At 42.4% G+C, this 144,179-nt stretch overlaps 1 protein-coding gene, 1 long non-coding RNA gene and 1 pseudogene across 13 annotated transcripts in view; all 3 read left to right on the top strand.

Annotated features, from left to right (window-relative positions):
* The first annotated feature begins 6,363 nt into the window (after positions 1-6,363).
* LOC128566354 (keratin, type I cytoskeletal 18-like) lies at positions 6,364-7,616 on the top strand (annotated as a pseudogene).
* Positions 7,617-46,348: 38,732 nt separating this feature from the next.
* On the top strand, positions 46,349-117,726 carry RUBCNL (rubicon like autophagy enhancer). Of its 12 annotated transcripts, none has more exons than XM_053563953.1 (14): positions 46,349-46,515; positions 77,897-78,433; positions 82,244-82,326; positions 83,184-83,394; positions 88,277-88,378; positions 88,831-88,891; positions 95,014-95,146; positions 97,797-97,942; positions 100,192-100,256; positions 104,626-104,864; positions 105,287-105,348; positions 114,801-114,954; positions 115,622-115,712; positions 117,191-117,354. In XM_053563953.1, exons 2-14 carry the CDS (start codon positions 77,923-77,925, stop codon positions 117,301-117,303), a joined length of 1,971 nt encoding a protein of 656 aa, XP_053419928.1. In that variant the 5' UTR covers positions 46,349-46,515; positions 77,897-77,922; the 3' UTR covers positions 117,304-117,354. The 12 variants fall into 12 exon arrangements, with proteins under 12 accessions (XP_053419928.1, XP_053419930.1, XP_053419921.1 ...); XM_053563955.1 differs by having other exon boundaries at positions 77,797-78,259; XM_053563946.1 differs by having other exon boundaries at positions 77,797-78,433.
* Positions 117,727-141,138: 23,412 nt separating this feature from the next.
* The window catches only part of LOC128566865 (uncharacterized), a 5,769-nt gene continuing 2,728 nt past the window's right edge, over positions 141,139-144,179 (top strand). Inside the window, exons 1-3 of the long non-coding RNA XR_008374656.1 lie at positions 141,139-141,259; positions 142,759-142,957; positions 143,772-144,179. The exon at positions 143,772-144,179 is cut by the window's right edge and continues 2,728 nt beyond it. This is a non-coding gene — a long non-coding RNA (uncharacterized LOC128566865). The remainder of the gene's footprint in view (positions 141,260-142,758; positions 142,958-143,771) is intronic.

Below are 144,179 nucleotides of genomic sequence, written 5' to 3'. Positions count from 1 at the left end.
AATGGCTTTAATTCCCCACTGAAGAGGCATAGATTGGCTGACTGGATTAAAAAGCCATCCATTTACTGTCCACAGGAAACACACCTAGCTTCAAAAGACAAATGAAAACTCTGAGTTAAGGTTTGGAAGACAATTTTTCAGGTAAATGGAATTCAGAAGAAAAGAGGAGTTGCAATCTTATTTTCAGATACATGTGGATTTAAAGCAACTAAAGTCAAAAAAGACAAAGATGGTCACTTTATATTGGTCAATGGAGAAATACAACAAGAAGATGTTTCAATTCAAAATATTTATGTACCCAATTTAAATGCTCCTAGATTTTTGAAATATACCTTATTCAGTCTGAGCAACATGATATCCTATGATACCATAATAACAGGGGACTTTAACACTCCTCTTACAGAGCTGGACAGATCTTCTAAACAGAAATTAAACCAAAATGAAATGGACTTAAATGAAACCCTAGAACAACTGTGCTTGATAGTCGTATATATAAACACTCCATCCCAAAGATAAAGAATATACATTCTTCTCATCGTCCCATGGAACATTCTCCAAAATTGATCAACCCTAGGACACAAAACAAACCTCAATAGAATCAAAAGTATTGAAATTTTACCTTGTATCTTCTCAGACCACAAGGCACTAAAGGTGGAACTCAGCTCCAACAAAAACATTCAACCCCACACAAGGCATGGAAATTAAACAACCTTCTGTTAAGTGACAGATGGGTGCAGGAAGAAATAAAACAGGAAATCACTAACTTCCTTGAGCATAACAACAATGATGACACAAGCTACAAAACCTGTGGGATACTGCAAAAGCAGTTCTGAGAGGAAAACTTATTGATTTAGATGCCTACATTCGAAAAACAGAAAGAAAGTGCAACAACAAACTCACAAGCCATCTTATGGAATTGGAAAAAGAAGAACAATCTAAGCCTAAACCCAGCAGAATAAAAGAAAAGAAATCTCCATAATTAAATCAGAGATAAACAAAACTGAAAACAAAAGAATCTTTCAGAAAATTAATGAAACAAGGAGTTGATTTTTTGAAAAAAAAAAAAATAAATAAAATAGATAAACCTTTGGCCAGACTAACTAGAAATAGAAAAGTAAAATCTTTAGTAACCTCAATCAGAAATGAGAAAGGAGAAATTACAACTGATGCCACAGATATACAAGAGATCATCTCCAAATACTACCAGAAACTCTATGCCCAGAAAATTGACACTGTGAAGGAAATGGTTCAATATTTGGAATCACACCCTCTCCCTAGACTTAGCCAGGAACAAATAGAGCTCCTGAACAGACCAATTTCAAGCACTGAGATTAAAGAAACAATAAAAAATCTTCTAACAAAAAATACCTTGGTCCGGATGGCTTTGCACCAGAATGCTATTAAAACTTCAAGGAAGAGTTTATTCCCATACTGCAGAAATTATTCCAAAAAACTGAGGAGGAAGGCATCTTCCCCAACACGTTCTATGCAGTAAACATCACTCTGATAACAAAACCAGGAAAAGACCCAACTAAAAAGGAGAATTTCAGACCAACTTCATTAATGAATTTATATGCAAAAATTCTCAACAAAATCCTAGCCAATAGATTACAGTTTATGGTCAAAAAAGTCATACATCATGATCAAGTCGGTTTCATCCCAGGGACACAAGGCTGGTTTAACATACGCAAGTCCATAAACATTATCAACCATATTAACAGAGGCAAAAATAAAGACCATATGATCCTCTCAATAGATTCAGCATCCTTTTCTAATTAGAACACTGAAGAGTATAGGCATAGGTGGCACATTTCTGAAACTCATTGAAGCTATCTATTACAAACCCACAGCTAATATTTTATTGAATGGAGTAAAACTGAAAGCTTTTCCTCTTAGAATTGGAACCAGACAAGGTTGTCCTCTGTCACCATTACTTCTCAGCATAGTGTTGGAAGTTCTAGCCAATACAATCAGGCAAGACAAGGAAATAAAGGGAATCCAAATGGGAGCAGAGGAGGTCAAACTCTCCCTCTTTGCTGATGACATGATATTATACTTAGAGAACCCCAAAGACTCAACCACAAGACTCCTGGACGTCATCAAAAAATACAGTAATGTCTCAGGATATAAAATCAATGTCCACAAATCAGTTGCCTTTCTATAGGCCAATAAAAGTCAAGATGAGAGGTTAATTAAGGACACAACTGCCTTCACCATAGCTTCAATTAAAAAATACCTAGGAATATACCTAACAAAGGAGGTGAAAGACCTCTATAAAGAAAATTATGAAATCCTAAGAAAGGAAATAGCAGAGGATATTAACAAATGGAAGAACATACCATGCTCATGGTTAGAAAGAATCATCATTGTCAAAATGTCTATACTTTCCAAATCAATCTACCTATTCAATGCCATCCCTATTAAAATACCAACATTGTACTTTCAAGGTTTGGAAAAAATGATTCTGCATTTTGTATGGGACCAGAAAAACACCCGTATAGCTAAGGTAATTCTTAGTAATAAAAATAATGCTGGGGGGCTTCCCCATACCAGATTTTAGGCTGTACTACAAAGCCATAGTGGTCAAACAGCATGGTACTGGTCAAAAATAGAGACATAGACATTTGGAATCGAATAGAAAACCAGGAAATGAAACTATCATCTTACGTCACCTAATCTTCGATAAACCAAACAAGAACAGACCTTGGGGGAAACACTCCCTATTCGATAAATGTTGCTGGGAGAACTGGATATCCACATGTAAAAGACTGAAATTGGACCCACACCTTTCTCCACTCTCAAAAATTGATTCTAGATGGATAAAGGACTTAAATTTAAGGCATGAAACAATAAAAATCCTCAAAGAAAGAATAGGAAAATCACTGGAGGACATTGGCCTGGGGAAAGACTTCATGAAGAAGACTGCCATGGCAACTGCAACAACAAAAATAAACAAATGGGACTTCATTAAACTGAAAAGCTTCTGTACAGCTAAGGAGATAACAAAGGAAATCGACAACCTACCTAATGGGAAAGGATATTTGCATATTTTGAATCAGACAAAAGCTTGATAACTAGAATCTATAGAGAACTCAAATTAATCTACATGAAAAAGGCCAACAATCCCATATATCAATGGGCAAGAGACATGAATAGAACCTTCGCTAAAGAAGAGAGACAAATGGCTAACAAACATATAAAAAAATGCTCATCATCCCTATTTATTAGAGAAATCCAAATCAAAACAACCCTGAGATACCATCCAACCCCAGTGAGAATGGCCCACATCACAAAATCTCAAAACTGCAGATGCTGGCGTGGATGCGGAGAGAAAGGAACACTTTTACACTGCTGGTGGGACTGCAAACTAATACAACCTTTTTGGAAGGAAGTATGGAGAAACCTCAAGGAACTCAAGCTAGACCTCCCTTTTGATTCTACAGTCCCATTACTGGGCATCAACCCAGAAGGAGAAAAATTGTTTATCATAAGGACACTTGTATTAGACTATTTATTGCAGCTCAATTTACAATCACCAAAATGTGGAAACAGCCTAAATGCCCACCAACCCAGGAATGGATTAACAAGTTGTGGTATATGTATACCATGGAATACTACTCAGCCATTAAAAAAATGGAGACTTTGCATCCTTTGTGTTACCCTGGATGGAATCAGAACACATTATTCTTAGTAAAGCTTCACAAGAATGAAGTAGCATGAATCCTATGTGTTCAAATTTTAATGTGAGGACAATTAATGACACGGTGGGGGAAGGAGAGAGAGAAAGAAGGAGGGAGAGGTGGGGAAAGGAAGAGCAGAGAGAGGGAAGGAGGGAGGGGGTGGGGCCTTGGTGTGTGCCACACCTTTTGGGGGCAAGACATGATTATAAGAGGGACTTTACCTAACAAATGCAATCAGTGTAACCTGGTTTCTTGTACCCTCAATGAATCCCCAACAGTTAAAAAAAAAATTCAGAAATGAATATTATCAAATACCATTTTTTTATATTTATCAAAATATTGTATAGCCTTTTTTCCTTTGATGTATTTATTAATTCAAGAATTATATAACAGCTACATTTATGTTAAATCACCTTCCATTTCAAGAAATAAAATATTATGTGTGGTGATTACTACAAAAAAAAAAAAGAAATGCCTACGGACACTTATACCAATAATATAGAGGAAGGAACCTTCAATGCTGGCAGAACTCAGATGCCTCAAGGTGTGAAATGCTGAGTTCTAGGGAACAGTTTTTTCCAAACTCTTTTATACATTTTTTTTTTGAGCTTTAAAAATGTTCTGTTTTATTGAGTTTAAAGAATATGTTTAATGATATTATAATTTACTCAAATGAGAGAAAGACTCTTTTATACATTTTTTTTTTCTTCAGTTCAATATCAGCTACATAGTTATGGCTACAGATGTTAGAAACCAGGGTATTGTTATTAGTTACAGAGAGTTTTTTTCTTTTTCTTTTCAAGGTTATTTCAGCTCAGTGTAAAGTCTGTTTTTTAGAGGAAGAGTTCTTCTGCAGCTGCCTGCTGCTTTCTCAGGATCACTAAGTAGTATAAGATTTATTTCTCCTTCCTCAATCCTCCCTTTGAGACCCCCTCAATTAGGAATAGGGGTCTCATCTCATTCATTACCGGTAACCACAGCTACTTGATGATATTGTTGAGCCATGACCACTGCCTGCATTCTCTTTTATCACAGTTGCAGAGACTACGCCTTTGAGAAATTGAACAAAGATGGGTAATAAGCAAGGCAAAAGCAAAGCATCCTCCAATTATAAAAAGAAAACCTATAATCATAGTTTTAAATCCTCCTAGTTTAGAAAGTCATGTACTGAATAAAGAATCTGGGTTAAATTCATTGCACACTTGTATAGGTACATGAGCTACTTTAGTTATCCTTTTAGTTGTATCTTCAATTACTTGTCTTTCCTCATCAATCTGTAAGCAACAGTCAGTTAAACTGAATTTCCACATAATCCTCCTTTAGCTGCTAGAGGATGGTTTAGGGCCAATCAGTTTTGATAAATAGCATTTCTCATTTGGGTTTCTTTATGGGCTAGTAGGGTTAAGGCTTTGCTGGTCTCATCTGTTATTTCAAATACTGCTTATAATCAGATAATCTGATTTAACATATATATTGGGGTTCTGTATCCCCCTGAACCATCTTCAGCCTAGGTAGCTGGACCATAATATTGAATTATTTGCTGGAGAGGCCATTCATTGTCACTCTAATCTCCTATTTTTACATCACACTTTTGTCTTTTTAGTTTAGAAGCATAAACTGGAAAACATAACAGTTCTCCAGTCTCTAGGGGCAGTAGGAAGAAGGAAGGTTTGATCACACCTATTACACAACTCCTGTACCATCAACAGGAAGCTTAACATAGGCCCAGTGTCCACAGGTCCAGTAGAGACCTGGTGGAGCTGCCCAGTTAATGCCGATCTCTGGAGAGTCCCAAGCAGTTTTGAGCTTTGGGAATCTACTCAGGGGGTTTAGCTCAGTTATGTCCTTGCTCCACCAGGTCATACCATTGGTATTTTCTTTATACATGTTTAGGCCTAGACATGACAGCTTCCCTACCAGGATGGTGAAGTTATTTCCTTCTCTGGCTAAACAGTATTGACCCATGATGGACATTTTTAGTGTCTAGATGCTTACTCCCACTGCACGGTTATAGTGAGTGACATTAGGAGTAGGATCTGAGGGAATGACTTCTCTGGCTTCCCAGGGCCATTTGCTGCTCCTCGTTGTCCCACCACAGACAAAGCAAGATGTTATAGTTAAAGATTAAGCAATGTTTCCTGCCAGGAGGAGGAATACATTTTTAGTTTTAGGAGGAAGGTCTGGAGCAAGTCGTTGCAATTCATCATAGAAAGCCTGGTACATAGACATTGAGGGTTTTTTTTGTTTTTGTTATTTTATTTTTAATTGTTATACCTATGATAGGTCTCTTCCATGTACATTTATTCCTAACATAGGGCTTTCACCTTCTGCCCATCTAGGGCAGATACTAAATATTAAATATTCCCCAGTTAAAAGTAGGGGAAGGAAGCCTACCATTTAATGAGTAATTATTTCCAGGGGTAGAAGGTGAAGGAGCTTTTCCTTTTATTAAATGCACATTGGAATTAGTCCACATGGCCCACATTATACAAGGCCCATACATACATTCTGCACAGGTGTCTCATCTGTGGCCTATGTACTTAACTCTTTTAGTATATTGTTTTTTCTAAGATGGATTCATATATGCTTCCTCAAACATTATGTTATTAAAAACTTGGCATGGAAGTAGCAGACTACGTCCTCCCCAGCTCACCTGAGTTTTGTCCTCTCCTTTTCAGACATCATGTCCTTCACTACTCCTTCCACCACTTCCTCCAGCAATTACCGGTCCCTGGGCTCAGTCCAGGCGCCCAGCTACAGTGTCTGGCCCGCCAGCAGCACAGCCAGCGTCTATGCAGGCACCAGGGGCTCGGGCTCCCGGATCTATGTGTCCTGCTCCACCAGCTTCTGGGGTGGCTGGGGGTCCGGGGGCCTGGCCACGGGGATGGCCCGGGGTCTAGCAGGAATAGGGGGCATCCTGACCAAGAAGGAGACCATGCAAGAACTGAACGACCGCCTGGGCTCCTACCTGGACAGAGTGAGGAACCTGGAGACCGGAGGCTGGAGAGCAAAATCGGGGAATGCCTGGAGAAGAAGGGGCCCCAGGTCAGAGACTGGGCGCATTACTTCAAGACCATTGAGGACCTGAGGGTTCAGATCTTTGCAATTCTGTGCACAATGCCCACATCGTTCTGCAGATTGACAATGCCCGTCTTGCTGCTGATGACTTTAGTCAAGTATGAGACACAACTGGCCATTCACCAGTCTGTAGAGTGCAACATCCATGGGCTCCACAAGGTCATTGATGACACCAATGTCACTCAACTGTGGCTGTAATCGAGATCGAGGCTCTCAAGGAGGAGCTGCTCTTCATGAAGAAGAACCAGCAGGAGGAAGTAGAAGTCCTACAAACCCAGATCGCCGGCTCTGGTTTGATAGTGGAGGGAGATGCTCCCAAATCCCAGGACCTGAGCAAGATCATGGCAGATATGCAGGCCCAGTATGACGAGCTGACTCGGAAGAATCAAGAAGAGCTGGCCAACACCTGGTCCCAGCAGATTGAGGAGAGCACCTCAGCGGTCACATCACAGTCTGCTGAAGTCGGAGCTGCTAAGACAATGCTCACAGAGCTGATGCGTACAGTCCAGTCCTTGGAGATCAAACTGGACTCCATGAGAAATCAGAAGTCCAGGTTGAAGGACATCCTGAGGGAGGTGGAGGCCTGCTATGCCTTGCAGATGGAGCAACTCAATGGGGTCCTGCTACATTTGGAGTCAGAGCTGGCACAGGCCCAGGAGTATGAGGCACTGGTGAACATCAAGGTCAAGCTAGAGGCTGAGATCACCACCTACCGCTGCCTGCTGGAAGACTGGGAGGACTTCAACCTTGATGATGCCCTGTACAGCAGCAACTCATGCAAACCATCCAAAAGACCACCACCCGCAGGACGGCAAAGTGGTGTCTGAGACCAACGACACCAAAGTTCTGAGACACTGAGGCAGTAGAGCAGCGTGCCCTATGCCAATAAAGAGTTCAGAGGTCACTGGAAAAAAAAAAACTTGGCATGCATCGAGGGTTAATAATACTTTTTCAGGTATTCCTTCTGTTATATCTTGTGTTATTGTCTTTCTAGGGATATCAATATGCCACATAGCAAATGCAGTCTGCTCTTGGGGTTCAGAAGAATTGTAGCAAATAGCAGGCCCACTGGAGGGCACAAAGATTAAAGAAAAAAGGTGAAAAAGTTCAAAGCAAAGAATCAGTAATCAGTCCCATGATGCTGCTGCTCATCTTCAAGCTTCTGCAGTGCATAGACCAATCAGCTCCTGGAATGTGGCTGGGCAGGGCTGTAGTCTGTTTTCTCAGGATAAGGCAGTTGGGATGCTCTGGGTGTCACTGGACCATCCACTCCACATCGCTGGCTGGTTTCACACGTGAGTGATGTATCCAGGCGGAATGCCACCCACTTTCACTGCTTTTGATGTGGACAGGATCGCTAAATTGGGACCTTTTCACCATAGTTTTAGCAGGCTCAGGCTCCACTCTTTAATCCGCACCTGGTTACCTGGAGAATAGGGATGGCCTGGGGGAGACAAACTAACAGGACATCTATCATTCACCCATTTTGAAATCCTTTTATTTTTCCCAGTGACATTAGTTGGTTAGTAAGTTATTAAGTTCTGTTTCTCTCAGTTCTCTTGGGGTCCCTGGTAAATTTCTTAAAATGGGAGGGGGCCTGTGATATAGTATTTTATAGGGTGAGTACCCTATTCTTTTAATAGGAGTACATGTGATTTTAAACAATGCTAATGGTTGAAGGGGAGTCTCAGGGAAACTTGCCCTTTTCCCCTAGGTTGGTTTGCTGAAAAGATCAACTCACAGTTAGTTATAGTAGATTAATAAGAGAAAGGTTTGTTTCCAAATACCATGTGCATGGGGGGAATCACAAGAATGATTTCCCAAAGTTTCAATGATAGTCAGTGGCTTTTAAAGATACCTTTTAGAAGGGAGGGGGAGAGAAACTAGAAAGAATAAGTGTAGCAAGTGGTTGCTGGGGGGTAGAGGGAGAAGGGTAGATGGAGGGAAACTGATCCATTAGTAAATTAACCTGAGAGACAGGTATTGTGCTTCAAATGACCGTAGGGCCATGTTTATTAGCATGCGATAAGGAGTCTAACACCCTTTAAGATTTTAGGTAGATAGAGGAAAGTCTTTGTTCAGAGTTTCCTGATTATGAATAGCCTTTAATTCAGAATAATCTTTATACCAAGGAATTCCATTTTGGGGTGAAATTTTCTAAGCTGCTTCATAGTAAAGCCTGGGTCCACTGACATTTAGATTCTTGGCATATTTTCCCTGTACGAGTCTTTATTGTTCCATGCATTCTTTCAACTTTTCCAGAACTCTGTGGCCCGTAAGCAGCACGCAATTTCTAGTGCATTTCCAACATGCTAGGAGTTATTTGTTAAGAATATGTCCTGTTACTGTAACAGCCAGACAAAGCAATGCCAGTTCAGAAAGAAAAGCAGCTACTGTTTCAAAAAGTAGAGAGGAGTATTTTTTTTTTTCTTTAGTTCCCAATGAGTAACTGACCTTGGGTCTTCTGCTGAGAGCTGGTACCTTATCTCAGGGCTATTTGTAACCTAACAACCACAGTTTGTAGCAGGCAAAAAGATAGAAAAACAGTTTAACAAACTGTATTAACTCTACAATGGTAAATTGTTGCTTTGAATTCTGACCTTTGATGGATTTTTTTCTCATTACTTTAAATATGTATATAGGAATAGAAATTTAAAAGACTTCAAACATAAGTCTTATAAACTGAGAACAGACAACTTTGTTGTTTTAACTAGAGGTTTTCTTTTCATTACAATTAACTTAATCACATACAAAATCCTTTCTAAATACCTCTACACAAACCTTCATGACTTACACGCACAATGTTTCAACATTTTAAAATTCTTCCTTTTCTTCCTTTTCTTTTGAGACAGCCTCATTATGTCACCCTTGGTAGAGTGCTACGGTGTCACAGCTCACAGCAACCTCAAACTCTTGGGTGTAACCGATTCTCTTGCCTTAGCCTCCCAAGGGGACTACAGGTGCCCACCACAATGCCCAGCTATTTCTTTTTCTTTCTTTCTTTTTTTCATTGTTAAATCATAGCTGTGTACATTAATGTGATCATGGGGGCACCATACACTGGTTTTATAGAACATTAGACACATTTTCATCACACTGGTTAACATAGCCTTCCTGGCATTCCTTAGTTATTGCGTTAAGACATTTATATTCTACATTTACTAAGTTTCACCATGTACCCTTGTAAGATGCACCACAGGTGTAGTCCTACTGAAAGAAAATATTACCATGAGAATGTGACCACTTCTCACTCCCTACCATAGGAATGTGACCTTTTGTAACTGTTCCAGGAGATAGCCCCAGGAGCTTCAGCAAATGTTTACTATTAAGTAAATATTTGACTATTAGTCTTGTCTTAAGACAGTTGAATAGTGAACTAGAGTTCTCCTTATCTAATTAGAATTCCAGGTGTGTGTATTCTCTCTTACTGTGTTAGAGTCCCTGGCATGTCTGCTATTCCCGCCTACTTTGTACTTGTTGCCTTTATAAGCTTGTGAAAAACTGCTGTGGGGGACTTGATTTCTCGGCTCCTAAAAGAGTTGTGAATCAAGTCCCTGTATATAGGAATAAAAATCCTCTTGCGTTTTTGCATCAAGAGACGACTCTTGCGGTTGATTGGGGTGGTCAGAGCTCCGGGCTGAGTGGGGAGTTCTGCCCCAAGTCTTTCATTTGGGGGCTCGTCCGGGATATAACGACCACCCCTCACCTGCAGAGTCGACCTTGGAGGTAAGAAAGGGGTACCCCGAAAACTGTCTAGTCTGTGTCTTCAGTCCTTTTGTTTGACTTTGTGTGCGCGCTTTCGATTTCGCAGCCGTTCGGCACCTCGTGAGAGTGGCCGGACAGTGGTCGGTAGACGTGCCCGGAGGACCACAGGCTGAAACCCTGGGGGACGCCCCAGGAAATGAGGAGAACCAGGGACGCCTGGTTGTCTCCTGCTGTAAGGGCGCTGGTCGAGTCTGGTTGTTCGATCAAAAATTATGGGAAACGCACCCGTCTGATTCTGTTATAGGCTTGTGAAGGACCAAGTGTAGTAGGTGGGTCCTTGTACCTGTAATATTTCTGTTATTTCTGTTATTTGTGTTTCTGACATATCCACTGACGATGGGACAGACTGTGACAACCCCTCTGAGTTTAACTCTAGATCATTGGACTGAAGTGAAGAGAAGAGGTCGTGATCTGTCAGTAGAGGTTAAAAAAGGCCCATGGCAGACTTTCTGCTCCTCGGAGTGGCCTACTTTTAACGTCGGCTGGCCCTCAGGAGGAACCTTTGACTTATCTCTTATTTTTGCTATTAAAGAGATTGTTTTTCAGAGAGGACCGGGAGCTCATCCGGATCAACAACCTTACATCATAGTCTGGCAGGACCTGGTGCAGAATCCGCCCCGCTGGGTTCGGCTGTGGACTGCCACATCCAGGCCCCCGTCTAATCCTCAGGTGCTCGCTGTCCAATCTTCCGGTCCCAGAAAAGGGGGCGACAGTTCGGACCCCCCTAAGAAGATCTACCCGGAAATCCAGACTGATCATCTTCTCCTCGACCCTCCACCCCCTCCTCCCCCATACCCTCCCGCCTTGGCTCCTGTCGGGGGGCAGGGAGGACCAGCATCGCCGGATCCGGCGATTGCCCCCTCTGCACCCCCGGGGGAACCTTCACTGGGGCCCGCACAAGGTACCAGGAGTCACCGCCGGGGAGGAGTGTCTCCCGACACTACTGTTGCCCTACCCCTGAGGGCATACGGCCCCCCACCGGTGGCAACAGATGAGGGACCACCTCCTCTCCAGCCCCTCCAGTACTGGCCATTTTCTTCCGCAGACCTGTATAACTGGAAAACTAATCACCCCCCTTTTTCAGAAGACCCCCAACGCCTGACTGGGCTGGTAGAGTCCCTGATGTTCTCTCATCAGCCCACATGGGATGACTGCCAGCAGCTCATACAGACTCTCTTCACTACTGAAGAGAGGGAGAGGATTTTATTAGAAGCTAGGAAGAATGTACTCGGGGCGGATGGGCGTCCTACCCAGCTCCCCAACATCATCGAGGCTGCCTTTCCCCTCTCCAGACCAGACTGGGATTTCAACACGGCAGAAGGTAGGGAGCGACTGTCAGTCTATCACCAGGCTCTAGTGGCTGGCCTCCGTGGGGCGGCAAGACGCCCCACTAATTTGGCTAAGGTAAGAGAAGTAATACAGGGGGCCACGGAACCCCCCTCCGTGTTTCTTGAGCGTCTAATGGAAGCTTTTAGGTGCTACACCCCATTTGGCCCTGCCTCTGAAGGACAGAGGGCTTCCGTGGCTATGACTTTCATAGGGCAGTCAGCTGTAGACATTAAAAGAAAGCTGCAGAGAATTGAAGGATTGCAGGACTATACCTTGCAGGATTTAGTTAAGGAAGCTGAGAAAGTATACCATAAAAGAGAAACTGAGGAAGAAAAAGAGCAGAGAAAGGAGAAAGAGAGAGAAGAAAGGGAAAATAAGAGAGAACAAAGACAGGAGAAAAACTTAACACGGATCTTGGCCGCAGTAGTAGGGGAGAAGAGCCAGGAACAGACCCAAGGTAGAACTAAGAAGTCAGGTAGTCTGAGCAACCGCATCCCGTTAGATAAGGATCAATGCGCCTACTGTAAGGAAAAGGGGCACTGGGCCAGGGAATGTCCTAAAAAAAAGAAGAAAGAACTCTCCAAGAAAGTACTGGCCTTAGAGGAAGAAGAAGATTAGCAGGGACGGGGCTCAGAACCCCTCCCCGAGCCTAGGGTAATACTTAAGGTGGAGGGGAAGCCAGTTGAGTTCCTTGTAGACACCGGAGCTCAACACTCAGTCCTACTTGAACCATCAGGACCCGTCTCCAAGAAAAAATCCTGGGTTGTAGGGGCCACAGGGCATCAGCAGTACTCATGGACTACCCGAAGATCAGTAGATCTGGGAGTGGGACGGGTAACCCACTCATTTTTAATTATCTCTGAGTGCCCTGCGCCCCTCCTCGGGAGAGATTTACTCACCAAAATGGAAGCCCAAATCACTTTTACTCCTGATGGCCCAGAGGTAACCCAAAATAAGAGGGTAACAGCCCTGACCATGCGTTTAGAGGATGAACGTAGACTCTTTGAAAAGCAGCGGGAGAAAGGGACTAGTCTCGTAAATGACTGGCTAGAAAAATATCCCGGGGCATGGGCCGAAACTGCTGGAATGGGACTGGCCGCAGAAAGGCCGCCTATAGTCATAGAACTCAAAGCTACTTCCACTCCTGTGGCAGTGCGCCAATATCCTATGACTAAGGAAGCTCGGGAAGGAATTAAGCCTCACATTCAGCGTCTCCTACAGCTGGGCATACTAGTAAAATGCCAGTCACCATGGAACACGCCCTTATTACCCGTCAAGAAACCCGGCACAGGAGACTATCGCCCTGTGCAGGACTTAAGAGAAGTAAACAAGTGGGCACAAGACATCCACCCCACCGTGCCTAACCCTTATAATCTGTTAAGCTCTCTCCCTCCGGACCATATCTGGTACACTGTCCTGGATTTAAAGGACGCCTTCTTCTGCCTCCGACTACACTCCTCTAGCCAGAACATCTTCGCATTTGAATGGAGAGACCCGGACTCTGGAACAACGGGGCAATTGACATGGACCCGACTTCCACAGGGGTTTAAGAACTCCCCAACCATCTTTGATGAAGCCCTCCACCAAGACCTAGCTCACTTTCGCGCCAGCCACCCTCAGGTAACGCTCCTACAATATGTAGATGACTTACTACTAGCTGGAACAACAAAAGAAGAGTGCTATCGGGGCACAGAACTATTGCTAGAAGAACTAGCCCGCTTAGGATATCGAGCCTCTGCCAAAAAAGCCCAGATCTGCCAGAAAGAGGTAACGTACCTGGGTTACACCTTAAAAGCAGGGCAGAGATGGTTAACGGAAGCCAGGAAGCATACTGTGACTCAGATTCCAGTTCCCCGCTCGCCCCGCCAGGTGCGAGAATTCTTAGGAACTGCGGGGTTCTGCCGCTTATGGATACCAGGGTTTGCTACTCTGGCAGCTCCCCTCTACCCTTTGACCAAGGAAGGCACTCCCTTCGAGTGGGGTGCCAGCCAACAGCGGGCCTTTGACAACATTAAACAGGCCTTATTATCAGCCCCGGCCCTGGCTCTACCAGATGTAACAAAGCCCTTTGTCCTATAGTAGATGAGAAGAGAGGAGTGGCCCGAGGGGTGCTGACGCAGCCTTTAGGGCCATGGAAAAGACCGGTAGCATACCTCTCCAAGAAATTGGACCCCGTCGCTGGTGGTTGGCCAGCCTGTCTGAGGTCTGTGGCGGCAGTAGCGGTACTGGTAAAAGATGCAGACAAATTGACTATGGGGCAGAAGTTGACAGTCATTGCCCCCCATGCTTTAGAAAGCATCATCAGACAGCCCCCTGACCGGTGGCTGTCTAATGCCCGCATGACACATTACCAGAGTCTCCTATTAAATGGAGACAGAGTCCAGTTTGGCTCGCCTGTCATCCTCAACCCAGCTACCCTATTACCTGATACTTCTGTCCAGAAAGATGTATTACACACATGCCAAGAAGTACTGGCTGAGGAAACTGGAACTCGGAAGGATCTCTGTGATTAGCCCCTGCCGGATGCCCAGCTGACCTGGTTCACTGATGGGAGAGCTCCATAATAGAAGGTAAAAGGGTGGCCGGGGCGGCGGTAGTGGACGATAAGCAGACCATCTGGGCAAGTAGTCTGCCTGAAGGGACGTCGGCCCAGAAGGCCGAGCTGGTCGCCTTGACCCAGGCCTTACGTTTGGCAGAAGGGAAAAAAGTTAACATATACACCGATAGCAGGTATGCTTTTGCTACGGCCCATGTTCATGGGGCCATTTACAGGCAGCGAGGACTGCTGACTTCAGCAGGAAAAGAAATTAAACACAAGGAAGAAATCCTAAGTCTACTGGAGGCTGTTCACCTCCCTAAGAAAGTGGCCATTATCCACTGCCCTGGGCATCAGAAAGGGGGGTCCAGAGTTGCCGAGGGAAACCAAAGAGCCGACCGAGAAGCTAAGCTAGCAGCTCAAAGGCTCAACATCCTGCCGCTATATGAAAACACTTTAAGGCCTAGCCTTAAAGAAATAGCACCCCCCCTTGTCAAACACTTTAAATATTCGGAGCGGGATCTCGAGAGAATGAACAGATTAGGCCTCCACTTAGAATCCCCAGAGGGGATCCGAGAAACTCCGGAAAGAAAAATCATCCTCCCTGAAGAGCAGGCGATCACCTTTCTCAGACAACTTCATAAATTAACTCATTTGGGCCCCAAGCATCTAAGAACTATTGTTCAGTCCTCCCCATACTATATTATGGAATTAAGTAAACTCGTTGACGCAGCTGCAAAAGAGTGCAGACCTTGCCAATTAGTAAACACCCAGCCTAGCACATTACCTCAGGGTAGACGACTCCGAGGAGATCGTCCTGGGAGCTACTGGGAAACAGATTTTACAGAAATTAAGCCGGCCAAATACGGATACAAGTACTTGCTGGTGTTCATAGATACTTTCTCAGGATGGGTCGAAGCTTTTCCTACAAAAAGGGAGACTGCTCAAGTCGTAGCCAAAATAATATTAGAAGAAATTTTTCCAAGATTTGGGCTACCCAAGGTAATCGGATCCGACAACGGTCCCGCTTTTGTTGCCCAGGTTAATCAAGGTTTAGCCAAAATCCTGGGGCTTGAGTGGAAATTACATTGTGCTTATCGGCCCCAAAGCTCAGGGCAGGTAGAGAGGATGAATAGAACCCTAAAAGAGGCCATGACTAAATTATCCTTAGAGACTGGCATTACTGACTGGACAGTCCTCCTTCCCTTTGCCCTGTTCCGTGTGCGCAACACCCCTAGCACTCTCAAGCTGACCCCCTTTGAAATCCTATATGGAGCTCACCCCCCGCTTGTTGCCATGCAGCACCTCCCTTCCCCAGAATCTTACTCCTCTCAATCTCTATACACCAGATTAAAAGCCCTTGAAACCGTGCAAAAGGAGGTGTGGAGCCGGCTGATCGAGGCCTACAAGCCCGGGGATCTGCAAATACCTCACCAGTTCTAGGTTGGAGATTCGGTGTACATCCGGCGCCACCGGACAGCCAACCTTGAACCACGGTGGAAAGGACCATACCTGGTGCTGCTCACAACCCCTACGGCAATAAAAGTCGATGGCATCGCAGCCTGGATCCACGCATCTCATGTCAAACCAGCACCGCCGCCAGACTCCGGGTGGAAAGTGGAAAAGACAGACAACCCCCTCAAGCTCCGCATTCGCCGCAGTAGCCCTGCTCCTGCTGATACAACTCCCGGTGATAAGTAGTTCCGGTCCCAACCCCCATGCCCCCCAGAGGTTAACCTGGCAGGTTCTCTCTCAGACTGGTGATGTAGTATGGAGTACTACAAAAGAAGACCCTCCTTGGACCTGGTGGCCGTCCCTCACCCCAGATATTTGCGCCTTAATAGCAGGGCTAGATAATTGGGATATCTCCGATGAGACCTTTAAAGAGGTTCCATCAAGCCTTGATCACCATTTAACAAAGCGCTCACTTACCCAAGGCTCCACATCCCAAGGCCAGTACGTTGCAGACGCCCCTGGCTGTGGCAACTTGCCCGCCCAGCGCCGGATGCGACAAACGGAGTTCTATATCTGTCCCCGGGACGGGAGAACGAGAAGCCAAGCCAACAGATGTGGGGGGGTAGAAAATTTCTATTGTAAACAATGGGGATGTGAGACGACTGGGCAGGCCTTTTGGCACCCCTTCTCCTCTTGGGACTTAATAACCGTAAAGAGGAGCAGTACCGGAGCAGGGTCAAACCCCCTAAATATTTCCTTCACGGAAAGGGGGAAACAAGCCTGAGATTGGATAAAAGGAAGAACATGGGGATTCCGTTTCTACATGTCAGGATGGGATAAAGGATTTACCTTCTTCATCAAATTAAAAATAGAGACCCCCGTCGCTGTCCAGATAGGACCCAACATCGTACTCTCAGGACAGCAGCCGCCAGCTAGGCCGCCTATTTCTCCCCGTATGCCCCAGACTCCGGGGAGCACCCAATTTACTGAGGCCAGCACAGCCCCATCGCCTGCGAAACTGTCTCCCCAGGTAACATCCCCGGAGACTCCAAGCACTGGGCAGAGACTTCTTAACTTAATATAGGGGGCTTTCAATGTCCTCAATACTTCCAACCCTAATCTTACCGAATCTTGCTGGTTGTGTCTAGCCTCAGGCCCGCCCTATTATGAAGGAATCGCCTTCTCAAGTATCTTCCAAAATACCACCTCCCATAATTCCTGTGACTGGGGATCCAAGATCACCCTTACAGCAGTCTCTGGGCGAGGCATTTGCCTAGGCACGATCCCCGAAAATCGCCAGCATCTGTGTAATCAGACCATTAAAAGCCCATCAACCACTATCAATTATTATCTAGTGCCCCCTAAAGGAGGATGGTGGGCTTGCAGCACTGGGCTAACCCCGTGCATTTCCTCATCAGTGTTCAACTCCACTGCAGACTACTGTATCCTCGTACAATTAATACCTAGAGTTATCTATCATGAGGCGAGTTCCTTCGAGGCAGAATTCGATCTCAGACCCCGTAGACAGAAGAGGGAACCAGTCTCTATTACTCTAGCTGTCCTGATGGGTATAGGGGTGGCGGCCGGAGTAGGAACAGGAACGGCTGCGCTTGTCCAGACCCCACAGTATCTCGAAGAACTGAGAGCAGCTGTAGATGAGGACCTAAAAGCCATAGAACAATCCATCACAAAATTAGAAGAGTCACTAACATCCTTATCAGAAGTAGTATTGCAGAATAGAGGGGGACTCGATCTCCTGTTCCTAAAAGATGGAGGGTTATGCGCTGCACTAAGAGAAGAATGCTGTTTCTATGTAGATCACTCTGGTATGGTAAAAGACTCCATGTTTAAACTCAGGGAGAGACTAGAAAAAAGACAACGAGATCGGGAGGCCCATCAAGGATGGTTTGAAAGTTGGTACAGCCGATCACCTTGGTTCACCACTCTCGTTTCCAGTTTAATAGGCCCTCTTATTATACTGCTTCTAATTCTTACCTTTGGGCCCTACATTCTCAACCGTATAGTCACCTTCGTCCGGGAGAGAGTGAGTGCTGTACAAGTATTAATGCTCAGACAGCATTACCAGTCTCTCCGCCGAGACGATAGCCATGAGAATGAATACATAGAGCCAGAAGTTCCATGATTAGAACTTCCCAAAAAAAAAAAACAAATGGGGGAATGAAAGAAAATATTACCATGAGAATGTGACCACTTCTCGCTCCCTACCATAGGAATGTGACCTTTTGTAACTGTTCCAGGAGATAGCCCCAGGAGCTTCAGCAAATGTTTACTATTAAGTAAATATTTGACTATTAGTCTTGTCTTAAGACAGTTGAATAGTGAACTAGAGTTCTCCTTATCTAATTAGAATTCCAGGTGTGTGTATTCTCTCTTACTGTGTTAGAGTCCCTGGCATGTCTGCTATTCCCGCCTACTTTGTACTTGTTGCCTTTATAAGCTTGTGAAAAACTGCTGTGGGGGACTTGATTTCTCGGCTCCTAAAAGAGTTGTGAATCAAGTCCCTGTATATAGGAATAAAAATCCTCTTGCGTTTTTGCATCAAGAGACGACTCTTGCGGTTGATTGGGGTGGTCAGAGCTCCGGGCTGAGTGGGGGGTTCTGCCCCAAGTCTTTCACTACCAATCACTGTCCCTCCGCCCATCCTCCCCCCTCCCTCCCCTCTCTCCCTTCCTCCTATTCTTAGGTTATAACTGGGTTATAGCTTTCATGTGAAAGCCATAAATTAGTTTCATAGTAGGGCTGAGTACATTGGATACTTTTTCTTCCATTCTTGAGATACTTTACTAAGAAGAATATGTTCCAGCTCCATCCATGTAAACACAAAAAAGGTAAAGTCTCCATCTTTCTTTAAGGCTGCATAATAGTCCATGGTGTACATATACCACAATTTATTAATCCATTTGTGGATCGATGGGCACTTGGCCTTTTTCCATGACTTGCCTAGCTATTTTTTTGTTGCCATTGTCATTGTTGTTTAGCAGGCCCAGGCCAACTTGAACCCACCAGCCCCATGTATGTGGATGGAGCCCTACTCACTAAGCCAGGTGTGCCAAGGTGAAAATTCCTCATTTTCATCTTAAATTTTCTTTCTTAAAACCGCCAGTTACTTTAAGACAAAAAGTTTTCAATAAAGATTCTTTCCTATAGGCTCAGCACCTGTAGCTCAAGCTGCTAATGTGCCAGCCACATACACCACAGCTGGCAGGTTCCAATCCAGCCTGTGCCTGCCAAAACAACAATGACAACTACAACCAAAATATAGCTGAGCATTGTGGTGGGTGCCTGTAGTCCCAGCTACTTGGGAGGCTGAGGCAAGAGAATCGCTTAAGCCCAGGATTGGAGGTTGCTGTGAGCTATGAAGCCATAGCATTCTACCCATGGGGGACACTTTGAGGTTCTATTTAAAAACAAAACAAACAAATGAAAACAAGCAAACAACAAACAAAGATTCTTTCCTATACAAAAATATTCTCTTTTCTTTTATTCTTCTTTATCAAAAGCATATCATCACACCCATGTCTTTCTATACATTTCTCTCTCCCCTACTTACTGGTTCCTTTAATTTTTAACTCTAAACTTAGAAAAAAAGAAGATTGTAATCAGTGTAACCTGGCTTATTGTACCCTCAATGAATCCCCAACAATAAAAAAAAAAAAAAGAAGATTGCATACAAAGGCTAAGTCAAGCTTCTCTAAAAGTGTACGATGTTACAGGAGTTAGATGTTTAACTTAACCTTAAGATTCTGTCCAAACAGTGGGGTAGAGCAATTATACTTGATCTCCCAATGGCAGAAAAGTTGTGGAATATACAGGGAGTTTTATTTTATCTTCTACTTCAGAGATGGAGCCACAAAAGCAGGTCCATTGTCAGAGCCTATATAAAGAGGCAGCTCAAATTTAGGGATGATTTCTCTAAGCAGAAAACATGTGACTTCTTTGGCTTTTTCTGTTAGATAATTGCCCCCAGAGAAAGCCCCTCCCCCAGAAAAGCCCCTTCCTGCTTTCTACAGACCAAGATTAGCTGTCTCACTCTTAAAGTTACAGCTACCTGCTAAAAACTTCAAACTTATGGTCTGCCCCTAACGGCTCTTCTGGCCAGAGCAGTAACTCCTTATTGGCTATTCTACCATCCTGTCACCGTTCTAAGACTTCCCCTAACTGAACCTATATAGCTCTCTCTCGCTCGCGTGCTCTCTCTCTCTCCCCTCCTCTCTCATGCTCTCTTCTCTCTCTTTCTCTGTCTCCCCCCTCCCTCTCTTTCCTCTCTCTATTTTCTCCCCCCCCTTTTCTCTCCTCCTTAGTGCTGCTCTGCAGCATCCCTCCCTCACCAATAAAAACCTCCCCTACAAGCCTTGGTGGTCTGTGAGATCTCTGCCAGTCAAGTGCCTCCCCTTTCATTTTCACTTCGAGTACGAAAAGCTTAGACTCACCCTGAGTTATATCAGCAGGTATTTCTTCTGCTTGGAAGCATTTCAGTGAAGCCCACTTGAATGTTTTCAAAGGATGCAGTTCTTACACTTTGAATACCTGGTAGCAGATGAGAGCCTTGTTTGGCATTAAATTGGCTACAGGTGTGAGCTGGGCACCGTGGCTCACACTTGTAATCCTAGCACTCTGGGAGGCCAGGGTGCTTGAGCTCAGGAGTTCGAGACCAGCCTGAGCAAAAGCAAGAGCTCGTCTCTACTAAAAATAGAAAAACTGAGGTAAGAGGATCGCTTGAGCCTGAGTTGGAGGTTGCTGTGAGCTATGATGCCACAGCACTCTACCCTGGATGACAGCTTGAGACTCTGTCTCAATAAATAAATAAATAAATATTGGCTACAGATGACACATCTTTGACTTATTATTTTTGCCAGGCTTGCTAGATGTTTTTATATAGAAATACTTCCCTAGTAGTTGGAGAAGAGTGTCCTAGATGAGTGAACTTGTGCACAGCCTGCACTACTGCACAACAGTAGTTCCCAATAATTCTGGCACAACGGTTCTTCCATTTGGTAAATGCATCCAACCATCATCTATGGCACGTGCTTGCTCTGGTGCTAACCACTCCAATTCTTTTTTACTGTGTACTAACATTACATTTAGGACCCTTGGTAGTAGGGCTGCAATTACACATTGGCTTGCTGCTACCCAGTGTGCTTCAGCATCAGTCTTAGGATTCCTTAAAATAACACATCCTTGCCTCTTTTGGTGTTCTTTGTAATGTAATACTGTCATCTTGCTGGGTTTCCACACAGCCTTCAGTAAGTTTTGTATTTCTTGGTAATACTTTACTTGTTTTCCAGCTGAGTTTAATATTCCTTTTTCTTTATACAGTGCACCACGTGCAGGGTTAAAATGGCATACTTTGAATAAGTATAAATGTTGACTGTCTTATCTTTACTTAATTTCAGAGCCTTGGTGAGTGCTATAATTTCTGACTTTTGGAAGATGTCCCAGTTGGGAGTTCTTTTTTTTAATGGCTTGGAATGCTTTTTCCAGAGGGCCTTTCACACTGGGGAGTCCTTATCACCCCACTTTGCAATTTCATACAAGGGCTTAGCAAGCACAGCAAAATACATGATTCATAGGCAACAGAAGCCGGCTGCCCATAAAAATTCTCACAACTGCCGCCTGGCCTTGGGAACAGGCAGGTTACAAATACCCTGCCTTCTTTCAGGAATTTTATATCTACAGTTCTCTAAATGTTTTAACAACATTTCAGTTCCTTGAGCACATCCTTTCCTAGTCTTGTGGCCTAATAGTAGTAAATCATTTCCTGTCGTGCAGAAAAAGTTTATAGGTCCCTGGCCAGTGCTTCCCCAAAGGTTATAGGGGAATTTATGAATGCTTGTGGCAACTGAGTCCGGCTATGTTGTCGAACAACTCTGTTTTGGGAGTCTTCCCACTGGGAGGCAAACAGCTTCTGACTCACTCAGAGAGTAAAGAAGGCATCTTTCAAATCTGAACAAGTGAACCAACAACCTCTGCTGCTATCAAGCTAAGAAGAGTGTATGGGTTTGGCACTATCGGGTGCAAAGCTACGTAGCTTAATTATCTAGTCTTAAGTCCTGCACAGGGTGATACTCTGGCTTTGGTACTGGCAAAAGAGGGGTGTTCCTTGTGACTGGCAGGGGCAGATAATTCCATAAGCCCTTAGTCAGTTTGAAGGGGCCTGAATTCCCTCCAGTGCTGCCCTTGGCATTGGATACTGCCAAGTATCCAATTTGTCTGACAGGTTGTGCCCCTGTCTTTAGTTCCACATGCACAGATTCCTCGTTTATGGCCAATCCAGGAGGGCTGTTTTCTGCCCATACCTTAGGTCACTTAGCAATTGACTCTGACTCTAAGTTTTCTTGTTCTGGCCTCAAGAATAATCTCTATTCTTATTCCTGGGGCATAGTCATAGTTAGCCAAAGACATGGTGGATGAACCTTGAGATCCACAGTTCTCTTGTCAATAAATTTTACTGTGGCCTTTTTGGTATTTCAGGTGGGTCCTCTGGATCAGGATCTGCTAGTAAGTAACTTGGCCTTTTAGTTTGTCCCCAGGTCTTTTAATCTTTTGTTCTTCTGCTTTAGCTACCATTGCAATTGCTGCCTGTCCTCTCAGCCACAGGGTGCCTCTAACACTAGCATCAGCCAAGTGTCTAAGCATGGGAACTGATCGGGTGTCCAGGCTTACCAGTCGCTACTCTCTATAGCTACTTTACTAGACTTACATCTAAACTCCTTTCTGATGGCCAGCCTGCTCCAAAGGATGGCCATTCTAGCTCACAAAGTTTTCTCAACCTTTTAGGGGTCATAGTAACTCCATAGTTCCCTATAAAGCCTTTCTTTTTAAAAAAAATTCTGAATCATTAACCCTAGGGGAGTTTTCTTAGACTGTGCAAGACCCATCCCTGCAGTGCAGACAAACAAGGGTGGGAGGTTTGAGGATCTTTCAGGCACCTGCCTGGCCACTCCTGCTCCTCTCCTGAGGCTTTAAGGAGCATCTTAGCTAAGGTGCACTGGTATAAGCCCCGGGCCTGGTTGCCAGTATGCAGCAAATTACCATTAATGCCTTATGACGTCCCCATGGAACCACAGGTTAGGGCAATAGAGCTCCTCCTACCCTTCCTCAACCTTCTTATCAAACAGTCCCACTTTGTTTCCATTAGACTTTAATTAAAACCTGGTCCATCTACATCCCCACCCCACCAAGCTGTAGTGAGGCCAGGTGCTTTGCATAAGGATGCTGTGATGTTGGCATTTACTAGTGTTTCATGACATATGTATATATATATATATTTTTTTTTTTCTTTTTCTTTTTCTTTTTTTTTTTTCCAGACAGGGTCTCATTCTGTTACCCAGTTAGACTGCTCTGGCATCATAGCTCACAGCAACCTCAAACTCTCATGGGCTCAAATGATCATCTTGCCTCAGTTTCCTGAGTAGTTGGGAGTTGTTTTCTTGCTCTGTCCACACATGGAGAAAGGAGCTGAAGGGCCACATTCTTTTAAGGTTCCCATGAGCCTTTCTGTAAGAGTGCTAATCCAATTTATGAAGACAGCCCTCAGGCAGGTGGATTGCTTGAGCACACAAGTTCAAGACCAGCTTGAGCAAAGTGAAGTCCCATCTCTTAAAAAAACTAGCTGAGCATTGTGCCAGGGCCTGTAGTTTCAGCTACTCAGGAGGCTGAGGCAAGAGGATCACTTGAGCCCAAGAGTTTGAGGTTGCTGTGAGCTATGACGCCACAGCACTCTACCAGGGGCAGGAAAGTCAGTCTTGGCTTGGCGCCTGTGGCTCAAGCGGCTAGGGCGCCAGCCACATACACCTGAGCTGGCAGGTTCGAATCCAGCCTGGGCCTGCCGGACAACAATGAGGGCTGCAACCAAAAAATAGCCAAGCACTGTGGCGGGTGCCTGTGGTCCCAGCTACTTGGGAGGCGGAGGCAGGAGAGTTGCTTGAGCCCAGGAGTTGGAGGTTGCTGTGAGATGTGATGCCACAGCACTCTACCCAGGGTGACAGCTTGAGGCTCTGTCTCAAAAAAAAAAAAAAAAAAAAAAGAAAAGGAAAAAAGAAGAACGCCCTCATGATCTAATAACCTTCTAAAGGCTCCACCTCTTAATATTATTACATTAAGTATTAAGTTTCAACATGAATTTTGAAGGGACATGCACATTCAAGGCATAGTACAACTGCTCCATTAAAAATATGGATCCTGGGACTAGCAGTGAGATGAAGGTCCCTCATAAATCCCTCCCCAGGGTGGTGCCTGTGGCTCGAAGGAGTAGGGTGCCAGCCCCATATGCCAGAGGTGGCAGGTTCAAACCCAGCCCTGGCCAAAAACTGCAAATAAAAATAAAAATAAAAATAAAAAATAAATCCCTCCCCAGAGGATCAGACAGAGATGATAGCTGGGACTGGGTGAGGAAAAGAATAGGCTAGCCGGGAGTCTTGGTTGGTGCCTATAGTCCCAGCTACTCAGTAGGATAAGATAAGAGGATCACTTGAATCCAAGAGTTAGAGGTTTCTGTGAGCTATGATGCCAGGGCACTCTACCAAGGGCGATAAAGTGAGACTCTGTCTCAAAAAAAAAAAAACAAGACCAGAACAGGCTAGTGAGTAGCTCAAGGCAAGCACATGTAATGGCAGAAAAAACATTTTCAATGGAAGAAAATCAATTATTACTTTGCCACTGAAGATAAAAGGAAGAGCTATGTATATTTGGATTTGTATAAAGAGTTCACATTTACATTGATTTGAATATCCCTTTTATTCAACTGTTAAATATAGATCTCATCTCAGAATTCATTTGTCTATAACTCAGGGTGAATGAGGCAAATAGCAACACATAGATCTTAGTTTACTGAGTGAATAAGTAACTTTGTTACCCTCTGCAGGGTAATTTGGGAACATACGAGTGAAAAACTAAATGTAAGAATCAAGAATCAAGAATCAAACTTCCTAAATTTTTATCACGATAGCTGAAGCTTAGAGGCTTTCATAGAAATGAGGACTTAAAGTTATTTTCTGTCATTTCTAATGAATCTGCCAATTCTAGTATCTAAATTATTGAGGTGTCCCTTAGTGTCTAACTATACAAACAGAGCCTCACCCATCCTTTTGTAGAAAAAGAGTGAAATGTACCCCTGGAAGATAGATGATATGTGTGGTGGAATGAAAATTTTATTGTCTGAAGCAGTGAGTTTTGATTCAATAAATTGTAGATAGGTCACATGATGGATGATCACATAGTCATTCAAAATTGTTTTGTGGAAAATATTTAATGATTGTAAAAATGCAGATGGTAGCCAAGGACACAACAAACAGACAACCTTCAGAATAGGAGAAGATATTTGGCCAGGCGTAGTGGCTCACGCCTGTATCCTAACACTCTGGGAGGCCGAGGCGCGTGGATTGCTTGAGCTCACAAGTTCGAGATCAGCCTGAGCAAAAGCGAGACCCCGTCTCTACTAAAAATAGAAAAAACTGAGGCAAAAGGATCACTTGAGCCTGAGTTGGAGGTTGTTGTGAGCTATGATGCCCCGGCACTCTACCCAGGGTGACAGCTTGAGACTCTATCTCCAAAAAAAAAAAATAATAGTAATAATTATATATATACATATATATATACAAACACACACATATATATTTGCATGTTACTTATCTGACAAAGGGCTGATAACCAGGATCTACAGAGAACTCAAATTAATTAACAAAAAAGAACAAGCAATCCCATTTGTCATTGGGTAAGAGATATGAACAGAAGTTTGTCCCAGGAAGACAAACAAATGGCCAACAAACACATGAAATGCTCATTGTCCCTAATCATCAGAGAAATGCAAATCAATATCACCTTGAGATAGCACCCAAACCCAGAATGGCCTAAAACACAACATCCCAACATTGCACATGGTGGAAAAAAGGGAACATTTATACACAGTTGGAGGGATTACAAACTAATACAGACATTTTGGAAAGAAGTATATACACATACATGCAAAAAAGTTGAAAGAAAATACACCAAAATATTAATAGTGATTGTAAGTTTTAGGATTCTATATGATTCAGAAACTTAGAATATTTTTCTATCAACTATCCTACAATGAACATATTTTATTTAAAATCAGAATTAGGAACATTTTGAACATTTTCCAGAATCACTATCACTCTCAAAGTTTCTAATCTATTTTCTGGAACATTAGGCAGAGTGGCCAAAGGAGATGTTGATAAGGACAGGAAGACAAATCTGATCACTTTGCAAACTATTTACTTTGGTTCCTTGGCTACGTGGTACTCCAAATCCGCAGAGCTGTCTCCAAGACAAAAGCCACTGACAATGCCAGAGAAGCAGCTCGAAGCCTTTTTCCTTTGGTGGGTTGATTGTATCAGCCTCATCTATGACATCAGTCCTGGAAACGTGCAATTGTTTTTTTGTTGTTGTTTAGACAGAGCGTTGCTTTGTAGCCATGGCACCACTGTCGCTCATAGCAACCTCAAACCCCTAGGCTCAAGCAATCCTCCTATCTCAGCCTCCCAAGTAGCCACAGGCAATTGCTATGACACCCAACTACTTTTTCTGTTTTCAGTAGAGACAGAGTCTCACTCTTGCTTAGGCTGGTCTTGAACTCCTGAGCTCAAGCAATCCACCTGCCTCAGCCTCCCAGAGTGCTAGGATTACAGGTATTAACCACTGTGCCCACCCTAGTAAGACTTTCTTACCACTTAGATATCTTTACAAGGGCCGGGCATGGTGGCTCACGCCCATAATCCTAGCACTCTGGGAGGCCAAGGTGGGCGAATTGCCTGAGCTCAGGAGTTTGAGCCCAGCTTGAGCAAGAGTGAGACCACATCTCTAAAAAAAAAAAAGCCAGTGTTGTGACAGGCACCTGTAGCCCTATCTACTTGGGAGGCTGAGGCAAGAGGATTGCTTAAGCCCAAGAGTCTGAGGTTGCTATGAGCTGTGACAACATGGCACTGTACCCTGGGGTGACAGAGCAAGACTGTCAAAAAAAAAAAAAATGGATAACTTTAAAAGAAAAAGTAGCACCATACTAAATATTTGTGTTATCTATTTTAACTTTCACTTTAATTTTCATAATCATCCCACTGAAGTAGATGGCTCTTATGTTCACTTTACCAATGACCAAACTGTGGTTTAGAGACCTGAAACACGTAGTAGCTTGCCCAAAGTCAAAGACCTCATCGCAGTATCTGTTGTGTGGTGTTCTTACAGTGTGCAATTCCTGGACTCAAAGTATGCGGAATGGGGAGAATGTATTGAGCAATTACTATATTTAACTGCTTTAACAAATGCTTCTTTGTCTAAAAAAAAATAATAAGACGTTTAATTGGATGCATTACCACATTGCTAAGCTACTCATAAATCTAAGAATGAAAGTCAGTAAAAAAGGATGATGTGAATTTGATTCACTAAAAGTGAAATAAGCTGAGATTTGACAGATCAGGACAGAGACCAGCTGGGCTTTGTGAGAATTCAGATGGCAAACAGCAGGCTTTTCATAGCAATCACTGGGGAAAAGCAAACAACTCTAACACTGTTTGTAAGAATTTTTGTGGTTCAAACTGGTTATGTAGTTTATAATTTCTATTTGGATTAGGAAAAATAGTCAATGACATAGATAAATAGCAACTGCCTCTTTTTTTCCTCTAAGCAGAATTTTCATTTGGGGAAAGGATACTTTAAAGGAACAGTCACAATTAATCTGTACAGGTGTAATGGCGTGAGTCTGTGTAACTGTACCTGAGCCTTTTACAAAACGTCAAACACTACAAAGGTTCATGAAGCAATGTTTTTTTAAACGGTAACATTAAGATTTTAAAATAATCAGAAACTGTGCCACATAGAGTTTAAATATTATCTAATTCAATCCTCATAAAAATGTATACCATATGTATAATCATCCTCTTTTTAAAGTCAGAGTAAAATTAGGTTATAGTAAAATTATCAGCATTATTAATATTATTCAGCATTATTAATTATAAATATATTAATAGCATATTTTGAATGTTTATATAGAACTGGCTATATACTACATAGTCATACTATCTATTTCAGTCTTCATAATGACCCTATAGAAGTAGACCCTTGAATCATGCACACTTTACAAGTAAGCAAACTGAAGTTTGGAGACCTTACATATCTTGTCCAATGTCAAACAAGCATACATCCTTTATATTTTCTCTTGCTTCATGTCCCCCCAGAATTGATCCCCCAACATTGCTTAGCATATCTCTGAGAAACACACACTAATACCAGATAGAGAACTTTTGGTAAATTACTTTTTCATTTATGATAATAAGTGAGAAGATTGCATATCTGCAAAGGTGCATCTCCTTAGTTTCAAATCCCTTTTCCTTAGTTTCCATAATAAGGTGATGATGTACACTAGTGTCTGGAGTGCTGGGAGCTTAAAGGCTGGAAGTTAACAAGAATGTGATTGCACATGAAGCCCTAGAGTGCAGGGCTATAGTAGACTGTATCTCTGCTACACAAGAGCTGTGATCATTCCACCCACAGTCAGCATCTTCTCCACACCAGGTCCCGTCCTAAGAGCTAGACCTCTAGTATTTCATTTAATCCTCCCAACCACCCTCTGTGCTGTAAGTATTATGTGTTATGTCCTATGTGTTATGAATACTATGTCCATTTTACAGATAAGATAGACTCAGAAGTTTCAAGTTCAAGGCATGTAGCTGGTAAATAAGTGGCTAAGAGAGAGTGTCTATTTGATATGCATGTGTTAGGACCACCTGGAATGTTGTTTTGGGTGATGGGTTTGCTGATTATTGTTAAAGATGAAAATTAACATGGTTTTTACTTTGAACTTTCATGTATAAAACTGTGATTTTGAAAATGGAAGAACAGAATAGTCTTGAAGAGGCTACTTTAAATGTTCTCCAGAATCTCTGGGCTGGGTGGCCCGACCTTCATTTGGTATGCCCATTGAAACTACAACCAATCCACATAGGCAAGATAGACTTGCATTTTTCCAGATAAATGTGATTTCATTAAATTGTTTTCCTTCCAAAAAGTTAATTAATACATGTTTTAAAATAAATTTAGCGGGTGGTACCTGTGGCTCAAAGGAGTAGGGCGCTGGCCCTATTTGCTGGAGGTGGTGGGTTCAAACCCAGCTCCGGCCAAAAACTGCAAAAATAAATAAATAATACTGTTGCCTTTCTGCTCTTAAAATAAATAAATAAATTTAGCACATTTTAAAATAATTTATGAATTATATTAAAAATTCAAAAATGTTGGCTTGGTACCTGTAGCTCAAGCGGCTAAGGTGCTACCACATACACCAGAGCTGCCGGGTTCGAATCCAACCCAGGCCTGCCAAACAATTACAACTACAACCAAAAATATAATAATAATAATAATAATAATAATGATAGCTGGGCATTGTGGCAGGCGCCTGTAATCCCAGCTACTGGGGAGGCTGAGGCAAGAGACCTACTTAAACCCAGGAGTTGGAGGTTGCTGTGAGCTGTGATGCCATAGCACTCTACTCAGGGCGATAGCTTGAGGCTCTGTACCAATAAATAAATAAATAAACAATAAAAATGTTTAAATGTCATTTGTCACACTATCTTATGATTTGGGGTTCTAAAAATGTTACCACTATACGTAAAGGGAAAGTGAGCCTCTCTTGGATTCCAGAATAAACTTTTTTCCCTTCTCTTTCTATTGCCTTCCTTCCTTCTTTCCCTTCCTTTTTCCTGCCTCCCTCTTTACCCTCCCTCCATCCCTCCCTGCCTCCCTTCCTTCCTTCTTTCTTTCCTTCCTTTCTTCCTTCAGAAGAGTTACCCAATAGCCTATTATAGCCGCCCTGGAGACTGAGACTCGGGAAATGCCTGTGAGGATTCTGCTCCTTGACTGTGAAGCAAAGGATGAATGACAGGAGCTTTCTCTCATCAGAACAGTAACAATGGGTGTAAATGGGTATAAATATGCATCTGGGTTGGCAGAGGTGAAGAAAAGAGTTTAACTTGTACAACATTATGCACTCCAGAGCTGGAGAGAAGCACACAGTACCCTCACCTTTTTTTTTTTTTTTAATTGAGACAAAGTCTTACTTTGTCACCCTGGATAGAGTACTTTGGTGTCATAGCTCACAGCAACTCCAACCTTTCGGCCCAAGTGAGTCTCCTGTCTCAGCCTCCCTAGTAGCTGGGACTACAGGCGCCTGCCACAACGCCCGGCTATTTTTTGTTGTTGTTTAGCAGACCTGGGCTGGGTTCTAACCCACCAGCCCTGGAGCATGTGGCCAGAGCCCTAACCACTGAGCTCCAGGGGCCCAGCCAGTACCCTCACCTCCCTCATCACTATCCTGATGAATTAAGCGAATAGGGGAGGGGAGGAATGCTGAAGAGAAGGCAGTATTATGCCAGGTCCTTTTTATCAAGGAGTTAGTTTATCTCCTTTTATCAATTGAGAATGTGATTGCACATGAAGCCCTAGAGTGCAGTGTCTCAATTAAAAAAAAAAAAAAGAACATAAAATGTATAAGTAAAGATATTCAGGGTTCTTTTCTTTTCTTTCTTTCTTTTTTTTTTTTGTTTAAGACAGAGCCTCAAGCTTTCACCCAGGGTGAGTGCTATGGTGTCGTAGTTCATAGCAACCTCTGATTCTTGGGCTCAAGGGATCATCTTGCCCCAGTGTTTCTATTTTTTTTAGTAGATACAGGGTCTTGCTTTTGCTCAGGCTGGTCTCAAAGTCTTGAGCTCAAGCAATCAATCCGCTTCAGCCTCCTACAGTGCTAGGATTGTAGGCATAAACTACCATGCCTGGCCTCAGGGTTTTTTTTTTAAGAGATGAGATTTCGACCCGCCACCCCCACCCCGACTGAGGCGATCCTGCCACCTCAGTCTCCCTGGTAACTGGGACCAGAGGAATGTGCCACCACTCTGGGCTGAGGACACTCAGTATTCATCGTAGAATAACCACCATCGTGACAGTAGGAATGAAGGAAGACTCCTAAAGATTTGTGTGCTCCTGCCCTCACGCCTCACAATCATTTTCTCACCACCAAAATCAGCCTTGGGGACTCGCAGAACTAATCGTATTCTGCCCTTCATCCACTGGTGAACTGAATGCCAGTTGTTAAACATTTACCAGCACACCGCTGTCGTCTAAGTTAAGCTTCACATCCTTCTTCCCGCTCTCCACCAACCATCGCTTCTTCCTCTAATAACTCCTATTTTTTCTCTTTCTCCTGCTCTCTCCCTTCTTCTCCCCTCCTCTTGCTTCTTCTGCTGTCATCCTCTGCTTCTCATCATCATCATCAGCATCGTCATCGCCACCATCGTCATCACAAAAGCTATGGTGAGTCTACCATCTACTGTGTGCCAGGCACTATCCTAGGTGCTCTACATGTGTTACTTTATTTAATTCTCACATCCCTATAAAGTGTGTATATAGCTAGTGTATAGGAGATGTGTAGAGACCAAGGGAAAATATCCTCCTTGTCTTCTGAAGTTTTGCTAAAAAAAAAAAAAATACTCACAGGGCTGGGCGCCTATACCTCTATGGTTAGAGTGTCTGTCAGCCCCATGCACCAGGGTGGTGGGTTTGAACCACAGATGAACAAACAACAACAACAGTAACAAAAGGCTGGTTACGGTGGCTCACGGCTATAATTCTAGCACTCTGGGAGGCCCAGGCAGATGGATTGCTTGAGCTCACAAGTTTTGAGACCAGCCTGAGCAAAAAATTGAGACCCCCATCTCTACTAAAATGGAAAAATTGAGGCAAGAGGATTGCTTAAGCCCAAGAGTTGGAGGTTGCTATGAGCTATAATGCCACAGCACTCTATCCAGGGTGACAGCTGGAGTCTCTGTCTCAAAACAAAACAAAATTCGCAAAAGGCAGATTAATTGGAGAAAAGGCACACAGATTCATTAATGTGCACACCAGGAAAATCACAGAGTAATTAATTACCTAATAGGGTACAGAAGTTTATAAACCATCTCCAGGTTACAGGAAGAATGGGGCTCAGGGCATGGCCCCAACCTAGTTATGGTGGTCAATCAGGTTGTGGTAGCAAGCCAGGTTACATGAAGGAGAAAGGGAGAGAAGAGGCCTGGCTAGCAAAGGTGGTCTCGTCATATAGATGAAACCTCACAGGGAGTGAAAGACTTGGGACAAGACCCCCACTCTGTCCTGGGCTAACACGACCCCCAACAACCGCAAGAGACGACACTTGATGCAATCAGCACGAGGTTTTTTTTTTATTCCAGCATGCTGGGGCCTAACCCGTGACTCTCTCAGGAGCAGAGGAGTTAAGCCCCAAACAGCAGATTTTACAAGCTTATAAAGGCAAAAACCACAAAGTAGGCGGGAGTAGCAGACATAGCAGGGGCTCTAACCATAAAGTAGGAAAGGGGAGCAGACATAGCAGGGGCTTTAACCATAAAGTAAGGAGGGGGAGCAGACATAGCAGGGGCTTTCCAGATAAGAAGAACTCTGGTTCATTATTCAACTGTCTTAAGACAAGATTAACAGTTAAACATTTGCTTAACAGTAAACATTTGCTTCAGCTCGGGGCTATCTCCTAGAACAGTTACAAAAGGTCACGTTCTCATGGTAGGGGATGAGAGATGGTCACATTCTCATGGTAATATTTTCTTTCAGGAGTAACCCTCAGAGACAAGATGGTGAATGTTTCTTTCAGACTTTCCAAGGTATGGACTCTCAGCTAATCTTTCCTAAATCTGGATGGGGGAAGGCCTGGCTACAGGCAGGTTCTCTATAGATGCAAATTCCCACAACATAAGACAGCTTTGCAGGGCTATTTCTGTTTGCTGGCTCCCTACACAGACGTCTCAAAATATGTCAAAAAATATATTTGAGGGTGTAATATTTTGACTTCCTTTAGATACTTCCTGTATTCTAGACATTGTGCTAAGCAGTTTACATTTGTCACCTTATTTATATTATACTCTCATCAATGGAAAAACCTCAAACTCGGTCAGATAATTTAAAGAGGTTTATTCTGAGTCCAATATGTGTGACCACAGCCTGGAGAGTCATACACAAGAAGACTTGGTCCTGCCATGGTTGGGTTACAGTTCAGTTTTATACATTTTAGGGAGATCAAATTATGTAAAAAAATCTAAATAATACATGGAAGATGTACATTGATTTGACCTGTAAAGGTGAGACATCTCACCTGTAATACCAGAGTATTACAGGTTATAGGTGGGTTTAAAGATTTTTGATTTGTAAAAGTTAAAGAAATGAAGCTTTTATCTAAAGTAGTGTTTTTCAACCTTTTTTTATCTCACGGCACACTTGAACCTATAGTTAAACTTCTGTGGCATGCTTAAATTACGTTGATCAAAAAAAACAAAGAGTAAAAATAAATGTATTTACCGTGCTTTAAACTTCTTTCAGAAATAATTTAATTAATGATCTTTAAAGATTTTCCGGGCATACCTAAGATCCTCTCAAGGCACACCGGTTGAAAATCACTGGTCTAAAGGCTTGGAACACAGTCTGTTAACACTCAAGGGATTTGTTAAGTAAATTGATGGCCTGCAGGTGAGATTTAACCTTTGTTTTACATGGCCTTAAGCTTGCTAACGATTTGGATATCTTATTGTTACAAAGTATAACTCCAAAAGGGATGGGACAAGATAAGACCTGTCTGACCACCCTTTTCTTTATGGTCAGCAACTCAGCTTTAAGGATTTTTTGAGGGGTATGCCTTTGGCCAAGGGTGGGGGTGTGGGGTTCGTTTAACAACTGGGTGGAGGGCTAAGATTTTAGTTTAGTTTACACAGTGGTATGTATATACAGAGGATGCCAAAAAAGAAATGTATATGCACTTTTATTTTATTTTATTTTGAGACAGAGTCTCACAATGTTGCCCTTGGTAGAGCACTATGGTATCTCAGCTCACGGCAACCTCCAACTCTTGGGCTTAAGCGATTCTCTTGCCTCAGCCTCCCAAGTAGCTGGGACTACAGGCACCTGCTGCAATGCCCAACTATTTTTTTGTCACAGCTGTCATTGTTGTTTAGCTGGTCTGGGCCGCGTTCGAACCTGCCACTCTCGGTGCATGTGGCTGGCACCGTAACCACTGTGCTATGGGTGCTGAGCCTATATGCACTTTTAGAAAGGAAAAACTACATTAAAATTGTAATATTCAATATGTACTGATAACAAAAGATGAATACAAGTCACATTAGGCACCTTCTGTAATTATAGAAGTCAAACATCACTTGAGTATTACAAATTTAACACAACTTTTTCCTTTCTTAAAATGTGCATACATTTTTGTGGCACCCTCTGTATATATGCTGTATGGACCAAAATAAAGGTTAGGGGAGTCCCGTTTTTCTCTCCCTGCAACATCAATTTTATTTATTTATTGAGGTGCACACAAATTATTTATTTATTTATTTGCGAAAGAGTCTCACTTTGTCACCCCTGTACAGCGCTGTGATGTCATAGGTCACCGTAACCTCAGACTCTTGGGCTCAAGTGATTCTCTTGCCTCATTCACCAGAGTAGCTGGGACTATAGGAGTCTGCCACAATGCCAGCTACTTCTAGAGATGGGGTCTCACTCTGGCTCAGGCTGGTCTCAAATTCATGAGCTCAGGCAATCCACCTGCCTCGGCCCCCTACAGTGCTGGGATTATAGGTATAAAGCCACCAAGCTCAAGCCATAATTTAAAAGATTGTAATTTATTTATCTGTACTTTCCCTTAACATCTATTCAAATTAAGGCAGAGTGGTCACATTTGGAGAATCTTGGCTTGATGTTAAACTCAAGAATTGGGAATTTGTTTGTAGCCACCAGACCAGCGGTTCTCAACCTATGGGTCACGATCCACAGGAACTGTATTAAAGGGTCACAGCATTAGGAAGGTTGAGAACCACTGTACCAGACCAATGTGGCTCAATTTTTACGTAACAAAGTTGTGAGTTGTTTTTCAGTTGCTATGAATCCCCATGTTGAAAGTCATATAACCTGAGCCTGCCCAGATGAATAAAGGATGCAACCATGAGCAAACCCTAAGTGTTTGGATCAAGGATTGGGGACTGAGCTAAGAAGTGAGCACTTCATGGTAGGATCCAGGCTCCAAGCATATCAAGTCTTGGCATCACCTCATAGCAGGATCCAGTCAGAATTTGTTTGCTGGCATCGCTCTGCTGTAAGATCGTCTCATTGAGTAGCAAACATGTCTCAGAACACGTCTCATTACCCTTTGACTATAACACCAGCCAGCCCTCTTGTTCAGAGACACACTTTGGGAACTAACCCCATGTCCTCCTTACTTGTACCAAGAAACAACTTGGTACTCTTGCTATAACCATGTTGGCTGTGTCCACTGACTTGATACACACCGCTTTGTTGAACTATCCCTGTGTGCTCCTTACACAAACAAACCCTTCCATTTGGGAGGTAACAAATCACACTGCAGACAGCAGAAAAAAGGAATTTCAAATCTCATTTGGTAACTGAGCACACAGAGAACAAGATGAGGCAGAAAGGTCTGAGCTGAAAGAGTAAAAAGTCTGAGCAATGGTCCAGAACAAGAAGCACTTAGAATGAATGACTAATGACATCACTGCAGCCACAGTGTTCTCTGCAAGAGCAATTAGGTTACCCCAGAAAAACAGGCAGCTCTCTGAGGATAGAAAAGACCATTGTGCTTGCCTTCCAGCAAGGAAAAAAAAGAAAAAAGAAAGAAAGAAGAAGAAAAGAAAAGCGGATGATTGGATGCTCACAAGTGATCCTATTTAGGACTTTGCTACTCAAAGACCAGGCCATGGCTCAGCAGCCCTGGAAAGCTTGTTACAGGCTCCAGAGCCTCACCTTAGACTTACTAAATGAGAATCTACACTTCACCAAGATGCCAGGTAATTCCTATCCACACTGAAGTTTGAAAAGCACAGTCTTAAGGAAAATTAGATCACCAAGGAAGAAAAACTCAAATATCAGTGTTTCCCAACCTGGTCATTTCCTACTGTTTACAGCCCTTCAGTAGCTCCCATTGTCGCTAGACTAAGGTGCCAACCCCTTAAAGTGGCTTCAGACTCCCATCTCCCACCTCCTCCATTCCTTAGTCTAGACAAGCTCAGCACAAACCAGCCAGAGTTTCTTTTTGCTCTATGTGTTGTACATATTTCTGTTGATTGATATGCTTTTCATCACTAACAAACTGGACTGCTTTAAAGCCACATAAATACAGCACTCACTAGAAACAATGAACATTAAGAAAAAAAGTCTCTGTGCCACAGGGGCCCAGTGAGTGTGGCTAGTTAGTGCACCATAAGTTCTTGCTACAAAGAGCTCACAACTGGACCACGTCTCTTCCCAGGAGGGCTTTTGAGCCAGCAACTTTCAACTAATGGCATTTTTCAAGGGACCTTTTCATTTACATTTGGTTTGACTCTGTGACAACACCAGAGAATGACAACAGGCCTCTTGGGAGAGCTTCTTAGCTGAGCACTGCTGGAATGATTCATTGACACACTTCACTTTTCCTTTCTTCTTCAAACAGGCCTAGTGTTTACTATTGGACATGACATGGGTGTCAGCTGTGTTGACCAGAATGCCACAAGCTCGTTCACCAGCTCTAAAGAGTTTCCACAGGCCTCAGAATAGAAATGAAGCTTTCTCTTGTATGAAGAAAGTCACTACTGTATGCTAAGACTAGGCATTGACTTTTAAATTGAATCCACAGTTTCCTTGTAGGTAAACAAAGGAGCTGGTATTTTTACCACACATTTGCTGTTAAGTCCGCTTCTTGATTGTGTTGGAGCTCAGAAAAAAGATCTTGAAATGAGGGCCTGAGAAGCAAAAGTTTTTCTCTGATCTTTTCCTGTCCCCTTTTAGTGTCATTCTCTCTCCACAGTAGCCATAGAAACTAGAATCCCTCTTCCCCAAGGTTGGTCATTGAAACCAGACGGAACTACTTTTTTCAAAACCCAGCCATAAAACCTAAACATATTCTCTGCAAAAACTGGCCATAATGAAATTATGTCACCTATTTTGCTTGACTGTCACAAGACCCCCATTCCAGAAAGGGCCCTGCCCCATACCTAGAAAGAAAAAAATGCATGTCCAGAGGGTAAGAAGAATGTAGACACACAGGACTTGTTCAGTTTCCCCACTCAGTCTATTTAGCATTAGGTCACACCCTTTTGTCCAATCTATTTCTATACACCTATCCCTACTTTGTTGTGCCTCAGTGTAAAAACTGACAATTGCCCATCTATTTTTGAGTCTTCAGTATGAAGGCTCTTATGTATACATATTAAATAAATTTGTATGCCATTTCTCCTATTAATCTTTTTTTTTTTGAGACGGAGTATCACTATGTTACGCTCAGTAGAGTGTCATGGTGTCACAGCTCACAGCAACCTCAAACTCTTGGGCTTAAGCGATTCTCTTGCCTCAGCCTCCCAAGTAGCTGGGATACAGGCACCTGTCACAACACCTAGCTATTTTTGTTGTTATTGTTGTTGTTGTAGATGTCATTGGTGTTTGGCAGGCCTGGGCCAGGCTGGGTTTGAACCCTCCAGCCCTGGTGTAGGTGGCTGGCACCCTAACCGCTGAGCTATAGGCACCGAACCGGTTAACCTGTATCTTGTCAGTGATTTTTCAGTGAATGTTCAGAGGGCCAAGAAGAACTCAGCCTTCAGCCCCTATAGTTGTTAGGTTCTCTAAAGAAACAGAGGGGTGTGTGTGTGTGTGTGTGCGTGTGTGTGTGCGCGCGTGCGTGCGCATGTAGAGAGAGAGATTGTTTGATTTATTACAAGATAATGGCTCACATGATTATAAAGGTTGAGAAGTTCCATGATCTGTTGTCTGCTAGTTGAAGACCCAGGAAAGCTGATGGGATAGTGTAGCCCAAGTCTGAAGGCCTAAGAACCAGGAGAAAGAAGATGAGAGATGTTCTGGCTTAAGCAGCAAGGTGTGAAATTGGAAAGGGGTGAATTCTTCCCTGTCTTTTGTTTATTAAGTTCCTCAAGGGAGTGGGTGATATTTGCCCATCCTTGGTGGACCCTCTGCTTTACTGTGTTCACCTCTTCAAATGCCACTGATAATACCTAGTAACACCCAGAAATATGTTTAACCAAATATCTAGGTATCCCCTGATCTAGTAAAGTTGATATACAATGTTACCTATGTCACATTTATATTAGAGGCATTCCTTCACAACTAGTTAGAGAGAGAAATGGTTAATCCTCAAAGTTTTTCGACCATCAAAAACACACCAGCCTGGGGTGGTGCCTGTGGCTCCGTGAGTAGGGCACTGGCCCCATATACTGAGAGTGGTGGGTTCAAACCTGGCCCCGGCCAAACTGCAACAAAAAAATAGCCGGGCATTGTGGCAGGCACCTGTAGTTCCAGCTACTCAGGAGACTGAGGCAAGAGAATCACCTAAGCCCAAGAGCTGAAGGTTGCTGTGAGCTGTGACACCACACCACTCTACCAAGGGTGACAAAGTGAGACTCTGTCTCAAAACAAACAAACAAACAAACAAACAAACAAACAAACAAAAAAACCACACCAGCCTGGCTTGGTGCCGGTAGCACAGGTGTTACGAGACCAGACACATACACCAAGGCTGATGGGTTTGAATCCGGCCCAGGCCAGCTAAATGATAAAAAATAGCCAGGTGTTGTGGTGGGCACCTGTAGCCCTAGCTACTTGGGTGGCTGAGGCAAGAGATTTGTGTAAGCCCAAGTGTTTGAGGTTGCTGTGAGCTGTGACACTCCACCAAGAGTGATATAGTGAGACTGTCTCAAAAAACAAAAACAAAAACAAACAAACAAAAAAACCCCAGAAACCCCCCAAAAAACACTTACCAACCATGGCTCACACACTCTATATTTTGCCAAATCCATTTATTTGACAGATTTTTTTTTTTAAGAGCCCATATTATGTTCAAAGGACTTGATGATTCAAGAGGAAAATAAAACAGATATTTCCAGAGAAGTCCAGGAAACCACTGGGTAGCTAAACTACTTTGTAGCTCCAGCAACTTCATTTCATCAGTGCAACCAAAATCACTCAGTCTCTTGCGGTCTCTGTTAGTTTCCTACTGCTGCTGTAACAAATTACTATAAATTTAGTGGCTTAAAGCAATACAAATTTAGTGTCTTACAGTTCTGCACTCCGGAAGTCTGAAATGGGGTAAAATTAAGGTGTTAGCAGGGCTGTGTTCCCACGAGAGGATCTAGGAGAGGTTGCTCATATTCTTTGCACACAAATGCCCCCTTCTATCCTCAGAGCCAGCAATGGCTAGTCAAAACTTTATCACATCAAATCACTTTGACCTTGACTTCCCTGCCTTACTCTTTTATCATAAAGACCTTGCGATAATATTGGGCCCACATGGGGGGTCCTCATGCTAAAGTCAACTGATTAGTAACCTCATTCTATCTCCTACCATAATTTCCCCCTTGCCATGTAACATAATTATAGGTTCCTGAAATTAAAATGTGGACATCTTTGGGACACTATCATTCTGCCTACCACAGGGTCTGATGTATTCTGACCAAACTCACTAGGAATAATGAATATATGCGAGAATGATGATTTATTGTTACTTACAAAGAAAAGATAACTTTAAGCTAGTGGAGTGGGTGGGAATGTCCATGTTTGTTGGTCAGCACCAACCAATAAATTGGCACAGAAAAAATCTATTTTTAAGTAGACTGTGGCTTGGAGAGTGTAAAATCAGAACTCTACATCGAGGTAAATGACTTTAATGGTTGGTGAAAGGAATCCATGGGAGAGAAGCTGTGGGTTGAATCTATCCACTTTATAAAGATGCAACTTCTGTTCAGACTAGGGGTATCTATTTGTATTCTGTATACTGGTACATCAGAAATTTTGAACCAAAAATTTGGCAGGATAATACAGTAGGACTTCTGCAAGTTGACTTCCCAAGGGACTGGAACAAACTGGTTAACATACAGAGGTGGTCAGTGTAAGGAACTAGGCTTACTGTACTGATAGGTACGTGGGATGCATGTTCAGTCTATGAAAGGAGGTGGTCAGTGTAGGGAGGTGGTCAAGTGTGCAGGTTCAACTGTATATTGAGGAATCCATTTTTATTTTGTTGCTGCTAACAATTTATTGAGAAATTCATTTGTTTTTTACTTATTACTTTGTAGAAAAATCTGAATCAATGAGATGACTTTTCTCTTATTTCCCTAAAAAGGGCCAACAGTGTGGTGATTCCCTTGGTGCAGGCAGAATGGGGACCAAAGGGGAGTGTACCCCCAGCAAAAGGGAAAATTAAAAAGCAAGCTGAAGGAGTTGGAACAAAGAACAGTCAGCTAATTTAATTTCTTTTTTCTTTCTTTCTTTTCTTTTTTTTTTTTTTTTTAGAGACAGAGTCTCACTTTATCGCTCTTGGTAGAGTGCTGTGGCATCACACAGCTCACAGCAACCCCAACTCCTGGGCTTAGGTGATTCTTTTGCCTTAGCCTCCCGAGTAGCTGGGACTACAGGTGCTTGCCACAATGCCTGGCTATTTTTGTTGTTGTTGCAGTTTGGCCAGGGCTGGGTTTGAACCCACCACCCTTGGTATATGGGGCTGGTGCCCTACCCACTGAACCACAGGTGCCACCCTAAGTTTCGTATCTGAACAAGTTTTTGGCCTTTCCTGAAACTCTGGCCTATTGGGGATACAGCTTACACAAATACCCCTGCTGAGTCTGTGAACACTTTGAGGAAGATAATGGCCATAAAAGAGATTATGGCAAGACTTAGAAAAGATACATCTTCTAAGTCATTTCCTGCCCATAAAGCAGACAAAGCAGATACCCATTGTGGAGATTTGCATTTGGCTGGGGCAGAGATCAAGGCAACAGTTTGAGCGCTCGGGCAGGAAGGCTTACATCCCTTATTGCAGAGGACAATCATCTCTGGTGGTGATGAGAGGAACATGCCTTACTCCTCAGAGGAGATTAACGCCAATGGTGTTTTACTCCACAGTGAACTGTTTCTGTGACTCCAGATAGGAGGCTTCCCTCACACAAGGTTCAAGTTTCAGATTCCTCAAAACTGCTCAAATCCTTAAAGTTAATAATAATAACAATAGGAGCTGATATGCTTACTTGGAGAAACTGCTGGGTGAGCAGTGTTTGTTCCCTCCCTTAGCTTACCACTGTGCAAAAAGATTTGAATAAGGGTGGCGCCTGTGGCTCAGTGAGCAGGGCGCCGGCCCCATATACCGATGGTGGCGGGTTCAAGCCCAGCCCCGGCCAAACTGCACCAAAAAATAGCCGGGTGTTGTGGCGGGCGCCTGTAGTCCCAGCTACTCGGGAGGCTGAGGCAGGAGAATTGCCTAAGCCCAGGAGTTGGAGGTTGCTGTGAGCTGTGTGACGCCATGGCACTCTACCGAGGGCAATAAAGTGAAACTCTGTCTCTACAAAAAAAAAAAAAGAAAAAAAAAAACTTTAAATTAAAAAATTAAAATAAAATAAAATAAAAAGATTTGAATAAAAGCTGAGTGGAACAGAAACTTGGGGCCACTCACTGGAACCCACAAACGGGCTGTGGTCCCCTGAGCTCCCACCTTTGAAAATTCTATTTTGGGGCGGCGCCTGTGGCTCAGTGAGTAGGGCGCCAGCCCCATATGCCGAGGGTGGCGGGTTCGAACCCAGCCCCGGCCAAACTGCAACAAAAAAATAGCCGGGCGTTGTGGCGGGCGCCTGTAGTCCCAGCTACTCGGAAGGCTGAGGCAAGAGAATTGCGTAAGCCCAAGAGTTAGAGGTTGCTGTGAGCCGTGTGACGCCATGGCACTCTACCAAGGGCGGTACAGTGAGACTCTGTCTCTACAAAAAAAAAAAAAAGAAAAAAAAAAAAGAAAATTCTATTTTGTGTCTTGTGTCTCTTTCTTTATTGTCATTCCTAACTTTATATTTCTTCAGTCGGCTGTACCAGTTCCATAGGTCTTAGCAGACCCTGCCCCTGGGGCAGGACCCTGACACTTGGGGCATAGTTAGATTTTTGTCTTTAATTTAATTGTGCCTCTAGTGTCTGGTAAGCAATAGTTGCCTCTGTGGGCGGTAGCCTCTTCATGTAGGAGCTAAAGGAAAGGGGTCTTTTGTTTGTTTGTTTTGTTGGGAAGGGTAAAGAAGGTCTATGAGTAAGGGACAGACTCTGAAAAGGACAGCATGTGGATGCCATGTGAGCCATTGAACCCTTAAGAGCTAGTGAGGGATCCCTGGACCCAAATTAACACAGACTTCAAAATAGGATTTCTGCAGTGCCTATGATGAAGCAAAGACCAGAAATCTTTCCCTGGAAGCTGGATAAGCACCAAGGCTCCCAAGAACTCTAGGGAGGGTGTAAGGCTTTCCAAACAAAGGACTTCACTTCTTGCCACTTACTGAAGAGGGGATACCAAGTCAACTTAATCTGATTTAGAGGAAATTTTAGAAAAATAAGGTATAAGGTAATGTGACCCTTTTTTTTTTTTGTATCAGAGTTATGAAATAAAATTTATACCAGCCACATAAGATTTTATTTAAGTCTTTTAGCCTTTCCTTATTAAACAGTTCATATGTAAATGACATGGGGATTGTCTATCCTAGGCTAAAAGGCTACCACAGAAACAAAGGCAATGCCAGATCTGAAACACTGTGCTCACTCAGGCAGCACATATACAGATCTGAAACACCTAAGTTCAAGGTCAGTGCCAGGAAGCAGATGTGAAGAATGTAAGATATGGTCAATGACTTTAAGTACAAAGGTAGGGAAATGTGGAAAATATTCTCAGAGTAATTGGAGACCATTGTTGATCTTGGCTTAAGTGAGGCAAGAGTAAGAGAACAGACTGAAAGTTAGGTTGAGATTACAGTAAGGAATACTTTAAATGTTTAAATGACTTTAAATATTAAGACATTTAGACTTGGGACTATTAACAGTTCCCAAGCACGGGATAATCTTAGCTTAATGTCCTCCTGTTTTGTAGGATGGCATTCAAATCACACACCACAAGCCATGTGATCAGTTAAAACACTCCTAAAGCATGTAAGCTATATGACCAGATCCTGGGTGGGGGTTGGAGTCAGAAAAGGAATTCAGTAATGAGTAAAGTCCTCCTGACTTCACAGTCCCTCACATGGGACCACAAATTTTGCATACACTGTTATTTTTAAACATAAAAAAGAGATCACGAAATAGCTGCAGCTTTTGGTTCTACTAGTTTAGCTAAGAGCATCTTCAAAGAAGAAAATTGTAAACTAAAATAAAGAGAGGGGAGGAAGGACTAAGGACAAAGATCACTCTTCTTGGTCTCTGTCAGAACACAAGCCCACCCCCCATCCTCTTTTCTCTGGAAAGTAGGCCTACCCCTGGGCTGCTGGCTGGAAGCAAATAGTTCTTTCACCTGGGTCTATAACCCTTTTTTGTTTTAATACCCTCATCCTCATCTTTTGGGGCATGCATCTCCAAGTATGCTACTGTACACCGCAAGCTACTCACTACCAGCAGAAACAAATAGCAAAACCACAGAAATACTTTTCCTTCTGACATTCAGAATGTGGTGCAACACCAAAAGGCTGTGTCTGGCACCCTTCATGAAAAGCAAAATAGGACCAGATTTATTAAACACCAAGAAAAGAACTTCCAGAGGGAGGGCTCTCTCAGCATATGCTTTTACTTGAGCTTTTACTCCAAATAAGTATTACATCATGATAATAGAGTTTTAAAACAGAAATACTTTCTATTGTGGGCTCCATGCCTGTAGCTCAGCGGCTGGTGCACCAGCCACATACACTGGAGCTGTCGAGTTTGAACCCTGCCTGGGTCCGCCAAACAACAATGACAACTACAGCCAAAAATTAGACAGGCCTTGTGGTGGGTTCCTGTAGTCCCAGCTACTTGGGAGGCTGAGGCGAGAGAATCGCTTAAGCCCAAGAGTTGGAGGTTGCTGTGAGCTGTGACACCACAGCACTCTATGGAGGGCGACATAATGAGACTGTCTCAAAAAAAAAAAAAGAAGAAGAAGAAGAAAAAGAAGTACCTTCTATATTGGTAAAATATACATAGCATCAAATTTACATTTAACCATTTTTCAGCATATGACTGACTGGCATTAAGCTCTTTTACAATATTGTGCAACCATCATTACTATCCATCTCCAGAACTTTGCCCTCATCCAAACAAACTGTACTCATTTAGCAATAACTCCCCATTCCCCCAGCCCCTAGTAACCTCGGTTCTTTCTGTCTTTGTGAATTTGCCTTCCCTAGGTTCTTCTTGTAAGTGGGACCATACCAATTTGTCCCTTGTGGATATGCAGACAGACAGGATAAACAGAAACTGCCAAGCCAATGGCAGCTTCCCTCTAGTCTTCCCCTCCCTGGTGTGTGTCTTGGCTTCCCTCCCATGCAGGGGGGAAGCTCCTAGCTCCTTCTTCCCTGAACTTCTGCGTGGTAACTGCCCCATTAGGTTCCTTTTGGTAGCTTATTATGCAGTTCGTTTTATCTCATTTCCTTCCTGTTTTCTACAGAGACTGATTTCCCCTTTGCTGACTCCGTCAGCTGAGTTCAAAACCAGGGTCAAAGCTCTGTTCACAGCACAAATCACTATTTGTGGAGTCTGCCTGTGTTTTGGCAGGCAGCTGCCAGGGTTTTAATGTTCTAGAGGCTGTCCTTTCCACAATGGAGCTTTGTGTGTGACCAATGGGTGCTGGGTGTGAGCTTGTGAGCTTGTCTCGGCCAGCTAATGTGGTGAGTTATTCCTGACACACTCAGGGCCTTCAAGCCTTGGGTCTGAGAGGCTACTGTGACCTGGAAGTTCACTTTCTCCATGGGGGAAAACAACAACACCACCAACAAACAGCTTCTGCTTTTCCTGCATGGTGCTAGGTTTGTAATTATCAGTATCTTTCTCAGAATTAACCAATCAATTGTGCAGCCATGGAAAGCATTTAGTGCCTGGGAGATTCTACATCCAGATCCCACAGGGCACAGAGCAGTATTCCAAACTTGGAAAAATCTGTCCTTCAACTGTCTTACTTAGTCCTGGAGATACTCTTTCAGAATGTGGACTTTTCTTTGTGACTAGAAGCCAAATGTGTATATTCAGATTTATTAGTATACCCATGCAATATTGCACAGGCCAGCCTGATGACAGTTTTGGTAAAGATGATTTCAAAGTGGCTTTGGAGGGAACTGACCAGATCACACCATCTTGGTCCAAGGTTACCTAGTCTCCCTAAAGAATGATTTTGCTGGCTCGGCGCCTGTAGCTCAAGCGGCTAGGACACCAGCCCCATACACCAAAGGTGGTGGGTTCGAGCCCACCCCAGGTCTGCCAAACAGTAATGACAACTACAGCCAAAAAATAGCTGGGCTTTGTGGTGGGCACCTGTAGTCCCAGCTACTTGGGAGGCTGAGGCAGGAGAATCCGCTTAAGCCCGAAGAGTTTGAGGTTGCTGTGAGTGCCACAGGCACTCTATGGAGAGCAACGTAGCGAGACTCTGTCTCAAAAAAAAAAAAAAACAAAAACAAAAATTCAAGAATGATCTTGCTGCCTTGTTTTATGTCCAGTCTGCCAACTGGTATGGTTGTTTTTGTTTCCTGACTCACTGATTTACTTGCATGACATTTACTCTTGTTTTAAGATTCTTTCAGCACCCTCTTGACTCTTCTTTCCCTTTAAATATTCCTGAGAGGGCTCTTGCTTCGTCCCTTTATTTTATTCTTCTGCCTTGCTGTTGAGGTGTTGGAAATAGGATATCAGGTTTGGTGTTGGATACACCTGCCTTAAAAGCCTGCGTGGGCTTGGGCAAATTACTTAATCTCTCTAAGCCACAGATTTTCCTCTGTCAAATGGAGACAATGATTTGTTTGTTATTCTCAGGGATGTTGACAGGACTGTTCAATATAATTAGGGAAAGTATCTGGCACATCACAGATATTACACTCAACAAATGTTAGCACATACCCTTTTCTTTCTGACTCCTTAAAGGTAAGCCCGTCCCAGTGGACCTTCAGCTGATCTGATTTCCTGGGATGTAGTACTCGGAATTCTAAAAATTCTAAATATCCCAAATACCCAGAGTTCCTTCTGGTTCAAGCTGTACAGATTCCAAACAGGCTGTCCTGAGGGAAGCGAAGAGAAATCCACCTGACTTTGTCATATGGATTCATAATCTCATCTGGAGATGGCAGTGATTAGTAAGGGGTGTCGCCCTTAACCATTCCATGCCAGGATGTGCCAGGGACCTGGGTGTTCCACAGATACCAGGCAAATAAAGCCCAAATTGCCAGTGCCTTTGTTCCACAGTTTGGAAATGTCAGGACAAAGTCAGGGAACCATGGTGTGATGGAATTTGTTTTTACCGAGAAGGGATTTTCCTAAGAAAGCTAGGGTCCTCTGATTCACCAGTAGTCCCAGAGAGCTTGGAGATCCTTCCCTAGAGAAATGAGGGCGCTGCGGCCCCTAGAGGCGGAGGACGTCGCGCACTCAGCACTACTAGCAGCGCCTAGGTTTCTATTTGTGAAAACGTCTTTTATTGCTTTTTCCGCACCACCACAATCTCAGATCTCAGGGATATGCGCGGCACACCTGTGACAAGGTTCCAAACCCTGCTGCCAGAGGACAAAGTGACGAGTAGGACATATGCTGACAGTGAATCCACTGAATGAGCCGGACTCCGCGAGGAGCAGCCAGGTGAGGTCCCAGAGAGGGCAGTTTACGCTCCGGGTAAATTGCAGTCGATTTCAGGGTAAATTCCTCCAGGTTACTCTTCGTTTCAGGAGAGTGTCCTGACTACTATATACTGCTGCTTGGGACGCTTGGGGTTGGGAACTCATTTCTGCCTCGTCTGCGTTTATCCGGTTTTGACCCCTGACAGCGTCGCTCGGTCGCAGTGAGGGCCGGTGATCCCGGCTGTAGGGGGCCCGGCGGGAGGCGTGTGGCAACACGGGTGAAGGTGGGGCCAAGTCCCTTTCCTCTCGGTGCCCGCAGCTGGCCAGGGAGCTCGGGGAGCTTCTTGGTCTGGGTTGCGGCGGTGGGGCTGGTGGGGGGCGTGGCGGTGTCCAGGCGTCGCTTCCTCCTGCTCGCTCCCTCTTCCTGCTGCCTGGGGAACGCGGTGACCCCTAAACGCAGCCCCGAGCGAAGACCTGACAAGCTGCGCCCACCGCCGGGGTGAGGCGGGTGGGGCCGGAGCCGGCGGGGAGAGGGGAAGGGAGTGCAGCCGGGCAGGCGGGAAGGCGGAAGGGGCGCCAGACGCGGCTGCTGCGCGCTGAGACCCGGCGCCTCAGGCTAGGTCAGGGCAGTCGGGAGGCCCTTGGAGATTGTAGAAACGGGCTTCTTGGTAGGATGGAGGATTTTTATGGCGTTGACTTTGCAAAGTGAAAGCGACCTAGTGGTCGGCTTGGGCGCGGAAGGGCGAGGAGCAAGGACCTCAGGGCACTTACCGCGGGGCGAATCTCAGTGAGTACAGTACAAAGCCTGCGCCCGCTGTGGCCCCGGGCGCTGTGTTCCGGGCTCGGTGCTGCTCTCGGTTCCCCAAACGCGCGCGAACGGGCTGCGAACGGCCGCGGTTGACCGCCTACCCAGCACGCCCAAACCCTTTGGTTATCTGGAAAAACAAACATGTTGCCACTTAACTGAGCTAGGTTGGAGTGTGAAAGCGCGGCAGGTAGGTGGTCGGAGCAGCCTGCCTGCTGAGATTGCGGCGGGGAGAGCGGAATGATTGCACTCGCCCCCTCCACCCCTCAGCTCAGCGTCGCCACGCCACGCTGGGGGGATTTGCTGCAGATTCCCTGCTAAACGACGCCGTCAGCTTGGAGAGTACGGAGAACCTTGAAAGGAAGGATTGTTTCTATTTCGCCCTGGGTGATACTTAAGACTCAAAGGAGAGGTTATGTTTTAAGAGAGCTTCCCTTTTGTTATTACAGTGAGATTTGGAGGGTTTGAATTGAAGATGTGGTGGGGGACCACAAAGGACTGAGAATGGGTAAACTGGGTCTAAGACACCCAGTCCTCAGGCCAAATAATGGTGAGATCTTGGCAAGTCAAAAAAACTCACTGAACTTAAGTTCCCTTGCGTGAGAATGGGGGAGGGTTCTCCTGCCTTACTGTGGGTTTGAAAGATACATGAACTGAAGGGAGGGAAGTGGTTTTGGACCGTCTAAGGTATGATCTTCCAAATGAATATGTCACTGCATTGCTGCCAACAACACCCTCCTGGCCGCCAACAGAACCTAGTTTCATTCTGCTGAGTTAAGGCAGCAAGTTTATGGTAGTGTTGGGGTTTTCATAATTACCTGTCCAAAGTGTTAGGATGGCGTCTGTTTCACAAATTCTTGTATTTCCTCTTCTTTGCACTGCCAGGTGAGATGGCCAGGTGTGACAGCAGAGGACAGGAACTTTGCCTTTTTTCAATTAGTTTAGAGCCTGTACCAAGTGGGGGAGGGTTAGGAATGTGGATGAAAATTGAAGGTCATATTCTCTGGAGGAGTATATTTGATTAGACATAGTTTTTATGCAATCATTTACTCCCCAAAATATGTTGTCTTTCTGAGTTCTTGTTTTGGGACAAATGGGAGCCAAAGATAAACATCTAAGAATAAGCATTTTCATTTGAGTGGTCTTTGGAGGAAGTGAAGTGAAGAGCTTAACTTAACAAGAAAGAGCACCTGCTAGCTAACACGTTTCTCCCACCCATCTGAAAGCACACAAATAATAGCACTGACACATTTTAAAAGTTTTCCTTGTTACTAAATCTAGATTCACATTTCCAGTACAGAAAAGAGAGACATTTGTAGCTGGTTTTGTCCCTGTAAAAATTTGAGCAGTTTTTCTTGAATAAGCATGTCCTCCCTTACAGAGATTGTAACTTTAGGAATACCTAGGGCCTTATAGTCACATGGCATCTTTTCATGATATACAAGAAGATCTCTGATTAGTTTTTCCATTTTAATTAAAAGAACTTGAAGGATGACTCAGTTAAGAGGCTGGGAAATAAAACTAGGTCTCCTTCATCTGTCTTATACTGACCTGTACGACTAATAATGATGGTGATAAAAGCTAACTTTGATAGAATATTGTGTACCAGACTAAAATACACATACTACCATTCTTTTCGTTCTTGCAACAATCCTATAAAGAAACTGAAGCATGGAGAGGTTAAGTGTCTTGCTCAAGATCACACAGCTAAGTAGTAATTTTTCTCAGATTGGCATAGAAACTTTATTTGAATGGGGGCACGTGCGTGTGTATGTGTGTGTGTGTTTAGTAACTCCTGCACTATGTTTTATATCACACACAGAGGTGACATGGGCACTGAGACTTGAGGCTCTGGAGCAGGGTTCCAAGGTTTGGACCCTGAGGATACCCATTGAGTGACTAGGTGATCAACATTTTTACTTCCTTTTTCTGGGTCTTAGTTTTCTGATTTATGAAATAGTGGTAATCATTCCATATTTTTGAATATTTTGTTTCTATTGGAACATGACATATGGATAGTGAAAGTAAAATACTTCTTTTTTTTAATTGTTAAATCATAGCTGTGTACATTAGTGCAGTCAAGGGGTACAATGTGTTGGTTTCATATACAATCTGAAATATTCTCATCAAACTGTTCAACGTAGCCTTCATGGCATTTTCTTAGTTATTGTATGCATACATTTGTATTCTGCCTTTAGTAGTTACGCCTATACCCATTCTAAGATGCACCATAGGTGTGGCCCCACCCATTGCCTTCCCTCCACTCTAACCTCCCCCCTCCCTTTCCCTTCCTTGGCCCTTTCCTCATAGTCTTGTGCTGCGGGTTGGGTTATAGCCTTCATGTGAAAGTTATAATGTAGCTTCATAGTAGGGCTGAGTACATTGGATACTTTTTCTTCCATTCCTGAGATACTTTGCTAAGAAGAATATGTTCCAGCTCCATCCATGTAAACATGAAAGAGGTAAAGTCTCCATCTTTCTTTAAGGCTGCATAATATTCCATGGTATACATGTACCACACTTTGCTAGTCCATTCGTGGGTCGATGGGCACTTGGGCTTCTTCCATGACTTAGTGATTATGAATTGGGCTGCAATAAACATTCTGGTACAGGTGTCTTTGTTATATTGTGATTTTTGATCTTCTGGGTATAAACCTAGTAAAGGAATTATAGGATCAAATAGCAGGTCTATTTTTAGGTCCCTAAGTACTCTCCAAACATCTTTCCAGAAGGAACGTATTAGTGTGCATTCCCACCAGAAGTGTAGAAGTGTGCCCTTTTCTCCACATCCACATCTTTGGTTTTGGGATTTTGTTATGTGGGCTACTCTTACTGGGGTTAGGTGATACCTCAAAGTAGTTTTGATTTGCATTTCTCTGATGATTAAGAATGATGAGCTTTTTTTCATGTGTTTGTAGATCGTGTGTCTTCTTCAGAGAAGTTTCTCTTCAAGTCCCTTGTCCACCCTGAGATGGGATCACGTGTTCTTTTCTTGCTAATATGTTTCAGTTCTCTGTGGATTCTGGTTATTAGACCTTGATCGGAGTTATAACCTGCAAATATTTTCTCCCATTCTGAGGGCTGTCTGCTTGCTTTACTCACTATGTTCTTGGCTGTCCAGAAGTTTTTTAGTTTGATCAGGTCCCAGTAGTGTATTTTTGATATTGCTTCAATTGCCTGGGGAGTCCTCCTCATAAAATATTCACCCAGGCTGATTCCTTCAAGAGTTTTCCCTGCACTTTCTTCAGGTATTTTTATAGTTTCATGTCTTAAGTTTAAATCTTTTATCCATTGAGAGTCTATCTTAGTTAATGGTGAAAGGTTTGGGTCCAGTTTCAGTCTTTTACAGATCTCCAGCCAGTTTACCCAGCACCATTTGTTAAATAGGGAATCTTTTCCCCACTGAATGTTTTTAATTGGCTTGTCAAAGATCAAATAATGGTAAGTAGCTGGATTCATCTCTTGGTTCTCTATTCTGTTCCAGACATCTACTTCTCTGTTTTTGTGCCAATGCCATGCTGTTTTGATCACTATCAATTTATAGTATAGTCTCAGGTCTGGTAGCATGATTCCTCCTGCTTTGTTTTTATTTCTGAGTAATGTTTTGGCTATTCGAGGTTTTTTCTGATTCCATATAAAACGAAGTATTATTTTTTCAAGATCTTTAAAATATGACAAGGGAACTTTGATAGGAATTGCATTGAAATTATATATTGCTTTGGGTAGTATAGACATTTTAACAATGTTGATTCTTCCCAGCCATGAGCATGGTATGTTTTTCCATTTGTTAACATCTTCAGCTATTTCTTTTCTTAAAGTTTCATAGTTCTCTTTGTAGAGGTCTTTCAAGTCCTTTGTTAGGTATACTCCCAAATATTTCATCTTCTTTGGCACTACTGTGAAAGGAATAGAGTCCTTGACTGTTTTTTCAGCTTGGTTATTCTTGCTATATATAAAGGCTACAGATTTATGGGTATTGATTTTGTAGCCTGAGACATTGCTATATTCCTTGATCACTTCTAAAAGTTTTGTAGTAGAATCCCTAGTGTTTTCCAGATGTACGATCATGTCATCTGTGAAGAGTAAAAGTTTGATCTCTTCTGACCCTATGTGGATACCCTTGATCGCCTTTTCTTCCCTAATTGCAATGGCTAAAACTTCCATTACAATTTAAAGAGCAATGGAGACAATGGGCAACCTTGCCTGGTTCCTGATCTAAATGGAAATGATTTCAATTTAACTCCATTCAATACGATATTGGCTGTGGGTTTGCTGTAGATGGCCTCTATTAGTTTAAGAAATGTCCCTTCTATACCAATTTTGTTAAGTGTTCTGATCATGAAGGAGATGCTGGATAGTATCAAAAGCTTTTTCTGCATCAATTGAAAGAATCATATGGTCCTTATTTTTTAGTTTGTTTATGTGCTGAATTACATTTATAGATTTACGTATATTGAACCAGCCTTGAGAGCCTCGGATAAATCCCACTTGGTTGTGGTGTATAATTTTTTTGATATGTTGTTGGATTCTGTTTGTTAGGATCTTATTGAGTATTTTTGCATCAATATTCATTAGTGATATTGGTCTATAATTTTCTTTTCTTGTTGGGTCTTTTCCTGGTTTGGGGATCAAGGTGATGTTTGCTTTGTAGAATGTGTTGGGTAATATTCCTTCTTTTTCTATATTTTGGAAGAGGTTTAGTAGTATAGGTACTAGTTCTTCTTTAAAGGTTTGGTAGAATTCTGACGTAAAGCCATCTGGTCCTGGGCTTTTCTTTTTAGGGAGATTTCGTATAGTTGATGCTATTTCAGAACTTGATATAGGCCTGTTCAACATTTCCAGTTCATTATGGCTAAGTCTTGGTAGGTGGTGTACTTCCAGGTATTGGTTGATTTCTTTCCGATTTTCATATTTCTAAGAGTAGAGTTTCATGTAATATTTGTTAAGGATTTTTTGAATTTCTGAGGGGTCTGTCGTTATTTCATCATTACCATTTCTGATTGATGAAATTAGAGATTTTACTCTTTTTTTTCCTGATTAGGTTGGCCAAAGGTTTATCTATTTTATTGATCTTTTCAAAAACCAACTTTTCGATTTATTGATCTGTTATAGAATTCTTTTGTTTTTAATTTCATTTAATTCTGTTCTGATTTTGGTTATTTCTTTTCTTCTGCTGGGTTTGAGGTTGAGGTGTTCTTCCTTCTCCAGTTGCTTTGGATATCCCATTAAGTTATTAACTTCCTCTCTTTTGGTTTTCTTGAGGAAGGCTTGCAGCGCTATAAATTTTCTTCTTAGGACTGCCTTTGCAGTATCCCAGAGTTTCTGGTAATTTGGGTCTTGATTGTTGTTCTGTTCCAAAAATTTGGTGATTTCCTTCTTAATCTCGTCTATAACCCATGTATCCTTCAGTATAAGATTGTTTAGCTTCCATGATTTTGTATGGGTATGCAGGTTTCTGTTGTTATTGAGTTCAACTTTTATTCCATGATGGTCTGAGAAGATGCAAGGAATAATTTCTATTTTTTAAAATTTGTTGAGGTTAGATTTGTGGCCCAGGATGTGGTCGATTTTGAAGTATGTTCCATGGGCTGATAAGAAGAATGTGTATTCAGTTTTGTTGGCATGAAATGTTCTGTAGATGTCTGTTAAGTCCAGATGTTGAATGTTTAAGTTTAAATCTAAGATTTCTTTCCTTAGCTTCTTTTTGGAGGATCTATCCAGCACTGCTAGAGGGGTGTTAAAATCTCCAACTATTATGGAACTGGAGGAAATCAGTTCCTCATGACCAGTTGCTCATGTCTGTTAGAGTTTCTCTTATAAATTGAGGTGCGTTCTGGTTGGGTGCATAAATATTAGTCATTGAAATCTCATCATATTGAGTATTACCTTTAACAAATACGAAGTGTTCATCCTTATCCTTCCTTATTTCGGTTGGTTTAAAGCCTATTGCGTCTGCTAATAGGATTGCAACACCTGCTTTTTTCTGCTTTCCATTTGCCTGGAGTATAGATGACAATTGAGTCTATATTTGTCTTTTAATGTAAGATGCGATTCTTGTATGCAGCAGATATCTGGATTGAGTTTTGGTATCCAGTCAGCTAACCTGTGCCTCTTTAGAGGACAATTTAAACTATTCACATTAATTGAGAATATTGATAAGCCTTTCGAGAGTCCGGTGAACATTTTTAATCCTTTTGCGACTGTGGAAGGTGGAATTTGATCAAAATTTTCTGGGTGTGTTTACTTTGTGGTGGAGAATTACACTGGTCTTTAGGGAGGATAGGTCTGAGAATATCCTGGAGAGCTGGTTTAGTTATGGCAAATTTCTTCAACATGTGAGTGTCATGGATGTATTTAATTTCTCTGTCATAAATGAAGCTCGGTTCAGCTGGGTACAGGATCCTGGTATAGGTCTTATTCGGGTTGAGTCATGCTGGAGTTCTGAAACTGTCTGCTATCTGAATTTCAGGATCTCTTGGCACGTCTGGAAAGTTCTCCTTCATCATCTCATGGAGAAGAGACTCTGTGCCTTGTGAAGCCACTTTGTCGCTTTCTGGAATCCCTATAAGATGAATATTGTTTTTCGTTGAATTATCTCAGAGCTCTCTGAGAGAGTGATCTGTTTTTGCCCTGCATTTCTCTTCCTCTTTCAGAGTTTGAGAGCATTTGAAAGCTTTGTCTTCACTGTCAGAAATCCTTTCTTCTGCTTGTTCCATTCTGTTATTGAGGGATTCTACTGTGTTTCTCAGAGCTTTGAGGGCTGCAACTTCTTGTCTCAATGTGTCAAAATCTTTGGTCATTTGGTCTTCGAATTTGTTGAATTCTTTTTTTTTCTTTTCAGTTTTTTGGCTGGGGCTGGGTTTGAACCCACCACCTCCAGCATATGGGGCCAGTGCCCTACTCCTTTGAGCCACAGGTGCCGCCCAGAATTTGTTGAATTCTTGAGCCATCTTTTGGGTTACTGCTTGAAATTCTAATTCGATCTTATTTGCTATCCAGATTCTGAATTCGATTTCTGACATCTCAGCTATTTGTTTGTGCATGGGATCTTGTGCTGCGTCTGCCCCATCGATCCTTGGGGGAGTTGATCTACTCTGATTATTCATATTGCCAGAGTTTTTCTGTTGATTTCGCCTCATGATTGTTTTTCACCATTGCCTCTCGCCGTTCTCAGATTTTGGGAGGTGTCTCTCCAAGATTAGACCCCAGTGCGATCACTCTATTGTTGCTGGATCTTTGTAGTGAGTGACCCTGTGTAGTTCCTCTGGGGCTGCACCAGCCAGGGAGTTCTGGTTGTGGAAGTAGCTCTGGAGGGTGACACACCCGGATCCAGCAACAGGGTGGGAGGTGGTGCGCTCGGTTCTGGGAGTGCCTGGTGCCCAGTCTCTTTGGCACAGAGAGCCCAAGGCTCCAGCAGTCTCTGGCCAGGAGAAGGGCTCTGTACAGAGGCAGGGAGGGTTCCGGAGGGCATGCGGCTACCAGAATCCCTGTCCAGATGAGCAGGCCAGTGTGGAGGCAGGGAGTGTACAGGAGGGAGGACGCAGGGTTGCATGGCTTCCGCAGTTCCTGTTCAGGACATGCAGAGGCCTGGCAGGCACGGGTTGCGGGTCGGTGGTCACGGTGAACCTCTTATGGAGGTCCGTGCGGTGCCAAGCCCAGTAGTTTGAGGTGGCTATGAGCTATGATGCTACAGAGTCTACCCAGGGCAACAGCCTGAGGCTCCAATGTACCAAAACCAGTCTCACTCTGCCCCTGAGGGTTAAGGCTGTAAGGCAGCTCAGTCCCCACCTTTAGGCTGCTCAGTCACTAAGTTACTAGCTCCTGCCTTATCCTTGCTCTGGGACCCTGAGGGCGGAGCTTGCCGGGGCAGTTCTCTCACAATGGATCCCTGCAGCCCACAGCCGAATTCTATTAGCTTCATCCGGCTCATCGGTTCAGTCTGGGGCCCTAGACAATGCCCAACATTCTCCGCACTCCTGCTCAAGCTCTTCTCAAGGCAGTTCAACTGAGTGCCAAGTCCAAAAACATCGAAACAGTTCACAGGTAAGGCCCTTCTGGTTTGCAGTCTCACTGCAGCTTGTACTTACTGTTGCCTGCGGGATTAGTCGATCGAACACACGCAACCACTTGCCAGTTTTCCACTGTTTTTGTCCTTCTCTTGGGGTCCAGAAGTCTCTTGCTGACTCCCTGTATCTTCAAAGGGATAATTATAGGCAGATCCCACTAGCCAGAGATGCCTGGAGTCCTCAAATAAAATACTTCTTAGAGTGTAATCAAAGTTTCAAATTTAAGTGTTTTTGTTGTGAGTAGGCTGGAAAATGGCAAATGAGTAGAAGGTGAAATGAATGATACACTGAATGTGCTTTGCCCAACAATTATGTTGAAAAATTGTTTTTATGTGTAAATGCTTTAGTTCCTGTGATTCTTAGCTTTATATTTGTTAAGAGAACTGAATGTAAATTAGATCTGAAAGGTTTTATTGGCAGGTAACCTTGAAAAGCACCCGCAGTTAGACACTTTTTGGGATGCCCTCTTTAAGTCTGGCAAGGGAGAAGACTTGCACTTCCATATGTGCATTTTAAGATATTTTTGAAAACATGGCTCAGTTGTCAAATAATTTGATTTGTCCTATGACCCCTATAAAAATCTGTTTTTTGTTTATTTTTGTTTTGATCTTGCACTGTTAGTTTAGGGGCAGACTCTTGATTTCGTGGAGATTTGGGTGAGGGAGGTAAATACGTCAGTGCTGCTGGCTTTGCCAGATTCCCCACATCTGCTCCATGCTTGGTGAATCTGACTACCTGGAGAGATGTTTGGATTCATGACATTTAAATAGTCTTCCCTTCCCCCTCTGCTTGTAGAATTAGGGCTAGATTAGTTCAGATAGGGCCTTTCTGGGATTTAGTCATTTGAAAACAGCTCTTCAAGCAGGCTGTTTGCCTTAATACAGCAGAAACAATTCGTAATTAACTTCAAGTACCTTCTATTATACTGTGAAAGAAAGATGATGCTTTCTGTTTGTCCAAATGGTGCCACTTGGACTTGCAGGTTATGTTTGCATATGAATTGTTTCATAGTCAAGATAACCTCAATAATTTTCAACCTACCCCCATCCCCTGGCTGCCCGTTGTGTGTTGCTGTTTAGAACACAAGGAGTTCCTTTTTGTTTGGGGGTTGGGCTTGGTTGGTAATAGTCTGAAACACCTTGAAGGATTCTTACCTACTGGAAGGATAAGGAAGTGTGTGTGCCAGGTGCAAAGTATTATAAATGCCACATGTTAGTTACAAACTGACCAGAAGGAAGATGTCAGAAGATGAATGCTATAGAAAAAAATAGGGCAGGCTTAGTGCCCATAGCACAGTGGTTACAGCACGCCACATACACCGAGGTGGCAGGTTCGAAGCCCGCCCAGGTCAGCTAAACAACAATGACAACTGAAACAAAAAATAGCTGGGCGTTGTGGCAGGCACTTCTAGTCCCAGCAACTTGAGAGGCTGAGGCAAGGGAATTGCTTGAGCCTAAGAGTTTGAGGATGCTGTAAGCTGTGATTCCATGGCATTCTACTGAGGGCGACAACTTCAGACTCTGTCTCCAAGAAAAAAGAAAAAAATAGGGCAGTACATGGAGATAGCATTTCCCTGTAGTGCTTATGGTATTTTTTTTTTTAAGGTGATGGATGTTATTTCCATATGTGCATGTAAATGGTAATTGTTTTTCCATTTTTGTGATACTTTCGTGAAGGGTCTGTAGTTCCATCCAGCTGGGTACACTTATAACTTTGACTTAAACTTGTACATAAGCAATTTAGGTAACCAAAATTTGTACCCCTATAATATTATGAAATTTAAAAAAGAAATACAATTAAAACATTCATACATTCATCTTAGTAAAGTATCACAAGAATGGAAAAGTAAGTATCCAATGTACTCAATTCTAATACAAAGGCAGTAGATGATCTTGCCTACATAAGAGAAAAACTCAAAGTTGTGGGGAAGGGGAGGGAGCGAAGGAGGAGGGAGAGGGGAGAGCAATGGGTGTGCTCCCACTTAATGGGCACAACATAAGGGTCTATGGCACACCTCTTGGGTGATGGGCACAATTATAATAGGGATTTTACCTAACAAACGCAAACATTGTTAACCTAATTGTACTCTCACATTAATCTGAAATTAAAAAAAAAAGGGAAGAATTGCCACCAATTAAAAAAAAAAAAAGGGTGCTGGGAAAGAGTTCCAGTCCAAAGCTACCATTTGAATAAAGACCTTGGGGAAGGTACAGGTAGAGGGATATAGAAGTGTCCAGGTAACAGATAAGGAGGTCAGAGGGGTAACTTAGGGACACATGGACAGATGTAGCAAATGTTGAAGGTTTGGGAATTTTTTCTTTTCTATTTTTTTTTGATACAGAGTCTCAAGCTGTCGCCCTGGCTAGAGTGCTATGGCATCATAACTCACAGAAACCTCCAACTCGGGCTCAAGCGATCCTCTTGCCTCAGTTTTTCTACTTTCAGTAGAGAGGGGGTGTCACTTTTGCTCAGGCTGGTCTCAAATTCCAGGCAATCTACCCGCCTTGGCCTCTCAGGGTGCTAAGATCATAGGCATGAGCCACCGTGCCCAGCTTTGGGAATTTTTTCAGTGGAAAATTTCAAACTTCTGAATAAAGAGAATGGTATAATAAGCAACCTCTCCTTTCTCCCAGCTTCAACAATTGTAACATGTCCAATTGTGTGTCATTCATATCCCCCCACTGGCATTATCCTAAAGCAAATTCAAGAAATTCAATCAATTATTTCTAAATATGTATGTATGCATTTTCAAAAAATATATTTTTAACAAAAATAACCACAATACTTAAACTTTTTGACCTTATTTCCTATCTGTAAGTCCAGACCATCCTCGGGGTAGGGTTGGACAATAGCTGCCCAATTGCTAGTGGTCACAGTGCTGATGTTGTCTTTACCAGTCCGTGATTTTATTTTTCTAGATAGTTCTATTATAACAAGTTCACTTTTACTTCCTCTCTTTTCTTCATACCTATTTTAGACATATTCAGCATTTCCTTCATCTACTCTCTACTTCTCCTTTTAACTTTCTCCTATCCTTTCAGTATCGTTGCTCATAGCCTGACTTGGAGCTTGTGTTCCTTTGATTTCATAGCCCAGGAAATGTCAGCTTCCTCTAGTGTCCATAGATCTTTCTGAAGGGAGATGGGCCCTTCTCCCCATTTCCTTTTTTTAAAATCGTATTACTGAGATCCAGATAGAATTTAAATGCCAAGCAATTCACCCATTTAAACTGTACAAGGCAATTATTTTTAGTGTATTCATAGATACGGGCTACCATTAGCATGGTTTTTATTTATTTTTTATTTTTAGAGACAGAGTCTTACTTTATTGCCTTTGGTAGAGTGCCATGGCTTCCCAGCTCACAGCAATTTCAAACTCTTGGGCTTAAGTGATTCTCTTGCCTCAGCTTCCTGAGTAGCTGGGACTACAGGCGCCCGCCACAACACCCAGCTATTTTTTGTTGCAATTTGGCTGGGGCTGGGTTCAAACTGGCCACCCTCAGTATATGGAGATGGCAGCCTACTCACTGAGCTACAGGTGCCGCCCCTAGCACAGTTTTTAGAACATTTTCATCACCTCAAAAAGAAACCTGTTAGTTATTTCCTTCTCCTACCCTGAGCAAACCAGTTGTTGGGGAACCAGCCTCAAAGTTCACAGTGGTTCTTTTCCAGTGCTTGGCAGAAATAGAAGAATGAAGAAAAATGAAAAGATAGACCCATATTTAAAGTTTTAAGAACAGCATGGGCTGAGGGATTTTTGCTCCATGTAAGGATCCAGCACAGACCCTGACTCTGGGCCAGCTGTATATTTATTTCATACATCCAGCAGGGGAAGGCCTGCTTAGTTCTTGCTGTGCTTGCATTTTCTAACCAAACTGTTTCTTTAACTAACATTAATTAGACTGATTTACCTTTTACTTTTATTGCCCTAAGTTATTTATGATCTTAACACAAACAGAACACGGGACAGGGAACACAGTCCAGGAGCAGGATGTCAAAGAAGACCCCAATTAGGCCCTGCAGACAAATCACAGGAGTGGTAATTAACACTCCAGAATTCTTGTGCTCAGATGACCTGAGGCTTCTGACCATACCAAGGTGACAGAAGAAAGGTGATATTTTCCCCTTATGTAGTCCAGAGCCACTCTTGTTCCCTTTAAGGAGGTTTAAACATTCAGTGTTCTCTAACTCCCCCAAAGCACTCATTCTTCCTGAGAGGACTGCCCTTCCTGGGAGAGCCCTGCCTGCTCTGTAACCTCTGCAGCTGAGTCATGCTGGGGGAGAGGTGAAGTTTCAGGTGCATCTTACAAGGGTACATGTGAAACTTAAATGTAGAATATAAATGTCTTAACACAATAACTAAGAAAATGCCAGGAAGGCTATGTTAACCACTGTGATGAAAATATGTCAAATGGTCTATAAAACCAGTGTATAGTGCCCCATGATCGCATTAATGCACACAGCTATGATTTAATAATAATTAAAAAAAAATAGCCTCTTGAGTCTTCAAGGGGCTAGGCCTTCAGCAGTACATTTTGCACCAGGCTTTGGGTTTCTCTGACCAGTTTTTGTTCCCTTTTGCCCATCATCTGCAATCATTTTCTTAATTCAATTCCTAGCCTACTTACAACAAACAATTGAATATTAGTTTTACGCTTATTAAATCATTATTACTAGCGATGCAAGCACATCTAGATATGACTCTTCCCTTAAGCGCCCATAGGTACATCCGCAACCACTAACTTACTTTTTGTTCTCTATGAACTTGCCTATTCTGGACATTTCATATAAATACGTGTGTGTGTGTGTGTGTGTGTGTGTGTGTACGAGATGCCTTTGTGTCAAGCTTCGTTTACTTATTATAATGTTTTCAGTGTTCACCCATTTTGCAGTGTGACGTGGTACTCCAAATCTATTTATGGCAGAATCACATTCCATTGTATGGATAAAGCACACTTAGTTTATCCATTACTCAACTGATAGAGATTTGGATTGTTTCCATTTTTAGCTGTTAAGGATAATGTTGCTATAAACATTTGTGTACAAGTTTTTGTGTGAACGTATGTTCTCCTTTCTCCTGAGTATGTATCCAAAAGTAGAATTATTAGACCAAATAGTAATTGTATGTTTAGCTGTTTAAGGAAGTGCCAGACCATTTTCCTACATAACTCTTATTTCATTTTGCCCAAACATGGAAATCTAGCCATCTTTTATGTGCAGATACCTACCTTACTTTGGGTAAATTTCTGTATTAATAGTTTTTCAAACTTTTAGTTATCATATATAGTATAATTCTGTTTTTGCTATTATTTTTTATATATGAGGTTTTTTTTTTTTTTTTTTGAGACAGAGTGTCACTTTGTTGCCCTTGGTAGAGTGCCGTGGCATCATAGCTGACAACAACGTCAAACTCTTGGACTCAAGCAATTCTCTTGCCTCAGCCTCCCAAGAAGCTGGGACGACAGGTGCCTACCACAACGCCTGGATTTTTTTAGAGCCAGGGTCTTGCTCTTGTTCAGGCTGGTCTCAAACCTGTGAGCTCAAGTGATCCACCCACCTTGGCCTCCCAGAGTGCTAGGATTATAGGCATGAGCCACCGTGCCTGGACCCTATGTGTAAAGTTTTTATTTTATTATTATTATTATTATTATTTTTTATGTGTAAGGTCTTTAAGCAGAATGTTCACTGAGCATGAGTTCCCAGAGTGGACAGTAGTTAGCTTTAGGATACAAGATGATTCGTTAGAAAGCAAGAACACAGTGCTATTTTTATGTGTTTTATAGTTAAATGCTATATTAGAATAATTGTACATGTGTAAGGTATACAAATAAATATTCTTATATTGAAATTGTGTGGTTCAAAGATTTTTTTTTGACACTCATGGGGAAGAGTAAACATAAAAATTTGAGAATAACTCTTCCAGAGACATGAAATCAAATATGGTTCTCAATCCTATGTTTTATGGAAAGTCTGATAGGAAAATGCTTAACATTACTTTGCTAAAGGCAAAGTGCCTTATGCCTGTAATCCTAGCACTCTGGGAGGCTGAGGCAGGTGGATTGCCTGAGCTCGTGAGTTTAAGACCAGTCTGAGCCACAGCGAGACCTCATCTCTAAAAATAGCTGAGCACTGTGGTGGAGCCTATAGTCCCAGCTACTTGCGAGGCTGAGGCAAGAGAATCACTTGAGCCCAATAGTTTGAAGTTGCTGTGAGCTGTGATGCTATAGCACTCTCCTGAGGGCAATGAAATGAGAGTCTGTAAAAAAAAAAAAAAAAATTACTTTGCTAATGACATTGAAAATATCCTGCTAATTTCAGAACACATGGAACACGCGAATAGCAGTGGAAAAAACAGTGGATCAAGTGTCAGACTTTTGTTTTTGTCCTACTTCTGCTAATTACTAATGATGAGACTATGGGCAAGTCCCCTAACGGTCTCCATTTCAGTTCTAAAACTGTCATATAACACCTGCACTGTTGCAAGTTATTATATAGAATGAGAGTGGAAAGTGTGACATATTCAGTGACCATAGAGAGTTAGTCATTTGGGTGTTCTGGGCAACCCTGCAGTCCTCTTAGGCTAAGTATTTGGTTTTCCCTGATCTTACCCCACTTCTTTCTTTTTTCTTTTCTTTTTTTTTGAGACAGTCTCACTATGTTGCCCTCAGTGGAGTGCTATAGTGTCATAGCTCACAGCAACCTCAAACTCTTGGGCATAAGCAATTCTCTTTCATCAGTCCCCCAAGTAGCTGGGGCTACAGGCACCCACCACAATGCCCGGCTGTTTGTTGTTGTTGTTGTTGTTGTTATAGTTGTTGTTGTTTGGCAGGCCAGGGCTGGGTTCAAATCTGTCAGCTCCAGTGTAGGTGGCTGGCGCCCTTGCCACTGAGCTACAAGCGCCGAGCCCCCACTTATTTCTTGTAATTGCTTTCTGTCCTTCCTCTGTGTTCTTCCAATAACAATTTTGAAAATTAATGGTTGTTGCTGAAGGCCATATCAGTCAGAGTGGAATCCAGGTGAGGCCAGAGCGCGGTGCGGTGCTGTCTTCTTCCTGCTGCTTTTCTTACCACATAGTGTTTTGGTGAAGGTGCAACCTTGGGAAAGTTGTAGTTTGTTGAAATTCCTGGACACTGTTGTAGAAGCTTTGGAGTTTATTGGGCATTGTAATGATTTCTGTTTTGATTTTGATAGTGTCAGAGTCTGTCAGCTTCCTTGGAGATGTGAATCTTTGCTTAAAGTCAAAGCGTGAAGGGAAGTTGTTACTGAGAAGGGAAGAGATTCTGGGAAACCAAGTTAACCAAACAGCTCAAGCGCTGTGGTTAAAGATTTAACCATTTTCTACTCACTTGCCCTGTTTATTACGGGGTGTGCTTAATGAGGGGCTAGAAAATTCATAAAAATGAACTTTACCTTTTACCCTAGACTCTTGTCTGTGATTTCTATTCTCTAATATTCTTTATTTTAAGAAAATGCTTGTTGGACCTTTTAGGTTGTGATCTCTAATTTCTTCTAAAGGATGACATCCATTCTTAACTTCTGTTCTTGGGCCACAGAAATAACCAACATAGGGCCAGGTTTCGTGGCTCTCGCCTGTAATCCCAGCAGCCTGGGAGGCCAAGGCGGGTGGATTGCCTGAGCTCAGGAGTTTGAGACCAGACTGAGAAAGAGCGAGACTCCATCTCTAACAAATAGCCTGGCATTGTGGCAGTCTAGATAGATTAAAAAAGAAAAAAGGCCATTGTTGGTATTAGGAGCTAAAGCTTCTCTGCCCTCAAAGTGGGGGCTGCTATGATCTCAAAGACTTTTTTTTGAGACAGTCTCAAGCTATTGCCCTGGATAGAGTGCTATGATGTCACAGCTCACAGCATCCTCCAACTCTTGGGTTTAAGTGATTCTCTTGTCTCAGCCTCCCAAGTAACTGGGACTACAGGCACCTGCTACAATGCCCAGCTATTTTTTGGTTGTACTTGTCATTGTTGTTTGGCAAGCCAGGCCTGAATTCGAACCTGCCAGCTCTGATGTATGTGGCTGGCACCCTAGCAGCTGAGCTACAGGCGTCAAGCCTATCTGAAAGACTTTTGTAAGGTCACTATTGAGATCATGGTCACTCATGCCCAACTGAAGCATCTGTTCCTCTTGCAAAAGTTGCATCTTTGCAGTTAATGCTGTGTTCCTGTGGTGGCTTTAGTGATGCAGTCCTTCTCGATAGGGTCACTGACTCTGATGTAGGATGCTTTTGTCTGGGGCCTTTGCTGCTGTATGTATGTTAACTAGTAATCTGGCTTGTGCTTACTCTTGATCACAGGTGGAAAGACTCATTAGGAATGATGGTAAACTTTGAGAGCTGATATCTCTTTCTTTAATACGCTTTTAGAAATTGATTTTATCTTTTTTACCCAAGCAGCTCTGTTTCAAAGGGTGTCCTTTATGACAAAGGGAAGTAAGTTGAGATGTTGAGCATTGCTTAGACCCACATCATCTTCTGCTTATGTGTGAATGTGCATCTCTTCACAATATCCCTCCCACTGCAGCACAGGAAGCCTATTTTAGTCACTAGTGTTTTGTTAGCCCAGTGCTGCCAAAACAAAAACAATGCCAGAGAAAAGTAGATGCTCAATAAGTATTTCTTAAATGAGTAACTAACAGACTACTACAAGCAATAGGGCACCATGCACCACACCCAGCAATTACACAGGTGTCCACAAAGTTCATGTGTAATTTAAAATCAAGCATTTCTTCTTTCTAATCCTTTTTACAGATTCTTTCTATCACATATACTTACAAAGTTACAACTATTTTAAACTGTACACAAACTTTATGGATACGCTGTATGATCGTACCTCATGATTTACCTGCTGCCTTTAAGATTAAAAAAAGGGGTGTTGACCTTTGTCTTTAGGGCCTGATTTTGATGGTTCTTTTCTTGGGGGTGTCAAATGCTCCTTTATTGAAACATTTTCCTTTGTACTTTTCAACTAGCTGGGCATTCCATAGCACCATTGTCAATGTCCTCTGTGATGTCATGAGGGTGGTGGCCATCAACATTGCAGACCACTGACTGGGCCGTCCCCAGGATCTCTTTATAATGTTTCCAGGGAGTTCTCTGGCTAAAGATCGGTTTGGCATCTGGCTGGCAATGTTGACAATCTCATTGAAAGTGGTATTTCCTTGTGTTTAATTTTTTTTTTTGTTTCTTTCCATCTCTCAGTGTTTCCTCGAGGGCTCTGATGACAAGGCCAGAGGCAGAAGGTACCACTTCATCTGGGCCTGTCTGTTCTGGATGGTCAGTTTCACTATAATCCTCAGACCCTTCTAGTGACCTGTTGCCTTGGCAATGTCATTACCAACCTTTTTTGGAACAAACCCAGGGGGCTGATCTTGGGGGCCAGGGCAGATGTGGCACTGATTTCACCACCGGTGCACCTCAGGTACATAACTTTGATCTCCTTGGGGTCAAATTTAGGTGACATGGTGGAGGTAGCGGGTGTTGGATGAACCGGATTCAGATTCAGGACGACTGAAGAAAGTTGCACCTTGGCCTCCTCCTAGCCAAAAAGTGAAAAGCATTTTGATGATTTTTAATCATTGCTTTTTCTTCTGTGTCAGTCTGGCTCTCAGAGAAATTCATCGTTCCTGGTGAGTGTCTAACCTAGCTTTTTTAAAATTTTTTTACAGATTCTCACTCTGTTGTTAGAGTACCATGGCATCATCATAGTTCACAGCAACCTCAAAGTTTTAGGCTCAAGTGATCCTCTTGCCTCATCCTCCTGACTAGCAGGGACTACAGGTATCACCACAAAGCCCATAACCTAGCTTTTGGTCTTCTCTCTGCCATTGCCCAGTTGTGCCCTTAGACATGGTTTTGAATTTTACAGGGGGCTAGTCCAGCTCTGAAGAGCTTGATTTTATAGCTTGCCAAAGCTAGCACCTACTAGTTGCAAACATTTCCCTTTGAAAATTGTTTTTTATGGATGGGAAGATGGCGGACTGCCAGCTTTCCACAGAGGCTCCCATCCTGAAGGAGAGTTAGGGGACGAAAATTTAGCAAGTAACCTGATGGATTCGAGCAACACCAAGCGAGAAAGTTGAAGAACACACATCAACCCCGCTGAGGAGAGCTGCGACCACAAGGAAGCAAACAAAAGGTACAAAACCCATCACCAAGCGGACGGGAGTCCCCCCTCCCGCACCTGATTGGCTTAAGGGCCCCACAAGCAAAAGGGCAGAAATCAAAGGCCATCCCACTACACTTCACGGGAGAGACCTACTACAAACTGGACCTACCTCCCTTACTAGGATGCCTAGGCGTTCTCCTGCCAGGCCTAAAACTGTATAAATCTGTAAATATCCCTTGCTGGCAACTCTGAGCACCCAGCACTTCCCTCCACTCTCTCTGAGGTCTGAAAGCCTGTCCCCCAGGAGTTTGGATTCTTGGGTGACTCCTAAAGGGGAGAGGACAGTCCCTGAGCTGTGGCTGGTCAGCGCTGATTCTGGGGCACGGGAGAGAGGTCAGGACAGTCAGCGGAGGGAGACCCACACCAGGGTGGTGCTTCCCCGAGGGGAGGTGCAGCAGCCCTCCTTGGGCAACAATACAACCAGGCATATAACTGAGTCGAACTCGCTACCAGCTGCTCTGAGCTCCTGGCACTCCCCCTGCCCTCACTCTGTGGTCCGGAGACCTGAACGCCTGCCGTGTGGCTGGGCAGGGAACTGGGGGTAGCCGAGTCTGTTCGCTGCCCAGCGGTTCTGGGCTCCAGCCGCTCCCCCCCCACCCCGCCCCCACTCTGAAGCCTGAAGGTACAACCAGGCGAGAGACTGGAAGAAACTGCATTTGCTCGCTGCCGACTGGGCTCCCTGCAGCTCTGAGCCCTTGCTGGCTCTGGGCTCCCAGCACTTGCCCCGCCCTTGCTCTGTGGTCCGGAGACCTGAATGCCTGTGCGGTTCTGAGCTCCAGCCGCTCCCTCCACCCCACCCCCACTCTGAAGCCTGAAGGCTTGAGCTGCGGCGGTACAACCGGGCCAGAGACTGGGAGAAACTGAATTGCTCAATGCCGACTGGGCTCCCTGCAGCTCTAAGCCCTTGCTGGCTCTGGGCTCCCGGCGCTTGCCCCGCCCTCACTCTGTGGTCCAGAGACCTGAGCGGTCTGGGCTGCTCCCTCCACCCTGCCCCCACTCTGAAGACTGAAGGCTTGAGCTGTGGCGGTACAACGGGGGGAGAGACAGGGAGGAACTGAATTTACTCGCTGCCAACTGGGCTCCCTGCAGCTCTGAGCCCTTGCTGGCTCTGGGCTCCTGGCACTCGCCCTGCCCTTGCTCTGTGGTCTTGAGACTTCAGCGCCTGCCGTGTGGCCGAGCAGGGAACTGGGTGGAGCCGAGTCTGTTCGCTGCCTGGCGGTTCTGGGCTCCAGCCATTCCCCCACCTCCCCCTCACTCTGAAGCCTGGAGGTTTGGGCTGTGGCAGTGCAGTGGAGCCAAAGATTGGGAGGAAAGGAGTGAGCTTGCTGCTGGTGGCTCTGAGCTCCCAGCACCCCACCCCATCCACACTCTGGGATCTGGAGGCCTGTCCCCCGGGAGTCCAGATTCTTGAGGGATTTGTCGGGGTATGCACAGTGCCCGAACTACGGCTGGTCGGTCCTGACTCTGGGACACAGGAGTGAAGCTGGGGGAGACCCACATCAGAGCGGCAGTTCCCTGAGGCGGCTGAAGCCATACCCTCTGCCTCCCTGGGCAACCAGAGGAGGCCACCCCTGAGTATAGGATTTTGCTGAGGTGACTCACAGACCCCGGAAACATCCAGGGTAGGGCCGACTCAGAGAACTGAGACTTCAACCCAGAGTAAGTGCTTCACTGAGGTCAAACAGAAGCCAGCTGACAATAAGTCAGAACCACTCAGCCCCACCACACCAGACAGGGCCGCAGTCTCTCAGGCTACAACACTGAACAGGCCATCAACAAAACCCTAGGGGAAAATTCAAAGGGAGTAAAACAACCATGGGGTGGAATCAGTGGAAAAACTCCGGTAACATGAATAACCAGAATAGATCAACCCCCCCAAGGAAAGAAATGGCGGATATAATTGAAGATCCCATTCATAAACAACTGGCAGACATGTCAGAAATCGAATTCAGAATTTGGATTGCATACAAGATTGATAAAATGGAATTAGGAATCTGAGGAGAAATTCAAAAGTTGTCTCAAGAATTTAACGAATTTAAAGACAAAACCACCAAAGACTTAGACACACTGAAGCAAGAATTTGCAGCCCTTAAAGATAAGAAAAATACAGTAGAATCCCTCAGCAACAGAATGGAGCAAGCAGAAGAAAGGATTTCTAACATCGAAGATAAAGCCTTCGAACGCTCCCAAACTCTCAAAGAGGAAGAGAAATGGAGAGCAAAAACGGATCTTTCTCTTAGAGAGCTCTGGGATAATTCGAAGAAGGCAAATATATGAATAATAGGAGTTCCGGAAAACGATGAATGGCTTCGATGGGCACAGAGGCCCTTCTGCATGAAATTATGAAAGAGAATTTTCCAGACATGCCTAGAGATTCTGAAATTCAGATAGCAGAGAGTTTCAGAACTCCAGCACGATTCAACCCCAGTAAGTCATCCCCCAGACATATCATAATTAGCTTCACTAAAGTCAATATGAAGGAGAAAATTCTCAAGGTTATCAGGCGAAAGAAAGCCATTACCTACAAAGGTAAGAACATTAGAATGACTGCAGATCTCTCTGTTGAAACTTTTCAAGCCGGAAGAGGGTGGTCATCAACTTTTAATCTCCTAAAGCAAAATAACTTTCAACCCCGGATCTTGTACCCAGCTAAACTGAGTTTCATCTATGATGGAGAAATTAAATACTTTAATGACATTCATATGTTGAAGAAATTTGCCACAACCAAACCAGCTCTTCAGGATATTCTCAGACCTATCCTCCGTAATGACCAACCCAATCCTCTACTACAAAGGTAAACTCACTCAGAAACTCCTGATCAAACTCCAACTTCTACAATGGTGAAAAGATTAAAGTTGTCCACTGGACTTTTGAAAAACTTGATACCCAAAATTTCACCAAACTTATCAATAATCTCCATTAATGTGAATGGCTTAAACTGTCCTCTAAAGAGACATAGGTTAGCTGACTGGATACAAAAACTCAGACCAGATATCTGTTGCTTACAAGAGTCACATCTTAACTTAAAAGACAAATACAGACTCAGGGTGAAAGGATGGTCATCCATGTTTCAGGCAAATGGTAACCAGAAAAAAGCAGGAGTTGCAATTTTATTTGCAGACACAATAGGCTTTAAACCAACAAAAGTTAAGGAAGGACAAGAATGGTCACTTCATATTTGTTAAGGGTAATACTCAATATGATGAGATTTCAATTATTAATATCTATGCACCCAATCAGAATGCACCTCAATTCATAAGAGAAACTCTAACAGACATGAGCAACTTGATTTCCTCCAGCTCCATAATAGTCGGAGATTTTAACACTCCTTTAGCAGTGAGGGAAAAAGAAATTTTAGATTTAAATCTAACCATCCAGCATTTAGATCTAGCAGACATCTACAGAACATTTCACCCTAACAAAACTGAATACACATACTAATCATCAGCTCATGGAACTTACTCCAAAATCGATCACATCTTAGGTAACAAATCTAACCTCAGTAAATTTAAAGGAATAGAAGTTATTCCATGCATCTTCTCAGACCATCATGGAATAAAACTTGAGCTGAGTAACAACAGGAATCTACATACTCCTACAAAAACATGGAAGTTAAATAACCTCATGCTGAATGACAGCTGGGTCAGAGATGAGATCAAGAAGGAAATTGCCAAATTTTTGGAACAAAACGACAATGAAGACATGAACTATCAGAACCTCTGGGACACCGCAAAGGCAGTTCTAAGAGGGAAATTTATAGCGCTGCAAGCCTTCCTCAGGAGAACGGAAAGAGAGGAACTTCGCAACTTAATGGGACATCTCAAGCAACTGGAAAAGGAAGCATATTCCAACCCCAAACCCAGTAGAAGAAAATAAATAACCAAAATCAGAGCAGAACTAAATGAAATTGAAAACAAAAGAACAATACAATAGATCAATAAATCAAAAATCTGGTTTTTGGAAAAGGTCAACAAAATAGATAAACTGTTGGCCAACCTAATCAGGTAAAAAAGAGTAAAATCTCTAATCTCATCAATCAGAAATGACAAAGATGAAATAACAACAGACTCCTCAGAAATCCAAAAAATCCTTAATGAATATTACAAGAAACTTTACTCTCAGAAATATGAAAATCTGAAGGAAATGGACCGATACTTGGAAGCTCGTCACCTTGCAAGACTTAACCAGAATCAAGTGGAAATGTTGAACAGGCTCATTTCAAGTGCGGAAATAACATCAACCATACAAAACCTCCCCAAAAAGAAAAGTCCGGGACCAGATGGTTTCACATCAGAATTCTACCAAACCTTTAAAGAGGAATTAATACCTATATTACTCAAACTGTTCCAAAAGGTAGAAAAAGAAGGAAGACTCTCCAACACGTTCTATGAAGCAAACATCACCCTGATCCCAAAACCAGGAAAAGACCCAACAAAAAAAGAAAATTATACAGCAATATCACTAATGAATATAGACGCAAAAATATTCAACAAGATCCTAACAAACAGAATCCAGCAACATATCAAACAAATCATACATCATGATCAAGTTGGCTTTATCCCAGGGTCTCAAGGCTGGTTCAATATACGTAAATCTATAAATGTAATTCAGCACATAAACAAACTAAAAAACAAAGATCATATGATCCTCTCAATCAATACAGAAAAAGCTTTTGATAACATCCAACATCCCTTCATGATCAGAACACTTAAGAAAATTGGTATAGAAGGGACATTTCTTAAACTCATAGAGGCCATATACAGCAAACCGACAGCCAATATCATATTGAACCGAGTTAAATTGGAATCACGTCCACTTAGATCAGGAACCAGACAAGGCTGCCCATTGTGTCCATTGCTTCTTAACATTGTAATGGAAGTTTTAGCCTCTGCAATTAGGGAAGAAAAGGTGATCAAGGGCATCCACATAGGGTCAGAAGAGATCAAACTTTTGCTCTTCACAGATGATATGATTGTATATCTGGAAAACACTAGGGACTCAACTACAAAACTCTTAGAAGTGATCAAGGAATACAGCAATGTCTCAGGTTACAAAATCAACATTCATAAATCAGTAGCCTTTATATATACCAACAATAGTCAAGTTGAAAAAACAATTAAGGACTCTATCCCATTCACAGTAATGCCAAAGAAGATGAAATATTTGGGAGTTTATCTAACAAAGGATGTGAAAGAGCTATATAAAGAGAACTATGAAACTCTAAGAAAAGAGATAGCCGAGAATGTTAATAAATGGAAAAACATACCATGCTCATGGCTGGGAAGAATCAACATTGCTAAAATGTCCATACTACCAAAAGCAATATATACCTTCAACGCAATCCCTATTAAAGTTCCACTGTCATACTTTAAAGATCTTGAAAAAACAATACTTCGTTTTATATGGAATCAGAAAAAACCTCGAATAGCCAAGACATTACTCAAAAATAAAAACAAAGCAGGAGGAATTACGCTACCAGACCTCAGACTATACTACAAATCGATAGTGATCAAAACAGCATGGTATTGGCAAAAAAACAGAGAAGTAGATGTCTGGAACAGAATAGAGAACCAAGAGATGAACCCAGCTACTTACCGTTATTTAATCTTTGACAAGCCAATTAAAAACATCCAGTGGGGAAAAGATTCCCTATTTAACAAATGGTGCTGGGTGAACTGGCTGGCAACCTGTAGAAGACTGAAACTGAATCCACACCTTTCACCACTAACCAAGATAGACTCTTACTGGATTAAAGACCTAAACTTAAAACATGAAACTATAAAAATACTAGAAGAGAGTGCAGGGAAAACCCTTGAAGAAATTGGGTTGGGTGAGTTTTTTATGAGAAGGACCCCCCGGGTGATTGAAGCAGCTTCAAAAATACACTTTTGGGACTTGATCAAACTAAAAAGCTTCTGCACAGCCAAGAACACAGTAAGTAAAGCAAGCAAACAGCCCAGAGAATGGGAGAAGATATTTGCTGGTTATGTCTCTGACAAAGGTTTAATAACCAGAATCCACAGAGAACTAAAATGCATTAGCAAGAAAAGAACAAGGGATACCATCACAGGCTGGGCAAGAGAATTGAAAAGGAACTTCTCCGAAGAAGACAGGCGAGCGGCCTTCAGACATATGAAAAAATGCTCATCATCTTTAATCATCAGAGAAATTCAAATCAAAACTACTTTGAGATATCATCTAACTCCAGTGAGACTAGCCTATATCACAAAATCTCAAGACCAGAGATGTTGGTGTGGATGTGGAGAAAAGGGAACACTTTTGCACTGCTGGTGGGAATGCAAACTAATACATTCCTTTTGGAAAGATATATGGAGAACACTTAGAGATCTAAAAATAGATCTCTCGGGGCGGCGCCTGTGGCTCAGTAGGTAAGGCGCCGGCCCCGGCCAAACTGCAATCAAAAAATAGCTGGGCGTTGTGGCGGGCGCTTGTGGTCCCGGCTACTCGGGAGGCTGAGGCAAGAGAATCGCTTGAGCCCAGGAGTTGGAGGTTGCTGTGAGCTGTGTGAGGCCACGGCACTCTACTGAGGGCAATAAAGTGAAACTCTGTCTCTACAAAAAAAAAAAAAAAAAAAAAAAATAGATCTCTCATTCAATCCTGTAATTCCTCTGCTGGGCATATACCCAGAAGACCAAAAACCACATCATAACAAAGATATTTGTACCAGAATCTTTACTGTAGCCCTATTCATAATTGCTAAGTCATGGAAGAAACCCAAGTGCCCTTCGATCCACAAATGGATTAACAAATTGTGGTATATGTACACCATGGAATATTATGCAGCCTTGAAGAAAGATGGAGACTTTACCTCTTTCATGTTTACATGGATGGAGCTGGAACATATTCTTTTCAGTAAAGTGTCTCAAGAATGGAAGAAAAAATAACCAATGTATTCACCCCTATTATGAAAGTAACTTAGGACCTTCACATGAAAGCTATAACCAAGTTACAACCTAAGAACAGGGGGAAGGGGGAAAGCGTGGGGAGGGTGGGGGGAGGTGATTAGAGGGAGGGGGATTGAAAAGATCACACCTGTGGTGCATCTTACAAGGGTACATGTGAGCCTTGGCAAATGTGGAATGTAAATGTCTTGGCAAAGTAACTAGGAAAATGCCAGGAGGGCTATGTCAACTAATGAGATGAAAATGTGTCAAATATTCTATGAAACAAGTGTATGGTGCCCCATGATCATATTGATGTACACAGCTATGATTTAATATAAAATAAATAAATAAATACACATGAATCTGAAAATAAAAAAAAAGAGAGAAAATTGCTTTTTATACAGAAGCTTAGTTTTGCTCAAAGCATTTAGGTCAGTTCTGTAAATGGCAGACTCACAAATAACATCATTCTCTTTAATTTGTTCATTAAAAATATTGGGATCACTATTAACATTTGATATTCTATATTTTTCACATGGTTTTGCATCTATAATCATCTTCCCCCATATAAGACATATGTGACTATAGACAATTGAGAACAAATCATCACTTACTTATACATAATAGCCTTGTTGTCTTGGAAATAATGAGGTTCTCATGAACTGTGGACTCATTAAGATTGGAACTAGTAAGAGAAAGGAACTAGTCTAAGAAAGTAAATAAAAAATGATATGAACTAAGCTGTATTTTTTGTACACTTTATAATGAAAAACTAAAAATAAATACTATCCATGGGTCTAGGTGAAGTAGGGTACATTTACACTGTAGACAGTGATAAGACAGTTTAGAAGAATGAAATGCACTGTTAAGACATACTGTGCAGAGGGGAAAAAAGGTAAGCTATGAAATGTGTCTAGTGTGATTCTCTCTACATATATTAAAAAGAAAACAAGACATAAATTCTGATCTGACATGTGTATGTTAGTTAATCCATAGGTGAAGGTCTAGAAGGAATAAAATTGTTAATGTTATTTCTGAGAATAAAGTAGGATTGGTGGGGCTTCTGTGTTTTTAGAATTTTATAGAAACATAGTCCTGGTTTCCTTTGGGAATTATAAAATCTAAAATTATTAGAAGGGAAAAGATGTGTGACAAAGAAATTGGTGCAGAGGTGGGATTTGATGTCAGGAGAAGGAGGATGAAGCACTTTGGGGTAGTGAGTTCTGGCAGTTACATAGTGAGCTATATCCTGTGGTGTTTTGTGAATGGTGATTTGAGGCTTTTATGTTTTCAGGATGCTTTTATAGATATGTTATATACTTTTACAGATATGTTATATACAAATTATGTAAAATATATCTGAAAACAATATATAATATATACAAATAAATACACACATAGAGTATTCCTTTTAACAATGTGAGGGTTAAGGTGCAGTCAAAAATCATAACTTGGGTGGCACCTGTGGCTCAGTGAGTAGGGCGCCGGCCCCATATACCAAGGGCGACGGGTTCGAACCTAGCCGTGGTCAAACTGCAACAAAAAATATCTGGGCAAGGCAGCACCTGTGACTCAAAGGCGTAGGGCGCTGGCCCCATATGCCAGAGGTGGTGGGTTCAAACCCAGCCCCAGCCAGAAACTGCAAAAAAATAAAACATAGCTGGCCATTGTGGTGGGTGCCTATAGTCCCAGACACTTGGGAGGCTAAGACAAGAGAATTGCCTAAGCCCAAGAGCTGGAGGTTGCCGTGAGCTGTGAGGCCACAAACTGAGGGTGACAAAGTGAGACTCTGTCTCTAAAAAAAAATCATATAACTTTTGAGTTCCCTAAAACTTAACGCTACTAATAGCCTGCTATTAACCACATACCTTACTGATGACATAACAGTTGACTAAATCACATTTTGTATGCTACATATGTCATATAGTATACATAAAAATAAGCTAGAGAAAAATGTTATTAAGAAAATTGTAAGGATGAGAAGATATATTTAATATATTCATTAAGTGGAAGTATATTATAATAAAGGTCTTCATCCTCATCCTCTTCATGTTAAGTAGGCTGAGGAAGAAGAATGATAGGGAGTTGGTCTTACAGTCTCAGGGGTGGGAAGAAATCTGCATATAGGTAGATCTGTTCAGTCTGAACCCATGTTATACAGGTTGTGTAAGGGTCAGCTCTGTGTGTGTGTGTGTGTGTGTGTGTGTGTATTTACTACATCTTCATCTTCATTACTCTAAAAGTTATGACCTGGCATATAGGGACCACAAATTAAGAAAACTCAAGAACTTTTAAGAACAATTTTCATGTTTCTTCTTTTGCCCTCTTTGAACTTGATCTTGTCAGTGTAAGGACTGGGTGAGAAAAATTCCATACTCTTAGAAAACATGGATTCACTTCTATGCCTGCCTGAATAATCCTACCCCCGTAATAGAACAGCTGTATCTGCCACAGAACATTTTTCTCTAGCTCTTGACTTTGCACTTTGTTGAATTTGCTTATAGTCTGTAGACATCTATTGCGCCCCCATATGTGACTCTAGGTTTGGGGGATGTGATGTTTTTCTAGAGAACAGATTAAGGCCCTGCTGTCATGGAGCTTATAGTTAGGTGGGGTGGGGATGGGGGAAAAACGACAGTAAGTAGATTTAAAAATATCCAGAAGTGAGCACTACTGTGGTAAAAATTAACCAGAGTGACGTGCTGGTGAGTGACAGGGAACTACCTTAAGAAAGTGGTTAGGAAAGACTTCTTTGAGGAAGTAAATTGTAAAACAAGGCGTGCATGACCAGAAAGAGCCAGATGTGTGGGCATTTGGGGGAAGAGCAGCTCAGGAAGAGGAAACCCAGAAGAGTAGTCTTAAAATGGGACAGAACTTGCAGGGTTCAGAGCTTGCTGTGCTGCTGGGTGAAGATGAGTGAGAGAGGTTTGCAAAGTCAAGATCGTGTCAGGCCTAAGGGCAAGGTAAGGAGTTGGATTTTAATCCAGATGTGATGAGAAGCCTTTGGGGGATTTTGGTTAGGGAAATGCCTGACCTGAGTTAGGTTTCTGAGAGATTTCCCTGAATACCTGTTGATTATAAGTGGGCAAGAATAAAAGCAAGGAACCCCATTGGGAAACTACGCCTGGATGTGCAGGTGGGGGAGACGTTTGGTGAGAGCAGGGAGGTAGTTAAAGCTGCAGACTCGCTGGTGGACTGAAGGTGAAGAGCCAGGGAAAGCAGAGATCAGAAGAGCCCCCTAAGTTTCAGGGTTGAGCCACTGGGACATGTGTTTTCTGAAATGGGGACATGGAGGGTTGAAGCAGGTTTTTAAAAAATCATTATTAAATCATAGCTGTGTACATTAGTGCAGTCAAGGGGTACAATGTGCTGGTTTCATATACAGTCTGAAATATTCTCATCAAACTATTTAACAGCCTTCGTGGCATTTTCCCAGTTATCGTATGAAGACATTTGTATTCTGCATTTAGTAAGTTTCGCCTGTACCCATTCTAAGATGCACCGTAGGGTTAAAGCAGATTTGGGGAAGAAATCACTTTGGTTTTGGATGTATCAGGCTGCAGTGCCCACTGGACAAATGTCAAACAGGCAGTAAAGTCTACTAGCCTGGAGTTCAGGGGGGTCAGGAATCGAGATCACACGGCATCATCTGCATACGTAGTGAGAGTATTTACAACCCTGGAATTGGTTCCAAAGTCTCTTACTCACCACTGTGCATGTGTTACACACCACCTTTCGTTTTGGCTAAACTTGCCTAGACACATTTCTTCTGTCTCCACACTTTTCCTTTTGCCATAGAAAGTTTGCTTTTAGCTTCACCATGCAAAGAGCAAGGGGAGAACAGTAAAGAGAAACATTTCCTGGGTCTGTAATTACAGCTGTGTTTTTCAGCCTTTTTTATCTCACACACACTTGAATTTACAGTTAAACTTTCACAGCACACTTACATTATGTTGATAAAACAAAAAAAAGAGTAAAAGAAAAGAACATATTTACTGTGGTTTGAATTTCTTTCAAAACTAATTATCTTTAAAGATGTTTGCAGCGCACCTAAGATCCTCTCGTGACACACCGGTGTCTTACAGCCCAGCAGCTGAAAATCGCTGAATTACAGTGGCAAGAGTGCTTCTCATTTATGTAGCTCTTGGCATTTTAACCATCATTTACTAAAGCTAATAAAATGAGCTTAATTAAAAGTGAGAGAACCATTTTTTTTTTTTTTTTGAGACAGAGTCACCCTGGGTAGGTGCTATCACGTCACAGCTCACAGCAACCTCCAACTCTTAGGCTTAAGTGATTCTCTTGTCTCAACTTCCCAAGTAGCTGGGATGACAGGCGCCCATCACAACGCCTGGCTACTTTTTGGCTGTAATTGTCATTGTTGTTTGGCGGCCTGGGCTGGATTCGAACCCACCAGCTCCCGTGTATGTGGCTGGCACCCTAGCTGCTGAGCTATAGGCACCAAGCTGTGAGAGAACCATTTTAAAGATGGATTCCAGAGGGTGGAACACTGTGGAGTGGGTTCCTTAAATATTATAAGCTAAATTTATGTTGATATTATATTAAAAAGTAATTAAATATTGTGCCTAATATAAGTTACAGGAAGCAAAGTTTTTAGTGCTATGGATTATCACTCTGTCCTTTTTTTTTTTTTTTTAAAGTGAGACAGTCTCACTTTACTGCCCCTGGTAGAGTGCTGTGGTGTCACAACTCACAGCAACCTCAAACTCTTGGGCTCAAGCAATTCTTTTGCCGCAGCCTTCCAAGTAGCTGGGACTACAGCTGCCTGCCACAATGCCTGGCTATTTTAAGAGACAAGGTCTTGCTCTGGCGCAGGTTGGTCTCGAACTTGTGAGCTCAAGCAGTTCACCTGCCTCAGCCACCCAGAGTGCTGGGATTACAGGGGTGAGCCACTGCCCCCAGTCCTGTCACCGTCTTACACTATGTATTCCATTTTGCTTACTTTGTTTAAATACAAAAACAAACTAAATAAAGATAAGAAAATTTGAAAATGTGTCTTTACTTCCAGATAGAATTCTCATTTTGGATTTGACATTTAATTTTATTAGGATAATTTCTATACATGGCTGTTTTACATTTTTATGTAATTTATCAGGTAGTCCTTTGTGGTTTCTTTATTTTTATGCCTTGCAAAATGTTTTCTGTCCCAATGTCAAGCTTCTAGTTTTAGTGCTGATTCATTTATTTTTTTGGACTTGTAAATCCAAATGGATTTTACTGTGTTGGATAGAGCCAAGTACAAACTTTAAAATTTTTTCCTTTTTGCCTCCTTAAAGTAAGTTGTGTCAAACTCTGATTGAACATTTATTTTGAATGATTCTTGCTTCTGCAGAGAAGCTCTCCAGATTCCCAGCCAGCCATGTGATGAGGTCAAGGCCCTGATCAGGCGGTAGAGCAGCCTTCCGAGAGCTCCTTCTATCTGTTTTGACCAGATTTGCACCAGCCCCAAGCTGGAGAGATGGTGTCACAGTCTACGAGCTGGCAGGATTCTTCTGTGGATCCCTGGGAAAGGATCAGCAATGATTCCAGCAACATTCACAGTTTGCCCAGCCTCCTGGAGCCTCACCAGCCCCCATGTCCACTAGACATCCGGTTCATAAGAAACAAAGCTGCCTGGATTAACCCTCAGTGTTTACAGCAAGAGCTGCAGGATTTGGCCCCCCAGGTGCCAGCAATGGGGAACATTGTCTCTTCCTCAGGCCCTCCACCTCCATCCCTTGGGGACTCCCTGACAGAGACCTCATTGTCTGAGCACACTGTGGACTCCCCTGGCAGCGCCTGTGCCCACAGAGGAGGTAAAAAGCTCAGTGACCTCTCTTTGACCTCCACTGAAGAACAGCTGGTGCTCCCAGGACGCTTTCACTCAAGGTCTCTGCCCACAAGTGCTAAGATTTTGGCCCTATCCCCGTGTCCTAGAGCTGACCGTGCCTTTTTTGGCCCTTCCCACCTGACAGCTTCTGCTGATAAAGGTAAGGTTAGTCAGTGACTCCCCTGTCCATGTGCTTGCTGTGCCTTGGCCGAAAGGCTGCCTTATCGACTTCCCTGTGAGAGGAAGTTCTCGGGGAAGTTCACCAGAAGCCGGTGCTTTAGCTTATTCACTGCTGTCGTCGGCTCAGCCACTGTGTGGTCACAACAGGTGAAATCAAGTTGTTTGCTTTCCCAGACTGGAGGGAAATGTCATCTTTTTAGCTCAACATAGTTGATAATACTGTGTGCCCCATCTCTGAGATGCTGTTTCCCATCAGGAACTTACAGCTCATTAAACTGTCTGCAAGGGAGAGCATCAGAAGTATTCTCAACTCAGTGTGGTGGAGGAAGGCGTTTCATACTACTGTTTATGGGTGATGAACTTGCTTCACCTATTATACGTATATTTACCTGTATAGAGTGTGACAGGAAAATAGTAAGATTTAAAAATAAACTTGATCCGCTTGGCACCTGTGGCTCAAGCAGCTAAGGCGCCAGCCACATACACCCGAGCTGGTGGGTTCGAATCCAGCCCAGGCCTGCCAAACAACAATGGCAGCTGCAACCAAAAAATAGCCGGGCATTGTGTTCCTGTAGTCCCAGCTACTTGGGAGGCGGAGGCAGGAAAATCACTTGAGTCCAGGAGTTGGAGGTTGCTGTGAACTGTGATGCCACAGTACTCTACTGATGGTGACAGCTTGAGGGTCTGTCTCAAAAAAAAAGAAAAAAAAAACTTGATCACACCAGGGATTGTAATAAACTCGTCAACATACAGATGTGGTCAATGTAAGGAACTGAGCCTAGTGTACTGAAACACACACATGGTACATGTCTGGTCCATGAAAATTAGGTCAACGTAAGGAGATGGTCACTGTAGGGAGGTGGTCAACTATGAGGGTTCTACTATAATAACTACAGTTGCCCCCAAAGACTGTACAAAACCTCTTTTTATTAAAACAAGTGTTCTGCCAGGTGCAGTGGCCCACTCCTATAATCCTAGCACTCTGGGAGGCTGGGACAGGATGGATTGCCTGAGCTCACGAGTTCAAGACCAGCCTGAGCAAGAGTGAGACCCCATCTCTATAAAAACAACAGCTAGGCATTGTGGCAGGCACCTTTAGTCCCAGCTACTCGGGAGGCTGAGGCAAGAGGATCACTTGAGCCCAATAGTTTGAGGTTGCTTTGAGCTATGATGCCAAGGCACTCTACTGAGGGTGACAAAGTAAGACTCTGTCTCAAAATAAATAAATAAATAAAATTATCCCATAGCTTTGTCTTTTTCCCGGAAAGAAAACAACACGGAAACCCCTTTTGCCCAAAGGCAAGGACTCTCAAGAATTCTCAGTGTTTTGAGAATTTCTCTCAAACTTGGCAAGGGAATTTAGAACTAAGAAAAAGAAGTTCCAGGTGATCTGGTTTGTTCATTCTTTGCTGTGGGGCGGTGATGGAGAGAATAGGCCTTGGCCGCTAACACATGGATTTTGCTATGACTGCTGCATTTCTTTTTTTTTTTTTTTAAAGTTCCCAATACCTTTTTTTTTTTTTTTATTGTTGGGGATTCATTGAGGGTACAATAAGCCAGTTACACTGATTGCAATTGTTAGGTAAAGTCCCTCTTGCAATCATGTCTTGCCCCCATAAAGTGTGACACACACTAAGGCCCCACCCTCCTCCCTCCATCCCTCTTTCTGCTTCCCCCCCCCCATAAACTTAATTGTCATTAATTGTCCTCATATCAAGATTGAGTACATAGGATTCATGCTTCTCCATTCTTGTGATGCTTTACTAAGAATAATGTCTTCCACTTCCATCCAGGTTAATACGAAGGATGTAAAGTCTTCATTTTTTTTAATAGCTGAATAGTATTCCATGGTATACATATACCACAGCTTGTTAATCCATTCCTGGGTTGGTGGGCATTTAGGCTGTTTCCACATTTTGGCAATGGTAAATTGAGCTGCAATAAACAGTCTAGTACAAGTGTCCTTATGATAAAAGGATTTTTTTCCTTCTGGGTAGATGCCCAGTAATGGGATTGCAGGATCGAATGGGAGGTCTAGCTTGAGTGCTTTGAGGTTTCTCCATACTTCCTTCCAGAAAGGTTGTACTAGTTTGCAGTCCCACCAGCAGTGTAAAAGTGTTCCCTTCTCTCCACATCCACGCCAGCATCTGCAGTTTTGAGATTTTGTGATGTGGGCCATTTTCACTGGGGTTAGATGATATCTCAGGGTTGTTTTGATTTGCATTTCTCTAATATATAGAGATGATGAACATTTTTTCATGTGTTTGTTAGCCATTCGTCTGTATGACTGCTGCATTTCAAATGGCAGCAAAATTTTCCTTTTCTAGAAACAGGGTAGGGGAAAGACCACCTGCTTCTGTGAACATTTCTGAGGCTGTAGAGTACCCTTCCACAGTGCCTTCTGTTTTCTGTAGGATTTACACATTCACAAAGCACCTTCACTTTCCTTATGTCCTTAATGTCCTAATAGGTAATTATCCCAATTTAAACATGGAGAAAATTTTGATACAGAGGCCTAGCTGGTGAATGGAGAGTTGAAACTGGAATCCAGTCTGGGCTTTTCCTCTATGCTTGGTGTCTGCAAACTATGAGCTGCAGGCTAAATCCTGCCTGCTAGCGTCCTGCTTTTGTAAAGTTGTTTTGTCTGTGGCCCACGACAGTGGCCGAATGAAGTAGTTGCAAAAGATAACTGTACGACCCTCAAATCCGCTGATATTTACTACCTAGTCCTAAACAGAAAAAAAATTTGCCAACCCAGATGGCTTCTGAAGCTAAGAGGTTTAAAGATTTTTGTGCAACCACCACTCTCTTGAACATGAACATGTTCTTGAGAACATGAAGCAAGGGATTTAAGTGACTCTGCTTGTAACTCTGTCACCTGAAAGCTGTATGACCTCCAGGACATTGGCAGCATTTTGTTCTAATTTAGCAGTTTGGGACAACTCAGCTCTCAGAGCACTCACAAACATTTTTGCTTTAAATTCTGCAAAAAGAAATCACATGATAGAGATGATATTTTTGATGGCGGTCATTGCCCGTGATGGAGTCTCTGAGCGTACAGCACACACCCTCTGCTGTATCTTCTTAGCTTTCCTGGGAGGAAGACTCTTTCAGAGAAGCAATGCTCACCTATGTCAGATGGATTTTTTCTGTAGAAAGGAAGTCAGTTGTGGTGGGATCACTTGCAATGAATTGGAGAAGTGGTTCTGGACTGTGCTTCGTCACCTTTCCATGACCCTGCAGGTGCATGCCATGACCATTTTCCCTTTCTACACTCTTGGCCTCACTGGTGTCCTCCCTGCCCTCTCAGACGGTACTTCTCAGTTACTGCTGCAGCTTCTCCTAGGAATGGTCATCATTAAGACAGTTTCCTCAGTCATCTTAGTGTACTCTATAATCGTGCTAGTCTTTTTTTTTTTTTTTTTTGAAATAGAGTCTCATTTTGTCACCCTCGGTAGAGTGCTATGGTGTCACAGTTCACAGCGACCTCCAACCCTTGGGCTTAAGCAATTCTCTTGCCTCAGCCTCCCAAGTAGCTGGGACTACAGGCGCCCACCACAATGCCCAGCTATTTTTTTGTTGCAGTTGTCATTGTTGTTTAGGTCTGGGCCACGTTCCAACCTGCCAGTCCCGGTGTATGTGGCCGACACCCTTAACCACTGAGCTATGGGCACCGAGCCTGTGCTAGTCTCTTAAAAACAGTATTTAAAAAGTCCTCCCTAGAATTGTTGTGTTTTCTTAGGTAATCTTTAAAGTGTTCTCCATTTTTAATTACTTGGTATTTTGGCAGATGCTGTTCAAGTCAGAGGAAGAACCATTTCTTTGAATTCCTTCTCACCAGAAGCTTTAGAGGTACCTGTTGATGTAGAAAAGGTGAATGCTTTCTTCTCTTTCTTCTTTCTTCTCTCTTCTTCTTCTTCTTCTTCACCGTAGAGATTATTAATCCTTTATCTCAACCTTCCTAATTGCCGCGTTGTTACAAATGGAACAAAGGGGTCCCACCCACAGGTTGAGAACCGCTGTTTTAGATAGTGATGTTCTGATTTAAACCTGGAGTCTTTACCTTAATGAGAGTTAGCAAATAGGTTTCATTTCAGCATTTAATTGGTAGAGCCTGCCAGGAGCATTAACGGTCACCTGTAGGGTTTTCCAGGATTGATGAATGACATCTGCCATTGGCCTGTCACCAACCTAGGTTTCTTATTTTTGAGACAGAGTCTCTCTCTGTTGCCCTGGGTAGAGTGCCATGGCATCAGCCTAGCTCACAGCAACTTCAGACTCCTGGGCTCAAGCATCCTCTTACTTTAGCCTCTTGAGTGGCTGGGACTTCAGGTACCTGCCACAATGCCCAGTTAATTTTTTTGTTTTTAGTAGAGACGGGGTCTGGCTCTTGCTCAGGCTGGCCTTGAACTCTGAGTTCGAGATCCTCTGCCTCGGCCTTCCAGAGTTCTAGGATTATAAGTGTGAGCTACCTTGACCAGCCAAACCTAGAGTTTTATGCAACAAGAAATTCAACTTGTCTGTTGGTCCTAGTGAGCTAACTCTATGTCTCTGGACAGTGTGGGTTATAAGTCACATAGTGACCCATGGCAACTTAGTTAAACGAACATGTATGTGTATATGCATTAACTCCACTTAAATAGAACTTGATTTTTCAAGTCTGATACACTTATCATGGAAAAAAAATGCTTATGCTCATGAGTATTTTAACTGATTTTTTTTCCCTACAGGAAAACGCCCACTTTTATGTTGCAGATATGATTATATCAACAATGGAGAAAATAAAGTGTAACATCCTGAGCGAACAGCAGGCAGAAGGCTGGAGACAAGAAGGCACCAGTGGGTCACTTGGTATTGTTCAAGCTGACTCTGAAGTGACCTCTGATACCAACATAAAGCAAGAATCCGTGTCTGCTACTTCTTCAGACAGTGGTTATGAAGGTAAGTTGGGCAAAAATGAGAAAACTTTTATGTCATACACTTACTCTCTTCTGTCAAACACCAACGTACAATAGTCCCCTCCTTATCCCAGGGGTATTATATTCCAGGATTTCCAATGGAGGCCTCAAGCATCAGCAGTACTGAACTCCAGATATACTGTGCTTTTTCACTTTGATAACCAATGTGGTCACTGAGTGACTCACGAGTGGGCAGCATTTATGGTATGGACATGCTGGACAAAGGCATGACTCAGGTCCTGGGCAGGATGGAGCAAGGCAGCATGAGATTTCATCACATTGCTTAGGCAGTGTGCAATTAAAAACATATGAATTATTTATGAAACTTTCCGTTTAATATTTTTAGACCACAATTGACTATAAATAACTGTAACTGTGGAAAATGAAACTACAGATAAGGAGGGACTGTATGTCTTTCAATCCTTTGTCTAAAACTCCTTGAGTCAATTCTATAATCCTCACCATTTCTGCCCTGTTGGCCTGGGGTTGGTTATCATGCCCCATCCAGTTGTCAAATTCTATTTTGTTTTGTTTTGTTTTCTTGGACTTCACCCTGGTTTCTTTTTTTTGCCAAAAAAAAAAAAGTGGCTACTGTATTCCTCTTCCTTCATTTCTGTCATTCTCCAAGCTCCTCTTTTTAATCCTGTCCTTTTCCAAGTAGTCCTCTTTCATTCATTCAATGAATGATGAGCCCGCGGTGTGCTAGGTGCTGGGAGTCAGCCAGAGCAGGGCATACGCTCCTTTCCTAAGGAGCAAGCGTGCTGCAGCAGAGGCTGCGGGGTAATTTGTGGAACCCAGGCAAGCACACGGTGCAACGCGTTACCAAGCAGGAGCAGCTCACCTCATTCTAGGATTCCCAGGGGCGGCATGTCACTGGGCCCTGCTCTGGTCGGGTGTGTGCCACTGCTCAGTCACCTGTGTGCAGGGGAGCTGCGGAATGCCATATGAATGATCATCCGTTTTGAGGCTACCAGGAGGGAGAAAAGGAACATGAGAGGAAAAGAAGTGATTTGCATTTTAGTACACTTGGCTTTACCTGTAATGTCTTCCATGTTTGTGTGCCCGTGTCTCCTGTTTCTAATTAGTGAAGAAATCATCCCTGATGTCTCAGTCAGAATGATTTCTCTTGCATCCCTTCCCCATTCCTGCTTTATACCTAGGCCCTACTGTGGCCTTCTGGCCAGTCACTCCGTAAGAACTACACCCACACTTAGTTCCTCGGTAGTGGTGTGCTGCCTTTAATTTTCCTTCTTTACTTTCAGCCTCCTTCCCCTCATTGGTTCCGCATGCATCTGTCTTCCTAGAACACTGCTCCTCGTCTTCTGTACTGGCCTGCCAAGCTTGTCACACATTTTGTTCTGAAATGTTCAGGTTGTGGGATTTGGCTTCCCTTGCTTTTCCAACAGCCATCTGCTGCTGTTCACCTTGGTTAGACCAGGTGGGCTTCGGGTAAAGGCAACTGTTTATAGCTGCTACCAGGCATTTCTGATTAGTTCCTGCCTCCAGGAACTAATTACTTATTTCAGACAAGGCCCCATGCTAAACCCAAACTCCTGCTTTGCAGAGGTGCTCCCAGAATGTGCGTTTCCCCAGTCACTGCACGTCAGGTCGTCCCTCCCTCCCATCCTTTAAAAGCAGTCTCTTGCCGCTGGCACCATGACATGCTCCCTGATGTAAATCTGGAAACTTCACAGGACAGAGGCACCGTCCATGTGGAATGAGACCAAGCTGTGCCCCAGATGCCCCACTGTTGACTGTGTGAGCGGCTCTTTCTGAGGTCATGCTGGGCACAGACCTGCCTCAGAACTTCCACGTGTGCTTTTCTGTGATTAAGTGTGTCAGTATCTCAACTCACTTGTGAGATTTTTAAGCTCTTAGATGGATGGGAAATTGTTTATATTTGGGTTTAGCATGGGGCCTTGTCTGAAATAAGTAATTTGTAAATATTTGTGAAGCGGTTGGGTGAAAACTGATATTTTAGCTAAAACTTTACAAAACACAAAGATATCAAATGAAATGTAAGAATGTTTCTACCTGCCAAAGATTTATCTTTTATTAAGTGTCTCTCTTGTAACATTTGTGGTGATAGATATTTGTCCATTGAGGTAGGGTGGTGTTCTTCAAACTACAGGTTGGTCCTGAGAGTAGTAAAACAAAACAGAAAACTAGAAATAGGATCATTAAGGACACCTTACTTAGTCAGGGTGTGCAATGTTTCCTGAAAGGTTTTTCATAAGTTAAATCTATTTTTTTTTTTTTTAGAGACAGAGTCTTACTTTGTTGCTCTTGGTAGAGTGCTGTGTTGTCACAGCTCACAGCAACCTCCAGCTCTTGGGCTTAGGAGATGCTCTTGCATCAGCCTCCCAAGTAGCTGGGACTACAGGCGCCCGCCACAACGCCTGGCTATTTTTTTGTTGCAGTTTGGCCAGGGCCGGGTTTGAACCCGCCACCCTTGGTTTATGGGGCCGGTGCCTTACTCACTGAGCCACAGGTGCTGCCCATAAGTTAAATCTATTATTGTGCCCAAAACAGAGTGAGATACAGAGATGGGTGATAGCCCATGTCACCCATGAGGGTACTGAAGCTGGATGTTCTAACTGTGCACAGTCCACAGTTCACAGCTAGCATGGAGCAGTGTTCTTTCAAAGTTAGACCAACTCAGATAACTTCCGTGTAACCTATGGGCTAGACTATTTCCCTGAACAACTGTATTCAGTTCTCTGTGTTTCTTTCTGATGTATATTCAGATTTATAGTTTTACAAAGTTATACTCATAATAACTATGTGATTGTATTAATAATAACTACATTAATAATATGATTAGATTTCATATCCATTTTTGTCATATTCATTTATTCATGTTGCCAGAGTTTTCACATTATTCTTTATTAAAAGTTTGTTTTCTTTTTTTTAAATTTCAGGTTAATATGAGGGAACATATGATTAGGTTACATCATTTGTGTTTGTAAGGTAGAATCCAAAGTCCTTGTTGGAATTGAGTCTTTCACCCAGGAAGTGTGCCGTATGCCCCTACATTGTACCTGATAGCTGGGAACTTCCCCAGTCCCCTTCCCTTCTCCCACTTCTTGGATTTAATTGTGTTTTCCTCTTATGTGAGTCTCTAAAAGTTTTTTCAGTTAGAAGCAGGATCTTGCCCAGGTTGGACTTATACTATTGGGGTCAAGTGATCCTCTTGCCTCAGCTTCTGGAGTAGCTGGGACTGCAGGCGCCCACCATGGACCTAGTGGATTTCACTTTTTTTTATGTTAGTATTTAAAGGTGCAATTTGCAAAATCAATATTCTATTATTATTGATTTTATAACCTAAACATCTAGGTTGCTTTTAATATTTTAAATGGACTACAAATAGTTCCTTTGTGGTCAAGCTCTTCCTTTTTCACTTTCTTTTTAATAATGTACTTAGGATAATTCCCATCAATTAGGGATTGAAAATGTAAACATGCTTGTATTAGTTTCCAAGGGCTGCTGTAACCAAAATTCCACTGTGTGAGTGGCTTAAAATGACAGAAAAAACAACAGTTGTGGAAGATAGGAGTTAGAACTTCAGTTTTTGAATGGTTTGGTTCTTTCTGGAAGCTCTGAGGAAGAATCTATGTCATACCTTGTTCCTGCTTCTGGTGGTTTCAAGCAATTACTAGCATCCGTTGGCTTGTGGACACATCACTCCGATCTCTGTCTTCACGTGAGATTCTTTTTGTGTATCTGTATCTCTGTATCCACATTTCCCTCTTTTTATGATACTAGTCTTAGGTATCATCAAGGCCCACCCAAATCCAGTATGATCTCATCTTAACTCGCTACATCTGCAAAGGCCCTATTTCCAAAGACGATCACATTCATAGGTTCTGTATGGACATGAATTAATTAATTAATTTTTGAGACAGATTCTCACTACGTCACCCTGGGTAGAGTGCCTTGGCGTCACAGCTCACAGCAACCTCAAACTCCTGGGCCAAAGTGATTCTCTTGCCTCAGCCTCCCAAGTAGCTGGGACTTACCAGCCACAATGCCAGCTATTTTTTTTTGTTGTAGTTGTCACTATTGTTTGGCAGGCCAGGACCAGGTTCAAGCCTGCCAGCCCCAGTGTATTGGGCCTGTGCCCCAGCTGCTGAGATGCAGGTGCTGAGCCAAGTATGAACATGAATTTTGGGGGGGAAACTATAGTATAATATAATATAATGTAATATAATATAATATAATAATATAAGACAACCCAGTATAATACAATAAACCCTCCTAGTTGACCATCTCCCCACGTTGACTACCTCCTTAAGTTGACCTAATTTTCATAGACTGGACCTATAAGACCTAGTTTCTTATATCAGTCACCTCTGTATGTTGACCAGTTTGTTACAGTCCCATGAGTGGTCCACAGACAGAGGTTCTACTATATTTATGGGTTCTATAATCTTTGTCTCACTGTGAGGCTGAGACTGTTGTCTCCCCATTCATGTTTTTTTTTTTTTTTTTTTTTTTGGCCAGGGCTGGGTTTGAACTCACCACCTCTGGCATATGGGGCTGGAGCCCTACTTTTTTGAGCCACAGGCGCTGCCGCCCCCCAATTCATTTTTTTAAGTATTGTGTTACAGAAATCTTCAAACATCTAAAAATAGGCAGATTGCTATCATAAATGCCCATATACTTATCAGTCCTTTAATCATAGTGAATGGAAGAAGAATACAAAAAGTTCCCTGTATTCTTAAATTTCAAAGCTGAGATTTTTAATTCTTTTAAAGTAAACTTTTAGCCCTTTTCATTTCCCAATTTCTATTAAGTTGGATGTTGCAGGTTGTGCAGTTTTTCTTTTTCTTATGGTTGGTGAAAACCTCCTTCCCGTTTTCTAGGTTGTGCTGTGTTACAGGTCAGCCCGGTGGCCAAAACACCTACTTACAATGAAACGGTGAAAGAGACCTGCAAATGTGACTTTGAAGAATTTGTTATTTTAGGTAAGATTTGTAAGCTTGTTGGGTCTGACTGGCTGCCTTCCTCTTCCCTCTGCACATAGGTGCTAACAAGCATCACCTAGCACGCTATTGCGGCATTCACAGAAATTTCTCCCAGAACCAGATTACAATCCCTGACATCAGAAAATAAGGTGTTCTTGTTTCAAATGTCTTGATAATTAATCTCTCCTGTCATTGATAGAATTGAATGAAAAAGTAGATATTCATTATGGTCTAATCTCTTGTTGGCCTGTCAAGTATATTTTGGTGAAACTTTCAGATGAACTTCTATCTTTGGTTAGAATATAGGCCCATAATAGGAACTCAAAAGAACCTGAAGCATAGAAATACTGTATATAATTGGCTCTTACTGAAATGTTCTTCTTATAAAATTGACTATGATTAGGTAAAACAGACTGAAAGATCTCATTACTCTTTCCTTTATTTTCCCACAGAAGTTGGAGAGTTTAATGATATCACAGAAACCTGTGGGTGTTCCTGCAGCTCCCCTAAGAGGTACTGTCTTCTGTATGCACCCACACATAGACCCTGGGTGGTCATCTCTGAGGCACCGTGACTGCTTGTACTTGACTTCTGGAGCCAAATTTATCCAGTTCCAACAATTTGTTCCAGTGAACCTAGGGTATTACCACCTAGAAATGAAACAATTACCTCCAAAGTTTCCATAGTTTTTTTTTCTTTTTTTTTTGAGACAGAGTCTCACTATGTCACCCTTTGGTAGAGTGCTGCACTATCACAGCTCACAGCAACGTCAAACTCTTGGGCTTAAGCGATTCTCTTGCCTCAGCCTCCCAAGTAGCTGGGACTGTAGGCGCCCGCCACAGCGCCCGGCTACCATAGTGTTTTATAGTGTATAAAAGATTTTATGTGTGTTCTCTTTTTTCCTCTCTCCCTCTTTTTTTTTGAGATAGAGTCTCACTGTGTGGCCCCAGGCCACAGTGCCTTGGCGTCATAGCTCATAGCAATCTCAGCCTACTAAGTAGCTGGGATTACAGGTGCCTGCCACAGTGCCTGGCTATTTTTGGAGATGGAGGTGTCTCACTCTGGCTCAGGCTGGTCTCAAACTTGTGAGCTCAGGTAGTCCACCTGCCTTGGCTTCCTAGAGTGCTAGGATTACAGGCATGATCCACTGTGCCTGGTCTATTTCTATTTTTAGCAGAGATGGGGGGTCTCATTCTTACTGAGGCTGATCTCAAGTGATCTACCCATCTTGGCCTCCCAGAGTGCTAGGATTACAGGCATGAGTCACTGTGCCTGATCATACATTCTCATTTAATCCTCATTGACATCCTGAGCAAATTTTATGTGGGTAAGTGTGTATTTTTAAACCCCATTTTATAGACCTAGAAAAGGAGACTCACACAGCATGTGAGTCAGGACACAATGCTGTTAAATAGTAGAAGTAGGGCTTGAATGAAGGTCTTCGACTCTAAATCCAATGTTCTTTTCACCACACCTCCAGGTCCTCGTACCCTCAATCAATAAAAGATTCATCCAGCATGGGGGAATTGTGTTAAGTAAGATACTGGGCAGTGATTCATGCCTCATTTTTTACAACAGCCGCCTCTGAGTTTTGAGGGTGAGGAGAATAGTTGAAAAGCAGAGGTAGACTTAACATTGTAATGGAAGTTTTAGCCATCGCAATTAGGGAAGAAAAGGCGATCAAGGGTATCCACATAGGGTCGGAAGAGATCAAACTTTTGTTCTTCGCAGATGATATGATTGCATATTTGGAAAACACCAGGGATTCTACTACAAAACTCTTAGAAGTGATCAAGGAATACAGCAGTGTCTCAGGTTACAAAATCAACATTCATAAATCAGTAGCCTTTATATATACCAACAATAGTCAAGCTGAAAAAAAGTTAAGGACTCTATTCCATTCACATAGTGCCAAAGAAGATGAAATACTTGGGAGTTTATCTAACAAAGGATGTGAAAGATCTCTAGAGAACTATGAAACTCTAAGAAACAAAAAAGCTGAAAATGTTAACAAATGGAAAAACATACCATGCTCATGGCTGGGAAGAATCAACATTGTTAAAATCTCCATATTACCCAAAGCAATATACAATTTTAATGCAATCCCTATTAAAGCTCCACTGTCATACTTTAAAGATCTTAAAAAAATAATACTGTGTTTTATATGCAATCAGAAAAAACCCTGAATAGCCAAGACATTACTCAGAAATAAAAACAAAGCAGGAGAAATTACGCTACCAGACCTCAGACTATACTATAAAATGATAGTGATCAAAACAGCATGGTACTGGCACAAAAACAGAGAGGAAAATGTATGGAACAGAATAGAGAACCCAGAGGTGAACCCAGCTACTTACCATTATTTGATCTTTGACAAGCCAATTAAAAACATCCAGTGGGGAAAAGATTCCCTATTTAACAAATGGTGCTGGGTGAGTTCACCTGTAGAAGACTGAAACTGGACACACACCTTTCACTAACAAATAGTGCTGGCAACCTGTAGAAGACTGAAACTGGACACACACCTTTCACCATTAACTAAGATAGACTCTCACTGGATTAAAGATTTAAACTTAAAACATGAAACTATAAAAATATTAGAAGAGAGTGCAGGGAAAACTCTTGAAGAAATCAGTCTGGCGAATATTTTATGAGGAGGACCCCCTGGGGAATTGAAGCAGCTTCAAAAATACACTACTGAGACCTGATCAAACTAAAAAGCTTCTGCACAACCAAGAACACAGTAAGTAAAGCAAGTAGATAGCCCTCAGAATGGGAGAAGATATTTGCAGGTTATGTCTCCGACAAAGGTTTAATAACCAGAATCCACAGAGAACTCAAACGTATAAGCAAGAAAAGAACAAGTGATCCTATTGCAGGCTGGGCAAGGGACTTGAAAAGAAACTTTTCTGAGGAAGACAGGCGCATGGCCTACAGACATATGAAAAAATTCTCATCATCCTTAATCATCAGAGAAATGCAAATCAAAACTACTTTGGGATATCATCTAACTCCAGTAAGATTAGCCCATATCACAAAATCTCAAGACCAGAGATGTTGGCATGGATGTGGAGAAAAGGGAACTCTTCTACACTGCTGGTGGGAATGCAAATTAATACATTCCTTTTGGAAAGATGTTTGGAGAACACATAGAGATCTAAAAATAGATCTGCCATTCAATCCTATAATTCCTCTACTAGGTATATACCCAGAAGACCAAAAATCACATTATAACAAAGATATTTGTACCAGAATGTTTATTGCAGCCCAATTCATAATTGCTAAGTTATGGAAAAAGCCCAAGTGCCCATTGATCCACGAATGGGTTAATAAATTGTGGTATATATACACCATGGAATATTATGCAGCCTTAAAGAAAGATGGAGACTTTACCTCTTTCATGTTCACATGGATAGAGCTGGAACATATTCTTCTTAGTAAAGTATCTCAAGAATGGAAGAAAAAGTACCCAATGTACTACTATGAAACTAATTTATGGCTTTCATATGATAGCTATAACCCAGTTATAAGCTAAGAATATGGGGAAGGGGGAGAGGGAGGGAAGAGAGGGGAAGGATGGGGTAAGGGAGGGTGATTGGGGGTTTACACCTACAGTGCATCTTACAAGGGTACATTTGAAACTTAGTAAATGTAGAATATAAATGTCTTAACACAGTAACTAAGAAAATGCCAGGAAGGCTATGTTAACCAGTGTGATGAAAATATGTCAAATGGTCTATAAAACCAGTGTATGGTGCCCCTGATTGCATTAATGTACACAGCTGTGATTTAATAATAAAATAAAAATAAAATTACAGTAGAACCTCTGTAAGTTGACCACCTAAGGGACTGTAACAAAGTGGTCAACATGCAGAAGTGGTCAACATAAGGAACTAAGCCTACTATACTGCTATGTACATATACTTTACTTTCTTATACAGCTTGTATTAGAGAATATCATATGAAATCATATGTAATCAAAACATAGTAAAATCACATATACAGTATTATACAAAAATGAGTACATCTACTGTTTTCTCGTGGTTTAATCATTCTGTCTGAAAAGAGTCAATCTTAGTCTGTTTCTTATTCTTATTGTAAAGATAAATGGAGAAAGCACTCTCAACATTGGCTACACCACTTGGCATAACTGGCCATTTTCCGTGGCATATGTCTTCAACTGCATTGTCAGACACCTGACATCCTCTTCTTTTGGAGTCTCTAATTTTCGTTGTCATTCTCCACTTGTTTCTTCCACTTCATCAGCTGCTTCATGTACTTTGGAGAGTTTTTGCTTTTATGTTTGTTATCCTTCATGAGACTCCTGTTAGGCATCGCCTAAAAAAGAGACTATACTCATCAGTGTTAAAGATGTTGTCCTCTGTGAAGCTGCTGGTGAAGACTGGGAACTTTTTGATGAATTCTTCCACAACTTCTACTGGAGCATCATTGGATTCCCCACACAAGACTTTTTGGGAGCTCTCGTGTCACAGTTTAAATTTCTCAAACCCATCACTTGATGCTAGGAAATCTGCCACCCGAATTCTTGGGCAATTTTTTTGGCAACTTCTTGGATCAGCCCAAAGACTTGGGCCTTAACTGCCCTCATTTGTTTGAACCAGCTTAATGTGGCTTCATTGACTTCATCAGGGAACTTTTCTCATTTTCCGTTGTATTTACCTTACTATCTCTCCAAGTACTCATGTTTACATTTTTGGATGTTGCCTGCTGTGATCTTGCTAACATCAAAATGTCTGCTCCCTTTCTTTGGCAGCTGCTTTCCAGAAAATGTAGAAAATCAAACTTTTTCTTCAGTGTCAGCAATTTGAGTTCTTTCCTTTGGGCCATCATGTCTCAATGAACTACAAAATTTTTCAGTAATTGTAGGATGTACCTACAATTCAGACCTTCACACTGAAAAATTCTTTTGCAATCAGTGTAACCTGGCTTATTGTACCCTCAATGAATCCCCAACAATAAAAACAATAAAAAAAAAAAAGAAAAAGAAAAATTCTTTTGCAACATGGAATAAACAATAAGAGCTTATGCCCAATCCAATATGTGGTAATAATAACATGAAAAAATAATACAACTAAGTGGCAAAGCTTACACCTTCTATTCCTTGGTGTAGAGCGGACTCAAATGGTCATGTTATAGAGGGTAAATTGTATGTCACAGTTCATGTTGTCAAGGTACAACTAACAGAGGGAGTCATATAGAGGTCAGTCTTCCATTGAATACATGTGATACATAGGTCAACTTAAAGATGTAGTGAATGTAGGGAGGTGGTCAACTATGGAGGTCCTATACATGTAATACTATTTTTTATTAGGAATAGATGTTAACTATTCTCAAATGCCTTTTTCGGCTTTTCTTGACATATTTTCCACTCTTTGTCCTGCCAATATAATGAATTGCATTCATAGATTTTTTTTCTACTATCAAATTGTTCTCAGAGTAAACCTTGTTTTTTGTACATTATTTTTCTTATACAGATTGGATTTTTTATTAAAACTTTCTTTTTGATGTTTGCAGTCATCTTTGTAAGTGTAACTGTCATGTAGTTCTATTTTTGTGTTTTCTTTATCATGTTTAGAGTCAATGTTATACTGTTTTCATTAAACTAGGGAAGCTTTCCTTTTTCTGCTGTAGAACAGTTTAAATGGCACAGAATTGAAAGAATTTACCTATTTGTCTAGGCTTGGTGCTTTTCATGGAGTGGCACTTTATTTTCTCGGCTTCTTCCTTAACTTATGTGTTAATTTTCTTTCAATCCTTGGATTAATTTTTGGTAATTCATATTTTCCTAGGAAAATCATTCATTTAGATTTGTTGATTTATACAATTTAATAATATCAGGGTTGTTTCCTTCCTTTTGTGATTCCTACTTTTGTGGTTTATGATTTTGTTTCTTGGCAGAAACGACTGAAATCAGTTCTCTTTTATTTTTCATCTTTTAAGCACTCTGGCTAAGTTTCCATTAGTTTTAAATATAGAATTTTTGTACATTTTACATAATGCCATTGGGGGGAAAATAGCAGTAGATCAGTACATTAAATAGCAGTTTTACATATTTCTATTTGCAAAGTTAGTTTCCGAATCTTTTCCAACTCTTAATAGTCTTATAATAGGATTGTTGTGTTAGACTTGGCAAAATTATATCCTGTTGAATCAAGCTCAATAAAGAGAGATTGTTCTTTAAAAAAAAAAAAGAATGAAAGAAAAAGTATCCAATGTACTCAGCCCTACTATGAAACTAATTTATGGCTTTCATATGAAAGCTATAACCCAGTTATAACCTAAGAATATGGGGAAGGAGGAGAAGGAGGAGAGGGGTGAGGATGGGCAGAGGGAGGGTGATTGGTGGGATTACACCTACAGTGCATCTTACAGTGAAACTTAGTAAATGTAGAATATAAATGTCTTAACACAATAACTAAGAAAATGCCAAGAAGGCTGTTAACCAGTGTGATGAAAATATGTCAAATGGTCTATAAAACCAGTGTATGTTGCCCCATGATCGCATTATGTACACAGCTATGATTTAATAATAAAATTAAAGAAAAACAGAGGTAGACCTTGAACATGCTCTTTATGAATATAGTTTTTCAGTTTTTGCATCTCTTACATTTCAGTGTCACGTATGACCCAGATTTCAATTCGGCTGAGCTGTTAGCCAGAGAGCTGTACCGAGTTTTCCGCAAGTGTTGGATGTTGTCAGTAATTAATTATCAGCTGGCAGGTTCTCTGAATGCAGCTGGCTCAGTAGTAAGTATCAAAATTACTTGAACTTGAATCAAAAGTTCTTAAATTCTCATTTTACCTGCCCTATTCATTTGAAATATTTATTTCCTTGTATGCTGAGTGTTGGGAGCGTCTCAAAATGAATGATGAAACTGTTGTGTTGAGGGCTTATTGTACCCGGGACTGTACTCAGCAATTCTCAATTTGATCCTCATCAGCATCCTATTAGGTAGCCGCCGTTGTTATTTTTAAAGTGATGGGCCCAGCCCCTCAGCAGGGCTGATCAGTGGCAAAGCAGGAGCTCTGCGCCAGGCTGCTAATTGGAAAGCACAGGCTGGTTCCCTTGTAGGACACACTGCCCTCTGAGAGCATGCAGCCACCTCTGGGCAGGGAACTTCATGACAAAGGCTAAAATAAGGATTGGAAAAAAGCACTCCAAGTATAGGGCAGGGAGTTTTAATTTTATCAGGGGAACTTGATCATGACCTAAAAGAAAGAGCCTGAGGCACAAAATATAATTTAAAGAGTTTATTTGATACAAAGTGAGGACAACTGCCCAGAAGAATCAGACCCCAATTAACCTAGGGTGTGAGCTCCATTTGGCCTGTGCTGCAAGCAGGGATTTTTTTTTGTCTGGAGCCGGGTTTGAACCTACCACCTCCCCTATATGGGGCTGGCGCCCTATCCTTAAGCCACAGGTGCTGCCTAAGCAGCATTTTTCCCTCCCTTCCTCTTTCCTTCCCTTCCTTTCCCTTCCCTTTTTTCCCCTTTCTTTTATTTTCCTTTCTTTTCCTTTTTTTTTTTCTTTCTTGACAGGAGCTTTCTCTGTCATCCAGGCTAGAGTGCTGTGGCATCATCATAGCTCACTGCAACCTCAAACTCCTGGGCTTAAGTGATCCTCCTGGCTCAACCTTCCTAATAACTGGGACCGTCACACCCGGCTAATTTTTTCTGGGTTTTTTTTTTTTTGTGTGTGTGTGTGTGTGTGTGTGTGTGTGTAGATAAGGTTGTGCTCTTCTCAAACTCTTGGTCTCAAGCAGTCCCAATCCCTTAGCCTCCCAAAGTGCTGTGAGTGCCTGGTTGCAAAGCAGATTTTTAAAGGCAAAAAGTAGGGACAGGGAGGAGGCTGATACCAAGTTGTTTGCCAAGAATTCTCATTGCTTTGTAGAAATAGCATTGATTTATGATTGGTAGATATTGTTAACATATGATGGGTGGGTTACAGTGTCCAGGGCAGTGTGGCAACAGCAAGCAGTTTCAGGAAAAAAATACATAGTTCAGAGGGAAGGAAGTGGGCCATGACTGCTGACTCATTTTAAAGCCTCTCTGGGTCTGCTTATTTAGAAGGACTCAACATTCCTCAGATAAAAGCTCATTTCACATTGGAAAGGCTGATGAGAGATCTCGGAACTTGAGCTCAGTATTAGGCTGGCCAGAAAGATGGCAGGTAGAAACATGGGGGACAGTGTTCTCGGCAAAGAGGGGGCTGCAGCAAGGGAGGTGCATGGTGTGTGCTATTGAGCAGAGAGGCTTGGTGTGGTTAAATAATACCTGTTGGTGTGTGGGAGGTTGATCTTTATGGAAATAAGACTTGAATGCTAGTGGTTCCATTGTGGGGACATAGAATGCTAATTTGATAAGTTTGGATTTTAAATAGTAGTAGGAGAGTACAGGGGGTCAGAGAGCAGCCACAGAACAGCTATAAGCAAGGGAATGATCTTAACAGAGCTGTTTCTGGGTAGAGTAGGGCTTCTGAGTGGCAGAGTCTGTCAGTCTCTGAGTGAAAGGGGTGAGGCTTTTGTTATTTATAAATATATTCCAGGTTAGAATGACCTACTTACAGTAAATTCAATGTCTGGAAATAAACGAACTAAAATTACTAAGAAAAGTGATCTCAGCTGGATTGTGTTAGAAGCAGTTCTACCGCCCAGGGCTTTAAAGACATGGGGAGTTTTTGCCAAGTCCTTCAGTTCAGTTGAATGCAGCTTTAATTTTTCAAGGCAAATTTTAATGTTGGACACACACTTGAAAATTCCTTTATTTAAATTCATATTTCTTTTTGAGACAGAATCACTCTGTCTCCCTGGGTAGAGTGCCATGGAATCATAGTTCATAGCAACCTCAAATGTCTGGGCTCAAGCAATTCTCTTACCTCAGCTTCCTGAGTAGTTGGGACTATAGGCACCTGCTGCAACATCTGGCTAATTTTTCTATTTTTTTTTTTTTTTCCTAGAGACAAGAGTCTTACTTTATTGCCCTTGGTAGAGTGCTGTGGCATCACAGCTCACAGGAACCTCCAGCTCTTGGGCTTAGGTGCTTCTCTTGCCTCAGCCTCCCGAGTAGCTGGGACTACAGGCATAATGCCCAGCTATTTGTTGTTGTTGTTGTTGCAGTTTTGGCCGGGGCTGGGTTTGAACCTGCCACCCTCGGTATATGGGGCCGGTGCCCTACCCACTGAGCCATAGGCACTGCCCCTAATTTTTGTATTTTTAGTAGAGATGAGGTCTCACTCTTGCTCAGGCTGGTCTTGAACTCCTGAGCTCAAGTGATCTACCCCTGCCTTGGCCTCCCAGAGTGCTAGGATTACAGACATGAGCCACCATGCCCAGCCCTATTTAAATTATTGAAATGTGCTTGTTTAAATTGTTCCTAAATCCTCTTATGTATTATGCAGGTTGTAGATGAAGAGCGTGTCCAAGAAGACTTTGAATCCAGCATGAGCATGGTACAGGATATTAAATTTAAGTCTAGGATCAGAGGGACTGAAGAATGGGCCCCTCCAAGATTTCAAATTATATTTAATATTCATCCACCACTAAAGTAAGTATGGGCTGCTGCTTGGTCCTCCATCTTAAATAGGTTGTGACAGATCCCACCTCACGCTTTATGGAAGTAGGTGAAGGAAGAAAATAATACGCTGAGGAACCCAGGAAAACTTGTTTTAGGAAAAGGAAAGTTGTGTGTATTTTCTGGCTTAGCTTTGCTGGCACCTTGTGTATCGTGAGCTTTTGAGTTTCGACAAGTTGAGAATTTAACTATACAAATGAATTAGGGATGTTACATAGCAACTGGAAACTCAATAGGCTTAAAGTGGCTAATATTGAAACTTAAAAATCATATACAGTAATTTTAAAACACAGAATAATTTTATTTTCCAGTACCATCATTGCAGAATAAACATTAATGAATACATTTTGAAAAGGGAAAGTTCAATCTTAAGGAGAGCTTCTTAGTTAAAAAATGTGACTGAATATAAATAAAAATTATTTGTTGTCTAAGCAGTAACACAAGTACATTTCCTTGGATTCATTTGTGAATTTTTCAAGTGCATCATCCTTTGGTACCTGGTCTCCCTGAACTGTCTTTGTGTAACGTGTCTGCAGTTCTCTCTGGAGATAATACTTTTTCCATGGGCAATGAGAAGTCCCTAAAAACTCCTTGGTGAAGTAGTTATTTGTGATACTGACTTCTGCTTTGGTTTTAGCAGAAGCTTTTAAAGAATTCTAGAAAGACAAAACAACTCAGAAGATACCCCCAAAGGAAATAAACCCATATATACATTTCAAGTAATAATTTAATTATAATTAGTTCTAAGAGTATATGAGAAGTATATATCTATCTGATTATAGATAAAGATTATAGACAAAAAATTTTAACCAAGTACAATTTTTTCATTCCTCTTGGTTTGTATTAAATTGGGTATGCAAACTGCTGTTAGGAAGGAACTGGTAAGGGTTGCTTAATACATTTCATGTAAGTGCCTTATAGACGATATCTTTCTTTTGGGAGTGACAACCTGAAATAAGTGACTGAAGCAAAGATATTAATCAATGGAGTTTTATTTAGCCACAGTTTAAAGATGTGCTGGGGGGCGGGGGAACACAAGTCACAGACATATCTCTGACGGCTCTTTCCAGAGAGAGATCCAAGAACTTCAGTATTTAAGGGATGAGGGCATATAGAAAGAAGAAAGGGGGGTAGTTAATGAGGCAAATGGTTACATTATTATAAAGCCCAGGAAATCTACATTTTATGTCAGATAAGGTGAATGTTTGGAAAGAAAAAAGGAATAAAGGACGAATCATTTACTCTATGGAGATATCCCTGCATAGGTGGAAGAATGTTTGATCTGTCTTGTCTCTGCTCTACGCCAGAAATGGTACACTTGGGAACAGACATTGTAGATGCCTGAGGCCTTTTACCTTTCCTTGGGGATCTGGCCAATGCATAATGTTAGTAACAACTATTCATTTGGAAGGGGATAAACATAACACAGCCTCTAGGGTTGACCTTCCTTTTTGCATAAGTAGTTGAGGGTGAGGGATGATCCTGATTTTTTTATTTTCCTTTATGAGAGAATGTCAAGAAATGTCTCTGGGGCTGCTTGGGCAGAAGAGCTCCCTCTCTAGCATTGTAAGAGGTCCCTTTCCTTAGTGTGGGATATCTCTTCTCTAGAGTTTCCCTCAGTCCTCTCTAAGGCCCATGGGCAGAAATTTAGCACATTTTTACCTTGGCCATTCTTGCTGACCCTGCACTGTAATCAAATTTTACATCTTTCTTCATAATTCTAAATCATATGGAAAATGGTGGCACAAGAAAGGGCTCCACTGGAATATTCACCAGCCACCTTTGATGCTTTGTCTACATTGCCTCTTATTCATGTGCATTTCCTTGGATCCATTTGTGAACTTCTCAAGTGCATCATCCTTTGGTACCTGGTCTTTCTAAACTGTCTTTGTGTAACGTGTCTGCAGTTCTTTCTGGAGATAAGACTTTTCCCATGGACAATGAGAAGTCCTTAAAAACCCCTTGGTGAAGTAGTTATTTGTGATACTGACTTCTGCTTTGGTTTTAGCAGAAGCTTTTAAAGAATTCTAGCTTCAAAAGACTGAGTGATTTCAACTACAAAACTGTGTTGAATAAACCTATTTCTTTTCCAAATGAAAAGTGATAAAATTAAAGCCTCAAGCCAAGAAAAGTATTATGATGTCAATTTTTTTTTTCCAATTTGTGGAAAATATTCCTTGGACCTTCTCTGAAATGTAACTATTACCATTTTCTGTACTCAGGAGGGACGTCGTGGTGGCAGCCCAGAATTTTTTCTGTGCCGGTTGCGGAACTCCAATAGAGCCTAGTAAGTATGGGTAATGGATTGTCTGCTTATCGTGTGTTGCCAGGGTCAAGAATAACAAGGTTGGGCAGTGCTCTGTTCTTGTGGGAGATTCCCTTGATGAGGAGCTGTTACAAGAACTTTGTGGAAGTTGCTCTCCCTCTCGTGGCAAAGGCATCGTGACCAACAAGGCTGTGTGACCAGCCAGGAATGAGGAAAACTAGACTTGCAGTTCTCTTCCTCATTGGGCACTAAGCTTCAGCCACATGGCCTCCCTCCTGGCCCTCGAAGTTGCCAGCTTACTCCTGACTCAGGAATATGCATTTGTGGCTTACTCTCCATGAAGTGTTCTCTCTGCAGATACCCCTAAGGCTGATTCCTTTATTTCCTTCCTATCTTCACCCAAAAGTCATGTGGTCTTCCCTGGATTCTCTCTTGAAAATGCCCACCTCACTGCAATCATGGCTATAAACAATCATATGTATACTTTATGTTACCTAATAACCTTAATTTTCTCTCTTAGCATACTAAGAATACTCTATTGTTTTATATTTTGCTGATTAATCTTAGTATTGTCTGTCTTCATCACCAGATTCTAAGTTCTGTCAGAGCAGACGTGTCATGTGTTTGATTCATTATTTTATTCTCAGCTTCTAAAAGAGTGCTTGACACATAGTTGGTCCGTGAAAGGTATTGGTTGAGTGAATGATGGCTTACCAAGGAGCTAACCAAACTTTTCTGAATTTGAGGAGGTAGCTTGAGAGGACCATTCCTGGGCCAACTGAGGCCTGGAAACTGCAAGTTTCCCACTTGAGACTGAGACTCTCTTATTCTGGTGTGAGGTGTCTTTAGCTCTGGCCTGTAGAAAGCTGAGAAGATGAGCTTGGGTGGAAAGAGTTCTCTTGGCTTTTGATAGTCAGTCTTGGAAGGAAAAAAGACTTTGAGGAGGTCTGCTTCAAGAGATGAAAATAAAAAGCAGAAATCTCTCTGCACTGTGATGACAGTGCTGACAAGCATTACAGTTTGTAACTAATTTGCTTTCAGTGACTCATTTTCCCGTTAGTCTACCAGGGACTGTGTCTGTTTGGTTAACCATTGTTTCCTGGTGCCTCAGTAAATATTGCATGCCTGAGTAAGAAACTGTAGACACGTGACTATGATTTCAATTTTTTAAGTACTTCCCTAAGTTTACTCACATGCAGAGATGTTTCCAGGCACAGTGGTTCACATCTGTGATCTCAGCACTTTGGGAGGCTAAGGTGGGAGGATCACTTGAGACCAGTTCAAGACCAGCCTGGGTAACATAGTGAGATCCCATCTCTACAAAAAAATAAAAAAAGTCTGTCAAGTCATGGGTGTGTTCCTATAGTCCTTCCTATCTTGGGAGGCTGAGCCCAGGATTTCAAAAGTTCAGTAAGCTGTGATCTTGGCACTGCACTACAGCCTGGGCAACAGACTGAGACCCTATTTCTAAACACAAACCAACCAACCGACAAATATGGAGATGTGTGTCTGCACTGGTGGTATAGTGATGAATCTGGCAAAGATGGCCCTACCCTCAGGGATCTTGTTTACCATCTTACAGGGAACACATCAGCCAGGTAACTAAATAACAAGGGTGATGGATATAACAAAAGAAAAATTTAAGAGAGATATGGGATTTATAGAAAGGAAGCTTAATCTGGGTTTGGGAGGGGTGGGAGTACAAGGTTTGATAAAGATGTGATTGTCTCCAGAAATGGGGGTGGGTGTTGATAATATGTAAAGAGACTGTGGCAGTTGAAAAGCAGCCATATGTGGATGGGAGTAAGAATAAGAGGAAGGAAAGACATGCCACAGAGCACAGATTGTAGAGAGCATATAAATAATTTGGTGCTTTCCTTATGAACTTCTAGGTATTAGGATAAGTTTTTTTTTAACTTTATATTTTGAGATAATTTTAGACTTACAGAAGAGTTGCAAAAATAGTACAGCGAGTTCCCATATACCCTTGGCCCAGCTCTCCGTAATGTTAACATCGTACATAATCAATAGTATCATTATTAAATCTGAGAAATTAAACCACAGACTTTATTCGGATTTCAACAGTTTTTTCCCTAATGTCCTTTATCTGTTCTAGAATTCAATCCAGAATGCCACATTGCATCAAATTGTCATGTTTCCTTAGTCTCCTTCAATTCCATACATGCTGAATATACTTTATCCATTAATACTTCCGCAAGTCCTAAAAATAAGGAGAACTTAATACACTGCAAAAAAAGTACAACTCCCTAATCTTGTCTACTACTAGTTCATGTTCATCTATTGTCCTCTAAGTATCATTTATGGCTAATTTTTCCATGCAGGTTCCAATTAATTTTCATACATTGCATTTAGTCATTGTTTTTCATTGGTTAGTGTTGTTTTAACACTGTACAGCCCAACATGGTAGCCATTAGCCCATATGGACTTTTAAAATTAAATTTAAATTAAAGTTAAAAATTCAGTTCCTCAGTCATACTGGCTACATTTCGAGTACTCAGTAGCCACATGTAACTGGGGGCGACTGTATTAAACAGCAGAGATACAGAACATTTTCATCCTTACAGAAAGTTAGATTGGACATGCATGTTCTAGAATATTTCCCACTTTTCTTCCCCTGTGACTTTGACCTTTCATAAAATGAGAGCAGTTGTGTTTTAGAGCAGGATTTCTTTACTTCAGTACCACAGACTTTGTTGTGAGAGGGTACAGCATTGGTAGCAGCCAGTGGCAGCCCCCCAGCAGTGACAACTGAAAATGTTTCCAGACATTTCCAAATGTCCCTTGGGGCAAAATCACCCCTGTCCAAGAACCACTGTTGTAGAACAGTTTGTTTTGTTCTATTTTAGTTAAAGGGTTAGGACATTAAAATAGATGGACATAGTTTATTCTGTATTGAAAATATCATACTTTGTAAATTTGCTGAAATTTGATGAATGAGTGAATGGATATTGAGGTGTCAGGATTTTAGATGTTAGGGAAACATGATTTCCATCAGGAAAATTTGTTGATCCCTTCTGTCCTCCTTTCTTGTCCTGCCGCTCAGTTCTATCAGCTATGTAGCGTGCTTGGACCAGGGTATACCTTTTCATGGTTGGTTTCATGCCACATCATTGTTTGTATGTTTGTGTTTTCTGTTGATGACTTCACTAGTGTTTCTAAGTGCAGGAAGGTCTGCCTCAGGGAGAAAATATGTGCATTGGTAAGCTTTATCCAGGTGTGAGTTGTAGTGCTTTTGGCACCAAATTCAATGTTAATGAATCAAAATAAATTAAGGTATCCTTAGATAGAAAGACACCTAAAACAAGGTTATGCATTGATCAGCTGATGAAAATGTTATTACTAGGAAACCACCACTATATACTTCACCATCTCTGAATCGTCTAAACTTGTGACAGCCTGAGTATCTCACTTTTTTTTTTTTTTTTGTAGAGACAGAGTCTCACTTTATGGCCCTCAGTAGAGTGCCGTGGCCTCACACAGCTCACAGCAACCTCCAACTCCTGGGCTTAAGCGATTCTCTTGCCTCAGCCTCCCAAGTAGCTGGGACTACAGGCGCCCGCCACAACGCCCGGTTATTTTTTTGTTGCAGTTTGGCCAGGGCCAGATTTGAACCCGTCACCCTCGGTATATGGGGCCGGCGCCTTACCGACTGAGCCACAGGTGCCGCCCCGAGTATCTCTCTTTTAAAATATGCGTTTTTCTCAGATGTTCCTGAGATTGGCTTTCACGTCCCTGTTTTGGTGATCCACATTTCTTCTCTTGTGTTTTACCTATTCCCATAGTTTACGCTCACAATCCTCCAGCTGGAAAGAGCTTTATGTATTTTTTAAGAGTTTTATAAATATTTTTTTCTCTCTCAGTGATTTGTCAGGAAGCCCTTTTGGATACTGTTAATGTTTCCTAACATTATACCCTCACCGCTTTCTTTACATTTCACAAAGCACTTTCCATACGTGTGATACCACCTCATCCAGTTCTGAGTTCCAACTCAGACTCTCAGGAGAGTCACTCTGAAGAGATTCTGACCTGCCCTCAGCCTCTTTGCTACTGAGACACAGTGTCTGATTTCCAGATCCTAAACCAAAAGTTTTCTTTAGCAATACTGCAGCTTATGATGCCTGTCTTCAAAATCCAGGAGTATTTGGGGAGGGTTCTGTTTATTGGGAATCTGTTCTGCTAAGGCAAAGCTCATGAATGGGCGTAAGTCCCCAAGTCCTTCCTAGTTTTTCCAGCTGTCACAAGGTTGAGTATGGTTTTCATCATGAAGAAAGTGATCTGAGTCTTTGAATCTTGTGTAGGAATTGGAGGCGGGGGTGGGTGTAGGTTTCCCCTGCCAGGTGCACAGCACTCACCCCAGTGTGCTCCGCAGAGTTTGTGAAGCGGCTCCGGTATTGCCAGTACCTGGGGAAGTACTTCTGTGACTGCTGTCACTCGTATGCAGAGTCCTGCATCCCCTCCCGGATTCTGATGATGTGGGATTTCAGGAAGTACCACGTCAGCAATTTCTCCAAAAGGTTGCTTGACAGCATATGGCACCAGCCCATTTTCAATTTGCTGAGAATCAGCCAAAGCCTCTATGAGAAAGCCAAGGAGCTGGATAGAGTGAAGGTGAGCAGCCACCTCGTCCTGCATGTCACCCTAGTTTCTTGGCTTCCACAGGTGGACCCTCCCTCCAAGAGGCAGGTGTATCATAAAGACAGCAGAACTTACCCTTTAGGGTCCCTCACCTGCGCAGGCTCTTTCCAGTTCATACTGAATTTTATATTTACACATAGCTTTGTGTTCTGCTTGAAGAAGACCCCCAAAATTGTATGAGCTTCAGACCCCACAAAGCCTGGATCCATTCAGGGCCCTCCCTGGATCAGTGGACTTGGTTAAGACCTCCTGCTCTATAGGCTGCTTGCTATAAAGGTTTTTTTCATACCAGTGTAGCATTTCCAGGTTAGAAAATAACATTTAAATTTGGCTTGCACATTGCAGGTATCACTGATCACATTTAACTCTGCCCCCTATTTCGTCTCTTATCTTAGGACATCCAGGAGCAGCTTTTTCATGTCAAGAAGCTGCTGAAGACCTGCAGGTTTGCTGACAGGTATGATTCTTGGCTGGGACAGTCTGCCTTTCTTCCACACAGCTGGGAGCCTCCTAGACCCCTGTTCCTGGCTCCCTAGTTGCACAGGGCTTCTTGGCTGTCCTTGGGAATGCAGACCTTCTCTCTAAACGTACTAAACCCTCTCAGTCACTAGTGAAAGATTTAACTCATTTAGAAGAATGTGCCAGTAAAGGATGAAACACTTGCCTATTTATTGGTAGTATTAAATTGTGATAAAGACACAGAACGTAAAATTAGCCATTTTAACCATTGTAAGTCTCAGTTTGGTGGCATTGGGCACATTCACGCTGTTGTGTCACTATCACCACCATCCAGCCTCTGAGCTCTTTTCATCTTACAAAACTGAAGCTTTGTACCATTAAACAATGTCCCATTTTCCTCTCCCTGAGCCCCTGGCAGCCACCATTCACTTTCTGTCTTTTATTTATTTTTTTGAGACAGAGTCTCACTTTGTCACCCAGAGTAGAGTGCCGTAGCATCACAGCTGACAGCAACCTCAAACTCTTGGGCTCAAGCAATCTTCTTGCCTCAGCCTCTCCAGTAGCTGGGACTACAGGCTGCCACAACATCCAGCTAGTTTTTTCTATTTTTAATAGAGATGGGTTCTCACTTTGCTCAGGCTTGTCTTGAACTTGTGAGTTCAACCAGTCCTCCTGCCTCGGCCTCCCAGACTGCTAGGAGTATAGGCTTGAGCCACCGCACTCGGCCTGCTTTCTGTCTCTATGATTTGGATTATTCACATACCTCATATGAGTGGAATCTTATTTGTCTCTTTGTAACTGGCTTATTTCAGATAGTATAATGTCTTCAAACTTCATGTTGTGGCCTGTGTCTGCGTTTCCTTCTTTTTTAAGGCTGAATAGTATTCCATTGTATGTATGTACCATATTTTGTCTGTCCATCCATTCATCAGTGGACTTTTTGGGTTGTTTCTCCTCCTTGGCTGTTGGGAATGATGCTACTATGAACATGGGTGGACCAGTGTGGCCTTTAAAAAAACCCTTTATAAAGGGGCGTGACAAATTAAGACCATGGTCTCTAGAAATTCTACTTTTAGAGGTTTATCCTAAGGACATACCAATGAATATGGGCAGAAATTTAAAGTATAGGGGAACAATCCAAGATGGCAACCGAGTAACAGATTCCCTGCAACAGGGCACGGTGAGTCTGGAGAGATAAGACTCCAAGCATCTCTGGCTGGTGGGATCTGCCTATAATCATCCCTTTGAGGATACAGGGAGTCAGCAAGGGACTTCTGGACCCCAAGAGGAGTACAAAAACAATGAAAAACTTGCAAGTGGTTGTGTGTGTTCAATCAACCTAATCCCACAGGCAGCCATAAGTATAAGCAGCAGTGAGACTGCAAACCGGAAGGACCTTACCTGTGAACTGTTTCGTTGTTTTTGCACTTGGCACTCAGTTGAACTGCCTTGGAGAGAGCTTGAACAGGAGCGCGGAGAACTTTGGGAATTGTCTAGGGCCCCAGACTGAGTCGCTGAGCCGGACGGAGCTAATAGTGTTCGGCTGTGGGCCGTAGGGAGCCACTGTGAGAGAACTGCCCCGGCAAGCTCCGCCCTCAGGGACACAGAGCAAGGATCAGGCAGGAGCTAGTAACCTAGTGACTGAGCAGCCTAAAAGCGGGGACTGAGCTGCCTTACAGCCTTAAACCTCAGGGGAAGAGTGAGACCAGTTTTGGCACACTGGAGCCTCGGGCTGTTGCCCTGGGTAGAGTGCTGTGGCATCACAGCTCATAGCAACCTCAAACTCCTGGGCTTGGTGCTGCCTGCTGCGATGCAACCTCTAACCCATGACACACGCCTGCTGGGCCTCTGCATGCCCTGACCAGGAAATATGGGAGCTGTGCAACCCTGCCTCCTCCCTCCTGTACCCTCCCTGCCTCCACACTGGCCCTCTCGTCTGGCCAGGGACACTGGTAGCCGCGTGCCCTCCGGAGCCCTCCCTGCCTCTGTGCAGAGCCCTTTTCCTGGCCAGAGACTGCTGGAGCCTTGGGCTCTCTGTGCCAAAGTCACTGGGTGCCAGGCACTCACAGAATCATGCGCACCACCTCTTGCACTGTTGCTGGATCCTGGTGTGTCACATTCCGGAGCTGCTTCCACAACCAGAACTCCCTGGCTGGGGCAGCCCCAGAGGAACTACACAGGGTCACTGAATACAAAGATCCAGCAACAATAGAGTGATCCCGCTGAGGTCTAATCTTGGAGAGACACCTCCCCAACTCTGAGGACGGCCAGAGGCAATGGTGAAAAACAATCATGAGGAGAAATCAACAGAAAAACTCTGGCAATATAAATAATCATAGTAGATTAACTCCCCCAAGGATCGATGGGGCAGACACAGCACAAGATCCCATGCACAAACAAATAGCTGGGATATCAGAAATCGAATTCAGAATCTGGATAGCAAATAAGATTGAATTAGAATTCCAAGCAGTAACCCAAAAGGTGTCTCAAGAATTCAACGAATTCAAAGACCAAATGACCAAAGATTTTGACACATTGAGACAAGAAGTTGCAGCCCTCAAAGATCTGAGAAACACAGTGGAATCCCTCAGTAACAGAATGGAGCAAGCAGAAGAAAGGATTTCTGACATTGAAGACAAAGCTTTCGAATGCTCCCAAACTCTCAAAGAGGAAGACAAATGAAGGGCAAAAGCAGATCACTCTCTCAGAGAGCTGTGGGATAATTCGAAGAAAACCAATGTTCATCTTATAGGGATCCCTGAAAGCGACGAAGTGGCTTTACAAGGCACAGAGTCTCTTCTCCATGAGATTATGAATGAGAACTTTCCAGACATGCCAAGAGATCCTGAAATTCAGATAGCAGTTTCAGAACTCCAGCGCGACTCAACCCAAATAAGACATCTCCCAGACACATCATAATCAATTTCACTAAAGTTAATATGAAGGAGAAAATTCTGAAAGTAGCCAAATGAATGAAAACCATCACCTATAAGGGGAAGAAGATGAGAATAACTGCAGATCTCTACTGAAACCTTTCAAGCTAGAAGAGGATGGTCATCGACTTTTAATCTCCTAAAACAAAATAACTTTCAATCCAGGATCCTGTACCCAGCTAAACTGAGCTTCATTTATGACAGAGAAATTAAATACTTCAATGATATTAACACATTGAAGAAATTTGCCACAACTAAACCAGCTCTCCAGGATATCCTCAGACCTATCCTCCATAAAGATCAGTGTAATCCTCCACCACAAAAGTAAACGCACCCAGAAAATTTTGATCAAATTCCAACTTCCACAGTCGCAAAAGGATTAGAAATGTCTACTGGACTATCAAAAGGCTTATCAATATTCTCAATTAACGTGAATGGTTTAAATTGTTGATTAAAGAGGCACAGGTTGGCTGACTGGATACAAAAACTCAAGCCGGATATCTGCTGCATACAAGAATTGCATCTTACATTAAAAACAAATATAGACTCAAGGTGAAGGGATGGTCATCTATACTCCAGGCAAATGGAAAGCAGAAAAAAAGCAGGTGTTGCAATCCTATTCGCAGATGCGATAGGCTTTAAACCGACTGAAATAAGGAAGGATAAGGATGGACACTTCATATTTGTTAAAGGTAATACTCAATATGATGAGATTTCAATTATTAATATTCATGCACCCAACCAGAACGCACCTCAATTTATAAGAGAAACTCTTAACAGACATGAGTAACTTGATTTTCTCCAGTTCCATAGTAGATGGAGATTTTAACACCATGTTAGTAGATCTGGATAAATCCTCCAAAAAGAAGCTAAGCAAAGAAATTTTAGGTTTAAACTTAACCATTCAACATTTGGACTTAACAGACATTTACAGAACATTTCATCCCAACAAAACTGAATACACATTCTTCTCATCAGCCCATGGAACATAATCCAAAATTCACCACATCCTAGGCCACAAATCTAACCTCAGCAAATTTAAAAAAATAGAAATTATTCCTTGCATCTTCTCAGACCATCATGGAATAAAAGTTGAACTCAATAGCAACAGTAATGTGCATACACATACCAAAACATGGAAGCTAAACGACCTTATGCTGAAGGATAGATGGGTTATAGATGAGATTAAGAAGGAAATCACCAAATTTTTGGAACAAAACAATAATCAAGACACGAATTACCAGAACCTCTGGGATACTGCAAAATTTTCCTAAGCGGGAAATTTATAGCACTGCAAGCCTTCCTCAAGAAACGGAAAGAGAGGAAGTTAATAACTTAATGGGACATCTCAAGCAACTGCAGAAGGAAGAACACACCAACCCCAAACCCAGCAGAAGAAAAGAAATAACCAAAATCACAGCAGAATTAAATGAAATTGAAAACAAAAGAATTCTACAACAGATCAATAAATCCAAAAGTTGGTTTTTTGAAAAGATCAATGAAATAGATAAACCTTTGGCCAACCTAACCAGGAAGAGTAAAATCTCTAATTTCATCAATCAGAAATGGTTAAGATGAAATAACAACAGACCCCTCAGAAATTCAAAAAATCCTTAATGAATACTACAAGAAACTCTACTCTCAGAAATATGAAAATCTGAAAGAAATCAACTAATACCTGGAAATATGCCACCTACCAAGACTTAGCCAGAATGAAGTGGAAATGTTGAACAGGCCTATAACAAGTTCTGAAATAGCATCAACTATACAAAATCTCCCTAAAATGAAAAGCCCAGGACTAGATTGCTTTACATCAGAATTCTACTAAACCTTTAAAGAAGAACTAGTTCCTATATTATTAAACCTCTTCCAAAATATAGAAAAAGAAGGAATATTACCCAACACATTCTAGAAAGCAAACATCGCCTTGCTCCCCAAACCAGGGAAGGACTCAACAAGAAAAGAAAATTATAGACCAATATCACTAATGAATATTGATGCAAAAATACTCAATAAGATCCTAACAAACAGAATCCAACAACACATCAAAAAAATTATACACCACGAACAAGTGGGATTTATCCCAGGCTCTCAAGGCTGGTTCAATATATGTAAATCTATAAATGTAATTCAGCACATAAACCAAAAAATAAAGACCATATGATTCTCTCAATTGATGCAGAAAAAGCTTTTGATAATATCCAGCATCCCTTCATGATCAGAGCACTTAAGGAAATTGGTATAGAAAGGACATTTCTTAAACTAATAGAGGCCATCTGCAGCAAACCCGCAGCCAATATCATATTGAATGGAGTTAAATTGAAATCATTTCCACTTAGACCAGGAACAAGGCAAGGTTGCCCATTGTCTCCATTGCTCTTTAACATTGTAATGGAAATTTTAGCCATTGCAATTAGGGAAGAAAAGGTGATCCAGGGTATCCACATAGGGTCAGAAGAAATCAAACTTTCACTCTTCGCAGATGATATGATCGTATATCTGGAAAACACTAGGGAGTCTACTACAAAACTTTTAGAAGTGATCAAGGAATATAGCAATGTCTCAGGCTACAAAATCAACACCCATAAATCTGTAGCCTTTACATATACCAACAATAACCAAGCCAAAAAAACAGTCAAGGAGTCTATTCCTTTCACAGTAGTTCCTAAGAACATGAAATATTTGGGAGTATACCTAACAAAGTCCGTGAAAGATCTATACAAAGAGAACTATGAAACTTTAAGAAAAGAAATAGCTGAAGACTTTAACAAATGGAAAAACATACCATGCTTATGGCTGGGAAAAATCAACATTGTTAAAATGTCTATACTACCCAAAGCAATATATAATTTTAATGCAATTCCTATTAAAGCTCCATTGTCATATTTTAAAGATCTTGAAAAAATAAGACGTCATTTTATATGGAATCAGAAAAAACCTCAAGTAGCCAAAACATTACTCAGCAATAAAAACACAGCAGGAGGAATCATGCTACCAGACCTGAGACTGTACTATAAATCGATAGTGATCAAAACAGCATGGTATTGGCACAAAAACAGAGAAGTAGATTTGTGGAACAGAATAGAGAACCAAGAGATGAATCCAGCTACTTACTGTTATTTGATCTTTGACAAGCCAATTAAAAACATTCAGTGGGGAAAAGATTCCCTATTTAACAAATGGTGCTGGGTGAACTGGCTGGAGATATGTAAAAGACTGAAACTGGACCCACACTTTTCACCATTAACTAAGATAGACTCTCACTGGATAAAAGATTTAAACTTAAGACATGAAACTATAAAAATACTTGAAGAAAGTACAGGGAAAACTCTTGAAAAAATCAGCCTGGGTGAATATTTTATGAGGAGGATTCCCCAGGCAATTGAAGCAGTATCAAAAATGCATTACTGGGACCTGATCAAACTAAAAAGCTTCTGCACAGCTGAGAACATAGTAAATAAAGCAAGCAGACAGCCCTCACAATGGGAGAGAGTTTTGCAGGTTATGCCTCTGATAAAGGTTTTATAACCGGAATCCACAGAGAACTCAAAAGTATTAGCAAGAAAAGAACAAGTGATCCCATCTCAGGATGGGCAAGGGACTTGAAGAAAAACTTCTCTAAAGAAGACAGATGCACAATCTACAAACACATGAAAAAAATCTCATCATCCTTAATCATCAGAGAAATGCAAATCAAAACTACTTTGAGATTTCACCTAACCCCAGTATGAGTAGCCCACATAACAAAATCCCAAAACCAGAGATGTTGGCATGGATGTGAAGGAAAGGGCACACTTCTGTACTGTTGGTGGGAATGCACACTAATATGTTCCTTCTGGAAGGATGTTTGGAGAATACTTAGAGACCTAAAAATAGACCTGTCATTTGATCCTATAATTCCTTTACTAGGTTTATACCCAGAAGACCAAAAATCACAATATAATAAAGACATCTGTATCAGAATGTTTATTCCAGCCCAGTTCATAATCACTAAATCATGGAAGAAGCTCAAGTGCCCATCGACCCACCAATGGACTAGCAAATTATGGTACGTGTATACCATGGAATATTATGCAGCCTTAAAGAAAGATGGAGACTTTACCTCTTTCATGTTTACATGGATGGAGCTGGAACATATTCTTCTTAGCAAAGTATCTCAGGAATGGAAGAAAAAGTATCCAATGTACTCAGCCCTACTATGAAGCTAAATTATAGCTTTCACATGAAGGCTATAACCCAACTATAGCACAAGACTATGAGGAAAGGGCCAAGGAAGGGGAAGGGAGCGGGGAGGTTAGGGTGGAGAGAGGGTAATGGGTGGGGCCACACCTCCAGTGCTTCTTAGATGGGTACAGGCAAAACTTACTAAATGCAGAATACAAATATCTACATACAATAACTAAGAAAATGCCATGAAGGCTATGTTGAATAGTTTGATGAGAATATTTCAGATTGTAAATGAAAGCAGCACATTGTACCCCTTGATTGCATTAATGTACACAGCTATGATTTAACAATAAAAAAAATCAAAAAAAGGAAATTTAAAGTATAATTTTTTTAAATAAGACATTAAAAATCTAGTTATTCAGTAATAGCGTAATGCTTAGTACCATATTCACATTATAGACTCTCATACAGCCAATAACAGTTTAGGTGTGAATTCATTGTAAGAGATTTTTAAATGGGAAAAGAATAAGTTACTCAAGGGAGCTCAGGTTATTTGTTATAATAGATGAGATCATTAGGGATTTTTAAAATTGTTTTTAAACTTTTTGGTCTTTGATGATGATGTATTGCTTTTTAATCAAATTTCTTGGGAAGGAACATGCATTCTATGGTTATTAAGTCTCCTGCCTCGGCCTCTCAGACTGCTAGGGTTACAGGTGTGAGCCACTGCACGTCTACCACATGTCCAATTTGTGACATTGGAGTGGAATTGGTCTCAGAGCCTCAGTTCTTTTATATGTATGTAACATGTAACAGTACCCACACTTTGAACCTGGGTGTGGTGGCTCATGCCTGTAATCCTAGCACTCTTTGAAGCTGAGGAGGGTAAAGGGCTTACGCTCAGGAGTTTGAGACCAGTATGAGTAAGAGTTAGACCCTTGGCTCAGCGCCTATGGCTCAAGCGGCTAAGGCACTAGCCACATACACCTAAGCTGGCAGGTTTTAATCCAGCCCGGGCCTTCCAAACAACAATGACAGCTGCAACCAAAAAATAGCCAGGCATTGTAGCGGGCATCTGTAGTCCCAGCTACTTGGGAGACGGAGGCAGGAGAATCACTTGAGCCCAGGAGTTGGAGGTTGCTGTGAGCTGTGATGCCATGATACTCTACCCAGGGCAACAGCTTTAGACTGTGTCTCAAAAAAAAGAAGAAAAAAAAAGAATGAGACCCTTGTCTCTAAAAGTAGCTGGCGCTGTGGTGGGCTCCTATAATCCCAGTTACTTGGGAGGCTGAGACAAGAGAATCACTTGAGCCCAGGAATTTGAGGTTGCTGTGAGCTAGGATGCCACGGTACTCCACCAAGGCCAACAAAGTGAGACTCTGTCTCAAAAAAAAAAAAGAAATCCAGTACCCATACCTCACACTTCCTCCCTTCTATGAAAAATTGTAATTCTTAAATACCCATTCAGTGCTTCAGATAAAAAAATCATTAGATCTGTGCTAAATCCAGGGGAAAAATCAACACCAACAAATCATTAGACACCTGTGCAAAGTGCCGTGAGGCTGCAGAGGAGGTAGCGTTTCGCACAGTTAGGGGTGGGGTGTAGTAGAGAGCAGGCAAGGCTCAGAGAAAAAGTCTGAGCTGGAGGATTGCGAGCATTTCAGGCTGGGTGGAGAATTAAAGCCTGTTAGACATGACTAGTGTGCCAAGTTCGGTATAGGCCATGGCTGGCTTGGAAATGCCAGTTTAGGGAATTCAAGTGGAGACCAGGTGGGTTTGGAGAAGATTAAGGTATGTTTTGAATGCCCTTTATTGAATTCCCTTGGGACATCTAAGTGACTGTGACCACCTGTGATGGGATGTATGAATGTTAAGCTCAGGGTTGGACTCAGATTTGAGAGTCACCCGCCTGCCTGCCTGTGAGCAGTAATCCTGCTACCAGCTGAGACAGCACTCAGTGATGCTGACAGACTTGAGATTTAGCTTGAATGGGTGAGGTGGTAATTTTGATTACTCAGGAATTGAACAGTACTAAGTGCACATTTCTGAGACTTGGAAAACAAATGTTTCCATTTGCTCAATGTGTGCACAGGGCAGGCAGCAAGGGAAGCATTTCTCTGCTCAGCAGCTGTTCAAAATCAGCTTTTGTGGAATTTTAACTTCTGGCTTCCAAGCAAACTTGCAAAATGTAGAGTGGTGGTAAGCAAGGTTCACTGTTGTTCTTGGGGTTATTTTTTAAATTTTGGGTTTAAAAAAATTAAGCGTGAGTGCTGAGCAGAAACAGCTGGCTCTGCTCTTCCCAGCCTCGGTGTGGGTGGTTTCTGAACACTCCCTGTTTCCTCTGTGGCAGCACACTGAAGGAGTTTGAGCAGGTCCCAAGACACTTGACTGACCAGCGCCACCTGTTCTCCCTGGAGGACCTAGTCAGGATCAAGAAGGGGCTCGTGGCACCCTTGCTCAAGAACATTCTGAAAGTTTCCCTCCTGCATGTGGCCAGCTGTGAGGTGAGGATTAGCCTGGAGCAAGCCCTGAGCTGTCCTTTATTCACCAAGGCCTCTTCTGGGCATTCTGCACTTGACCTTACTTAACTCATGTAAACCCTGAAGGAAGTGCTGGTGACACCATAGATAAGAAAACTGGGGTTCATAACTGTGAAGTATCAGGCAGAACTGAACTGCAGTGTGAGCCTGGGCCAAGTGACTTCTAAGTCTGTGTGTCCAGCCCAGCTTGGGGCCCGCTCTGTCCTAATGTCCCAAATCTTTTGGCCATGTGGACTCAAGATCTGATGGAGCATGAAGCTCTGTGTCTATGTGGCCTAAAGAATTCTGCAGCAAACAGAAATGAAATAAGATCATTTAAGAACACATGTTTTAAATTATGATCTTTTTCTGGGAATTTAAAATTTATGATCTATGTACAAAAGACTTAATAAAAAAATGTTAAAGAGGAAAAAATAAATAAATTAAATAAAACTGCCTTGATATGAAATGGATGAAGGTGCATTATTTTTGTTTCTGATCCATTCATCACTGCTGAATGTTATATTTTTCCTTCTAGAGGCTAGAATCATTCAAAACTTGATGCTTACAGAGTTCTGTAAAAACGATTGACAGCTTCTCTGTCAGGAGAATTATCAATGTGGATTATCATTTTTGATGCTTTCTTTTACAGCTGTGTCAAGGAAAGGGCTTTATCTGTGAATTTTGCCAGAACTCGACTGTCATCTTCCCATTTCAGACTGCAACGTGCAGAAGATGTTCAGGTAGCCTGATAACTTAATAGCAAGCTTAACATCAGCTTAGTAACGTAAATGCAAAAGTTAATTTAAATTTAGTAACAAGCAAAAACTTAAGCTGAATAAATAGCTTAATAACTTAAGTAGAGTTTGTTTCTTTAAAGTACAATTATGGGCTCAGCACCCATAGAACAGTGGTTACAGCGCCGCCATATACAGTGAGGCTGGCAGGTTCCAACCTGCCTGGGCCATGTAAACAACAATGACAACTGCAACAACAAAAAAAATAGCTGGGCATTGTGGCAGGCGCCTGTAGTCCCAGCTACTTAGAAGGCTGAGGCAAGAGAATTGCTTAAGCCCAAGAGTTGGAGGTTGCTGTGAGCTGTGACACCATGGCACTCTACTGACGGTGACATAGTGAGACTCTGTCAAAAAAAAAAAAAAATCAAAGCATCAAAATTATGGTGGTGTGTGCTTATATGTTGGATGGGAGATAATAAAGTTCTAAGCACAGGAGGAGGAGCATTGGGTAGGGCAGGGATAAAGGATTGTGGTTCCTGGTATAGGGTTTGGATAGAAGAGACTGTTTCTTGTTGCCTCTGCCTGCCCCTGTTCTGTGACTGGAGCACATTCATGTCCAAGGTTGACGTTGTTTCTTGCTGCTTTTGCACTGCAGTGGCAGAGTTGAGTAGCTATCACAAAGGCCATACAGCCCATAAGGTCTAAAACATTTACAGAAAAGGTTGTAAATTCTTGCTGTACGCATTAGTGCCCAAGGGAATCCCAGGCTTTTTAAATCCTGTATCCTGGTAATGAACTCTGCTTTCACCCTTGATATGGGCAAGTCCTTCTCTTAGACCACTCTGGTGTGTCCCTTAACCCTTTAGGCAGTGTTGCAGGACGAGTTCCCCAGCATAGAGACTCTGAGATGGGGATTTGTGCAGAAAGTTGCATGTACTCTGGCTCAATATCTGTAGGGGCGTGAAGGCAGCAACATGGAACAACGTCACAATATTACATTGAATATTGCAGCAGCCCTCAGCTCATTTCATGGGGAGCTCTGGAGCTGGGTGACCTTTCAGCATTATTCCAAACTGGGGATAGTGGGCTTGCCAAGCCTTTAAATCCAACAGTGACCGGTCACTGGATGCAGTCTGGTGCCAGGGAAGGCGCATGACCTTGGGTGAGGCAGCTCTCCCTGTTAAGGGCCATTTCCAGAGAAGCAATCCTGTTTCCTAGAGCCATCAGCCACTAAGTCTCTCAGGGGCTTCAGTGCTTTGGTACATCTGAAGGGCACTGCAGTGTCCACCAGGCTCTCTGAGCCTCACGCTCATGACCTGTTGGGAGAACTAAAATCTTGGGGAGTTTCGGTCTGGCTGATTTCTTTTTAGAAGCCTCTAGGTTCTGGATGCGAACCTCTCTCTTCCTAGGATGGTATGAGTGTCTTTAAGTATGTGAGAAAACAAGATAGCGCATTTGCTGATGGCTGTTCTCCTTGCTTGCAGAGTGTGGGACTTGCTTTCACAAGCAGTGTTTCCAGTCCTCCAGGTGCCCCCGGTGTGCCAGGATGTCAGCTCGGAGAAGACTTTTGGAAAGTTTGCCCTCTGCAGCGACTTGATGCTTCTGAGCACTGTGAAAAAGACTTGTCAGCATGCCTTAAGATAACACCAATTTGTGTTTACCATTTGATAACCTTTTAGGTATCAGGTATTGTATATTCAGAGAAAAAAGATGGCCAATATTCTCTTTATTATATATAATGTTTTTTTAAAAAAATGAAGATTCTTTATTATTAAGCATAGGGTTGTTACTAGTGGTTTGTTTACAAATGTTTAATACTTTTGCTGCTACCAGAGGTGTTTTTTTTCTTTAGTTTTTTGATACTTCTTAAATTGTATTTGAATAGCTATATTTGGCTATTGCTGGAGCCAATTTTTTTTTATATGTGTGAACTGTAACTGACAAGATGAATTATTCAATTTCTCTTCTTTGAAAGCTTGTTTGATAAAACTGACTGGTAGATTCAATGAACAAAAATGCAACCCCAAAATCTGTTTGCTCAGGCTTTTATTCCTTCAAAACATAGACTTTCACTTACATGCCATTTTGTAAATGTATCAGTCTTACACATTTTATTCATTTCAGAGTTTGAATAGAAAGTGCACATTTCTTCTACAGTTAAATTTATTTCAAGATTAAAGTTGGTTGCCGTGGGTGTAGGTCTGGTTGAGGTGAAGTTTGAAGCAGTTGCCTCTAGATGGCACTATTTCAGATGGAACAAATTGAACCTGTGTTTGTCATCTCTGTTCTCTGCACTGCTAAGTAAAGGAAGGCAGAGGTAAGTATAACTTCATCCTTACTGGTTAGGGTTTTGGATTATAGATATAAAGTATTTGAAGTTTTGGATTACAGACATAAAGTATTTGAAGATTTAAATAATCTGGAGAAAGTACTTTTTTCTTTTTGGTTTAAGAGATGAGGTCTCACTTTATTTAACCCAGGCTAGTCTGGACCTGCTAGCCTCAATGGATCCTCCTGGCTTGGCCTCAATTAATCCTCCTAGCTTGGCCTCCCAAGCTGGTAGGACTACAGGCAATAACAGTCTGTGAGATCGAAATACTCTTAACGAACAATGTGATTTCACTAATAATATTAAAATTGTAGGCATGAATTAAGGTTAGGTGAATCACAAAACTTTTATGAATTTCTTTTTCCTAATAGTTCTTATATTTACATGCATTCCTGAAACATAGGAACTTTTTTTTTTTTCTTCTTCTACCTTCTACCTACTTTCTCCCTGGGGCTCAGAAAGAGACCCTGGGGCTGATTCCTTCCTAGTACACCTTCAGATTGAGTGGTTCTCAGTCTAGGGCTTAGGTGTCATATTTCCCAAGATTCACATTCCCTCACTAAACCTAATTTGAATGAATTTTTAAACAGCACAGGCAAGCAGTAAGCTGTTACAGATAGTCCTTTAACTCTATCCACAAGCATATGTGTATGTTTTATTCAATGAGATAAAATTGAGCACATGAAAGAAATGAATGTCTTCTATCAATCTTCTTTTCATCCAGTCTTTTCATTCTGCAAATTGTTTTCTCACATTCATTCTTTAAGATTTCTTTTAAATAGAAATTTAGGCATAGAGAACAAATAAGATCAGATTTCAAACAATGTTTTATTCCTACACTTAGCTCATATTCTCTGTTAGGAATCGAGGGTCAGAGTGGAATGTTTATATTTCATATAATAGCTGTAGGAGGTAAAGGTCAGAATCTACATTTAACAGGTAAGGAAATGAGGTCTAGAGAAGATAAATAACTTCCCTAGGTTTCCACAGGACATGCACACTGGAGGTGGGGTCAGCATTCAAGTCTGCTTGCCTCCACAGCCTATCCCTACCCAGTACTACTTTTGGTGGTTTTTTTTTTTTTTCAATTAAAGTTAATTATTTTTTATTTTTTTATTATTAAATCATAGCTGTGTACATTAGTGCAATCAAGGGGTATAATGTGCTGGTTTCATATACAATCTAAAATATTCTCATCAAACTGTTCAACGTAGCCTTCATGGCATTTTCTTAGTAAATGTATGTAGACATTTGTATTCTGCATTTAGTAGGTTTTGCCTTTATCCATTCTAAGATGCACCTTAGATGTGACCACACCCATTACCCTCCCTCCACCCTGACTTCCCCCCTCCTTTACCCTCCCTTGGCCCTTTCCCCATATTCTTATGCTATAGTTGGGTTATAGCCTTCATACGAAAGCTATAAATTAGCTTCATAGTAGGGCTGAGTACATTGGATACTTTTTCTTCCATTCTTGAGATACTTTGCTAAGAAGAATATGTTCCAGCTCCATCCATGTAAGCAGAAGAGGTAAAGTCTCCATCTTTCTTTAAGGCTGCATAATATTCCATGGTATACATGTACCACAATTTGCTAGTCCATTCGTGGGTTGATGGGCACTTGGGCTTCTTCCATGACTTAGGATTATGAATTGGGCTGCAATAAGCATTCTTGTACAGATGTCTTTGTTATATTGTGATTTTTGGTCTTCTGGGTATAAACCTAGTAAAGGAATTATAGGATCGAATGGCAGGTCCATTTTCAGATCTCTAAGTATTCTCCAAACATCCTTCCAAAAGGAATGTATTAGTGTGTGCCCTTTTCTCCACATCCATGCCAACATCTCTGGTTTGGGGATTTTGTTATGAGGGCTGTTCTTACGGGGGTTAGGTGCTATCTCAAAGTAGTTTTGATTTGCATTTCTCTGATGATTAAGGATGAGGAACTTTTTTTCATGTGTCTGTAGATCGTGCGTCTGTCTTCTTTAGAGAAGTTTTTCTTCAAGTCCCTTGCCCACCCTGAAATGGGACCACTTGTTCTTTTCTTGTTAATACGTTTGAGTTCTCCATGGATTCTGGTTATTAAACCTTTATTGGAGGTATAACCTGCAAATATTTTCTCCCATTCTGAGGAGAAATTCTGCTTGCTTTACTTACTATGTTCTTGGCTGTGCAAAAGCTTTTTAGTTTGATCGGGTCCCCGTAATGTATTTTTGATACTGCTTCAATTGCCTGGGGAATCCTCCTCATAAAATATTCACCCAGGCTGATTCCTTCAAGAGTTTTCCCTGAACTTTCTTCAAGTATTTTTATAGTTTCATGTCTTAAGTTTAAATCTTTTATCCAGTGAGAGTCTGTCTTAGTTAATGGTGAAAGGTGTGGGTCCAGTTTCAGTCTTTTACAGATCACCAGCCAGTTCACCCAGCACCATTTGTTAAATAGGGAATCTTTTCCCCACTGAATGTTTTTAATTGGCTTGTCAAATATCAAGTAACGGTAAGTAGCTGAATTCATCTCTTGGTTCTCTATTCTGTTCTAGACATCTACTTCTCTGTTTTTGTGCCAGTACCATGCTGTTTTGATCACTATCAATTTATAGTACAGTGTCAGGTCTGATAGCATGATTCCTCCTGCTTTGTTTTTATTTCTGAGTAATGTTTTGGCTATTCGAGGTTTTTTCTGATTCCATATAAAACGAAGTATTATTTTTTCAAGATCTTTAAAATATGACAATGGAACTTTGATAGGAATTGCATTGAAATTATATGTTGCTTTGGGTAGTATAGACATTTTAACAATGTTGATTCTTCCCAGCCATGAGCATGGTATGTTTTTCCATTTGTTGACATCTTCAGCTATATCTTTTCTTAAAGTTTCATAGTTCCCTTTATAGAGATCTTTCACATCCTTTCTTAGATAAACTCCCAAATATTTCATCTTCTTTGACACTACTGTGAAAGGAATAGAGTCCTTGACTGTTTTTTTGGCTTGGCTATTGTTGGTATATATAAAGGCTACAGATTTATGGGTGTTGATTTTGTAGCCTGAGACATTGCTATATTCCTCGATCACTTCTAAAAGTTTTGTAGTAGAATCCCTAGTGTTTTCCAGATATACGATCATATCATCTGCGAAGAGTGAACGTTTGGTCTCTTCTGACCCTATGTGGATACCCTTGATCGCCTTTTCTTCCCTAATTGCAATGGCTAAATCTTCCATTACAATGTTAAAGAGCAATGGAGACAATGGGCAACCTTGCCTTGTTCCTGATCTAAGTGGAAATGATTTCAGTTTAACTCCATTCAATACGATATTGGCTGTGGGTTTGCTGTAGATGGACTCTATTAGTTTAAGAAATGTCCCTTCTATACCAATTTTCTTAAGTGTTCTGATCATGAAGGGATGCTGGATATTATCAAAAGCTTTTTCTGCATCAATTGAGAGAATCATATGGTCTTTATTTATTTATTTATTTATTTTTTATGTGCTGAATTACATTTATAGATTTATGTATATTGAACCAGCCTTGAAAGCCTGGGATAAATCCCACTTGTTCGTGGTGTATAATTTTTTTGATGTGTTGTTGGATTCTGTTTGTTAGGAACTTATTATGTTTGCATCAATATTCATTAGTAATATTGGTCTATAATTTTCTTTTCTTTTTGGGTCTTTCCCTGTTTGGGGGATCAAGGTGATGTTTGCTTTGTAGAGTGTGTTGGGTAATATTCCTTCTTTTTCTATATTTTGGAAGAGGTTTGGTAATATAGGTACTAGTTCTTCTTTAAAGGTTTTGTAGAATTCTGACGTAAAGTCGTCTGGTCCTGGGCTTTTCGTTTTAGGGAGATTTTATATGGTTGATGCTATTTCAGAACTTGATATAGGCCTGTTCAACATTTCCACTTCGTTCTGGCTAAGTCTTGGTAGGTGGCGTACTTTCTGGTATTAGTCGATTTCTTTCAGATTTTCACATTTCTGAGAGTAAAGTTTCTTGTAATATTCATTAAGGATTTTTTCAATTCCTGAGGGGTCTGTTGTTATTTCATCTTAACCATTTCTGATTGATGAAATTAGAGATTTTACTCTTTTTTTCCTGGTTAGGTTGGCCAAAGGTTTATCTATTTTATTGACCTTTTAAAAAAACCAACTTTTGGATTTATTGATCTGTTGTAGAATTCTTTTGTTTTCAATTTCGTTTAATTCTGCTCTGATTTTGGTTATTTCTTTTCTTCTGCTGTGTTTGGGGTTGGAGTGTTCTTCCTTCTCCAGTTGCTTGAGATGTCCCATTAAGTTATTAACTTCCTCTCTTTCCGTTTTCTTGAGGAAGGCTTGGAGTGCTATAAATTTCCCTCTTAGGACTGCCTTTGCAGTATCCCAGAGGTTCTGATAATTTGTGTCTTGATTATTGTTTTGTTCCAAAAATTTGGTGATTTCCTTCTTAATCTCATCTATAACCCATCTATCCTTCAGCATAAGGTTATTTAGCTTCCACGTTCTTGTATGGGTATGCAGATTCCTGTTGTTATTGAGTTCAACTTTTATTCCATGATGGTCTGAGAAGATGCAAGGGATAATTTCTATTTTTTAATATTTGCTGAGGCTGTATTTTTATCCCAGGACATGGTCGATTTTATAGTATGTTCCATGGGCTGATGAGAAGAATGTGTATTCAGTTTTGTTGGAATGAAATGTTCTGTAGATGTCTGTTAAGTCCAGATGTTGAATAGTTAAGTTTAAATCTAAGATTTCTTTCCTTAGCTTCTTTTTGGAGGATCTATCCAGCACTGCTAGAGGGGTGTTAAAATCTCCAACTATTATGGAACTGGAGGAAATCAAGTTACTCATGTCTGTTAGAGTTTCTCTTATAAATTGAGGTGCGTTCTGGTTGGGTGCATAAATGTTAATAATTGAAATCTCATCATATTGAGTATTAACTTTAACAAATATGAAGTGTCCATCCTTATCCTTCCTTATTTCAGTTGGTTTAAAGCCTATTGCATCTGCGAATAGGAATGCAACACCTGCTATTTTCTGCTTTCCATTTGCCTGGAGTATAGATGACCATCCCTTCACCTTGAGTCTATATTTGTTTTTTAATGTAAGATGAGATTCTTGTATGCAGCAGATATCTGGCTTGAGTTTTTGTATCCAGTCAGCCAACCTCTGCCTCTTTAAACTATTCACATTAATTAAGAATATTGATAAGCCTTTTGAGAGTCCAGTGGACATTTTTAATCCTTTTGTGACTGTGGAAGGCGGAATTTAATCAAAATTTTCTGGGTGGGTTTACTTTTGTGGTGCAGGATTATGCTGGTCTTTATGGAGGATAGGTCTGAGAATATCCTGGAGCGCTGGTTTAGTTGTGGCAAATTTCTTCAACATGTGAATGTAGTTAAAGTATTTAATAGCTCCATCCTAAATGAAACTCAGTTTAGCTGGGTACAGGATCCTGGGTTGAAAGTTATTTTGTTTTAGGAGATTAAAAGTCGATGACCATCCTCTTCTAGCTTGAAAGGTTTCAGCAGAGATCTGCAGTTATTCTAATCTTCTTCCTCTTATAGTTGATGGTTTTCTTTCGTCTGGCTACTTTCAGAATTTTCTCCTTCATATTAACTTTAGTGAAATTGATTATGATGTGTCTGGGAGATGTCTTATTCAGGTTGAGTGGTCCTGGAGTTCTGAAACTGTCTTCTATCTGAATTTCAGAATCTCTTGGCATGTCTGGAAAGTTCTCATTCATTATCTCATGGAGAAGAGACTCTGTACCTTGTGAAGCCACTTCATCACTTTCGGGGATCCCTAAAGATGAATTTTTTTTTTTCGAATTATCCCAGAATTCTCTGAGAGAGTGATCTGTTTTTGCCCTCCACTTCACTTCCTCTCTGAGAGTTTGGGAGCATTTGAGAGCTTTGTCTTCAAAGGGTGCATAAATCCTTAAGAAATCCTTTCTTCTGCTTGCTTCTGTTACTGAGGGATTCTACTATGTTTCTCAGATCTTTGAGGGCTGCAACCTCTTGTCTCAATGTGTCAAAATCTTTGGTCATTTGGTCTTTGTATTCGTTGAATTCTTGAGCCATCTTTTGGGTTACTGCTTTGAATTCTAATTCAATCTTATTTGGTATCCAGATTCTGAATTTGATTTCTGACATCTCAGCTATTTGTTTGTGCATGGGATCTTGTGCTGCGTCTGCCCCATCGATCCTTGGGGGAGTTTATGTACTCTGATTATTCATATTGCCAAAGTATTTCCTTTGATTTTGTCTCATGATTGTTTTTTCACCATTGCCTCTGGCCATCCTTAGAGTTGGAGTGGCGTCTCTCCAAGATTTGACCTGGGGGGGAATCACTTTATTGTTGCTGGATCTTTGTAGGGAGTGACCCTGTGTAGGTCTTCTGGGGCTGCCCCATCCAGGGAGTTCTGGTTGTGGAAGCAGCTCCAGAGTGTGACACCCCTAATCCAGCAACAGGGCGGGGGGTGGTACACCCGGTTCTGGGAGTACCTGGCACCCAGTGACTTTGGCACAGAGGGCCCAAGGCTCCAGCAGTCTCTGGTCGGGGTAGGGCTCCATGCAGAGGCAGGGAGGGCTCCGGAGGGCACGCGGCTACCAGAGTCCCTGGTCAGACAAGCGGGCAGTGTGGAGGCAGGGAAGGTACAGGAGGGAGGACACGGGTTTCCTGGTCAGGCTGTGGGGAGGCCCGGCGGGTGGGGTAGCGGGTTCCTGCCAGCTCTTACCTGGGTCCGGGAGGGCACAGCTCTTCTGGAGGTCTAGGAGGTTCCCAGCGCAGCTCTTACTGGGGTCTGGGAGGGTGCAGATCACGGGTCCTGGCGCAGCTCTTTCCAAGGTCTGGGAGGGTCTTTTTTTTTTACAGTGAAAAGTTATATATTTAGAATTGGCCAGCTGGACTTGGTTTGGATGATCCCAATTTTGTTGGCAATATCCAAAGCATCATAATCAGGAACTAGTCAAACATATGCCTTCTTCTCACCATCAGGCATGATCAGGGTGTTGACCTTGGCTACATCAATGTCATAAAGCTTCTTCACAGCCTGTTTGATCTGATACTTGTTGGCTTTGACATCCACAATGAGCACAAGTTTGTTGTTGTTTTCTGTCTTCTTCATGGCAGACTCAGTTGTCAGGGGGAACTTGATGATGGCATAGTGGTCAAGCTTGTTTCTCCTGGGGGCTCTCTTCTGAGGATATTTGGGCTGCCTCCAGAGTCTCAGAGTCTTTGGCCGCCAGAAGGTTTGTGATGTATGGATCTTCTTTTTTTTGTGGCTGTGGATGCCTTTTAGCACTGCCTTCTTGGCCTTCAATGCCTTTGCTTTGGTTTCAGCTTTGAGAGGGACAGGAGCTTCCTTCTTCACTTTCAGTGCCATTTTGTGAAAAGTTGGTGGTATCTTTTGAGAGCAAAGGAGTAAAAACAACCTTAACTGATGAATGCTAATCGAACCTACAATAATGGCACTGGGTGGAGTGCCTTTTCACATTATTCTCTTGATTAAAGGCAATAAAGTGGCTCAAGCATTGCTTAAAGGGTTGCTGTGTTTGTGAGGCACTGGTGTGTGTGTTTTACACACCTTTAATATTAAATAAGAGTACACAGTGTTATCAGGTAGTAGCACTTTTAATTTTTTATTTTGAGGAAGGATGAGGTCATTTAAATAATGGCTCCACAGGGTTTATCTGACACTTGGCTCCTCCCCACTGTGGTAGAAGAGGCTGCTTCCCTGTAAGGCACTTACTGGAAGAGTGTGTCAGCCCACATGCAGCATTCTATAGGGAAGTAATTATTTGTGGCATATATTGCCCTATAATGTGATTTACTGATGACGTGGTTTTTGTGTTCAACTCTTGCTTGTCTGCTGGAAGGAAGGTGACTACATGGTCAGACCATCACCCACTGTGAATTGCAGTGCTGCAATCCTCAATGATTAATGTTCTGCCTCAATACTCTTTACATAGACAGTTCCAGTAACATGTCATGTATAGTCTTGATTATCAGCTGCAGATGGGAAGGTATGCCATCTTGAGACAGGCAAAATTGAGTGAGGACAGATGAGCCATCCCAAAGAAGTTCTGGTATGTTGTCCTAGGTGAGAATTATTGAATCCCAGATTTACCACTTCCTGTCTGGGCCAGCCATTTACATTAACTGAGCCTGTTTGTAAAGTTAGGGATAATACCTATATGCAGTTGATGTAAAGATTAGAAATGAAAGTACCCATGAGAGTGTCCGGTACAAGCAAAGGCCTTATGAGTGGTAATAATGAGGTCTAGACAGTCTAAAAATTGAGTTCATACCACTTATTTTCTCTAGCTATAGGTGAGTGACTCACTCAGCCTCAGTTTGTAATTTGTAATATGAGGATTACACATGTTATGACTGTGACCTATTTGGAGCTAGGGTCTTTGCAGATATAATTAGGATGAGGACATACTCCATCAAGATGAGCCTCGAACCAATGACTGGTGCCTTTATATGAAGAGAAAAAAAAATTTTTTTTTCTTATTTTCTTTTTTTCTGTTCTTCCTTTAGCGATTCTCTTGCCCTTTGCCTCCCAAATAGCTGGGATTATAGGCGCCAACTACAACGCCTGGCTTTTTTTTTTTTTTTTTTTTCTTTTGGTAGAGACAGGGGTTTCACTCTGGCTCACTCCTGCTCATACTGGTCTTGAACCTCTGAGCTCAGGCAATCCATCCGCCTTGGCCTCCCACAGCGCTGGGACTACAGGCATAAGCCACCATGTCCAGCCATGAAAAGAAAAATTTAGATAGAAACACAGACACAAGACATGGGGAAGAATGGGAGCAAAGATTGGGGTGATAGATCTATAAGCCAAGGAATGCTAAGACTTGATTGTGGCCTCCAGAAGCTAAGATGGAGGCATGGAACAGATTCTTCCTCAAAGCCTTCAGAAGGAACCAATCCTGCTGTCACTTCTGGCATCCAGAATTATTAAAGAATAAATTCCTATTATTTTACACCACCTCATATGTGTTGTTACTGCAGCTCTGGGAAACTAATACATCTACCATTTGCAGTTGTTATGAGGGTCAATAATGATTACATACCACATAGGAAAGAACCATCACAGTTCTAGGCACACAGAGGCCTTATCAAGTATTGAACTTTTAACCTTCAGGCATCAAAGTCGCAGAGGATGGACTCTGAAAGATGATGATAACATAAAACTCTACACCATCTGTAGATGTGGGGGTGCATACAGAGAGAGACCCAAAACACAGCAGTAGTAACTGGATACTTTAACTCTCTACTCTCTCAGCGTTTAAGCATTGGAGAAAGCTACTTTCCTTCCACGTATTGGGATCTCCTTGAATTTGGGAGGTGGTGGTTTGGGTGATGGTGGAGAGGGTGGGGTTACTTCACATGGAAAAGCAGATGGATCTATCTTGATCCTCAGATGTAACAGAACTTGAAGCTAATTTTCAAACAAATCACCAGTGTTTCTTGATGGGTGAGTGTTAAGAAGACCCTTCCCTTTTCTTATAGTGCTCATAAGGCTGGGGACTGATCAGCATGGGACAGGGAGGGCACTGGTTCTGCCCCATGCTGTCCTCACTGCTGGACTCTCTCGTGGGCATTCTGTGTATAGTTGGGGAGAGGTCCTAATGGTTCCTGTCCATCCTGGCCTCTGGAGGACCTCAGTGTTGTGACAGACTGTTAGACAGCAGTGTCAGGACACCAAATGGGATAACTGCCTATGAACGATGCTGTGAGCAGGTCACGTTGTAGGCCTTTGCCTGTAGGTGTCTGGAGTGTATGATACCAAAAGGCAGGGAGCCAGTAAAGAGCAGGACTGAATTTCCAAGCCAATTCTGAGGCATCACTGGGACATTCAACAGAGGGAAAGAGAGAGGGTTCGCTGTAGAGAAATCACAGCCAGGAAGGAGAATATCTGTCCAGGTGCAGACTTGAGCAGGCTGGGGAGGTGCCGGGCAGTGCTGCTGTCATCCCTGGAGTGGAGGAAGAGGGGTGGACTCAGTGATCAAGGCTCTCCGAGGGCAGGACCAGGCCAGCAGGTAAGGGAGGTACACCCAGAAGTTAGAGGACAGCATATATCCTGAAGTTGAGGTCCCATTAAAACACTCCAGGAGTAATGGGTTCTGCTTGGGGTAGGTGCTCCAAGAAGGCCCTGTGGAAGACACACACACACACACACACACACAGAAGGCCCTGTGGAAGACACACACACACACACACACACACACACACACACACACACACACACACACACACACCCAAGGCATTCTCCTTCTGGAAGAGGTGGAAGGGAGGAGGAAGGGGCAGCCTGTCGGAAACCCCAGGCAGCTGTGAGAAGTGCAAGTAGATCAGCCGAAGCTTTGGTTGGGAAGAGGCTGAAAAGGGATGCAGAACCCACAGCAGGCGGGCAGCAGGGATGCTTTGCAGATTTGTGAGCGCAAGGAGGGTATTGTAAGGCCTGTGCTCAAAGAAGATGATGCTTGGGTTCAAGTGTTGGGTGAACCTGGGCAGAGAAGGAGACTGAGCAGCCAAGTGAAGTCCTGAACTAGGGCTGCTAAAGGAGAAATGCACAGGAGGAGAGGCTAAGGAGGCGCTCATCTCTGACATAAAATTGAAAGGAGCCCCCAAAACTCAGTAATCAATTTCAACCTGTTTTAATACGGTATTAAATTGATGTTCCCCGAATCAACAAAGAGCAAAAATATCAAAATTTAAAATGAAAGGAGTGTACCCTGCACTGGCCCCACCTGCCTGGTTACTTCACTCCGTGCTGCGTTCAGAGGAGACGCGGGAAGACACCGCAGCAGCCAGTGCAGACCCGGGGGCTCAGCGGCTGTTCAGGAAGCAGGGCTGGGGTGTACCCAGAGGGGTGGACGTGGGGGAGAATCCTGAGCGGCCAGGGAGCCTGCCCTGGGGCTGCTCAGCCCTCAACCAAGAAGGGTCTGGACCAAATGGGCTCTGGAGACGGTCTGGAACGGAGGCATCACAGGACGCTGGGGAGCGAGAGTAAGAGAAGTCTCTCTCACAGACCCCAAGAGAGTTTCAAGGGCAGATGGAACCGACCAAAGGCTGCAGGAAGTTATGAAAGCCGTTCTGTGCAGCAGCAGGTGAAGCCAACGCTCTGGCAGAGCAGAGCACGTGTGCCCATGCCAGGAGGGGTGGGGCGAGGAGGGACGGGGTGGGGTTGGGGAGGGTCCTGGGCGGGGCTGCCCTCAGGCTGCCCATTGGCTTGCAGGCTCACACGCCAGATATCTAAATACTGTAGAACCTCTGTAAGTTGACCACCCAAGGGGCTTAACAAATGGTCAACACACAGAGGTGGTCAACACAAGGAACCAGGTCTACGGTACTGATATGTATATGTGGTGCGCCTCTGGTCTATGAAAATTAGGTCAACTTAAGGAGGTGGTCAACTATGGAGGTGATGCCGGAATTTCTTCTAGTAGGTCTTTGGTCTTGGGGATTAAAAGAATGAATCCACCGACCACAGATCAGTGGTGAGACAGGATTTATTTTACAGAAAAGAATATGGAGAAAAAGCACTAGAGCTTCTGGCAGAGGGAAAGACTTAAGTCAGAAAATCTCTCTCTGCTTGGGTTTTTGTCTAGGGGTATATATAGTCGTATGGGTCCTTGGCAGTTACATCTAGCCAGGATTTAGTAACAAATGTATGGATATAGTCCCTTCTACCTGCCTAAGATGAAAGAGTGCATTAACAAATAGATACAGTCCCTTCTGTTAGGGCAAGGTGAATGAGGCCTTAATAAAGGGCTACAGTCCATTCTTGAAATTGCCCAGGCCTAGGAAACTTATATGAAATTGACCCGACCTAGGAATTGTGGGGTCCTCCTGAATGAGGGAACCCTGTATCAGCCTTGGGACTGTGAAATAATTACAGGGGAGTAGTGCAGCCAGAGGAGGGTTCTCTAAGTCCAAGGGTGGTTCTGGAGTTGGCATCTGCAGTAGCACGGGCTGTGCCCTGCTCTCCCTTAACTAACTAGGGACCCGGGGGCTTCCGCCGCTCTCTGCCACACTTAGTTCTCCAGCTCTGCCTCCCCTGTCCGCTGCGCCATCACCATCCAGGCAGAGAAGCAGAAGGTGAGGCAGGTCCTCAGGGTGGCTGGCACTGAGCAAGCTGGGGTGCACCTGCCATGTATCAGAGATTCTACTATATTTTGAGGTTAAAATGTTTTCTCCTACCACATGTCTTCTCCAGGACCTGAGAGAGCAAAGCCTTGGACTCCTGGGTGCTGTGCTCCAAAGGAATGTGGCTGCTCTGGCATAGCTTGTGTTGGGCTCACACCTGCCCCCCTTTTCTCCTCATCTTGGTTCTAGCCACCAAGCACCCGCCCCTTGGCTGTCCCTTGTTTCTGGTGGGAACAACACAGTTCACCTCTAGGAGAATGGACAGGGAGAAAGTCCTGAGCAGCCCTGGAGGTGGGTTTGGGCTTACGGGGCAGGGAATTCTGGGGGTCTGGGTCCCCAGAGCACTGTCTGGAAAGACGGGCAGGGCTTTGCATGAACATGGTCCCTTGGCCACTGTCTCCTCTGATGTGGAGAAGGGCACAGCTGAAGGAAGGCCACAGCAGGGCCTCTCTTCCCTATCCCAGGCAAGGTCTGCCGGAAGAGCAAAACTGGAGGCAGAAACATAATCAAGATAAGGCAAGAGGAGCAGTCCTGGTGCAGAGGCAGCTGCAGGCAGAGGCAGGGGCCTGAGAAAGGGCAGAGAAAGCACATCGTTTGCGTAAATTATATGGCTAATTTCTTCTAAAAAAAAAGATATATAATATATGTAAATATATAAAAATATATATTTATATATTTTTGGTAGAGACAGTCTCACTTTATCGCCCTTGGTAGAGTGCTGTGGCATCACAGCTCACAGCAACCTCCAATTCCTGGGCTTAAGCGATTCTCTTGCCTCAGCCTCCCGAGTAGCTGGGACTACAGGCACCCACCACAACGCCCGGCTATTTGTTTGTTGTTGCGGTTTGGCTGGGGTTGGGTTTGAACCCCGCCACCCTTGGTATATGGGGCTGGCGCCCTACCCACTGAGCCACAGGCACCGCCCTCTTCTAATTTTTTTATTTCATGTTAATATGAGGTTACAAAAAATTAGGTTACAATGTTTGCATTTGTTAAAGTCCCTGTTGTAGTGTGTTGGGCACCCAGGAGGTGTGCCATCTACTCTTACATTTTGCCCACTAGGTGGGAGCACAACTATCTCCCTCCCTCTTCCCCCAGTCCCCATCCTTTTCCTGCCCTGACTTGAATTGAATTGAGTTTTTCTCTTGTGTGGGTGTGTATTCATTCCTCTACTGGCATCACATTAGTATTGAGTACATCGGATACTTACTTTTACATTCTTGTGATACTTTACTAAGAAGAAAGTGTTTCAACTCCTTCCTGGTTAATACAAAAGCTGTAAAGTCTCTGATCTTTTTTAATGGCTGACTAGCATTCTATGGTATACATATACCACAGCTTGTTAATCCATTCCTGCGTTGATGTTCCTTAAACTTATTGACCAATCATGCATACACAGCAAATTTTTTTTTAACATATATTGTAATTGAAAAGAAGGACTAAGGCTTTCTAAAGTGAAGGAACATGTGCGAAAGGAAAGCTCTGAATTGTAGGATAGGACAACTTGGGATGCAATTTGTGAAAATGGCCTGGTGGTGCCAGGAATGCCCGTTTCTTAGACTAGACTCAGCTCTGTTTCCCATTTTCACCCTAATTTCTTACACCCATCCCTCAGTTGAAAGTTCTTCCTATTATTTTAAATGTATACTGGAAAACAAAATATTTTGTTATATATATATACATATATATATACACACACATATAGATATATATATACAGAGAGAGAGAGAGAGCCTCAAACTGTTGCCCTGGGTAGAGTACCATGGCATCACAGCTCACGGCAACCTCAAACTCCTGGGCTCAAGCGATTCTCTTGCCTCAGCCTCCCAAGTAGCTGGAACTACAGGCACCTGCCACAATGCCTGGCCATTTTTTGGTTGTAGCTGTCATTGTTGTTTGGCAGGCCCAGGCTGGATTTGAACCTGCCAGCTCTGGTGTATATGGCTGGTGCCTTAGTCGCTTGAGCTATTGGTGCTGAGCTGAAAACAAAATGTTTTGTAGCAGTCCAGTGTTAGCAGATTCTTCTAGACCCAATAACTTTTAAATCCATAAATAATCTATCAGACTAAATTTTTAAACTTCACTAACCTATACATAAGGAAAAAAAATCACCAAAACTTCCCAAAGATTTCAAAAGAATTAATTCTTAGGCTTATAAATAGGCTTTCTTTCATATGCCACTGATTGATTGAAAAACATTTTGTTAAATATAAGAAAACTGAAAGGAATTATTTCTAATAAAAGGGCAAGTCTGAAAATAAGGTGACTAGCTATAAAGTTTTAGGAATCCAAACCTTTTTTGAGGACTGTTTACTATCAACTATGAGAGGTCAAAGACCGAAAAGATTATTATGAAACATGAGCAGAAGGAAACAGAGTCCAGCTTCTGCGTGGGCAACAGTGGCCTTTATTCCCACCTGGGTGCGGGTGAGCTAAGCTGGAGAAAGTTAAGGTGGATGGGGATTTTAAAGGTTGGAAGGGTGCGGGTTGGTACATTCCCTTTCCTGGGTGGGACATCTGTCAGAATAGTGAGGCGGGCACATTCTATTTGGGCAGGTCCAATCTATTTGGGCAGGTCTCTCCATTTAACTCTATTAAACTAGACTATGGTTCTTTGTGTATTTGTTTTCTGTTAAAAGGAAATATTTTCAAATTCCCTGCAGTGCCATAATAGTATAGGAAAGAAAAAGTGTACTATGAAGCAAAGTTTTGCAAAATTGCATAATTGCCTTGAATTTACTTTCTATTTTTAAAATAAATTAGAACCCAAATGCTCACTTCTACTTTTTCTCCCCATGCTTTTAAATTATAAATCTGCTTTGTGTGAAAAAGGTCTTTTAAATGATCACTGGAATCTATGAAATAACGAACTTACGATCAGATGGCTAACACAGCACAAAATTCGCAAACTTTTAACTTTTTAAATACATAAAACGAATACTCCCAAGACCCTACTAACCATAGTAAAAACAACAAAACAATTTGTTTCTGGGATTGTTCACTGATATCATTTGAAGGAGCTAAGGAAATTTTACCCTCAAATATGACTACTTAACATAAAGAATATTTTGAATTAAAGGCCCTTCACAATCAGAAAGCATTGGAAGGGGCTCTCCCTCTATCTGTTAAAACCAGACTGACCTGATCAGGGGATCAAAAGGGGCAACTGGCTTCCTTTCCTCCCTGAATTCTGGCAGCCCCGGCACAAGTCATTTAAAGCACAATACTAGTCTCTCAGGTTAATTTACATGTCAATCTGTTTCCCCCACCTTTTCATCCTCCCTAGAAACCACTTGCTGCACCCTTATCCCACCATCTCCCCCTCCCTTCAAACAGGCATCTGTAAAAGTACCTGACCACCTTTGAGACACTGGGTAATCATTCTTGTGGTTCCTCCCAGGCGCGTGGTATTTGGAAATAAACCTTTCTCTTACTAATCTGCCATAATTGTGAGTTGATCTTTCAGCAAACCAACCAAGGGAAAAGGGTGAGTTTCTCTATGATCCCTACACACTATTATAATAAAAAAAGTGAATCTACTGGCATTTTAAGTGTGGGGGAAATTACCAAATACTGGAAAGAACAAATATAATCGAAAGCAAAAACAGTATAAGCCACAATGAACCTTCAAGGATATCTACAGACATGAAGCATCTTTCCCAAAGACAAGAAAACTTCCTGAGTCAGACTCTCTTCTAACAGTGATCAGAAATCCAAAATGAATTTTTATAAAGGCAAAAGTTCAAATTATGTAAATATTTTAAGATGTCTCTAGTTAAAATGAAAAGCTCCATTTTTAAACTCATGTTTACTTACGGTTAAAAGAAGTTTTGGTCGAAAAGTAAGGAAGAAAACAAGCTAAAATATAATAATAGTAGAGAAGCTCCTCTTTAGGATATAACAAATGCATAAAGAATGAAGAAAAAGCACCAACGTGCCGATGAGTACACTTTTATATTCTGAAGGTTTCCCAAAGGAAAGAAATCGTCAAATTTTTTTCACTTCCCTTATAATTAATCTCTTTCTAAAGATTTACTAAAACTAAATAATGCATTAACCTTCCAGTGAATGCTACCTAAGAAACACTGAGTATAGCAACTTTCCCCAGTGTGGGTGAAAGATTAGGCTAACATCCCAGAGGGCCTGTAGACAAAAGTCTGGGCTCCTCAGACACCCTCCCCATGGCCGCTGCAAACTGGCACAGGGCTGTGAAGCCTGGGGGTTTAAATGGGATGTTAAGCAACTCAGACTGCCCAGAGCTAATATTCTTAAGTTCCTCAGGCAGACCCGGCTTTGGGAGTTCAAACAGAATACTTAGCTATTAAACATTAAGATCTGGGCCTGTAGCTCAGTGAGTAGGGTGCCGGCCCCGTATGCCGAGGGTGATGGGTTCAAACCCAGCCCCGGCCAAACTGCAACAAAAAAATAGCCAGGCGTTGTGGCAGGCGCCTGTAGTCCCAACTACTTGGGAGGCTGAGGCAAGAGAATCACCTAAGCCCAAGAGCTGGAGATTGCTGTGAGCTGGATGCCACAGCATTCTACTGAGGATGATAAAGTGAGACTCTGTGAAAGAAAGAAAGAGAGAAAGAAAGGAGGGAGGGAGGGAGGAAGGGAAAGAGGTGGCGCCTGTGGCTCAAAGGGGTAGGGCATCAGCCCCATATGCCGGAGGTAGTGGGTTCAAACCCAGCCTCAGCCAAAAACTGCAAAAAAAAAAAAAAGAAAGAAAGAAAAATTAAGATCTGGTGGGGTGCAGTTTCTCATGCCTATAATCCTAGCAGGCTGGGAGGCCCTGGGTGGATTACTCTGACCAGCCTGATCCAGAGCGAGACCATCTCTAAAAATACCTGGGCATTGTGGTGGGTGGCTGTAGTCCCAGCTACTTGGGAGGCTGAGGCAAGAGAATCACTTGACCCCAAGAGTTTGAGATTGCTGTGAGCTATGACACCAAGATACTCTATGGAAGAAGACAAAGTGAGACTCTGTCTCAAAAAAGAAAAAAGAAAAGAAAAGAAAATTAGGATCTGACTGAGCAAGTCTAAGTAGACTGGGATTAATAGAGTAAGCTAGGAAAAGTTACAGATAACCTTTAACACATTGTATTTGTTCTTTTTTTTGTTTATGATTTTGTGACTACATGACATTTGTTTTCTTCTGCTTATTTCTATTACTTCCTAGCTCTCTACTACCAGGGTAAAGTTCTTCCTTCCTCTTTTTTTTTTTTTTTTTTTTTTTTTTGAGACAGAGTCTTATTCTGTCACCCTTGGTAAAGTGCTGTGTTGTCACAGCTCACAGCAACCTCAAACTCTTGGGCTTAAGGGCCTGCCTCAGCCTCCTGAGTAGCTGGGACTACAGGTGCCTGCCACAATGCCTGGCTATTTTTTGTTGCAGTTGCCACTGCTGTTTTAGCTGGTAGGGGCAAGTTCCAACCCACCACCCTCAATATATGGGGCTGGCACCCTACCCACTGAGCCACAGGCACTGCCCAAGTTCTTCCTTTCTATAATTAACTTTACTCAATGAAAGACCCCTAAAGTTTTCTCTGGAGGCAGCTCTTTGACATTCTTATGCATGTAAGTTGCTGGCCTCTCAGTTATTGCATTGCTGATAACTGAGTGCTTTCTTGGGGGGTGGCGCCCTCGCCTGTCCATCCACCCAAGTGGAACAGCAACACCCAGAGCCTTCAATAATTTACATTTTTCTTACCCTTGATACCTACATGTTTGAGACACAATAATGAATAGTGAAGCCTTTATACATGACTTATAACGTTCATATAGTGTCATCTGGTGGTTAATGTAATACATTACGCTTTTCCTGAATAAGGAAACTATCACTTTGAAAGTAGCGGATTGCTAAAGGAAAAGCCAATTTTCTCTTTTTTAGCATTTATCTTACCTTAATCATCTCGTCATGAAAACTTGTTTCCCCACTCAACTTCCAAACACGTTTTAAAATCTCCCAAATTGCCATTGTTGCCCTCATTCCCCGGCATATCCCTTCAGAGTAAATCTTCTTCGCGTCTCTATTATAGCTCCAATCTTTGTCAAGCTTTTCCCCTGATTGCCAGACAGGCCTTAAATACAGCCCTCTTTAGTTGAGAAATTTCTAGTCATTTCCTTTCAAAATAAAAATAATACATACAATTTAGTGATGTTCCAAGCATTATACAATACTAAGCACCTTATGTGAACAAACTTAATCTTCACAAAACTCTGTAAAATAGTCAATATTATGATACTCAATTTATAGCCAAGGAATCTGAAAGCTTATAAGGGTTTAAAGCATGGTCAAATAAATCTGACTGAAGAGCCCACCTTACAAAACATCATGCAATATTGCTCCTTTCCAAGTGCTGATCAAAAATTATAGCTTAGTAAAAATATACTTGCAGGGTAGAAGTCAGCTATCCTTTTCAGATGCCCAAAATATACAAAGGCATTTTCTTAAAAGATTAGCCTTGTGAATGAATATTAATCTGTAGACAATGTAACACCTGTTCATAATCAAACACCAATGTTTAATAAAGAATCAATACCAATTTCTTAAAGTGAAAAAGTTAAGAAGGAAATTTCAAAACAGAAATAAATTGCTAACCAGCTGGTTAGTAATAACCATTATCATATGTATGTGCAGAACGATCAGGGCTCTTATGATCTGGCTTTTGCTATGAAGTCAAAAGCCAGCGCAGGTTTCTGCAAGTAATTTCCTAAAGTTGCAGTTTCCCTCTCAATCCTCTGCTGCTTCCTCAACCTGGAATTTTCTGTCCTATCTTTTCTTCTAAGAAAATGCCTTTTCAACCTCCACAACTCACTTTCTACCTACTTCCCTTAGAAAACTCTCCCCAGTGTTTACCTCTTTCTCTCACCATATAGTACCTCATCCACATGGCACCTGGGCCACGACCTTAGATGACACAATTAATATATTTGATTAAGATGCATTTGTTTATTTTTGATTCCATAAAATAAAGCAATTTGAGGGCAGTACTTTACTGATGTTGTGTCTTTCGCACTTAGAATGGTGGTTAACACATCGTACTCAGTAAATAGCAATGGAATGTTATTATTTTACAAAGTTATCCCAGCTTATGTGTTCTGTAAACTTATTATAGGATAAGAACATTCCAAATCATAAAGTAATGGGGAAATCCTCTAAAAACAGTGTAAGCAACATTTAAAAGGGATAAATCAGAGGAGGATTAAATATCTTGGTAAGAGTCCCTTTGTTTTCTATCTCCTGAATTATCATCAACCCCTTGGTTTACCTAAAGCTTAATTCTCATACTACTACAGGCATTAAAAAAAAATTGCTTTCTATTTTATGAGAAAAAAAGAATAAAATTAAAATATAAAATTAAAAAAATATGCCACTAAGTTTAAAACACATAGGATTCTTGGTGTCTTACCCCAAGGACCACCAAAGCAGAAAATGAAACCTTACTGCCCCAGACAAAGAGGAGGGCAGGGACAAGGCCACAGGATGATTGCACAGATCAGAGAGCTGAGGTGCAAATGTCTGTAGGTGTCCTTCCACTTTAACCACAGACCCATCCTTTCTTTCCAGAATGACACCTGGCTCTGCTTTGAGGTGAAAAGAAACAAGGACAACTCACCTGGCTCCCTCGACAGGGGGGGCCTTCAAAACCAGGGCCCTCAACATTCTCATTGGCACACAGAAGCGTGCTTCCTGACCTGGGTCAGGGACAGGCTGTCCCGTGACCACCACCACCAGGTCACCTGGTACATATCCTGGAGTCCCTGCGCTGACTGTGGGTGGCAAGTTGCTGACTTCCTGGCCAACCATCCAAATGTGAGCCTGGCCATTTATGCTGCCCGCCTCTACTACTTCTGGAGACAGGATTACCGCCAGGGCTGCTCAGGGTGCTGAGCAAGGGACCCCAGGTGCGTATCATGTCCTCTGAAGAATTCGAACACTATTAGGACAACTTTGTGTATAACCAGAAAAAGCAATTTGTGCCATGGAAAAGATTGAATTAAAATTGTGATGTTCTGGTCACTGAGCTGGATGAGATTTTCAGCTTCTGAGATGACCTGCTCCAGTCCAAGATGTTACCCACCGCTGCTGCTTCCGGTGGAACTTGCCAGCACTCTGAACCCTTGCCAGTGCTAATGGACCTTCTGGAAGTGCAATAGCTAACATTTTCCCTTTTTATAAAACTGTCAATCTTCTCTTTGTTCCGAGTGTTTGCCCTGAAATTTAATTTCCTCTTCCCAAATACAACATTAAAGGGGGAAAAAATGCATAGGATTCTTATCCAAAGCATTGCCACATAACTCTTGGTTGACATAACTTACTGATCAACGACTTGAACCCTCTCTTTTCTTGAATTATTTTAATAGAATACTGATATTAAACATACTCTTTTCATCTCTGGGTAGTTATTTCTCTCAGTCCCTATTGTTAGGTGCTTAACTCTTTCCCCACCTCCCCTCCCAGAACAAAAGGCCTACCTGGCTTCACCCCAATAGTTCTAGAGGAAAGACTCAAACCCTCCAAAACCTACCAGCAGGAAGACTGGAATCTTCCTCCCTCTATGCCCAGTATAAAAACAAGCCCCCACGACTCTCAGTGCAGCTTCCATCTCTGCCCCAACGGGTCTCAATCCCCTTTCATTAAACTTGGCCTGAACCTTTTTGAGCAGTCTTTTTACCATTGCTTTATGGGGGCTTCCGTGGTATCCGGAGGTAAACTTATGTTCAGGCTGCCATCTTTATGGGAAGCTCAAGCTTACATGCTTTTTATTTTATTACTGTGGTTCAGTTTATACCCTTAACTATTACACTAAACCTTACCTCTGTGTTCTACTGTCACAGAAGCACTTTTAACGGGGAACTAGTATGTTTATGTCTTTAGAATGTTAACTCCAATGATGGTGTGGGAGATGGAGGTGGAATTGTGATAGGAAACTGTTCTGTGACTACTAGAATTCACAGAATCTCATTATAAAAGAATGCGGTGGAGACACGTTGGCAGGAGCATTACTCAATGCTGTGGAAGATATATTCTAAATCCAGCCTACCAGAAAGTGACCCTTTGTAGGGGTGTCCAACCTGTAGCCCACGGGGCCACATACTGATTTTGTGAAGATGTGTTTTGTGATCTATGGTGTCCAATATCACAAAAAGTATGCAGGAACCTTTATATTGTTAATCAGCTTTCCTTAGTGTTTGTGTACTTAGTATATTGCTCAAGATAACTCTTATTCTACCAATGTGCAGCAGAGAAAAAAAACAAGGCTGGACACTCCTGCAAGGCCTCTTAAGAAATAGCCAGATGGGAGCTGAATACACAGAGACCAACAAAGCAAAGTTGCTCCTCAGCTCTGGAACAGACCCCTGTTTTAGCACTTGAATGCCAGACAAAGAAGTTGGCTTGCATTTGTTGAATAAAAAATATTCACCTTTAGACATGATTTCACACTCAGGGCAGCATTATATACACGATGTAGGCTTCAGGGACCCCCAGGCTCCTCACTGCGCAGGCTCCTTTCTTTCCTCCTTTCTTTTCCCTTCTCTTGCCTTCTGCAAGCTTTGGGTTAAACTGTAGTGTGTCCGCTGTGATGAGGCTATAGTATAACAACAAGAAAGGGAGCAAGATTGCCTCAGTGATGAGAAATGGTTTTGTGCCTAGGTAAGCTGTGGCTGTTTAAAAAATATCTCCCAGTTATTTTTTTCCCCTCCACCTCTATTCCAGTCTTAGCTGCGGATTTTTCTCTCGTATCTTTATAATACTGGTGGGGGATGAATGAATGATAACTTTTGTTCCTGCCAAGTATCTGAGTTCTCTTCCTGATTTGGGGAAATGTCCATCTAGCGATTCTTGGCGGGATCCAAGGCCGCTTCTTGCCATAAACACTAAAATGCCAGAGTCTTCCTTCCCCAGCTTCCTTTGCAGCCAGGATCTGGCATATGCCCCAGGCACCACAGACTGGGGGCAGCTCGCCCTTCTGAGATTAGGAACTTTCGATGAGGGAGGCAGGAGCCGTGAAACACCTGTTCCACGGGCAGTGGCCTTTGTGTGACTGCGCTTGGAGTTCTGGCTAGTACAGACTACTCCTTGCTGATTCTTTCCAGGCCTGGTTCTTTATCCTTCTTTGCTAGTCTGGAAGTTCTTGATATCCTTTCTACAGATTTCTGTTCTACTTAAAGCAGCTGGAGCAGGTTACTATCTCTTTTAACTGTGAACTCTGACAGATAAAAAGAATTGTTCAGGAATTTGGTTCTGGTTGACAGCCACCAAGATAATAAATATACCAAATAAGTCTAGACAGACAATGACCCATTCCTGTAGTCCTAGCACTCTGGGCGAGATTGAGGCAGGAGGATCACGTGAGGCCACGAGTTCAAGAGCACCCTGTGCAACATAGTGAGACACTCATCTCTATAAAAAATAAGAAAAATTAGCCATGAGTGATAGCACACCCTTGAGGTCACGGATTCTAGGGGTACTGAGGCAGGTATATCACTTAAGCCTAAGAGTTCAAGGCTGCAGGAGCTATGATCACACCACTACCCTCTAACCTGGGTAACCCCACGTAAACCAAAAGGGGTATTCTGGTGAGAATCTTCATTTAGGGCCATCTAACCAAGACCGGTTGCTCTCAGTGACATAAAGGGTATCAGTGCGGAGGCCCTTCCCACTCAGCATGGCTTTGGTGTCTGGCTGCTGCCTCAGGAGCCCCTCAATCAGGCTGGGTGGCAGGAAACTCAAAGTAGTTGAAGTAATGTATTTGAAGTCTGCAGCTCAGCACCTACCGCTTAGGAAGCCTTCAATTCAACATGAATTATTATCTAAGGGTTTGATTTTGTTACTTCAAGTGCTGTGGCTGCTGTAAGTTTCGGATCTTCCACGAGAGGGCGCCGGCGGTACAGCCATGCAGCGGTGCCTGTGTCCTCCTGATTTCGCTTCAACTGTTGAACCACACATGATAGAGCCGGAAGGGACCCTGAGCGATCTAATCTACCCTCAGATGCCGCAGGAGGTTAAATGTGAATGGACTTACAAAACATAGTGACAGAAAAAGCATCTCCAAGTATGCTCTCTGGAGTTAGAAGGTAGGACAGAGACATCATCTTTCTGGGGGGGGGGGGGGGAATGTCAAAGTGTTAAAGAAGTGTGAAGCCGAAATGAAAGGAAGGCTGTGTGTGCGTGTGTGTGTGTGTGTGTAAAGAAGACAGACAGACAGCGACCCCAGAGATAGAAGTCATGTAGATTTTCTTTCTTTCTTTTTTTTTTTAAGATGAAAACACTAGATACTAGATACTAGATTCTTTCCTCCGGACCCCCTCAGGAAGAGTCAAGTATTGAAGATTCTCTTTGGCCAGCTGAGCCTAAGAAGGCTGCTGCTGCTCAGGTGGCCTGCTGGGTCCTTCTCCCTCCTCACCTTCAACTACATCTGACCCAGGCTGTCCATCCTTCACCTGGCCTGGGAAAGCAGCTCCTCCCTGGGGGAAGAGAGGCAGGAGCTAGTCAGCTTCTTATTCTATGGGGCCTAAGCTCTCAGAACATAGAGCCGTGAGCAGTGGGAGTTTAGACCGAAATATCAAGAAGCAGAAAGGGCCAGGGGACCTGGGGACCACACACAGGCCAGGCCAGAGTGCGAAGGAGCAGGACGTGGGAGTCAGTACAGTGATGAGCACACAGGGAGGGGTGGAAGGACCCCCAGCTGGGGCCAGCCTTGGGGGGGGGTGCGGGTGTGAGAGGGTGGTGTGTGTCTGGTGTGTGTCCTTGGCTCCACACTTTTGCAAGCAACTTGTTTAGGTCTCTAGTTTCCAGAAACTAAATTGCTTAAGAGACAGTTTTGAAGGCTTTGTCAGATGGGAGGCCTCATGGCTCAGGCAACACTGTTTAGGAAGTAATGTCTCCTGTAAAGTCTACAGGAGTGTGTGCGTGTGGGGAGGGTCCCCGGTTTCCTTCCTCCTCCTCCTCCTCTTCACTCCCCTCTCCGGCTTCCTTCTCCTTCTCTTCCTCCTTACTCTAGCACTAATTTTAAACTTCCTTTTTATTTTAAAATCATTTCAACATCACAGAAAGTCGCAAAAATAGCACAAAACATTCCCATACCCTTTCACCTACATTTCTCAATTGCTGGCCTTTCACCAACACTCCTGTGTGTGTTTATTTGTACTTCTGAGACGTTTGAGTGTAAGTTTCAAATATGAAGCCCTTTTATCTCTAAATATTGCAGAGGGTATTCTGCAAAATGAGGACATTCTTTTATATAATCAGAGTTCAGTGATCAAAATCCTAAAATTAACTCAAATACAATAGTATTATTGTTTCAGAAATCTACAGACCTCATTCAAAATTTGCCACTTGTGCTCTAATTCAGACTCCTGTGTTGTTTCTCATGTCCCTTTAATCTCCGTTCCTCTGGGTCAGATCCTTGCTCTTTCTTTCTTTCATGACTGAAGACTAGTTATTTTGTGGTTTCTCCAGTGTTTCCTGGTGATGGCAAGCATGTTCTATTTTTGGCAAGAATCTCACAAAGGGGAGCTGTGTCTGTTCCCCTGCAGGGAGACAGAGTTTATGTTCTCTCATCTCTCTCCTGTAGCGGAGATGCAGCCCCACTTTGCAGGAGTATAAAGAGCTCCCAGCCAGTGCTCAAGCCTTGGAGAAAGAAACATTTCTGAATAACATATTCTCAATGTTGTTGACACTTGAAATAAATTTTGAAGAGTAAGGAAAAGTTATTGAGATAAGGACGAACAGGAAGAAATTCTGGAAGGAAGGAACAGCTCATTTGCTTGGAGGTGAGAAAGCGTGTAGTGTTGGGGACCCACGGGGCACTGTGTGTGGCTTTTGCAGATGGCTGGACACATCATGCTCTCTCACCCCTTTGGGTCTGCTCACTCCTGGGCTCCCTCTGCCTGGTACTGCTTTCTTCACCTGTTACCTTCTTTCCCTTTTCTGGATACTTCTACTCAGCCTTTAGAACTTAGTGGAAATGTCCCCTCCTCTTGTTGCCAGAGAAGAGTAAACAGCACACATTTAGAGTCCAGCAGGCCTAGGATCAAACCCTGCTCCTGACAGTTTAGCAAGTGAATAATCTTGGGTAAGTTATTTAACTTGAGACCCCATTCCTTTCTTGGACAAGAATCTTCTGCTGTGGTCTGAAGGTTTGTGTCCGCCTCAAAACTATATGTTGAAATCTTGACCCCCAAGGCAATGGTACTAGGAAGCAGGACTGTTGGTGGCGATTATGGGATCCATGTCCTTACAGAAGAGGCCCAGCAAGCTGCCCTGTCTCCTTTTATTACCATGTGAGGACACAGCCAGAGGCGCCATGCAGGAAGGAGAAAATGAATCCTTATCAGATACTGAATCTGCTTGTGCCTTGGCCTGCACTCGCCAGCCTCCAGAACTGTGAGAAATAAATGTTACTTGCTCATAAGCCTCCCAGTCCATAGTATTTAACAGCCTAACTAGACTGAAATGCTTCCTGCCTGTCACAGGCATGGTCAGTCCAGACAGATACCTCGTTCCCTCATACTCCTAAAGTGCTCTCAATGAATTGCATAGTAAGATTTCCTGGGCCTAATGTCTCGTGCTTTTTTCTTCTTCTAGATTTCCACACCTGTGTGTGCCATCATGATTGGGCCTTGCTCATCTCTATCATGTGCTCATCTCTGTCAGCATTTTCAGAAATGGGACTCAAATGCACTCATTGTTTTTGAGTTTGGGAAGCTCACTGCAGACTTGAGGGCTTGTTGGGAGAGACTACATCGTCCACTCTGGGCCTCCTGCCCACTTGGGGCCAGTGTGCCTATCCCTTGCATGTTGCTGCCTCCTGAAGCCCTGTCCCATCTTCCACCTCCCATGGAAACTGAAGACTGAGGACTGGAATTGGATCACAGGGCCATAGGAAGAAGGTTGGTGGGGGAGGTGGCCCATAGTCAGGCAACACTGTGCAAGCAGCTCATTAGCTTTGTCTGGACTCTGCACTTACGTGGTGACGCATCCCCACGTTGCCTT

The sequence above is a fragment of the Nycticebus coucang genome, chromosome 15 (genome assembly GCF_027406575.1).
Source record: "Nycticebus coucang isolate mNycCou1 chromosome 15, mNycCou1.pri, whole genome shotgun sequence".
Lineage (NCBI taxonomy): Eukaryota > Metazoa > Chordata > Mammalia > Primates > Lorisidae > Nycticebus > Nycticebus coucang.
The sequence above is the reverse complement of the archived record's forward strand: the minus strand, read 5'-3'. Positions and strand labels throughout refer to the sequence as shown.

Coding starts and splice junctions, on each gene's coding strand:
- RUBCNL (XM_053563953.1), top strand. CDS start 77,923: ATGGTGTCACAGTCTACGAGCTGGCAGGATTCTTCTGTGGATCCCTGG. Junction 82,327..83,183: donor TACCTGTTGATGTAGAAAAG/GTGAATGCTTTC, acceptor TTTTCCCTACAG/GAAAACGCCCACTTTTATGT. Junction 100,257..104,625: donor CGGAACTCCAATAGAGCCTA/GTAAGTATGGGT, acceptor TGTGCTCCGCAG/AGTTTGTGAAGCGGCTCCGG.